Here is a 144,179-nt window from a genome sequence, read left to right as displayed (position 1 = left end):
TTGAACGAACTGGTTTCCAAATTCATCCCCAACCATATGACCAATGGCCTTGTCAAGAAAGGATCCGAAGAATTTTATTCAGCGCCATCATCGTCATCACTAAATGGGACTGCCTGTTACTGCGCAGGCTTCAGCGAGTCCAAGCTTTCCACTCGCTTAAATCGAGAAATAGCTCTCGCAAAGCGCCAGGGCTATATGTCACGCTTATGGATGATAAGAGCAGGTCGGCTCAACATGTAGCACAGTGATGCCCATATAGGTTTTTTTTAGCATGGTAATATGTGTCTCATTCATATGATAAACATCAAAATACAAGTCATGTAAGAACTGACTTGACAAAACTGAAAATATAGTAGAACATCTCTGTGTTTGACACCAACGGCCGTCATCTGCCTCCAGCACCACCACAACAGGGACCGAAGAAAAGATGGGTGGATCACCTCCTCACTGGAGCTTGACACGGCTCCATCGCTGATATGCAGCTTTGCGGACCTCGAAGGTGGCTTACCAAAAATGAGGCCCTTGCCATTGAACGAATCAGACCCAGGCAATATCCCCGACATGCCATCGAACTCTAGATCTGCCATCCCACAACGATTAAGACGCCGAAGAAGGAAACCGCACTCGCCATCCACGAACCACGAACCCAGTAGACGTCTGTCTTCTAGATGTCATTGATCGTTGCAGACCATAATCTACATCCGCTCATGGACAACCTCCCAAGCTCCGTGCCGACACTGGAGCAAACGTCGTCGCAACGGCGGAGCCCGAGGACATGGGTCCACCACGAGGATGCCGCCGCCGCCACGCCATCCTTACTTGAACAGACTGATTTCCAAATCCATCCCCAACCATATGACCAATGGCCTTGTCAAGGAAGGATCCGAAGAATTTTATTCAGAGCAATCATCGTCATCGCTAAATGGGACTACCTGTTACTGCACAGGCTTCAGCGAGAGCAAGCTTTCCACTCGCTTAAAGCAAGAAATAGCTCTCACAAAGCGCCAGGGCTATATGTCACGCTTATGGACGACAAGAGCAGTTCGGCCCACTATGTAGCACAGTGATGCCCGTATAGGTTTTTTTAGCATGGTAATATGTGTCTCATTCATATGATAAAGATCAAAATACAAGTCATGTAAGGACTGACTTGACAAAACTGAAAAGATAGTAGAACATCTCTGAGTTTGACACCAACGGCCGTCATCTGCCTCCAGCACCACCACAACAGCGACCGAAAAAAAGATGGGCGGATCACCTCCTCACCGGAGCTTGACACGGCTCCATCGCTGATATGCAGCTTTGCGGACCTCCAAGGTGGGTCACCAAAAGTGAAGCCCTTGCCGTTGAACGAATCAGACCCAGGCAACATCCCCGACATGCCATCGAACTCCAGATCTGCCACCCCACCACGATTAAGACGCCGAAGAAGGAAACCGCACTTACCATCCACGAACCACGAACCCAGTAGACGTCTGTCTTCTAGATGCCATTGATCGTTGCAGAACATAATCTACATTCGCTCATGGACAACCTCCCAAGCTCCGCGCCGACGCTGGAGCAAACGTCGTCGCAATGGCGGAGCCCGAGGACATGGGTCCACCACGAGGATGCCGCCGCCGCCATGCCATCCTTACTTGAATAGACTGGTTTCCAAATCCATCCCCAACCATATGACAACTAATGGCCTTGTTAAGGAAGCATCCGAAGAATTTTACTCAGCGCCATCATCGCCATCGCCGAAGCAAAGATGATGAACAGTCTAAAAACCTGGATTACGAGGGAATAAAAACGATCCACATGCGTGGATTCGGCAACCCCAATCACCACCGACGACCGAGGTCGCCGGCGGAGGGGAGCCGCCGAAGAACTACGCTGGAAGATTGGACTCTCCTGGCAGCGGTGTCGTGGTTCTAACCCTGACAGTGATGTAGGGGGGTGAGTATGGAGAGGCGAGATCCTAGCTATTGGGAAGTTGTTACACGCGAGGTTTACGAGTTCAGGCCCTTCTCGGAGGAAGTAATAGCCCTACGTCTCGGAGCCCGGAGGCGGTCGACTGGATTATGCGTGTATAGATTACAGGGGTGCGAACCCCTCCTACTGAGGAGGGGGGTGGCTTATATAGAGTTTGCCGGCCCTCTCCTGCCCTCAGTAATGCAGGGTTTAAGGTACATTTAAGATGAGGCGTTACTGGCAACGCCTCTAATAAAGAGCTATAATGACCATGAATACTACTTAACGGCAGACCATTTGCCTACAGAGCGACTGTTGGTCTCCTGACGGTCGAGTGGTAGCTTCTTGGTCGAGTGATAGCTTCTTGGTCGAGTGTCTTGATCCTGTCGAGTGAGACGCCTTCAAGTCGAATGAAATATGGCTTCTCCCAGGGATGTCCTAGGGTAGGACCCCTAGGTCAGGTCCGTGTCCCTACCCTAGGTACATTTCTTCATCATTAGCCCCCGAATGGATCGAGGTTGGAGTGGGGAAAGGGTTGGAGATCTTTCCGACTGGTTCTTCGGGTTACATGAGCGCCTCGTTTCGGGACAATAGTCACGGGTGACGTTGCCAACTTTTTCCAGTCACCTTGATCCATTCCAGGCCCTCCGTCGAGTGAATATCCTTGCTTGCGACATGCCGAGTGTTGGTGCGAGTGGGATGTTCTGTTTTTGGCAAGCGGTTCTGTGGCCCGCGGATCTCACGGGATTTGGATTTTGGGAAGCGCGCGGGACGGGAGCAGCCGCAGTAATCGGAAGTGATAAAGTGGAAACTCCTCGATCCTCGCGTCGCCTTTTTCGCCACGTACCGCGCGCGCGTCCGTTGCGGGATTTGACTGGGCTGCCTGGGCCTACCGGTCAGCCACTCGGGCGCGGCCCCTTATAAGTTGCCGGCTCGGGGTCTCTAAGCCGCGCGCTTCTCCTCTGCTTCCTTCTTCCTTTGTTCCTTCGCCAGTCCTCCTGCGACCCTCTGCCGTACCTCAGCGCCGTGAGCCCGCGCGAGATCTCTCTGGCGACGATGGTGAAGGGCAAGACCACTGCTTTGGAGCGCGCAAAGAAGGCGGCGGCAGCGGGGAAGGGGAAGAAGTCTTCGCGAGGCGGATCTTCTTCCCGGACCACCTTGCCCAAGGGTTGGATTCAGGGCGATTGGAAGCCATCGGTGCTCCGGCAGGAAGACCTCGATGACATGGTCGAGGGAGGAGCCATTCCCCACGAGGCCGCGCGTCTCCCGGGGAGGGAGATCGAGCCGCAACCCCGCGACGGTGAGTGCGTGCTTCTCGCCACCCACATCGACCGAGGGTTTTCTCTGCCTCCCCATCCATTCTTCCGGAGCTTCTTGAATTTTTTCGGAGCGCAGCTCCATCACTTTACCCCCAATTCCATAGTCTATATTGCCGCGTTCATTTCCATGTGCGAGGCCTTCCTGGGTTGCCGTCCGCATTGGGGGCTTTTCAAGCATATCTTTACTTGCCGCTCCCAGTCGGTGAAGAAGGCCAAGTCGAGTGACGAGAAGACGCAAGTCGTCCAGTTGTGCGGGGGTCTGGCGATCCAGACGAGGGGGAAGAGCTGTTTCCCCTCTATCACCTTCCCGGAGTCGGTCCGCGGCTGGCAGTCGACCTGGTTCTACTGCCAGGACCAGGCGACCCCCGGGCAGTCGACCGGTCTTCCTCCTTTTTCACTCGACCGAGCCGAGAAGCCTATCTCTCTGAAGGTCACACCGGAGGAAAGTGCCCAGGTCAAGGTATTGGCGGGTCGAGTGGTTGAACTTGTCCGCGAGGGGGTGACTGGGATGGACCTGTTAGAGGTCTTCCTCCAGAGGCGCATCCAACCGCTCCAGGCGCGAGACCATCCGATGTGGCTGTACTCTGGCCTCGACGACACCACTCGGATCCACCCGGAGGAGGTCACCGAAGAGATGCTAGAGGGGTGGCTGTCAAGCATCACGGGGAATAAAGACAACCCCTGAGGAGCCAGACGGGTGATTCCACTCGACAGCTCATATGAAGTGGATCAGGTATGTCTTTGTGTTGGATATCTTGACCTTCTGTATTAGTTTTCTTTGTGTAAGTCGACTGATTTTCGTCCTGTCTGTTGTCCTCCAGGCTACCACTGAGATGTACTCGACGCCCAACGGAGCGCAAGGGCCGACCGAGGAAGGTGAAGGGAGCGGAGGCGAGAGCGGGGACGACCAGGTCGAGTGGGAGTCCGACGGTGAGGGAGAGGAGGGCGACGACATCTTCTCTAGTGAAGAGGAGGAGGAGGCTGAACCCTCCCGCCCGGAGGGACGGTCCAAGCTCGCCCACGATCCAGCGCAGGAACGTGGCAAGGCGACCGCTCCTGTTGGGCAATCGTCGAAACGCCCTCGGACTTCTTCTCCTCCGCCGACCGGGAAGGCTCCCAAGCACCCTCGAACGGCGCCATCAAAGCCGCCCAAGGCCTTGCCCAAGATGAAGACAGTTGTCCCCACCATTTCGGGGTAACAACAACACTTGTTTTCCTTTGTCGACTGTGGACGGATCCTTGGTCGATTCGCTGGGCCAACTGACTAATTTTTGAGATTTGTAGTGGTGCGACTTCTGAGGTCTCTGCCAGGAACGACGACCAAGAGATGGAGGACGCCGTCACCTCCAACCCTGGTACGATTACTGCCGCCCTGCTCATGAGTCGACTGAAGCGTTGGTCGATTGAATGTTTTCCTTGCAGCTCCTCCTCATGTTATCGACCTCCCGGATGACGATGACGACGCACCACTGAGGGTGAAGAGGAAGAAGAAGGTGTTGGCTGGCAAGACTCCGCAATCCACTCCCGTGCCTGAGGCTGTAGCTCGGGATGATGGCGAACCTACTCGGGATTCCATGACCTTCGTTGTTCCTTTGACGAGTGTGCAGCCTTCAGCGTCGACTGTAGATCCGTCTTCGCTTTTTGCTGCGTACCCCGTCCCTGAGGACCAAGCGACTGCTGCGAAGGAGGCTGTACGCCAGGCTGGAGTCATGATGGAACAGGTAAAAGTGGCTCGGGAGGCTTGCCAGGCGGCTTACGACGCAAGCTCGGCTCTTCAGAGCAATGTCCAGGTCAGTCGACTTCAACACTTGGTCTGTTTTGGTATGTCCTTTGAAGATTCTCTTTCCCGAAGGTCTTTAAGTTTGTACACCCACTGGGTGTGTGTGTGTTTTTTTTTTGACGAGTGGGGGCACGCTAAGTGCACCCACTGGGTGTAGTCCCCGAGACTATGGTCGGCTGCTCGCAGTCGGCTGTAGTCTTTAAATTGAGTCATAGTTGAATCTCTTCGCTCTGTCTGATCGGGCCATGTCGAATGGAACGGTATCCCGTCGACTGCGGGCAGTCGACGGCTTTCTCTCTCTCTCTCTTTTTTTAGCTGCTCGGAAGCAACTTGTCTTTGACTCGACTTCAGGGGTCGGTCGGGTGGCCGTTGACTCGACTTCGGGGGTCGGTCGGGTGGGATAGGAACCGGTGGGGGCACGCTAAGTGCACCCACTGGGTGTAGTCCCCGAGACTATGGTGGACTGCTGGCAGTCGACCGTAGTCTTAGTGTTTATTGCCTTTGTTGCTTTTTCCTTTTTACTGAAATTGTAACTCCTCCTCTCTGGCTTCATAAATCTTGTGACCTTGGAACCCACTTGGCTGACTTGGAGAAGCAGCAAATTCAAATGAAACTTGATCTGGAGCTGGCCAGGACAGAACTGCAGACAGTCAGAGATGGCGCCGCAGGTAAGACGCTTTTGTCAACCGGTTAGTATTTCTTCGCTTTCTCTGACTCAATCATCGTTTTTGCAGAAACACTGAAAGAAGCTCTGGCGAAGAAGGATCAGGACTTGGCTGCTGCCCGCAAGGAGGCTGAAGACAAGACCGCTCTGGCCGCACAGAAGCTATCTTCGGTCGACCACTTAGAACAAGAAAATACCAAGCTCAAGACTGCTCTGAATGAAGCAAACAGGGAGTGTTCACGTTGGAAGAGGGAGAACCTCACTCTGAGCGAGAAGCTGGAAGGCCTTGCTCGCGGGAGAAACAACTTGGAGAGCTACTTGGGGGACCTCGCGAAGAAGTTGTACCTTAAGCTTGAAGGTGCGCATTCAGTTCCGACTGGTTTTTGGGTTGACTCATTCTGTGAAAATTGTCTTATCCTTGAATCTTGTATGTAGAGTTTTGCCAGAATTTTGAAGAGGAGACCAGTCGAGTGGAGCCGAGCTTGGACCCTGTTAACTCTCTTGTGAAGGACGAGGTCGCAATGAACGTGCTCCGTCTGGAGTCTCGTGTTGACGGCGTCGTGGATTACTTGGCTAGACTGAAGGTTGCCATGACGCGGATCGACCCAACGCTTTGGCCAGAATCTACGCTCCAGAATGATCTCGAGTCTCTGATGACTCGACTCAATGGAATCTCTGACCGAGTGCAGGAGTGGAAGAAGTCTTCAGCTCGGTGTGGCGCTGACGTGGCTCTGTCCCTGGTCCGCGTCCACTGTAAGGAGGTGCGGGAGGAGAAGCTGGCCACCATCCAAGTCGCCAACACGAGGAAGCACAGTTTCCAGGACTTCATGGAGACATTCATTGCTGTTGCTACCCGCATCGCGGATGGGATTGACTTGGATGAATTTGTCGCTCCTGCCAGTCCTCCTCCTCCTGAGGAATGAAAAAACTTGCCTCGGGATGCCGAGTGTATTTTGTAATCCATCAAACTCTGCCTTAAATTCGCCTCGGAATGCCGAGTGGAAGTGTAACAGTTTAAACTCTGCCGAGCTGTGGGCTCGAGTACTTTGATCTAAGGTCTCTCGGATCTTTTAGGCTTTATTTGAACTTGATTTGTCGTTGAATCTCTTTGTGGATGACCCGTCGAGTGGGAGGTTTGCTCTCCACTTGGTAGGATTTTTTTAAACTTAGGCGAGTGCTGACCGCAGCTAAGTCTCTTCGTAGGAGAGCTTAGGCGAGTGCTGGACTGCAGCTAAGCCTCCGAGTGGGAGGTTTGCTCTCCACTCGGTAGGATTTTTTAAACTTAGGTGAGTGCTGACCGCAGCTAAGTCTCTGCGTAGGAGAACTTAGGCGAGTGCTGAACTGCAGCTAAGCCCCCGAGTGGGAGGTTTGCTCTCCACTCGGTAGGATTTTTTAAACTTAGGCGAGTGCTGACCGCAGCTAAGTCTCTTCGTAGGAGAGCTTAGGCGAGTGCTGAACTGCAGCTAAGCCCCCGAGTGGGAGGTTTGCTCTCCACTCGGTAGGATTTTTTAAACTTAGGCGAGTGCTGACCGCGGCTAAGTCTCTTCGTAGGAGAGCTTAGGCGAGTGCTGGACTGCAGCTAAGCCCCCGAGTGGGAGGTTTGCTCTCCACTCGGTAGGATTTTTTAAACTTAGGCGAGTGCTGACCACAGCTAAGTCTCTTCGTAGGAGAGCTTAGGCGAGTGCTGGACTGCAGCTAAGCCTCCGAGTGGGAGGTTTGCTCTCCACTCGGTAGGATTTTTTAAACTTAGGCGAGTGCTGACCGCAGCTAAGTCTCTTCGTAGGAGAGCTTAGGCGAGTGCTGGACTGCAGCTAAGCCCCCGAGTGGGAGGTTTGCTCTCCACTCGGTAGGATTTTTTAAACTTAGGCGAAACGGGTTCGCGGCTAAGTCGCCCACTGGGGGTTCTCGTATGTAAACAGAAGTGATAGCAATCATTGGAACACTCTTGACTTTGATAAAAAGGAACTGCGGGAGTTTCTCTTATTACATCTTTATGGGAAGGAACTTAAGTGTAAAAGGGGCGGAGTAGTTCCGCATTCCAAGCTTGCGGCTCGTCGATCTGGCGATCAACATTGTAGAGATGATACGCTCCGTTGTGGAGGACTCTGGTGATGATGAAGGGGCCCTCCCAAGTAGGAGCAAGCTTGTGTGGTTTCTGTTGATCCACTCGGAGGACCAAATCTCCTTCTTGGAAAGCTCGACCCTTCACATGTCGGGCGTGGAATCGACGCAAGTCTTGCTGATAAATGGTCGATCTGATCATGGCCATCTCCCTCTCTTCTTCGAGGAGGTCGACTGCGTCTTGCCGGGCCTGTTCTGCTTCGTCTTCGGTGTAAAGCTCGACTCGGGGCGCGTTGTGAAGAAGATCACTTGGCAGAACCGCTTCGGCTCCATAAACCAGAAAGAATGGAGTTCTTCCAGTCGATCGGTTGGGGGTGGTCCTCAATCCCCATAGGACTGACGGAAGCTCGTCGACCCAAGCACCTGCCGCGTGCTTGAGATCACGCATCAGCCGAGGTTTCAGTCCTTTAAGAATCAGACCATTTGCTCTCTCAGCTTGCCCATTCGACTGAGGATGCGCGACCGACGCATAGTCGACTCGTGTGCCTTGAGCGGCGCAAAAAGCTCTGAACTGGTCCGAATCGAAGTTTGACCCATTGTCGGTGATGATGCTATGAGGGACTCCATATCTGAATGTTAGTCCTTTGACGAAACTGATAGCAGTGCCAGCATCGAGGTTCTTGATAGGCTTGGCTTCGATCCATTTGGTGAACTTGTCGACTGCCACAAGCACATGCGTGAACCCACTCCTGCCCGTTCTCAGTGGACCGACCATGTCCAGTCCCCAGACAGCGAATGGCCAGACGAGAGGAATGGTCTTCAGGGCCGATGCAGGCTTGTGTGACATGTTGGAGTAGAACTGGCATCCTCCGCACTTGTCGACTATCTCTTTTGCCATCTCATTTGCTCTAGGCCAGAAGAATCCCGCTTGGTATGCTTTAGCCACAATGGTCCGAGAGGACGCATGGTGGCCGCAGGTTCCCGAGTGGATATCATCAAGGATTATCCGACCTTCTTCTGGTGTAATGCACTTCTGACCGATTCCAGTCGCGCTTTCTCTATACAACTGCCCCTTTATGACTGTGAAGGCCTTAGATCGGCGGACGATCTGTCGAGCCTCTCCCTCGTCTTCTGGGAGTTCTTTCCTTAGGATATACGCGATGTATGGTATCGTCCAGTCGGGAGTGACGGCCAAGACTTCCATGATCAGGTCGACCACAGCAGGAACTTCGACTTCAGTCGGATCTGTGGCACTTTTCGGTTGTGGGGCTTCTTCTGTGAAAGGATCTTCCTGGACTGATGGCGAGCGGATGTGCTCCAAAAACACATTGCTGGGAATGGCTTCTCGCTTGGAGCCTATCTTTGCTAGGTCATCAGCTGCTTGGTTTTTCAGTCGGGGGATGTGATGAAGCTCTAACCCCTCGAATTTCTTTTCTAGCTTTCTCACTGCATTGCAATAACCAGTCATAGCTGGACTTCTGACGTCCCACTCCTTCATCACCTGATTAACCACCAAATCTGAGTCGCCATAGACCATGAGGCGACGAACGCCGAGTGAAATGGCCATGCGCAACCCATACAAAAGTGCTTCATACTCTGCTTCATTGTTGGAGGAATCGAAGTGAATCTGGAGAACATATCTGAGCTTATCTCCTCGGGGGGAGACTAGAACTACCCCAGCACCAGAACCATTCAGCATCTTAGATCCGTCGAAAAACATGGTCCAATGCTCCGAGTGAACTTGAGTCAGAAGTTGCTGTTCAATCCACTCGGCGATGAAATCTGCGATTGCTTGGGACTTGATAGCCTTCTTTGCTTCAAACTTGATATCTAGGGGAAGGAGTTCAATCGCCCACTTGGCCACTCGACCAGTTGCATCTCTGTTATGCAGAATCTCTGATAGTGGGGCGTCGCTGACGACTGTAATGGAATGGTCAGCGAAGTAGTGTGCAACCTTCTTCGTGGTCATGTAAATCCCATATACAAGCTTCTGATAGTGAGGGTATCTTTGTTTTGAAGGGGTCAAAACTTCAGACAGATAATAGACTAGGCGCTGAACTCTGAAGGTCTTTCCTTCTTCTTCCCGCTCGACCGTGAGTACTGTACTGACAACTTGTCCTGTGGCCGCAATGTACAGCAGCAGAGGCTCTTTGCTGATTGGGGCAGCAAGCACCGGCTGGGTGGAGAGCAGAGCTTTGAGTTCTGCAAATGTTGCGTCAGCTTCTGGAGTCCACTCAAACTTGTCAGACTTCTTCATCAGTCGGTAGAGAGGCAATGCCTTCTCACCGAGACGAGAAATGAATCAACTTAAAGCGGCCAGGCAGCCTGTAAGCTTTTGGACATCGTGCACGCGTACAGGACGCTTCATCCGGAGTATGGTGCCAATCTTCTCAGGATTGGCGTCGATCCCTCGTTCGGAAACGAGAAAACCGAGTAACTTTCCGCCTGGAACTCCAAATGTGCATTTTGATGGATTGAGCTTGATATCATACCTCCTGAGGTTGGCAAAAGTTTCGGCAAGGTCAGCTCGCAGGTCGGAACCTTTCCGTGACTTGACCACAATATCATCCATGTATGCCTCCACATTCCGACTGATTTGAGTGAGTAAACATTTCTGGATCATTCTCATGAACGTGGCTCCGGCGTTCTTGAGGCCGAACGGCATGGTGACATAACAGAAGCATCCGAATGGGGTGATGAAAGCTGTTTTGATTTCGTCGGGTCCATACAGACGGATCTGATGGTACCCGGAATAAGCATCTAGAAAAGACAACCTTTCGCACCCCGCAGTTGAGTCGACTATTTGGTCGATGCGAGGGAGAGGAAAATGATCCTTCGGGCAGGCCCGATTGATATGTTTGAAATCAATGCACATGCGAAGTGACTTGTCCTTCTTAGGGACCATGACGACATTGGCGAGCCACTCGGAGTGGTAAATTTCTCGGATGAACTCTGCTGCTAAGAGCCGAGCCACCTCCTCGCCAATGGCTTGCTTCTTCTGGACGGCGGACCGCCGAAGATGTTCCTTCACAGGCTTGAATTTTGGGTCGACCCGTAGACGGTGCTAAGCCAGCCCCCTGGGAACTCCAGGCATGTCGGAGGGTTTCCATGCGAAGATGTCCCAGTTCTCACGGAGGAGCTGGATGAGCCCTTCCTCCTATTTGGAGTCAAGCGTCGTTGAGATGTGAGTCGGGGCAGCATCGGGGTCGGTCGGGTGAACGTCGATTGTTTTCGTTTCACCGGACGACTGAAAAGCTGATTCTGAAGCAGGCTTCTTGGCATCTCGCTTGGGTCGGCAGTCTTTTGGTACTCTTGCAACTCGACCACTGCCATCTGAGCATCTGCAATCTTTGAGCTCTTCTGAAAGCACTCTTCCGCCTTTTTCCGATTGCCCGTGACAGTGATCACACCTTTGGGGCCAGGCATCTTCAGTTTGAGGTATACGTAACATGGCCGGGCCATGAAGCGTGCGTAAGCTGGCCTGCCCAAAATGGTGTGATAAGCACTTTGGAAGTCCACGACCTCGAATGTCAACTTTTCCTTGCGGTAATTCTTTGAATCACCAAAAACTACATCAAGAGCGATCTGGCCGAGTGATTGGGCTTTCTTCCCCGGAATGACTCCATGGAAACTCATGTTACTGGTGCTGAGTCTGGACATCGGAATGCCCATTCCTTTCAATGTTTCAGCATATAGTATGTTCAGGCCACTGCCTCCATCCATCAGGACTTTAGTCAGTCGAGTGCCTTCAACAATTGGGTCGACCACCAAAGCTTGCCTCCCAGGGGTGGCAATGTGCGTCGGGTGATCAGACTGGTCGAATGTGATGGCAGTCTCGGACCACTTCAGGTAACTGGGTGTTGCCGGGGCAACCATGTTCACCTCTCGGTTAATGACTTTCAGTCGACTTTTGCTTTCGACATCGGCAAAAATCATCAGGGTGGAATTGACTTGGGGGTATCCATCATCACTGTCTTCCTTATCCTCGATTCTGTCCGACTCTTTTTCCTTGTCCTTGGACTGTTTTCCTTGGAACTGCTGGATCAGGAGCCGGCACTGTCGAGTGGTATGCTTTGGGTAAATGAAATTACCCTCTTCATCCTTCTTGGTGTGGATGTGACATGGCAGATCCAAAACATCGTTTCCATCTTGATCCTTGACTTTTTTGGGCTTCCAGGTGCCCTTGGGTTTTCCCTTGAAGTTTCCCTGGGCTACGGCCAGGGCCTCCCCAGGAGCGGCTGGCTCGGCCTTCCGCTTCTGCTTCCGACTGGAATTGCCCCCAGTTTCCTGGGCGACTGATTTCTGCTTGCCACTCCGGAGTCGATCTTCGTCTTCTCCGTTAGCATACTTGGTGGCAATCTCCATCATCCGATTCAGAGACATCTCTCCAGTTCGACCGAACTTCAGATTCAACTCTCTGTATTTAACACCTTCCTTGAAGGCACAAACCGCTTGATGGTCCGGCACGTTCTCAACCGAGTGATGCAGTGTGATCCACCTCTGGATGTATTCCCTCAGAGTTTCATTCGGCTTCTGCATGCAAGACCGCAGCTCGGTTAGGCCTGCAGGTCGCTTGCATGTTCCTTCAAAGGTTGTGACAAACACTCGGGAGAGGTCCTCCCAAGTGTAAATGCTGCTGGGTGCCAACTGATTTAGCCATGCTCTAGCCGAGCCCTCTAACATGAGAGGCAAATGCTTCATGGCCACCTCGTCATTGCCGCCACCAATCTGTACAGCCACTCGGTAATCTTCGAGCCAGGTGTCAGGCTTAGATTCCCCGGTGAACTTGCTGATTCCAGTCGCCAACCTGAAATTGGGAGGTATCACTGCGGCTCTGATGGCTCGACTGAAACACTCTGGCCCTGAAGCACGTACTCTGCCGCTGGCAGGCGCATCTCTGTTGTGGCCTTCTCGATGAGCTCTGTTCCTGTCAACCAAACCTTGAACGAGGATGGATCTCGCATCAAAGCCTGGGTCTCTAGGGTCGACTGGAATCCTCTGTCCAACACTATGAGGGCGTCTGTAATCTTGCCGTCGAGGCGCATACGATCCACTCCTCGGGGGAGGGGTTGGCACTCGACGTCGATCATCGCGGTCGAATCGGTGATCATACTGCTCATTCCTCCTGTACTGATCATGTTGGCCACTACGTCCCTCACGCCTCGGGGGCGATCTCGGGCTGTGAGCTGACTCGACTGTATCTGTTGCGACAGAGCGACCGTGGATCCTATTCCGCGACTGAGAGACAGCGGAATTCTGGTCTCCCGCCGCCCGGAGCAATGCTCTGATCTGTAACAAGCCCCTGCCAGCCTCCGACTGGGAGGGCTGAATCGATTCTGCTATACGGGCCGCGGCGGCCAGATTCTGAACTGGAGTTCGATATACCTGCGTCAGTGGGAAGAGTTGGCGCCGACTAGACTCGGGAGCCCGCTGACGCGCTCGCTCGTCAAGTGCTCGCTGGAGATTCTCCAGTCGAGTGCGCTCGGCCAAGTTGGCCAAACGCGCCTCCTCCAAGGCCCAGGCCTCGGGGGTCTCTCCGACGATAGGAGTGCGGAGCGCGTCCATGTTCCGGCGGCGAGGCTCCTCTCGCTGCAATGACGTGAGAGGTTCGGGGAGATATTCGTCGTGGGGATGCGACGGATCGCCACCACCCGCGCCTCCGTCAGTGCGAGGGAAACCAGGGGGACTGTGTGTCCCATCGACCGCCAGAACCTCAGCCGCTGGATCGCTGCTGTCGCACTCGGATGCGGTCTCCACGGAGCCAGTCGACAGATCGAACAGGCCGTAGAGGGATTCGACGGATTCGATGGCCGCGACTTGCGGGGCTGCCGATTGGCGGGCCACGTCGTGCCTCACCCACCGCTGAAGTCTTGACCGACCGGAGCGCTCGCGCTGGCAGGAGACAGGGCGGGGAGACGATACGGGGGCCGACCCATATTGGGTCGACAGTTGCCGCAGGAGGACGCCGCGAACGCATGCGCGGAAATGCGTCGCACCGCGGGCGGGGAGCGCGTCGATGTCGAGCGGTGCCTCCTGAAGCCAAGCGGAGTCGTCAACGATGAAGGTAAGCGTGCCGAGACGGATCTCGCAGCTCCCCACCAAAACTCCGCAAGAAACCATGATCAAAGGGATCGGAAAAGATCGCAACTTCTCCAACTAAGCGCTAAGATTCTTGCCCCACGGTGGGCGCCAACTGTCGTGGTTCTAACCCTGACAGTGATGTAGGGGGATGAGTATGGAGAGGCGAGATCCTAGCTATTGGGAAGTTGTTACACGCGAGGTTTACGAGTTCAGGCCCTTCTCGGAGGAAGTAATAGCCCTACGTCTCGGAGCCCGGAGGCGGTCGACTGGATTATGCGTGTATAGATTACAGGGGTGCGAACCCCTCCTACTGAGGAGGGGGGTGGCTTATATAGAGTTTGCCGGCCCTCTCCTGCCCTCAGTAATGCAGGGTTTAAGGTACATTTGAGATGAGGCGTTACTGGCAACGCCTCTAATAAAGAGCTATAATGACCATGAATACTACTTAACGGCAGACCGTTTGCCTACAGAGCGACTGTTGGTCTCCTGACGGTCGAGTGGTAGCTTCTTGGTCGAGTGATAGCTTCTTGGTCGAGTGTCTTGATCCTGTCGAGTGAGACGCCTTCAAGTCGAATGAAATATGGCTTCTCCCAGGGATGTCCTAGGGTAGGACCCCTAGGTCAGGTCCGTGTCCCTACCCTAGGTACATGTCTTCATCAAGCGGCTAGGGTTCCAGCCCTCAGGGACGAGAGGAAAACGATTGGTTCATGTGTCCCTATAGGTTTGTTTATAGTTCTTGCTCATAGCGATCGCAGTAGAGTTCGCTCCCTCCATATTTTGCCCTTTTTCGTTTTATTCTTCATTTTCTTTTCTTTATTTGGCTTTTTTTACTAGTTTTATGTTTTTCCATTCTTCTTCTTTTATGCTTTGCTTTCCTTTGTCTCTTTTATGTTGTTCTGTTTTTTTTTCTCTATACTTTGGTTTTCTTTGTTTCTTTCTAGGTTTCTTTGCTTATTTGGTATCTTCATATTTATTTTTATTTACTCTGTCATTTTCCATTGTTTTTTTTCGCAATACATGTATACTTGTTTTCATACATGTACTACATTTCTTGTATATATTTAAATCATTTCCTTATACCCGTCTAATATTTTTTTAAATAGATATCAAACAGGACAAGTTTCGATTTTTTTCTCAATACATGTTGAAACATTTTCGAACGAGAGAAAACATTTTTTGCACTATATAAACATTTTTTTCAAAATGTCACAGACAAACTTGTGAAACTTATGAAGATCTTTTCAAAAGTGACTTAAATTTTGTGAATGTACGAAACATTTTTATTGAATTACAAAGATATATTTCACATTTTTATAAACATTTTTTAAAATGTCACGTACATTTCTTTTGAGATGTGCGACACTTTGTATTTGTCACATTTTTCATATATCTTATTTAAAAAAATTGTACACATGTCAGACATTTTTCGTACATGTATATGATTGACATTTTCTATAACATTTTACATTAAAATTTGTACATTTTCGTATACGGCAGAGACATTTTTTCTATATATGTTAAACACTTTTCAAATGGAAGATTAACATTGTACAATCATATTTTTTGAACAATGCCTCGAACATATTTGTGAAACTTGTGCAGATGTTTTTTAATGTAGGAATCACTTTTTTTCATTATATGAACAATTTTTTTATTATGTATTAACATTTTTTTGTACGCATGATTAACATTTATTATTTTTTTGACATACATTGTGCATTAAAAAACACGCGAAATGCGCGGGTGCACCCGCTAGCTAATGAGTAAATTACATGCTCCATATCTCTTATGACGGTCCGAGTGTCTCTTGAGTATATACCCCGGCGTCGCATCCTGAAGATAGAATTGTCTCATCTTTGCATTGCATCCAAACCATCGCATCATGCATATAGAACTGCAAGAGTGAGGGCTTCAGAGACTTGGAGTGCGTCTGGAGGTGGACTCCCGAAGGAAGCATACCGCGATGTTTCTGTTGCCCCTGAACAAACACACCTTGACCAGCATCTGCTAGCTGGCACTGCCGTAGAAAGGTTATGTAGTACTCCTCTCCGCAGGGAAAATAATAATAAAGTGTTAGGCTTTTGATGAAGGTCTCTGACGCAATAATTTTGAGAACGAGTATCAACAAAAGTAAGGCAAAACATGATATGACAGAATTTCCAAAGACAAACTGAATCAACATATAACAAGCCTCTTTCCTGCATCTGACTGAGCAGCACCTCTCGTAGTCCTGTTATGTGGCTGATGTTAGTCTGAGCAGCACCTCTCGTAGTCCTGTTATGTGGGGAATTCAATATGGAAGGGGCAAGGCAGCAGGGGCAGGTTAGGCTGTCGTTAGGAAAGGGCAGTTTGATGTCCTGAAGGATGCATCTGTTTTGGTAGTCTCCAGATCGGTTAAGGTAGTGTTTGAGTCAGATTCCAATTAGAGTCCAAAGTAGTACTAGTCCGTGTCCTATATAATGGACACACCCGTGTAAGCTTAGGCGAACTCCATCACGCGACCTTATCCTGTCCGCCCCCGTTCGTTTGGGGTAAAAAGGACAAACGAGACGACCCAGCACGCTGGCGCAAACGGACTTTTGTCCGCTTTGCGTCTGCTTTCAACCCATCCCCGGCCCAAGTTTGCGCCGGTTTTGGGATGAAACGCACAGCGCGCGGACAGGCGGGACGCGCGCGCTTGTCCTCCCCTGGCCCGTCTGTCGGTGGGAGAAATCAACCCCCCCCCCCACGCCCATTTGGCGCCATTTCCCGCAAACCCTCCCACGTCCCTCCCGCCGCCCCCTCTCTCCCCCGTCCATGGCCGACACCCTGCCGAGTTCCGGCGGCCTGGCCGTCGACCCGCCCGCAATGGTGAAGAAGAAGGCGCCAAGGAAGCTGCGGTCGGAGTGCACGTCGGAGGAGATCGCCAAGTTGGACGCAGAATCGGCGAAGAGGAGGGAACGGAGAGCGGTCGTCAAGGTCAATGCCGCCGCGACCAAGTTCGCCGCCCAGCGCGATGAGCTGGAGCCCGCGTGGCGCAAGGCCGCAGCCGACGAGAAGGAGGACCTCGTCACCAAAGCGCACGCCATCCTCATGCTTGGCATGGGTCGTCCGACCGGGTTCCCTGCAGCGTCCGTCGGCCCGGCGAGCATAGGCTCGTCGGTCGCCCGGCCTACGCACTGCCAGCCGCCGACCTCGCGCACCGCACCCATGTCGCCCGGCTTTCCTCCGCCAAGGCACGACGGCCAGACCCGTTTCTCGGGGTCGCCGGACGTGGGCTTGTTCGCGCCGTCAACACCGTGCCCGCGGCCGTCATCGACCTCAACGTCACGCCTGGGTCCAGCAGCAGCGGCCGACCGTCCGTCGAGATGCAAAGAAAGCAGGCACGGGCACCGTTCACGGGCACCATGCCGGCCCCCCGCGTCTTGTTTGACGGAATGCCAACCCCAACGCCAACGGTCGACGACCCCTTCTACTGTTGGAAATATGCCCTAGAGGCAATAATAAAATGGTTATTATTATATTTCTTTGTTCATGATAATTGTCTATTGTTCATGCTATAATTGTGTTATCCGGAAATCGTAATACATGTGTGAATACATAGACCACAACACGTCCCTAGTGAGCCTCTAGTTGACTAGCTCGTTGATCAAAAGATAGTCATGGTTTCCTGACTATGGACATTGGATGTCATTGATAACGAGATCACATCATTAGGAGAATGATGTGATGGATAAGACCCAATCCTAAGCATAGCTCAAAGATCGTGTAGTTCGTTTGCTGTAGCTTTTCCGAATGTCAAGTATCATTTCCTTAGACCATGAGATTGTGCAACTCCCGGATACCGTAGGAGTGCCTTGGGTGTGCCAAACGTCACAACGTAACTGGGTGACTATAAAGATACATTACAGGTATCTTCGAAAGTATCTGTTGGGTTGGCACGAATCGAGACTGGGATTTGTCACTCCGTATGATGGAGAGGTATCTCTGGGCCCACTCGGTAATGCATCATCATAATGAGCTCAATGTGACCAAGTGGTTGATCACGGGATCATGCATTACGGCACGAGTAAAGTGACTTGCCGGTAACGAGATTGAACGAGGTATTGGGATACCGACGATCGAGTCTCGGGCAAGTAACGTACCGATTGACAAAGGGAATTGTATACGGATTGATTGAATCCTCGACATCGTAGTTCATCCTATGTGATCATCGTGGAGCATGTGGGAGCCAACATGGGTATCCAGATCCCGCTGTTGGTTATTGACCAGAGAGGCGTCTCGGTCATGTCTGCATGTCTCCCCAACCCGTAGGGTCTACACACATAAGGTTCGGTGACGCTAGGGTTGTAGAGATATTAGTATGCAGTAACCCGAAAGTTCTTCGGAGTCTCGGATGAGATCACGGACGTCACGAGGAGTTCCGGAATGGTCTGGAGGTAAAGATTTATATATAGGAAGTCAAGTTTTGGCCATCGGGAAGGTTTCGGGGGTTACCGGTATTGTATCGGGACCACTGAAAGGGTCCCGGGGGTCCACCGGGTGGGGCCACCTATCCCGGAGGGCCCCATGAGCTGAATTGGGTGGGGAGCCAGCCCCTAGTGGGCTGGTGCGCCCCCCCTTGGGCCTGCCCTGCGCCTAGGGTTGGGAAACCCTAGGGGTGGGGGCGCCCCCCACTTGGCTTGGGGGGGAAGCCACCCTTGGCCGCCGCCCCCTTGGAGATCCATCTCCCTAGGGCCGGCGCCCCCCCCCCCAAGGCCCATGTATAAAGAGGGGGGAGGGAGGGAAGCCGTACCCTTGCCCTTGGCGCCTCCCTCTCCCTCCGTAACACCTCTCCTCCCCGCTTGCGCTTGGCGAAGCCCTGCCGGGACCCTGCTGCATCCACCACCACGCCGTCGTGCTGCAGGATCTTTATCAACCTCTCCTTCCCCCTTGCTGGATCAAGAAAGAGGAGACGTCTTCCTAACTGTACGTGTGTTGAACGCGGAGGTGTCGTCCGTTCGGCACTAGGTCATCGGTGATTTGAATCACGTCGAGTACGACTCCATCAACTCCGTTCTCTTGAACTCTTCCGCACGCGATCTACAAGGGTATGTAGATGCACTCCTCTTTCCCTCGTTGCTAGATGACTCCGTAGATTGATCTTGGTGATGCATAGAAAATTTTAAAATTCTGCTACGTTCCCCAACAGTGGTATCAGAGCTAGGTCTATGCGTAGTTACTATGCACGAGTAGAACACAAAGTAGTTGTGGGCGTCGATATTGTCAATTTGCTTGCCGTTACTAGTCTTATCTTGATTCGGCGGCATCGTGGGATGAAGCGGCCCGGACCGACACGTACGCTTACGTGAGACTGGTTCCACCGACTAACATGCCCTAGTTGCATAAGGTGGCTGGCGGGTGTCTGTCTCTCCCACTTTAGTCGGATCGGATTCGATGAACAGGGTCCTTATGAAGGGTAAATAGAAATTGGCAATTCACGTTGTGGTTTTGGCGTAGGTAAGAAACGTTCTTGCTAGAAACCTATAGCAGCCACGTAAAAACTTGCAACAACAATTAGAGGACGTCTAACTTGTTTTTGCAGCAAGTGTTTTGTGATGTGATATGGCCAAAGGATGTGATGAATGATATATGTGATGTATGAGATGATCATGTTCTTGTAATAGGAATCACGACTTGCATGTCGATGAGTATGACAACCGGCAGGAGCCATAGGAGTTGTCTTTATTTATTTATGACCTGCGTGTCAACATAAACGTCATGTAATTACTTTACTTTATTGCTAAAGCGTTAGCCATAGTAGTAGAAGTAATAGATGACGAGACAACTTCAAGAAGACACGATGATGGAGATCATGGTGTCATGCCGGTGACAACGATGATCATGGAGCCCCGAAGATGGAGATCAAAAGGAGCAAATGATATTGGCCATATCATGTCACTATTTGATTGCATGTGATGCTTATCATGTTTTACATCTTATTTGCTTAGAACGACGGTAGCTTAAATAAGATGATCCCTCGCAATAATTTCAAGAAAGTGTTCCCTGAAGGGGAACGTAGCAGAAATTCAAAATTTTCTACGCATCACCAAGATCAATCTATGGAGTCATCTAGCAACGAGGGAGGAGTGGATCTACATACCCTTGTAGATCGCGCGCGGAAGCGTTCAAGAGAACGGGGTTGATGGAGTCGTACTCGTCGTGATCCAAATCACCGATGATCCTAGCGCCGAACGGACGGCACCTCCGCGTTCAACACACGTACGGAGCAGCGACGTCTCCTCCTTCTTGATCCAGCAAGGGGGAAGGAGAGGTTGATGGAGATCCAGCAGCACGACGGCATGGTGGTGGAAGTAGCGGGATTCCAACAGAGCTTCGCCAAGCACTGCGGGAGGAGGGAGATGTGTCATGGGAGGGAGAGGGAGGCGCCAGGGCTTAGGGTAGATTGCCCTCCCTTCCCTCCACTATATATAGGGCCAAGGGAGAGGGGGGGCGCAGCCTTGGCCCTTCCTCCAAGGAAGGGTGCGGCCAAGGGAGGAGTCCCTCCTCCCCAAGGCACCTCGGAGGTGCCTTCCCCTTTAGGACTCTTCCTTTCCCTCTTCTCTTGGCGCATGGGCTTCTTGGGGCTGGTGCCCTTGGCCCATATAGGCCAAGGCGCACCCCCTACAGCCCATGTGGCCCCCCGGGGCAGGTGGCCCCACCCGGTGGACCCCCGGGACCCTTCCGGTGGTCCCGGTACAATACCGGTGACCCCGAAACTTGTCCCGATGGCCGAAATAGCACTTCCTATATATAATTCTTTACCTCCGGACCATTCCGGAACTCCTCGTGACGTCCGGGATCTCATCCGGGACTCCGAACAACTTTCAGGTTACCGCATACTAATATCTCTATAACCCTAGCGTCACCGAACCTTAAGTGTGTAGACCCTACGGGTTCGGGAGACATGCAGACATGACCGAGATGACTCTCCGGTCAATAACCAACAGCGCGATCTGGATACCCATGTTGGCTCCCACATGTTCCACGATGATCACATCGGATGAACCACGATGTCAAGGACTTGATCAATCCCGTATACAATTCCCTTTGTCTATCGGTACGACACTTGCCCGAGATTCGATCGTCGGTATCCCGATACCTTGTTCAATCTCGTTACCGGCAAGTCTCTTTACTCGTTCCGTAACACGTCATCCCGTGATCAACTCCTTGATCACATTGTGCACATTATGATGATGTCCTACCGAGTGGGCCCAGAGATACCTCTCCGTTTACACGGAGTGACAAATCCCAGTCTCGATTCGTGCCAACCCAACAGACACTTTCGGAGATACCCGTAGTGTACCTTTATAGCCACCCAGTTACGTTGTGACGTTTGGCACACCCAAAGCACTCCTACGGTATCTGGGAGTTGCACAATCTCATGGTCTAAGGAAATGATACTTGACATTAGAAAAGCTTTAGCATACGAACTACATGATCTTGTGCTGGGCTTAGGATTGGGTCTTTATCCATCACATCATTCTCCTAATGATGTGATCCCGTTATCAATGACATCCAATGTCCATGGTCAGGAAACCGTAACCATCTATTGATCAACGAGCTAGTCAACTAGAGGCTTACTAGGGACATGGTGTTGTCTATGTATCCACACATGTATTTGAGTTTCCTATCAATACAATTCTAGCATGGATAATAAACGATTATCATGAACAAGGAAATATAATAATAATCAATTTATTATTGCCTCTAGGGCATATTTCCAACAGTCTCCCACTTGCACAAGAGTCAATAATCCAGTTCACATCGCTATGTGACTAACACTCAAGGTCACATCCCCATGTGACTAACACCCAAAGAGTTTACTAGAGTCAATAATCTAGTTCACATTACCATGTGATTAACACTCGATGAGTTTTGGGTTTGATCATGTTATGCTTGTGAGAGATGTTATAGTCAACGGGTCTGAATCTTTCAGATCCGTATGTACTTCGCAAATTTCTATGTCATCTTGTAGATGCAACTACTACGCTACATTTGGAGCTATTCCAAATAACTGTTCTACTTGGAGCTATTCTAAATTGTTGCTCCATTATACGTATCCGGTATCTCTACTCAGAGCTATCCGGATAGGTGTTAAGCTTGCATCGACGTAACTCTTTACGTCGAACTCTTTTACCACCTCCATAATCGAGAAAAATCCTTAGTCCACTAGTTACTAAGGATAACTTTGACTGCTGTCCTGTGATCCATTCTTGGATCACTCTTGTACCCCTTGACTAACTCATGGCAAGGCACACTTCAGGTGCGGTACACAGCATAGCATACTGTAGAGAGCCTATGATAAAAGCATAGGGGACGACCTTCGTCCTTCCTCTTTCTTCTGCCGTGGTCGAGCTTTAAGTCTTAACTTCATACCTTACAACTCAGGCAAGAACTCCTTCTTTGACTGGTCCATCTTGAACACCTTCAAGATCATGTCAAGGTATGTGCTCATTTGAAAGTACCATTAAGCGTTTTGATCTATCCTTATAGATCTTGATGCTCAATGTTCAAGTAGCTTAATCCAGGCTTTCCATTGAAAAACACTTTCCAAATAACCCTATATGCTTTCCAGAAATTCTACGTCATTTTAGATCCATAATATGTCAACAACATATATTCATCAGAAATTCTATAGTGCTCCCACTCACTTCTTTGGAAATACAAGTTTCTCATAAACTTTGTATAAACCCAAAATCTTTGATCGTAATCAAAGCATACATTCCAACTCCGAGATGCTTACTCCAGTCCCTAGAAGGATTGCTGGAGCTTTGCATACTTATTAGCATCTTTCAGGATTGACAAAACCTTCCGGTTTGTATCACATACAACCTTTCCTCAAAAACGTCGAGGAAACAATGTTTTGACATCCTATCTGCAAGATTTCATAAATAATGCAGTAATCGCTAATATAATTCCAACAGACTCTTAGCATCGCTATGAGTGAGAAAGTCTCATCGTAGTCAACTCCTTGAACTTGTCAGAAAACATTTTAACGACAAGTCGAGCTTTCTTAATGGTGACATTTACCATCATTGTCCGTCTTCCTTTTAAAATCCATCTGCACTCAACAGCCTTACGACCATCGAGTTGTTCTGCCAAAGTCTACACTTTGTTTTCATACATGGATCCTTTCTCGGATTTTATGGCCTCGAGCCATTTATCGGAATACGTGCCCACCATCGCTTCTCCATAGCTCGTAGGTTCATTGTTGTCTAGCAACATGACTTCCAAGATAGGATTACGTACCACTCTGAAGTAGTACGCATCCTTGTCATCCCACGAGGTTTGGTAGTGACTTGATCTGAAGTTTCATGATCACTATCATAAGCTTCCACTTCAATTGGTGTAGGTGCCACAGGAACAACTTCCTGTGCCCTGCCACACACTAGTTGAAGAGACGGTTCAATAACCTCATCAAGTCTCCACCATCCTCCCACTCAATTCTTTCGAGAGAAACTTTTCCTCGAGAAAGGACCCGATTCCAGAAACAATCCCTTATTGCTTTCGGATCTGAGACAGGAGGTATACCCAACTGTTTTGGGTGTCCTATGAAGATGCATTTATCCGCTTTGGGTTCGAGCTTATCAGCCTGAAACTTTTTCACATAAGCGTCGCAGCCCCAAACTTTTAAGAAATGACAGCTTAGGTTTCTCTAAACCATAGTTCATATGGTGTCATCTCATCGGAATTACGTGGTGCCCTATTTAAAGTGAATGTGGTTGTCTTTAATGCTAACCCATAAACTATCGTGGTAATTCGATAAGAGACATCATGGTATGCATCATATCCAATAGGGTGCAGTTATGATGTTCGGACACACCATCACACTATGGTGTTCCAGGCTGTATTAGTTGTGAAACAATTTCCACAATGTCTTAATTCTGTGCCAAACTCGTAATTCAGATATTCATCTCTATGATCATATCATAGATCTTTTATCCTCTTGTCATGACGATCTTTCAACTTCACCCTGAAATTACTTGAACCTTTCAATAATTCAGACTCGTGATTCATCAAGTAAATGTACTCAACATCTACTCAAATCATCTGTGAAGTAAGAACATAACGATATCCACTACATGCCTCAGCACTCATTGGACTGCACAAAATGTACTACTTCCAACAAGTTGCTTTCTAGTTCCATTTTACTGAAAAACGAGGCTTTCAGTCATCTTGCCCATGTGGTATGATTTGCATGTCTCAAGTGATTCAAAATCAAGTGAGTCCAAACGGTCCATTTGCATGGAGTTTCTTCATGCATATACACCAATAGACATGGTTCGCATGCCTCAAACTTTTCAAAAATGAGTGAGTCCAAAGATCCATCAACATGGAGCTTCTTCATGCGTTTTATACCGATATGACTTAAGTGGCAGTGCCACAAGTAGGTGGTACTATCATTACTATCTTTTGGCATGAACATGTGTACCACTACGATCGAGATTCAATAAATCATTCATTTTAGGTGTAAGACCATTGAAGGTATTATTCAAATAAACAGAGTAACCATTATTCTCCTTAAATGAATAATCGTATCACGATAGACATAATCCAATCATGTCTATGCTCAACGCAAACACCAAATAACAATTATTTAGGTTTTAATACCAATCTCGATGGTAGAGGGAGCGTGCGATGCTTGATCATATCAACCTTGGAAACACTTCCAACACATATCGTCAGCTCACCTTTAGCTAGTCTCCGTTTATTCCGTAGCTTTTATTTCGAGTTACTAACACTTAGCAACCGAACCGGTATCTAATACCCTGGTGCTACTAGGAGTACTAGTACACATTAACATAATACATCCAATATACTTCTATCGACCTTGCCAGCCTTCTTATCTACCAAGTATCTAGGGTAATTCTGCTCCAGTGGCTGTTCCCCTTATTACAGAAGCACTTAGTCTCGGGTTTGGGTTCAACCTTGGGTTTCTTCACTAGAGCAGCAGCTGATTTGCCGTTTCATGAAGCATCCCTTTTTGCCCTTGCCCTTCTTGAAACTAGTGGTTTCACCAACCATCAACAATTGATGCTCCTTCTTGATCTCTACTTTTGTGGTGTCAAACATCGCGAATATCTCAAGGATCATCATATATGTCCCTGATATATTATAGTTCATCACGAAGCTCTAGCAGCTTGGTGGTAATGACTTCGGAGAAACATCACTATCTCATCTGGAAGATCAACTCCCACTCGATTCAAATGATTGTTGTACTCAGACAATCTGAGCACAAGCTCAACAATTGAGCTTTTCTCCCTTAGTTTGCGGGCTAAGAAAATCGTCGGAGGTCTTATACCTCTTGACGTGGGCACGAGCCTGAAATCCCAATTTCAGCCCTCGAAACATCTCATATGTTTCGCGACGTTTCAAAACGTCTTCGGTGCCTCAACTCTAAGCCGTTTAACTGAACTATCACGTAGTTATCAAAATGTGTATGTCAGATGTTCGCAACATCCATAGACAACGTTCGAGGTTCAGCACACTGAGCGGTGCATTAAGGACATAAGCCTTCTATGAAGAAATGAGGACAAACCTCAGTTTACGGACCTAGTCCGCATAATTACTACTATCAACTTTCAACTAAATTTTCTCTAGGAACATATCTAAACAGTAGAACTGAAGCGCGAGCTACGACATAATTTGCGAAGACCTTTTGACTATGTTTAGGATAATTAAGTTCATCTTATGAACTCCCACTTAGATAGACATCCCTCTAGTCATCTAAGTGATTACATGATCCGAGTCAACTAGGCCGTGTCCGATCATCACGTGAGACGGACTAGTCAACATCGGTGAACATCTTCATGTTGATCGTATCTTCTATACGACTCATGCTCGACCTTTCGGTCTCTTGTGTTCCGAGGCCATGTCTGTACACATGCTAGGCTCGTCAAGTCAACCTAAGTGTTTTGCGTGTGTAAATCTGTCTTACACCCGTTGTATGTGAACGTTAGAATCTATCACACCCGATCGTCACGTGGTTCTTCGAAACAACGAACTGTCGCAACGGTGCACAGTTAGGGGGAACACCTTCTTGAAATTTTAGTGAGGGATCATCTTATTTACTACCGTCGTTCTAAGCAAATAAGATGCAAAAACATGATAAACATCACATGCAATCAAATAGTGACATGATATGGCCAATATCATATAGCTTCTTTGATCTCCATCTTGGGGCTCCATGATCATCTTGTCACCGGCATGACACCATGATCTCCATCATCATGATCTCCATCATCGTGTCTCCATGAAGTTGTCTCGCCAACTTATTACTTCTACTACTATGGCTACCGGTTAGCAATAAAGTAAAGTAATTACATGGCGTTGTTCAATGACACGCAGGTCATACAATAAATAAAGACAACTCCTATGGCTCCTGCCGGTTGTCATACTCATCGACATGCAAGTCGTGATTCCTATTACAAGAACATGATAAATCTCATACATCACATATATCATTCATCACATCCTTTTGGCCACATCACATCACATAGCATACCCTGCAAAAACAAGTTAGACGTCCTCTAATTGTTGTTTGCATGTTTTACGTGGCTGCTATGGGTTTATAGCAAGAACGTTTCTTACCTACGCAAAACCACAACGTGATATGCCAATTTCTATTTACCCTTCATAAGGACCCTTTTCATCGAATCTGATCCGACTAAAGTGGGAGAGACAGACACCTGCCAGCCACCTTATGCAACTAGTGCATGTCAGTCGGTGGAACCGGTCTCACGTAAGCGTACGTGTAAGGTTGGTCCGGGCCGCTTCATCCCACGATGCCGCCGAATCAAGATAAGACTAGTAACGGCAAGCATATTGAGCAAAATCAACGCCCACAACTACTTTGTGTTCTACTCGTGCATAGAAACTACGCATAGACCTAGCTCTGATACCACTAAAGGGGAACGTAGCAGAAATTCAAAATTTTCTACGCGTCACCAAGATCAATCTATGGAGTCATCTAGCAACGAGGGAGGAGTGGATCTACATACCCTTGTAGATCGCGTGCGGAAGCGTTCAAGAGAACTGGGTTGATGGAGTCGTACTCGTCGTGATCCAAATCACCGATGATCCTAGCGCCGAACGGACGGCACCTCCGCGTTCAACAAACGTACGGAGCAGCGACGTCTCCTCCTTCTTGATCCAGCAAGGGGGAAGGAGAGGTTGATGGAGATCCAGCAGCACGACGGCATGGTGGTGGAAGTAGCGGGATTCCAACAGGGCTTCGCCAAGCACTGCGGAAGGAGGGAGATGTGTCATGGGAGGGAGAGGGAGGCGCCAGGGCTTAGGGTAGATTGCCCTCCCTTCCCTCCACTATATATAGGGCCAAGGGAGAGGGGGGGCGCAGCCTTGGCCCTTCCTCCAAGGAAGGGTGCGGCCAAGGGAGGAGTCCCTCCTCCCCAAGGCACCTCGGAGGTGCCTTCCCCTTTAGGACTCTTCCTTTCCCTCTTCTCTTGGCGCATGGGCTTCTTGGGGCTGGTGCCCTTGGCCCATATAGGCCAAGGCGCACCCCCTACAGCCCATGTGGCCCCCCGGGGCAGGTGGCCCCACCCGGTGGACCCCCGGGACCCTTCCGGTGGTCCCGGTACAATACCGGTGACCCCGAAACTTGTCCCGATGGCCGAAATAGCACTTCCTATATATAATTCTTTACCTCCAGACCATTCCGGAACTCCTCGTGACGTCCGGGATCTCATCCGGGACTCCGAACAACTTTCGGGTTACCGCATACTAATATCTCTATAACCCTAGCGTCACCGAACCTTAAGTGTGTAGACCCTACGGGTTCGGAAGACATGCAGACATGACCGAGATGACTCTCCGGTCAATAACCAACAGCGGGATCTGGATACCCATGTTGGCTCCCACATGTTCCACGATGATCTCATCGGATGAACCACGATGTCAAGGACTTAATCGATCCCGTATGCAATTCCCTTTGTCTATCGGTACGACACTTGCCCGAGATTCGATCGTCGGTATCCCGATACCTTGTTCAATCTCGTTACCGGCAAGTCTCTTTACTCGTTCCGTAACACGTCATCCCGTGATCAACTCCTTGATCACATTGTGCACATTATGATGATGTCCTACCGAGTGGGCCCAGAGATACCTCTCCGTTTACACGGAGTGACAAATCCCAGTCTCGATTCGTGCCAACCCAACAGACACTTTCGGAGATACCCGTAGTGTACCTTTATAGCCACCCAGTTACGTTGTGACGTTTGGCACACCCAAAGCACTCCTACGGTATCTGGGAGTTGCACAATCTCATGGTCTAAGGAAATGATACTTGACATTAGAAAAGCTTTAGCATACGAACTACATGATCTTGTGCTGGGCTTAGGATTGGGTCTTTATCCATCACATCATTCTCCTAATGATGTGATCCCGTTATCAATGACATCCAATGTCCATGGTCAGGAAACCGTAACCATCTATTGATCAACGAGCTAGTCAACTAGAGGCTTACTAGGGACATGGTGTTGTCTATGTATCCACACATGTATTTGAGTTTCCTATCAATACAATTCTTGCATGGATAATAAACGATTATCATGAACAAGGAAATATAATAATAATCAATTTATTATTGCCTCTAGGGCATATTTCCAACAGTCTCCCACTTGCACAAGAGTCAATAATCCAGTTCACATCGCTATGTGACTAACACTCAAGGTCACATCCCCATGTGACTAACACCCAAAGAATTTACTAGAGTCAATAATCTAATTCACATTACCATGTGATTAACACTCGATGAGTTCTGGGTTTGATCATGTTATGCTTGTCAGAGATGTTATAGTCAACGGGTCTGAATCTTTCAGATCCGTATGTACTTCGCAAATTTCTATGTCATCTTGTAGATGCAACTACTACGCTACATTTGGAGCTATTCCAAATAACTGTTCTACTTGGAGCTATTCTAAATTGTTGCTCCATTATACGTATCCGGTATCTCTACTCAGAGCTATCCGGATAGGTGTTAAGCTTGCATCGACGTAACTCTTTACGTCGAACTCTTTTACCACCTCCATAATCGAGAAAATTCCTTAGTCCACTAGTTACTAAGGATAACTTTGACTGCTGTCCTGTGATCCATTCTTGGATCACTCTTGTACCCCTTGACTAACTCATGGCAAGGCACACTTCAGGTGCGGTACACAGCATAGCATACTGTAGAGAGCCTATGATAAAAGCATAGGGGACGACCTTCGTCCTTCCTCTTTCTTCTGCCGTGGTCGAGCTTTAAGTCTTAACTTCATACCTTACAACTCAGGCAAGAACTCCTTCTTTGACTGGTCCATCTTGAACACCTTCAAGATCATGTCAAGGTATGTGCTCATTTGAAAGTACCATTAAGCGTTTTGATCTATCCTTATAGATCTTGATGCTCAATGTTCAAGTAGCTTAATCCAGGCTTTCCATTCAAAAACACTTTCCAAATAACCCTATATGCTTTCCAGAAATTCTACGTCATTTTAGATCCATAATATGTCAACAACATATATTCATCAGAAATTCTATAGTGCTCCCACTCACTTCTTTGGAAATACAAGTTTCTCATAAACTTTGTATAAACCCAAAATCTTTGATCGTAATCAAAGCATACATTCCAACTCCGAGATGCTTACTCCAGTCCCTAGAAGGATTGCTGGAGCTTTGCATACTTATTAGCATCTTTCAGGATTGACAAAACCTTCCGGTTTGTATCACATACAACCTTTCCTCAAAAACGTCGAGGAAACAATGTTTTGACATCCTATCTGCAAGATTTCATAAATAATGCAGTAATCGCTAATATAATTCCAACAGACTCTTAGCATCGCTATGAGTGAGAAAGTCTCATCGTAGTCAACTCCTTGAACTTGTCAGAAAACATTTTAACGACAAGTCGAGCTTTCTTAATGGTGACATTTACCATCATTGTCCGTCTTCCTTTTAAAATCCATCTGCACTCAATAGCCTTACGACCATCGAGTTGTTCTGCCAAAGTCTACACTTTGTTTTCATACATGGATCCTTTCTCGGATTTTATGGCCTCGAGCCATTTATCGGAATCCGTGCCCACCATCGCTTCTCCATAGCTCGTAGGTTCATTGTTGTCTAGCAACATGACTTCCAAGACAGGATTACGTACCACTCTGAAGTAGTACGCATCCTTGTCATCCCACGAGGTTTGATAGTGACTTGATCTGAAGTTTCATGATCACTATCATAAGCTTCCACTTCAATTGGTGTAGGTGCCACAGGAACAACTTCCTGTGCCCTGCCACACACTAGTTGAAGAGACGGTTCAATAACCTCATCAAGTCTCCACCATCCTCCCACTCAATTCTTTCGAGAGAAACTTTTCCTCGAGAAAGGACCCGATTCCAGAAACAATCCCTTATTGCTTTCGGATCTGAGACAGGAGGTATACCCAACTGTTTTGGGTGTCCTATGAAGATGCATTTATCCGCTTTGGGTTCGAGCTTATCAGCCTGAAACTTTTTCACATAAGCGTCGCAGCCCCAAACTTTTAAGAAATGACAGCTTAGGTTTCTCTAAACCATAGTTCATATGGTGTCATCTCATCGGAATTACGTGGTGCCCTATTTAAAGTGAATGTGGTTGTCTTTAATGCTAACCCATAAACTATCGTGGTAATTCGATAAGAGACATCATGGTATGCATCATATCCAATAGGGTGCAGTTATGATGTTCGGACACACCATCACACTATGGTGTTCCAGGCTGTATTAGTTGTGAAACAATTTCCACAATGTCTTAATTCTGTGCCAAACTCGTAATTCAGATATTCATCTCTATGATCATATCATAGATCTTTTATCCTCTTGTCACGACGATCTTTCAACTTCACCCTGAAATTACTTGAACCTTTCAATAATTCAGACTCGTGATTCATCAAGTAAATGTACTCAACATCTACTCAAATCATCTGTGAAGTAAGAACATAACGATATCCACTACATGCCTCAGCACTCATTGGACTGCACAAAATGTACTACTTCCAACAAGTTGCTTTCTAGTTCCATTTTACTGAAAAACGAGGCTTTCAGTCATCTTGCCCATGTGGTATGATTTGCATGTCTCAAGTGATTCAAAATCAAGTGAGTCCAAACGGTCCATTTGCATGGAGTTTCTTCATGCATATACACCAATAGACATGGTTCGCATGCCTCAAACTTTTCAAAAATGAGTGAGTCCAAAGATCCATCAACATGGAGCTTCTTCATGCGTTTTATACCGATATGACTTAAGTGGCAGTGCCACAAGTAGGTGGTACTATCATTACTATCTTTTGGCATGAACATGTGTACCACTACGATCGAGATTCAATAAATCATTCATTTTAGGTGTAAGACCATTGAAGGTATTATTCAAATAAACAGAGTAACCATTATTCTCCTTAAATGAATAATCGTATCACGATAGACATAATCCAATCATGTCTATGCTCAACGCAAACACCAAATAACAATTATTTAGGTTTTAATACCAATCTCGATGGTAGAGGGAGCGTGCGATGCTTGATCATATCAACCTTGGAAACACTTCCAACACATATCGTCAGCTCACCTTTAGCTAGTCTCCGTTTATTCCGTAGCTTTTATTTCGAGTTACTAACACTTAGCAACCGAACCGGTATCTAATACCCTGGTGCTACTAGGAGTACTAGTACACATTAACATAATACATCCAATATACTTCTATCGACCTTGCCAGCCTTCTTATCTACCAAGTATCTAGGGTAATTCTGCTCCAGTGGCTGTTCCCCTTATTACAGAAGCACTTAGTCTCGGGTTTGGGTTCAACCTTGGGTTTCTTCACTAGAGCAGCAGCTGATTTGCCGTTTCATGAAGCATCCCTTTTTGCCCTTGCCCTTCTTGAAACTAGTGGTTTCACCAACCATCAACAATTGATGCTCCTTCTTGATCTCTACTTTTGTGGTGTCAAACATCGCGAATATCTCAAGGATCATCATATATGTCCCTGATATATTATAGTTCATCACGAAGCTCTAGCAGCTTGGTGGTAATGACTTCGGAGAAACATCACTATCTCATCTAGAAGATCAACTCCCACTCGATTCAAATGATTGTTGTACTCAGACAATCTGAGCACAAGCTCAACAATTGAGCTTTTCTCCCTTAGTTTGCAGGCTAAGAAAATCGTCAGAGGTCTTATACCTCTTGACGTGGGCACGAGCCTGAAATCCCAATTTCAGCCCTCGAAACATCTCATATGTTTCGCGACGTTTCAAAACGTCTTCGGTGCCTCAACTCTAAGCCGTTTAACTGAACTATCACGTAGTTATCAAAATGTGTATGTCAGATGTTCGCAACATCCATAGACAACGTTCGAGGTTCAGCACACTGAGCGGTGCATTAAGGACATAAGCCTTCTATGAAGAAATGAGGACAAACCTCAGTTTACGGACCTAGTCCGCATAATTACTACTATCAACTTTCAACTAAATTTTCTCTAGGAACATATCTAAACAGTAGAACTGAAGCGCGAGCTACGACATAATTTGCGAAGACCTTTTGACTATGTTTAGGATAATTAAGTTCATCTTATGAACTCCCACTTAGATAGACATCCCTCTAGTCATCTAAGTGATTACATGATCCGAGTCAACTAGGCCGTGTCCGATCATCACGTGAGACGGACTAGTCAACATCGGTGAACATCTTCATGTTGATCGTATCTTCTATACGACTCATGCTCGACCTTTCGGTCTCTTGTGTTCCGAGGCCATGTCTGTACACATGCTAGGCTCGTCAAGTCAACCTAAGTGTTTTGCGTGTGTAAATCTGTCTTACACCCGTTGTATGTGAACGTTAGAATCTATCACACCCGATCATCACGTGGTTCTTCGAAACAACGAACTGTCGCAACGGTGCACAGTTAGGGGGAACACCTTCTTGAAGTTTTAGTGAGGGATCATCTTATTTACTACCGTCGTTCTAAGCAAATAAGATGCAAAAACATGATAAACATCACATGCAATCAAATAGTGACATGATATGGCCAATATCATATAGCTTCTTTGATCTCCATCTTGGGGCTCCATGATCATCTTGTCACCGGCATGACACCATGATCTCCATCATCATGATCTCCATCATCGTGTCTCCATGAAGTTGTCTCGCCAACTTATTACTTCTACTACTATGGCTACCGGTTAGCAATAAAGTAAAGTAATTACATGGCGTTGTTCAATGACACGCAGGTCATAAATAAATAAAGACAACTCCTATGGCTCCTGCCGGTTGTCATACTCATCGACATGCAAGTCGTGATTCCTATTACAAGAACATGATCAATCTCATACATCACATATATCATTCATCACATCCTTTTGGCCACATCACATCACATAGCATACCCTGCAAAAACAAGTTAGACGTCCTCTAATTGTTGTTTGCATGTTTTACGTGGCTGCTATGGGTTTCTAGCAAGAACGTTTCTTACCTACGCAAAACCACAACGTGATATGCCAATTTCTATTTACCCTTCATAAGGACCCTTTTCATCGAATCTGATCCGACTAAAGTGGGAGAGACAGACACCTGCCAGCCACCTTATGCAACTAGTGCATGTCAGTCGGTGGAACCGGTCTCACGTAAGCGTACGTGTAAGGTTGGTCCGGGCCGCTTCATCCCACGATGCCGCCGAATCAAGATAAGACTAGTAATGGCAGGCATATTGAGCAAAATCAACGCCCACAACTACTTTGTGTTCTACTCGTGCATAGAAACTACGCATAGACCTAGCTCTGATACCACTGAAGGGGAACGTAGCAGAAATTCAAAATTTTCTACGCATCACCAAGATCAATCTATGGAGTCATCTAGCAACGAGGGAGGAGTGGATCTACATACCCTTGTAGATCGCGCGCGGAAGCATTCAAGAGAACAGGGTTGATGGAGTCGTACTCGTCGTGATCCAAATCATCGATGATCCTAGCGCCGAACGGACGGCACCTCCGCGTTCAACACACGTACGGAGCAGCGACGTCTCCTCCTTCTTGATCCAGCAAGGGGGAAGGAGAGGTTGATGGAGATCCAGCAGCACGACGGCGTGGTGGTGGAAGTAGCGGGATTCCAACAGGGCTTCGCCAAGCACTGCGGGAGGAGGGAGATGTGTCATGGGAGGGAGAGGGAGGCGCCAGGGCTTAGGGTAGATTGCCCTCCCTTCCCTCCACTATATATAGGGCCAAGGGAGAGGGGGGGCGCAGCCTTGGCCCTTCCTCCAAGGAAGGGTGCGGCCAAGGGAGGAGTCCCTCCTCCCCAAGGCACCTCGGAGGTGCCTTCCCCTTTAGGACTCTTCCTTTCCCTCTTCTCTTGGCGCATGGGCCTCTTGGGGCTGGTGCCCTTGGCCCATATAGGCCAAGGCGCACCCCCTACAGCCCATGTGGCACCCCGGGGCAGGTGGCCCCACCCGGTGGACCCCCGGGACCCTTCGATGGTCCCGGTACAATACCGATGACCCCGAAACTTGTCCCGATGGCCGAAATAGCACTTCCTATATATAATTCTTTACCTCCGGACCATTCCGGAACTCCTCGTGACGTCCGGGATCTCATCCGGGACTCCGAACAACTTTCGGGTTACTGCATACTAATATCTCTATAACCGTAGCGTCACCGAACCTTAAGTGTGTAGACCCTACGGGTTCGGGAGACATGCAGACATGACCGAGATGACTCTCCGGTCAATAACCAACAGCGGGATCTGGATACCCATGTTGGCTCCCACATGTTCCACGATGATCTCATCGGATGAACCACGATGTCAAGGACTTAATCAATCGCGTATGCAATTCCCTTTGTCTATCGGTACGACACTTGCCCGAGATTCGATCGTCGGTATCCCGATACCTTGTTCAATGTCGTTATCGGCAAGTCTCTCTACTCGTTCCGTAACACATCATCCCGTGATCAACTCCTTGATCACATTGTGCACATTATGATGATGTCCTACCGAGTGGGCCCAGAGATACCTCTCCGTTTACACGGAGTGACAAATCCCAGTCTCGATTCGTGCCAACCCAACAGACACTTTCGGAGATACCCGTAGTGTACCTTTATAGCCACCCAGTTACGTTGTGACGTTTGGCACACCCAAAGCACTCCTACGGTATCCGGGAGTTGCACAATCTCATGGTCTAAGGAAATGATACTTGACATTAGAAAAGCTTGTGCTAGGCTTAGGATTGGGTCTTTTTCCATCACATCATTCTCCTAATGATGTGATCCCGTTATCAATGACATCCAATGTCCATGGTCAGGAAACCGTAACCATCTATTGATCAACGAGCTAGTCAACTAGAGGCTTACTAGGGACATGGTGTTGTCTATGTATCCACACATGTATTTGAGTTTCCTATCAATACAATTCTAGCATGGATAATAAACGATTATCATGAACAAGGAAATATAATAATAATCAATTTATTATTGCCTCTAGGGCATATTTCCAACAACCCTAACTGTGCACCGTTGCGAAGGTTCGTTGTTTCGAAGCACCACGTGATGATCGGGTGTGATAGATTCTAACGTTCGAATACAACGGGTGTAAGCCAGATTTACACACGCAATACACTTAGGTTGACTTGACGAGCCTAGCATGTACATACATGGCCTCGGAACACGGAAGACCGAAAGGTCGAGCATGAGTCGTATAGAAGATACGATCAACATGAAGATGTTCACTAATGTTGTCTAGTCTGTCTCCCGTGATGATCGGACACGGCCTAGTTAACTCGGATCATGTTTCACTTAGATGACTGGAGGGATGTCTATCTGAGTGGGAGTTCATTGAGTAATTTGATTAGATGAACTTAATTATCATGAACTTAGTCTAAAATCTTTACAATATGTCTTGTAGATCAAATGGCCCACGTTGTGCTCAACTTCAACGCGTTCCTAGAGAAAACCAAGCTGAAAGACGATGGCAGCAACTATATGGACTGGGTCCGGAACCTGAGGATCATCCTCATAGCTGCTAAGAAAGATTATGTCCTAGAAGCACCGCTAGGTGACGCACCTGTCCCACAGAACCAAGACGTTATGAACGCTTCGCAATCACGTGCTGATGATTACTCCCTCGTCCAGTGCGGCATGCTTTACAGCTTAGAACCGGGGCTCCAAAAGCGTTTTGAGAGACACGGAGCATATGAGATGTTCGAAGAGCTGAAAATGGTTTTTCAAGCTCATGCCCGGGTCGAGAGATATGAAGTCTCCGACAAGTTCTTCAGCTGTAAGATGGAGGAAAATAGTTCTGTCAGTGAGCACATACTCAGAATGTCTGGGTTGCATAACCGCTTGACTCAGCTGGGAGTTAATCTCCCGGATGACGCGGTCATTGACAGAATCCTTCAGTCGCTTCCACCGAGCTACAAGAGCTTTGTGATGAACTTCAATATGCAAGGGATGGAAAAGACCATTCCTGAGGTGTATTCAATGCTGAAATCAGCAGAGGTGGAAATCAAAAAGGAACATCAAGTGTTGATGGTGAATAAAACCACTAAGTTCAAGAAAGGCAAGGGTAAGAAGAACTTCAAGAAGGACGGCAAGGGAGTTGTCGCGCCCGGTAAGCAAGCTGCTGGGAAGAAGCCAAAGAATGGACCCAAGCCCAAGACTGAGTGTTTTTATTGCAAGGGAAGTGGTCACTGGAAGCGGAACTGCCCCAAATACTTAGCGGACAAGAAGGTCGGCAACACTAAAGGTATATGTGATATACATGTAATTGATGTGTACCTTACCAGTACTCGTAGTAGCTCCTGGATATTTGATACCGGTGCGGTTGCTCACATTTGTAACTCAAAGCAGGAGCTACGGAATAAGCGGAGACTAGCGAAGGACGAGGTGACGATGCGCGTCGGGAATGGTTCCAAGGTCGATGTGATCGCCGTCAGCACGCTGCCTCTACATTTACCTACGGGATTAGTTTTAAACCTCAATAATTGTTATTTAGTGCCAGCTTTGAGCATGAACATTGTATCAGGATCTCGTTTAATTCAAGATGGCTACTCATTTAAATCCGAGAATAATGGTTGTTCTATTTATATGAGAGATATGTTTTATGGTCTCCGATGGTGAATGGTTTATTCTTAATGAATCTCGAGCGTAATGCTACACATATTCATAGTGTGAATACCAAAAGATGTAAGGTTGATAATGATAGTCCCATATACTTGTGGCACTACCGCCTTGGTCACATAGGTGTCAAACGCATGAAGAAGCTCCATGCAGATGGACTTTTGGAGTCTCTTGATTATGAATCATTTGACACGTGTGAACCATGCCTCATGGGTAAAATGACCAAGACTCCGTTCTCAGGAACAATGGAGCGAGCAACCAACTTATTGGAAATCATACATACTGATGTGTGCGGTCCAATGAGTGTTGAGGCTCGCGGTGGCTATCGTTATGTTCTCACCCTCACTGATGACTTAAGTAGATATGGGTATGTCTACTTAATGAAACACAAGTCTGAGACCTTTGAAAAGTTCAAAGAATTTCAGAGTGAGGTTGAGAATCAACGTGACAAGAAAATCAAGTTCTTGCGATCAGATCGTGGGGGAGAATACTTGAGTCACGAATTTGGCACACACTTAAGAAAATGTGAAATAGTTTCACAACTCACGCCGCCTGGCACACCTCAGCGTAATGGTGTGTCCGAACGTCGTAATCGCACTCTATTGGATATGGTGCGATCTATGATATCTCTTACCGATTTACCGCTGTCATTTTGGGGCTATGCTTTAGAGACTGCCGCATTCACTTTAAATAGGGCTCCGTCGAAATCCGTTGAGACGACACCGTATGAATTATGGTTTGGGAAGAAACCTAAGCTGTCGTTTCTAAAAGTTTGGGGATGCGATGCTTATGTCAAGAAACTTCAACCTGAAAAGCTCGAACCCAAGTCGGAAAAATGCGTCTTCATAGGATACCCTAAAGAAACTGTTGGGTATACCTTCTACCTTAGATCCGAAGGCAAGATCTTTGTTGCCAAGAATGAGTCCTTTCTAGAGAAAGAGTTTCTCTCGAAAGAAATAAGTGGGAGGAAAGTAGAACTTGATGAAGTATTATCTCTTGAACCGGTAAGTGGCGCAGCTCAAGAAAATGTTCCTGAGGTGCCTGCACCGACTAGAGAGGAAGTTGATGATGATGATCATGAAACTTCAGATCAAGTTACTACTGAACTTCGTAGGTCCACGAGGACACGTTCCGCACCAGAGTGGTACGGCAACCCTGTCTTGGAAATCATGTTGTTAGACAACGGTGAACCTTCGAACTATGAAGAAGCGATGGCGGGCCCGGATTCCGACAAATGGCTGGAAGCCATGAAATCCGAGATAGGATCCATGTATGAAAATGAAGTGTGGACTTTGACTGACTTGCCCAATGATCAGCGAGCCATAGAAAATAAATGGATCTTTAAGAAGAAGACAGACGCGGATGGTAATGTGACCATCTATAAAACTCGGCTTGTCGCTAAGGGTTATCGACAAGTTCAAGGGGTTGACTACGATGAGACTTTCTCACCCGTAGCGAAGCTGAAGTCCATCCGAATCATGTTAGCAGTTGTCGCATTCTATGATTATGAGATATGGCAAATGGACGTCAAAACGGCATTCCTTAATGGTTTCCTTAACGAAGAATTGTATATGATGCAGCCGGAAGGTTTTGTCGATCCTAAGAATGCTGACAAGGTGTGCAAGCTCCAACGCTCGATTTATGGGCTGGTGCAAGCATCTCGGAGTTGGAACATTCATTTTGATGAGATGATCAAAGCGTTTGGGTTTACGCAGACTTATGGAGAAGCCTGCATTTACAAGAAAGTGAGTGGGAGCTTTGTAGCATTTCTCATATTGTATGTGGATGACATACTATTGATGGGAAATGATATAGAATTCTTGGAAAGCATAAAGGCCTACTTGAACAAGTGTTTTTCAATGAAGGACCTTGGAGAAGCTGCTTATATATTAGGCATCAAGATCTATAGAGATAGATCGAGACGCCTCATTGGTCTTTCACAGAGTATGTACCTTGACAAGATATTGAAGAAGTTCAAAATGGATCAGTCAAAGAAGGGGTTCTTGTCTGTATTGCAAGGTACGAGATTGAGCACGGCTCAATGCCCGACCACGGCAGAAGATAGAGAAAATATGGGTGTCGTCCCCTATGCCTCGACCATAGGGTCTATCATGTATGCTATGATGTGTACCAGACCTGATGTAAACCTTGCCATAAGTTTGGTAGGAAGGTACCAAAGTAATCCCGGCATGGAACATTGGACAGCGGTCAAGAATATCCTGAAGTACCTGAAAAGGACTAAGGACATGTTTCTCGTGTATGGAGGTGACGAAGAGCTCGTCGTAAAGGGTTACGTCGATGCTAGCTTCGACACAGATCTGGATGACTCTAAGTCACAAACCGGATACGTGTATATTTTGAATGGTGGGGCAGTACGCTGGTGCAGTTGCAAGCAAAGCATTGTGGCGGGATCTACATGTGAAGCGGAGTACATGGCAGCCTCGGAGGCAGCACAAGAAGCAGTCTGGGTGAAGGAGTTCGTTACCGACCTAGGAGTCATACCCAATGCGTCGGGCCCGATGACTCTCTTCTGTGACAACACCGGAGCTATTGCCCTTGCCAAGGAGCCCAGGTTTCACAGAAAGACCAGGCATATCAAGCGTCGCTTCAACTCCATTCATGAAAGTGTTCAAAATGGAGACATAGAGATTTGTAAAGTACATACGGACCTGAATGTGGCAGATCCGTTGACTAAACCTCTCCCTAGAGCAAAACATGATCAACACCAGAACTGCATGGGTGTTCGATTCATCACAATGTAACTAGAATATTGACTCTAGTGCAAGTGGGAGACTGTTGGAAATATGCCCTAGAGGCATAAAATGGTTATTATTATATTTCTTTGTTTATGATAATTGTCTATTATTCATGCTATAATTGTGTTATCCGGAAATCGTAATACATGTGTGAATACATAGACCACAACACGTCCCTAGTGAGCCTCTAGTTGACTAGCTCGTTGATCAAAAGATAGTCATGGTTTCCTGACTATGGACATTGGATGTCATTGATAACGGGATCACATCATTAGGAGAATAATGTGATGGACAAGACCCAATCCTAAGCATAGCTCAAAGATCGTGTAGTTCGTTTGCTGTAGCTTTTCCGAATGTCAAGTATCATTTCCTTAGACCATGAGATTGTGCAACTCCCGGATACCGTGGGAGTGCCTTGGGTGTGCCAAACGTCACAACGTAATTGGGTGACTATAAAGGTACATTACAGGTATCTCCGAAAGCATCTATTGGGTTGGCACGAATCGAGACTGGGATTTGTCACTCCGTATGACGGAGAGGTATCTCTGGGCCCACTCGGTAATGCATCATCATAATGAGCTCAATGTGACCAAGTGGTTGATCACGGGATCATGCATTACGGCACGAGTAAAGTGACTTGCCGGTAACGAGATTGAACGAGGTATTGGGATACCGACGATCGAGTCTCGGGAAAGTAACGTACCGATTGACAAAGGGAATTGTATACGGATTGATTGAATCCTCGACATCGTTGTTCATCTGATGAGATCATCGTGGAGCATGTGGGAGCCAACATGGGTATCCAGATCCCGATGTTGGTTATTGACCGGAGAGGCGTCTCGGTCATGTCTGCATGTCTCCTGAACCCGTAGGGTCTACACACTTAAGGTTTGGTGACGCTAGGGTTGTAGAGATATTAGTATGCAGTAACCCAAAAGTTGTTCGGAGTTCCGGATGAGATCACGGACGTCACGAGGAGTTCCGGAATGGTCCGGAGGTAAAGATTTATATATGGGAAGTCAAGTTTTGGCCATCGGGAAGGTTTCAGGGGTTACCGGTATTGTACCGGGACCACCGGAAGGGTCCAGGGGGTCCACCGGGTGGGGCCACCTATCCCGGAGGGCCCCATGGGCTGAATTGGGTGGGGAACCAGCCCCTAGTGGGCTGGTGCGCCCCCCCTTGGGCCTGCCCTGCGCCTAGGGTTGGCAAACCCTAGGGGTGGGGGCGCCCCCCACTTGGCTTGGGGGGGGGAAGCCACCCTTGGCCGCCGCCCCCTTGGAGATCCATCTCCCTAGGGCCGGCACCCCCCCCAAGGCCCCTATATAAAGAGGGGGAGGGAGGGCAGCCGCACCCCTTGCTCTCGGCGCCTCCCTCTCCCTCCATGACACCTCTCCTCCCCGCTTGCGCTTGGCGAAGCCCTGCCGGGATCCTGCTGCATCCACCACCACGCCGTCGTGCTGCTGGATCTTCATCAACCTCTCCTTCCCCCTTGCTGGATCAAGAAAGAGGAGACGTCTTCCTAACCGTACGTGTGTTGAACGCGGAGGTGTCGTCCGTTCGGCACTAGGTCATCGGTGATTTGAATCACGTCGAGTACGACTCCATCAACCCCGTTCTCTTGAACGCTTCCGCACGCGATCTACAAGGGTATGTAGATGCACTCCTCTCTCCCTCGTTGCTAGATGACTCCATAGATTGATCTTGGTGATGTGTAGAAAATTTTAAAATTCTGCTACGTTCCCCAACATCTACAACCAGTACATGGAGGACGTGATCTTCGAGGGTGGGCATGGCCATGCCTACGACCCCGAGGAGACCCAAAGGCAGGATGGCCGTGCCCAGTGCGTGCCCGATGAAGAGGCCGACGACGGTGCTGACTACGGCCATGGTGACTCGTGACATGAAGACGATGACATCTATGTCGAAGGTGATGGTGATGAAGAAGAAGGCGTTGATGTTGATATTAGTGGCGAGCCATTGTTCATCGACGAGCTCACCCAAAGAGCGGAAGCACAAAAGAAGAGGAAGAGCATTCGCACGGGTTCATACACACAAGATGATGACAAGTTGATTTGCCAAGCTTGGATGGAGATTGGCCAAGATCCGAGAACCGGCGCGCAACAAAAGGGCATTGTTTTTTGGACGAGAGTCCACAAAACATTCCATGAAAGGAAGATGTTTGAGCCCTACCAAATTACAAGCAACCGTGGCATCAGCTCGATTCAAAAGAGATGGTTGTTCATCCAACAAGAGTGCAATAAGTATTGCGCCGCATTTGAGAGCGTTGAAGCACGACCCGTGAGTGGTCTCGGCGTTGGGGACATGGTATGCTCTCCTCTTCCTAGTCTTTCCTTGCTACGGCCATGAGACTTCGGCCGTGTATATGTTTGCATGTTCACTTGTTGTTGATCATGTGGTGTAGGCATTTCAATCCTTGGAGGCATTCAAGGCCCGGCACAATGACAAGCCATTCACTCTAACGCATTGTTGGACGATCATCAACAATTGCCCTAAGTTCAAGGACCAATACCGTGAACTACAAAGGATGAGAGGACTGAAGACGGCCAAGTTCACCGGAGGTGGAGATGGCGAGGCGTTGAAGAGGGCGAGTGGTAAGACCAACTCCAAGGTTGATGACATACGTGATGCCTCATCCATGGCATTGCATGACACTTTGCATGGCATGATGTCCAAAAGGATGTGAGGGACGAGAAGAAGCGTCAAAGCAAGGAGGAGCAAATGAAGCAATACGTAGACCTTCAAAGAAAGAAATTTGAGATGTAGGAGGCAGCCAAGAGGAGGAAGATCGACATGGAGAAGGCGGCCCGACAAAGGCAGCTTGACATGGAGGAGGCGGCCCAGCAAAGGCAGCTCGACATCGAGGCCGACAATGTCAAGGCCAAGCAGAGGCAGCTCGACATCGAGGCCACGAATGCCGCCACCAAAGCGAAGGAGGTGGCCCTTGCGATCATGAGCGTGGACTTGTCGAAGATGAGCGACAAGACGAGGGTCTGGTTCGAGGCCAAGCAGAAGGAGATGCTCGATGCCGAAGGCCTGAACTAGGTCTTCCGATCGGCCGTGGCCGTTCTTTTTGGAGGCTGGCATGGGTGCCGCTGCCTACTGGGCCGCTGGCTGTGTGCCGGCGAGAAAACATTCATTTTGATGGCCAGCTGTGTTGCGGGCGTTGGTTGTGTTGCCGGCGAGGACAACTATTCATTTTGGAGGTTGGCTGTGTTGCCGGCCGCTGGCTGATGCCGGCGATGGACGTGTAGGCCGCTGGCTTTGTTGCCCGCATGATGAACCGGGACCGCTGGCCCGAACTAGGGCTTGACATTTGAAACGTTGCTTTTGGTTTTTTAAATAGACACGGACAGGATGGGGCAAATGGATGCGGCCGCGCGCTGGGTGCACGGCCACCGCATCCCAGGACATGCCCGGAGACGACCCGAAATCCCTACCCAAACGGACAGAATTCGGACAAAACGGACGTCCGTTTGAGGTCACCCGATGGAGTTGGCCTCAGAGACAAGCAATATTCAATAAAGTCTAGTTTCGCTATCTCTGTTCTCTATCTCTAATCCCCGCTACCTTTTGCTACTGCGCCGGCGATGGCGCCTCCCCGTTGACAGCTGTCGACCCCCAAGCACCTCCAGGCCACGGAATAGCCCTCAGATCCAGAGGTTGTCCCATTCCAGTTACCTGAGCTTGTGCATGGGATACTTGCAGGCTTCAGCTGTTCAGCGCCCCTGCATTGCCTTGTCCTCGTAAAGCCATTTTAGGATCATGATCAGTCAAGACTCGTGACTCGCAACATGACAGGGCGTCCAAGAAAATGTTTCACAAAAACAGGGGCACGGCATGGCCTGCGGGGAGATAATTGCATCTATAGTCCTCGTAGTCGCTGGCGACGTCTAACTTGATCCTGAAACTTGTGTATTGCTTCAATACGATCCCGGTATATGAAAATACGTGATCAATACGGTCCTTGAGGTTGAAACAACAGTCGCCTATCGCCGGCGAGTTTCGAACCCGCGACAGCCTCCCAAATCTGCGTGCGCAAGCCACCAAAATAAGGGCCCTCTTGTGGTATAATCAGGATGAAAAGTCTTCTATATAAACAGCATTGCACATTCCGCTATATCAGGCCCAGACTTCTTTTTTAAGGACGCGCCTGTTAGCGAATTAAGCTGGCAGTAGTTTTATTTTTTGCGAAAAACCGTAGTAATTCCTACTAATAAAATGAACATGGTTTCGAACCTTAATTTCTTTTCATTCTTGTTTTTTCTGTTTCTTTTTTCTTTTCTTCCTTTTCTGTTTATTTTAATTTGTAAAATAATGTTTAAAGTATTCAACATTTGTTAGCGCTTTCAAAACTAGTTCAGAAATGTTCTGAATTTTATAATTTGTTCAGCAATGCAAAAAAATCTTCCTTTTGAAAAAATATCCAGAATTTAAAATAATGTTAGCATTTTTTATTTTTTTTCTTCAACAATTATTTTTTTTCATGTATTTTTGTTCCTTGAAAATCTCACATACAAGCACATTTATTGATGAAAGATTGCACAGTGATATTGCGCTACTATACATGCATATACATACAATTTTGGAATTTTTCATGCAGTAAACATCCATTTGTTTACTAAAAAATACCATGGGTACCCCCCCCCCCTGCACCCAACACGTACAGAATTTTTGAAAATGCGAATATTTTTCAAATCATGTTTTTACAAATTCGTGAATATTATTTGAATTCACAAACATTTATTGAAATTGCGTACATTGTTTTAGAACTCATCAACTAGTTTTTATGCATAGGCGAATATTTCTTGAAATTTGGGAACAGATTTTGATATTCAAAAACAGTTTTTGTTTGTGATGAACATTTTTTGAATTCATGAATATTTTGTTGAATCAGTGAACATTTTTTAAAAGATTGGTTATTTTACATTCCCATACATTGTAACGAATATTTTTTATAAATTTGTGGACATTGTTTTGTAGACATGAACCTTTATTTTTGAATCGATGAACGTTTAAAAAAACTCATGAACATTTTATAAATTCACGAAACTTTTTAAAAGGCCAGAACATACATATAGTAAAGGGTGCATCTCACCATATACAAAGATCGAGCGCTTGTTCTGGTGGCTTGGTCGCGCAGAATCCCTGGGGTGCGCTTTACTCCTTTTTTCTGCATTTTTTTCGCCCCACTAACATATGGGCCTTATACACACGTCGCCTGAGCTAGCCCGTGTCACCTACGCAAATACGAGATACATATGGAATGTGTACAGCCAGGACTGTTGTTTTAACATTAGGGACCGTATTGACCACGTACTTTCATGTATCAGGATCGTATTGAAACAATACGCAAGTTCCAGGACCAAGTTGAACGTCGCCAACGACTACAAGGACTATAACTGCAATTATCTCGGCCTGCGGGAGCTCCTCTACTCCCGAGGATAATCCTTGGGGCTGCACGCCCGTGCCCCAAACTCAATGTTTTTTTGGCCATGAACCTGCACAACAAGTGCAACCGTGAGATGCTATCTCAGCCTCTGCGCGCACTGGAACCGAGGCAACTGATGATGTTGGACGGGGCTGGGTGCCCACGAGACGTGCCATGGTTGTGGTAGAACTTGGAGCCATGCACTGCACTGATGCGTCAAGCCTTGTGCCGAACAACTAGTGGGCGCGCAGGCGCTCGTGCCAGAGCTCAACATCCAATGTTTGGCGGGCATCAAGTTAATTGCATAAACTTTTGCATATGTCGCTAGGTTTGCAGAAAACTAACAAGTCGGTAATCCGTTGCAAAAATCACCGCGTTTCTGGTAAATTTCTTGCAAAAAGCACTGATCAGATGATTTGGTCCGTTTGATCACTTCCTGACAAATAGGTCCATGTTGTAAGGAGATGATTTGGCAAACAAATTTCATACACACCCCTGAATCTAAAATAGAAAAACAATCGAACCCCCCACCCATCCCTCCCCATCCCCTGGTTCATGACCCATCTCGGCCCATGTCCCCTGCGCTCGTGACCTTCCTCCCGCGCCAGCTCTGGCCATCTCACCAAACTCGATGTCGCCGCCGTATCCCGCCGGATCCAGGTAACCACTGCCCGGATCCACCTTGTAAGGCGTCGTGGTGTGCTACCCCCTTCCCTATGAGCCTACCATCCCTCTTCCACATCCATGGAGAGTCTACATCCCCTCGACCGGCATGGCGGCTCCCTCGCCACACTCTTACAGGTCGCCGGCTCGTCTAGGACGGCAACGCCATCATCGAGCCCCTGTCAAGAGAGCCACGCCCAATCCCTGGTGGTGGTGCACTGCAAGGCGTCCCCAGCTGCGATGAGCTGTTGCCTCGGGCACAACATCGAGCCAGGGAGGAGCGTTGTCGAGCTGCTACTGCTGCTTGCAAAGCGTCGAGGAGCTGCAGGCCCAAGCACTCTCATCGGCACCGCTGCCGTGCGCGGGGGGGGGGGGGGGGGGGGGGGGGGGGGGGGACAGCAGCGCACGTCTCAAGCACGTCGTGGCGGGGATGGGCATTGTGACCGCCGCGTCCACGAACCTGTTTGTTGGCTAGCACGCGTACCGCCGGTGGTACGCTGTCGTCAGTGTTGGGGAGTTGTCCAGAGAGGGGAGGGGGTGATTGTGCTTATGTTTTAGATCTGGGGGTGTATATGTCATTTGTTTGCCAAATCATCTCCTTGCATTCCGGCTACACTTGTCAGAAATTGAACAAATGGGCCAAATAACCTGATCAGTGTTTTTTACAAGAAGTTTACTGAAAACGCGATGATTTTTGAAACAGATAACTGAATTGATGGTTTTCTGCAAACCTAACCGCAAATGTGGTAGTTTTATTCAATTAACTCGCGGGCATCCACTTGTCCACCTTTCCTTTTTTTTAGAGGGCATCCACTTGTCCAGCTGGTTCACAGCAGGCCACCGGAAGCCAGAAACCCAACCTGGACAGCCCGTTCTCAGGCCGGCCGGCTAGATACGAGAAGCCACACAGATGATCAAGCGTCGGACTTATATGTCGCGCTTAAGGGCGACAGTAGCGGGCCGCCCACTATGTAGGTTCGCTTAGTTCCGGACCGTAGCGATCGCAGTAGAGTTTGCTCACTCCAAAATTTCCCCTTTTGCATGTTTTTATTCGTTTTCTTTTGTTTTCTATTCGGCTCTATTTTCACTGGTTTTCTATTTTCTTTTTCGTCTTCTTTTATGCTTTGCTTTTCTTTGTTTTTTATAGTTTTTTAGTTTGCTTTTTCTTCTTTATACTTCTGTTTTGTTTCTTTCTTTCTGGGGTTTCTTCAGTTTTTTGTGTCTTCCATTTTATTTTTGTTTATTTATGTCGTTTTTCATTGATTTTGTTTTTGCAATAATCTATACCATTTTCATGCAGGTACTATATTTTTCGTACTCTCTTCAGTCCATATTACCTGTCTTAGTTTGTCTAGCTACATATGTACCTAAAACTAAAAGATATATCTTTATCTAGACAAATCTAAGAAAATTAATATGGATCAAAGGGAGTATATATTTAAAACATTGGTTTAATGCGTGTCTAACATTTTTAAATACATATTAAACATTTTTTAGAAACATATTTTGAAATTATTTTTTCCAATACACGTTGAAATATTTCGGAATGATAGAAAACCTTTTTTGCACTAGCTAAACATTTTATGAAAATGTCACAAACACATTTGTGAATGTACAATTTTTTATCGAATTACACAAAAAAATTACATTTGTATATTTTTTTTTGAAAGTTGCACCTACATTTCAAATGTAATTTGCGACATTTACATTTTTTATATTTTTATTATATATGATTAACATTTTCCGCATATGTGAGTCATTTTTCATAATATGATTAACATTTTCCATAACTTTTTACATTCACATTTATACATTTTTTGTATATGGAAGAGACATTTTTTCTATATATGTTATAATTTTTCAAATGCAAGTTAACATTGTACAAACTTGTATTTTAGTTTTGTCACGCATACAGTTTAGAATCTTGTGAACATTTTGTGAATTGTAATGTACATTTTTTTAATGTATGGAATCTTTTTTTTTTGAATTACGAGGAGATTTTCGTACAATGTATAAACATTTTTTGTACACTTGATTGACATTTAGTATTTTTTATTCACATCGTAGATTTTTCATATACAGAAAAACATTTTATACACTTTTAACATTTTTCAAATGAAGGATTAAAATTCTATGTAAAGTGTTCAATGTATATATTTAGAATTTTTCAAATAAAAGGAAAATTATAAAAAAGGAAAACAAAGATGTTGACTAAAAGGGAAGAAAACACACACACACACACACACTCACTCTCTCACACACACACACACACAGAGAGAGAGAGAGAGAGAGAGAGAGAGAGAGAGAGAGAGAGACGAAAAAACTAGTTACGTCAGCAGACGCGCCAACCTCTCCCTGCAGGCAAGCCCTAGTAGGACTCGCAGCGAGCGGCACATAGCTGCGCCCATGAACAAGAAAAAACTGAGCGAAACATGCTTATTTATTGCCATGAAATCTGCAGTAAGTTCTCCCAGTAAAATAGCGAAATCCGCAGTGAAAAATCTTCCATCTCTCTAATTTCACTCAGCTAAAAAGCAGTATTATCTTGCGACGACCGATCAAGGCAAGTTGGTCTTAACTATTGTGTCCACAGCTCCTAAGTCTTAACCTGACACAATCAACTGAGACAAGTTGCTCTTAATTATTTGTTTTAAGCCCCTCTCAACTCTTAACCTGACACAATCAACTCAGACAAGTTGCTCTTAATTATTTGCTCTGAAATCTCAAACGTACACACCACCTTAGATATATTTACAGGCTTGCATGCAATTCGTCCCATTCTTCTACTGCATACACTGTTTTTCAAAGACATACGTCAAGTGCCACCTTTTCCATGTTTCTTCATACGTAGATATGATTGTACCACTTTATTTTGTTTCCCACCCCAAAACTAAACTGCTAACCTACACCCATAAGCGACCATTTCAGTTCGGTCGATGCTAAACAGCCTTATTAGGGTTTTACGCTCTCAACTCTATAGGCATGTAAATACTTTAAACCTCTGTACTTCAATGTTTTAATGATACAGAGCTTCATGTGTAGTAGATCTACATTTATCTGAGGGGAGGTGTAATTCCCAGCTTGAATATTGATCATCCTCTGTGTGTTGTACTCCAGAAGGCAAGTGCCATCACAAAGAAGGTCAAGGTCAGCAGGCTGTGACATAGGAATCTCTAATCTCTTATAAACCTTTGAAAGGTACCTATGTACTATGTTTCTGCTGATAATAACATTCTAAGGAGGTGAGGGAGGAAACACTACTCTTCATTTTAATTCTAAAGGGGGTTGTAAAGATCATAATTAATGTGGGGTTTACTACCGTTGTCTACTTCTCTCTGAAAACCGATGAGTTGAGTGCATTATTGTGCTATGTAGTGTGGGTTTTTAAGTCTACTTTGTTGTTTATGAAAATTACTACTCGTATACAAATCGATGTGTTGAGTACATTGTGCAAACAGGTATGTGTTCTTTTATTGTGTTAACTGTGTCATTCCTACTTCATATGTGCAAATGGGTGATGTTTTGATATATACAAATATCAATTGTGTTATTTTGCTGTATGTTGTCTCTTCAACTAAAAACTCAAATTATAATATGGTTAATTTCATATACATATTCCACACGGTTATGTTTTTTTAGAAAAGGAGGATGACCCCCGGCCTCTGCATCTGGGAGATGCATACGGCCACTTTATTAATTATTCTCACAAGACCTTACAAAGTAATACAACAGTAAGACTAAAGCCGCCGTCTAAGCACCTCAATCCAACTGATGAAGGGGCGCAGATAGCCTGGGCCTAATACCAAACAGACATCGCAGCCAAACCTAACATCTAAGACCTGAGAACCCATCCAGGACGCCTGCCGGGCATGGGTCTCACTGGTCCGGCGTGCACTCAGATGCCGCCGCCGCCAACTGCCACCGCTCCATCTTCAGAACTGTACTGATGCATCAACCTTGCTCGGTCTGGCTATCGCCGACGCCACCATGGCGCCAAACGGCACCTCCTCCCTGCGCGTAAACAGCTGAGCACGTCGCAGTCACCACTGATACACCTCAGCGCCATGCTGCCAGGTATCACCAGCCGACACAGGTTGAAGTCCTTGGAAGATCTGTCGTGCGTAGCACCTGCCGACCAGGCATGACAAAGCGTAGCACCTGTCGGTCAGGCATGACTTGACATCACCACTGAAGCTCCGTGCAAGACGAAGCCGCTCCACCTCCTTCCTCTGACATCCAGCGCTGCTCCGCAAACGATGCTCCCAAGAGAAGAAACGACACCGCAGTGCCGCCATCGTCCGATCTGGAACACCAGATCCTAGGGTTTCCCCCGCAGCAGCACGAGTGGGTCGACAATAGTTACACGACGATGCCTTCATCAAGGTAACGGCGAGAACGCCGCCATCGCCCGCCGTCGGCTCGGTTTTCACCGGCAACCATGTCTCCCCTACTCGCAGCCAGTACAAGATGATGGATCTCGAGATCCGATCACCAAGCCTCTGGCCGGCCACCTCGGGATGAAGATGACCACCACGTCCACCAGTGTCACCACGTCGGGCACGCGTCGCCGCCGGCACCCCCATGGTGCCTAGAGGCCGACAAGCCCCGACGAACCCCCTGCCTCGCCAGCCGCCATCGCCCAGACCCCGGCACCACCAGATCCAGATCGGATCGGGGTCCAGGGCCCCAAGCCGCAACCGCCGCGGAGGCAGCACCACGACGGTGCCTAGCCCTCCAGCCCGCCGCCGAGTCATCGCCGGAGCTCCGCTGCACCACGCCGTCGAGCCGCCGCCGGGATACCTCGTGCCGCCGCCAGAGAAGCCACAGCCGCCGCGCGTTGGAGAGGCCTGAAGCCGCAGTTGCACCACCGCCAGGCAGGGGCGCCGCCACCCAGCACGCCCTCCGCCGCGCCGACGTTGCCGCCGATCCGATCCCACCGCCGTGCGACGCCCCTGATGGAGATCCCGATCTAGATCGAAGATGACCTCGACCGAAACCCTGCCACCAGCACCGCCACACCGCGCCACCTCCTCCTAGCCCAGTCGCCGCCGGATCCAGCCATCCCCACCCGGGAGACCAGCCGGACGAGGCGCCCCTTGTCCCCGATCTGACGGCCCGCACCGCTGCCACGAGGACCAGAGGAAGGAGGGAATGCCCCGCCGCCGCCCGCGCCGCGCGGGCTTCGCCCGGCGGGCGCACTCCGGCGGCGGCGAGGGGAAGGCGACGCTGGGGAGGCGACGACAGCGGCGACCGATCGGGATCTCCTGAGGCGCGCGCGCGGGGCGCGCCGCGGGAGCGAGGTCGCAATATATCAAGTTCAGTATATATGAGTTGAGTTAGAAAGATTGTTTTGCCGTGATCCACACGGTTATGTATGAAAGTAGTTTGGGATGCTGGGCAACTATTAAATGGCTACACGCAAACCTTGTGCATAGTACATACAATCATAAGGTATGTGGTGAAGAGAGGCCATTTGGGACTAGACATCCTAATCTCCAATGGTAAATCCTTGGTGTTCTCAAAATTGTAGTTGACTGCTTCTTGGTCATTGTGAAGCCGATCTTAATTTCCCGGCAAAAGACGTCATCCGTAATTATTTCCCTTTTCCACTGCTCGTGACACATTCAAGTCTTTAACCACTCTTCACTTAATTATTTTTGCCAATTGGAGAGCAAAGAAGTTAACAACAATTATCCCATGCCTAACACACCACGACCATTGGAGTACCATTTGTTGTCGACATAATAATATATAAATCAGGTGTGAATAAGTTGGCTGATGTTATAACTGACGAAACATGGATCATGCCATCCTAGCTAACTGCTAACTAATATCAACTGTCAATAAGTTACTGATTTACATATATAATATGCGGCGAGTGGCAAGATACAGTGACATGCCTCGAGTAATATGCTAGCTTACCAAACATGACAAGTGAGCAAACGATATTACTCTATGCAAGCTAGACAGTAGATGTGATCTTCCTTGTATTATTTTGTTGCCAAGTGGGACTACTATTTCTTAATTTATGGAGTAGTTGACTAGTTGAAACAGTAAGACTTTCCAGTACAAGGTACAAGTTTTTGTACCACCCGCGTCTTGTCCTGTGTCAATTTCTGTCATAGAATATCATGCACCATGGGCTACTTTGGTTGGAGACCTGGCTAAAATTTACCTGGCCTGGAGCGTGCCTAAGACTAGCCTGAAGTTTATGTCTGGTTGCTATCCTGGGAATTCAACTAATAGCCTGGCCTGGAGCGTCTTGCATGGCCATTAGCCTGGTTGAATCACCAGGCGCATGTGTTATCCTGGCCCAGGCGTTGGGAATCAGTAGCCTGGGTCGTGCCTGGAAGCTAATCGCACCTTCTCTTGCATGTAGTAGTTGTTTATTGGCTGATAATAGCAAGTCAGGCTGCAAGGACACGTACCAAACAAGTCACATGCAGGCTAGCCTGACCAGGCAATTTCTTTGGAGTTTTCAGGCGCACGCGGGGCTCTAGTTTTACCCTGGCATGGAGCCCAGGCATCCAACCAGACTAGCCCCATATCCTCTGATTTGGTGAAAATATTGGTAAGGGCAGGAGAACCAAAGTTTTCAAACGTACTTTAACAACAAATCTCCATTAAGATACTTTAAGTCATGTGAATAAATTTGTGTCAGGAAATATTGCCACAATCTATGTCTTTTCCTGATTTTTATATAATGGGACTTGCTTCACTTATAGAATATTTACAATACGAAATAGTATAGTGGCAATGGATTTACAAGAATGGGGTTGACTAGCTAGTGGCAAATGCATAAAATTTCCTAAGCCCTGTGTTGGACATATGTCACCATGCAAGTTGTGTATTAGGTGTGTGACGACATGGATGGACATTAATGTTAATCTGATGTGATCATTTGGGGCGAGACAGGGGAATACTATGCCACCGTCGCCTGCTCCACCCCTTGGTGCCCTCCTCTCCGCCGCTGATGCTGGCCTCTCCGCGATGGTGAAGGCCCTCGCATCCGATGGTTGTGTAGGGGTTCTCCATGCACACAGCCTCCATATGCACATCCATGGATGCATCCATGCATCGGCTGCACCCCGAGACGATGGTCAATCCACGCGTAGGCTCCGGCGGCAAGATCGCCGATGACGTCCTCCGCTAGGTGTTCGCGCGCTGGCCGGGCATCCACGAGCGTCGGCGACAGGGTTCTGGGTGCGACGTGCACATGTGCTTGACCCAATCTGGGTTCTCAGCAGGCCTGCTTTAGATCTTGCTGCCTAGGACTGTGCACGGTCCCTGGGTGGCCGCCGTAGAGGATCTGCTAGTGGCCTTTGCGGGCCGATCTCTGGTGTGGGTCAACCTCTCCGCTGGTTTTCGACTGTGGTGTCGAGATGGTGACCTTGCGCGCATGCAGTGGTCAGCCGACGGCGCTCCGGTTCATGACTTCGTGATGGTGATTCCGATTTGATCGGCCAGATGGTGGTAACTGCAAACATACTGCAACGACTTCCTATGGCTCCACGAGATGGTGGTCACTGAAAGGTCTTCAAGATTGTTCATCTCTCCTGATCTAGTGGTTGACTTTGGCGGTGAGGTACAAATTAGGGACGATGACTTGACACAATGGAATGGTTGTGCAGTGGCGGCGGTCGCAGCGCATGTAGCTGTCAGGATCAAGGAAAAGTTGTGGCGACAACACATTAGTGACTTTGATGGTGGTGCTACTCGAGCACCCGATCTTGGTTCCGAGTTGAAAAGCCTAGGTCAGACCTGAGTGGTTATACCTGGCATTGGCGATGTTTCTTATGTCGTTACCTTGTTGAAGGCATTGCTTTGGAGCTTTTTTCTTTGTTTCCTTGCCTATTCATAGCTTTGGTCTTATATGGCTTTGCTTGATGCCATCGAGTTTCTGCATATGTGTGAGTTGGTGTTTGTTGTGTGCATCCTATCTATGCAGAGGCCGGGTGTGTGCTCATTGTGTTATGTATCTTCATGATGCTCCATCTTGATCCAATAAAATCCACCCTGCTTTGTTGAATTTTTTAGATGGAACCAACCAAAAATAGCTTTTATACAGTAGGATAAATTTATGGATTGAATGGTTTTGTCTATGGCTTAGCGTGCAACCACTCGAGTGATGTCTTTCAGAGGGATGATCATTAGTAGGAGAGGTGTCAGCAGCATGAAGTGGGGGCAATGGAAAGAAATGGGTGGTTGACCTCAGCGACAGTTGCCGCCATCATCTTCAAGGGCTTATCAACTTCGCACAGGTAATTAATGTGCTCCTAAAGCCTAGATAAAAGCCCGATTGGGAAATCGAGGACCCACCTTTGCACCAGCGGTATTGGAGGTCACTGTGAGGAATCACCAAAATAGGAGATGAGGCAGTCTAGAGGAACAAAGGGGGTGGGAGGAGTCCGTGGAGAAGAGAAGGGCGGGAGGACTGCACAAGAGCATGCAAAGATGTGGGCCGAAAAAGAAGCCGGAGGGGGTGCACATCACCACAATCATTACAAAGTTTCGTGGTATCAATAGAAAAGCGAAAGGAGCGGCCTACACAACACATTGTACCACACATAAAAAATGCAGGTACCCCCTCCATTGGGATTACAAGGTGAAATGGGTTTTTAAGTCTTTAATTTGACTAACGAAAGCCTTTGAATCTGTCTCGTGGTCCTCTCTATACAAAATCCTTCGCCAAGGTAGCCCTACAAGGGTTCTCACCTAAATATTTGGGTCAAATCAATATTATCCTTTCAACCAAGGAAACTACCATCCTTCTAAATGGAATCCTAGGTAGATGTATCAACTGTAAATCTTCCTTCGCCAAGGTAGCCCTCTCTCACATTTCCTTTTCATCTGCTTCAACAACTCATCTCACACAACTCAGACCTACCACTACTGCAGCACCCTTTGTTCGCCAACCTTCCTCCCTACAATCTACAATATTTCAACAATTATTATAGTTGCTGCTTTCACAACTGCGGCCTCCAAACTAAAGGAAATTCTCAACAACATCGCACTTGCCATGGGCCTCACAACCAATTTATTCAAATCAACCTTTGCTCCCGTTCACATGGACAAAAATCCACAATAGCTATTTCCAGTATCGTAGGTTTCCCTACCGCCTCTTTCTCACAAGTCTATCTTCGGCTACCGCTCTCACCCACACAGCCACCACCAATCACCTTCCTCCCAACTTTTAATGTTCTAAAAAAATCCTCTCGAGTTGCCTGATGACCCACAAGTGTAGGGGATATATCGTAGCCTTTTCGATAAGTAAGAGTGTCGAGCCCAACGAGGAGCAGAAGGAAATGATAAGCGGTTTTCAGCAAAGTATTTTCTGCAAGCATTGAAATTATCGGTAACAGATAGCTTTGTGATAAGATAAATTGTAACGAGCAACAAGTAATGAAAGTAAATAAGATGCAGCAAGATGACCCAATCCTTTTTGGAGCAAAGGACAAGCCTGGACAAATTCTTATATAAAGGAAAGTGCTCCCGAGGACACATGAGAATTATCGTCAAGCTAGTTTTCATCACGCTCATATGATTTGCGTTCGGTACTTTGATAATTTGATATGTGGGTGGACCGTTCCTTGGGTACTGTCCTTCCTTGGACAATCATCCCACTTATGATTAACCCCTATTGCAAGCATCCGCAACTACAACAGAAGTATTAAGGTAAACCTAACCATAGCATGAAACATATGGATCCAAAACAGCCCCTTACGAAGCAACGCATAAACTAGGGTTTAAGCTTCTGTCACTCTAGCAACCCATCATCTACTTATTACTTCCCAATGCCTTCCTCTAGGCCCAAATAATGGTGAAGTGTCATGTAGTCGACATTCCATTACACCACTAGAGGAAAGACAACATACATCTCATCAAAATATCGAACGAATACCAAATTCACATGACTACTTATAGCAAGACTTCTCCCATGTCCTCAGGAACAAACGTAACTACTCACATAGCATATTCAAGTTCATAATCAGAGGGGTATTAATATGCATAATGGATCTGAACATATGATCTTCCACCAAGTAAACCAACTAGCATCAACTACAAGGAGTAATCAACACTACTAGCAACCCACATGTACCAATCTGAGATTTGGATACAAAGATTGGATATAAGAGATGAACAATGGTTTGAGATGAGATGGTGCTGGTGAAGATGTTGATGGAGATTGACCCCCTCTCGATGAGAGGATCGCTGGTGATGACGATGGTGATGATTTCCCCCTCCCGGAGGGAAGTTTCCCCGGCAGAACAGCTCCGCGGGAGCCCTAGATTGGTTCCGCCAAGGTTCTGCCTCGTGACGGTGGAGTTTCGTCCCGTGAGCTTGCTTATGATTTTTTTTCCTCGATGAAAGACTCCATATAGCCAAAGATGGGCATCAGAGGGCCACCAGGGGGTCCACGAGGTAGGGGGCACGCCCAGGGGGGTAGGGCACGCCCCATCCTCGTGGACGGTGGGTGGCCCCCCTCTGGTACTTCTTTCGCCCAATATTTTTTATATATTTTGAAATTAATTCCCATGGAGTTTCAGGACTTTTCGAGATGTGCAGAATAGGTCTATAATATTTGCTTCTTTTCCAGCCCAGAATTCCAGTTGCCGGCATTCCCCCTCTTCATGTAAACCTTGTAAAATAAGAGAGAATAGGCATAAGTATTGTGATATAATGTGTAATAACAGCCCATAATGCAATAAATATCAATATAAAAGCATGATGCAAAATGGACGTATCATTGCCACGCAAAAAATCTCACAAGATGTGACCATTTGATCCTCATAATTGTTGTTCTAGACCCACTCCTAAGTCTAACATTCTTTATGTCTATTCTTCAAATCCCGAAGAGTAATGAAAACTATCAAAACTCTTAGAATATCATATTTATGGATTGCTGAAGACACTTGCTCGGGGGCACAAACTTTGATTGCTTGGAATAATGTATGCAAACCGAAAATTTTGGTGGTTTAGCCATTAAGAACTTGCATATAAAAAATAATTGCTTGCTTATGATATTTGTGGTTAAATCATTAGTACCCTCGCCCACCCGTTGGATGGATTGGTTCAAGCTACAACACCCAATGCATTTGTTGCTATTGCCTCTAATGCTTCCTTCCTTTGCGAAACTATCAACCACCAAATGCTAACTCTTCATATATACAATATCCTTTGCATTTACAAACAATGTCACTTCAATCTACTTTTAGCAGGATGCTTGGCTCTCTGCCATAACCACTTGCAACTGCTTACCCAAGCCTTTACTCTCGTTCTACTCGACATTTTGTCAAGTGGCAAATATCTTGTGTTTTGCTATATATTCTAACCTGGAAAATCGTCTAACCTTTGCTGCCACACAATAATTGGTTTTCATATTGTCCATGTTGTAGGACTCCATGCCTTCGGCTGAACAAGATTTACGCTTCCTAATTGGGGGTACGAGTTTCTCTACAAAGCACGCCTACGTCCTTCTCCTCAGAGAGCCTATGAAGACAAAATTATAGGCATTATCTTGAGAATGATGTTTCCTAACAAGATCAAATTGTTTGTCTGGCTCATGTTTCACAACCGCCTCAATATATGGAGCCAACCTCGCCCACAAGAACAATATCGACAACCAGGAGTAACCATGATGACACCAGGGCGGAAGAGACCTGCCGCCGCTCCGGCTGCTCCGGCGCGTCGTAGTCCTTCTCCTCCGTCACGTAAGCAAGTAAAGAAGACAACCGCTCCGTCTGCTCTGCCGGCGTCTAGCAGTACAGCCAGAGGCGGGAGGACATACAGATTCGGTCCTTCTCTGAAGACTCCAGAGAAGTTACCATACGAGAGGACCCCGGAGGAGAATGCCGAGATCGCGCGAGAAGAAGTGAGGAACTTCTTTGAAGGGGTGAAAGCAAAGAAACATCCACCTCCGGAGGAGAAGGTAGATCCGGTGAAAGCGAAGCGCACTCTGGCTGCCCTGACAAAACCACCCAAGTCTCCGCCGAAAGGAAACTATGAGCGCATTATTGGAAAGGAATTTGTCGAAGCGGAGCGGTCGGGAAGTACTGTCAGTGATCAAAGGCTGAAAGAACGACGAGCTGGGAAACAAATTGCACAGCTCGGCGAACAAGCGAAGCAATCGTGCCCCCCGCTCAAGGTGCCTAGCGACATCGTCGCTAATGATCCGAGGATGGTGCCCGGTTATAGCAATCTTGGAGATTACCTACCCGACGATGTACATTATGATTTCATGGAGGTGCAGATACAAAGATACGAGTACGGGAAGCCTCTCGTCAAAGATGAAAGATCTCTATCAACGATGATGCGAAGATTGCATGATTGGTACTTGAAAATCTGCAGAGACTCTGGGGGGAGGAGTACATTGTATGTGAAAGTTAAAAAGGAGCATGACCTCGTTGGAATTGAACTGTTGCCTGTTCCATTTGAGGAGTTCTTTCAGTTTTTCAATCAATTGGCCCTCGATAAAACAACGGTCACCTGCTACTGTCTGTAAGTAGTACTACTTCTGTCATTAAGTCTCTCTATATAGCTCAGCTCTTTCATTGCATGTATTTATAATCATCCTCACTATATTATGCAGATTGAAGATCGCCGAATTGAAGAAAATACAAGTCGGTGATATTGGGTTCATTAACACGTATCTCATAGATGCAACTCAGGTTAAATTTCATCCCGCAGATACCGAGGCCAACTTGCTTCGATCGTTGGTAATAAATGAAAACAAAGATATAATACTCTTTCCTTACAACTTCAAGTGAGTGTTACTGTCTTGTGCGTATTTGGTTTCCCTTATATATTAGTCAAGGTTATAGTAATGTAATTGATGAGTTATGCATGCGTGTGCAGTTTCCACTATATTCTCCTAGAGATTAAGCTTGAGCAGGGACTAGTAACCGTCTTAGACTCAAGACAAAAAGATCCCCAGGACTATGCGGACATGACTCAAATGCTCAAGAAGTAAGTTAAATCGATCATTATCCACCACATCAGCAACTTTGTTCATTTTCTGATATATCAAGTAATTGTTTTCTTTGTCTGGCAGGGTTTGGAAAAAATTCACCAAAAAAGCTCCGGGACTCCTGAAGAAGTTGCAATTTAGACACCCGAAAGTAAGTACTATAGTAGCATGTTCCACGCATCTCCTATTGATTCAAGCGCTAGTTTCATCAATACCATTTGGCATCTTTCTTATCAGTTTGATTGACCTCTATTTCTTGTAAAGTGGTTGTGGCAGGAACAAGGGAATAATTTCTGTGAATACTACATTTGCGAGTCCATCCGCCACACGACCTGTGAGCGGGGCTACTTTGACGAACAATATGAAGTGCGTAAATAATAACATTCACAATTTTATTTTATTACCATCATTTGTGTTGAGTTTCATTCATTCATATATATATATATATATATATATATATATATATATATGTATGTATGTATGTATGTATGTATGTATGTATTAACCCCCTTCTTTAAATTAGATGTTTCGGAAGCGGGATGAACTCCTAGCACCAGCTCGCATGCGAGCAATTCAAGAGGAATTGGTGGCATTCTTTCTTGACCACGTGATCGCTGAAGACGGAGAATACTATGTGGACCATGAGTCCGTATGTTAGTAGATTATATTTGTAAGAGATAATTATTGTATATATGTAGCCGGTAGTGTCGGATAGATATACGAGAACTTGTTGTTCGACCAATCTCTCGGAGAAGGAGAGGTGGTCGATATCACTTCTCTCTGTATGCATATATGTTCATGATGATCTTCTATTTTCTTCGTTTGCTTACTAGCTAGCTAGCGTGTCTAGTCCTCTCTATACGTATGTATAGTACGTAGCGTCGACCAAGCACGGACATAAGAGAGGACACTTCTCTCTATTAATTATAGCTAGCTTACACAATATATGAAACACCTAAATTAACCCCCCAAAAACCCCAAACCCCCCCCCCCCCCTTTAAAAAAAAATCCCAGTCACAGAAATGCTGACGCGTGGATGCCTATTGGTCCCGATTGGTGCCACCAACCGGGACCAAAGGCCCTCCTGCCTAGGCTCCGCGCACAGGCCACGTGGAGGCCCATCTGTCCCGATTCTGGATTGAACCGGGACTAAAGGGACAGGGTATTAGTACCGACCCTTTAGTCCCAGTTCAGGAACCGGGACAAAAGGCCCTTACGAACCGGGACAACAGGCCCTTTTTCTACTAGTGAGGGAGGATGCTTCTAACATTTTCATCTCATTCCCTGCTCTAACAAAATTTGGCAGCGGCTTGGTATCACCCCCACTAGCCTCTGCATTGACGACATATGGGATGCACCTCCCCCTGCCAGTGTTCCTCAGTCTACTTGACATGTTGTGTTTCTTACCATACTTTGGAAGCTTTGGGATGCACAAAACGCCAAGTTCTTCAGAGCATAAGATATGTACTCATCAGCCTCCATGGTTAAACTTATCTTCACAAACATAGACCGTTGATCACGCATGTTGTTTAAGCAGTGATACAAGGATGCCTTCTTCTCATGGTGGTTATTCCTCTCCCTGTGTGCAAACGTATCTATCTAACTATGTATTGTGATGTATGTGGCCTTGTGCCACCATCTCTCTGAGTAATATATTTTCAGGTGCGGAAATCCCCCCCCCCCCTGGCTGATCGAATTGAAGACATAAAAAGATGTGCAATGTAACCCTAAGAGATGGGGTACAGTGTATCACGACTATTTTGTTTATGGGTGCATTTGAAAGGACGCGGCGTTTTGGTGCCCGGGCTCAGATGAGCCCAAGCATGAACAATAAAACTACAAAAAAATAGAAAACAAATTCAAAAAATGACTTTTTCGTGTGATGCAAGATGCTCAAAGGCGTGATGTTCACGTAAAATTTCATGAAGTTTAGACATTCGACGAGCTCGTGGCAAAAATTCAGGTATGTGATAAAAATTTGAAAAACAACACTATTGATACCCGATTTTGTCTTGTTTGCCGCATGCTCCTATAATGTCCAAACTTCACGAACTTTTGCATGAACATCTTGCTTGGAAAAAAATTCGGATTTCTTGTGTTTGTTTTCTATTTTAAATCATGTTACTATTCACCGGGCTCATCTTGAGCCCGGGCACTGAAGTGGATATTCGCATTTGAAGTATGAGTTTCAGGTAAATTAAGCTGCCAGGATTGTATGCCCTCATTTTGTTATTAGTTTCTCGTGTAATCGTGCATGCCTCATTTTAGATTGCATATCCATGTGTGTAGGTTTCATCAGCATAGACTGCGGGCTAATGGGAGAGGAGAGCTATGTCGACGACGAGACGAACCTGTTATACGTCTCGGACGCCGGCATCACCGACACCGGCACGCCTTACAACATCTCGGCGGAGTACTACCGGCCGTGGCGCTCCAGGAACGTCCGCAGCCTGCGGAGTTTCCCCGATGGTGCGCGCAACTGCTACACGCTACGATCCCTAGTGTCCGGCCTTAAGTACCTCTTCCGCGCCACGTTTCTCTATGGCAACTAGGATGGCCTTAACAAGCCACCAGCGTCGTTCGACCTCTACATCGGCGTCAACTTCTGGACGGTGGTGAACATGTCGTGGTGGGGGTCGGACCAGGATAACAGGGCGGAGGTGGAGGCCATCGTAGTCGTGCCACACGACTTAGTGCAGGTGTGCCTGGTGAACACCGGCGGCGGGACGCCCTTCATCTCTGGGCTGGAGCTGAGGCCGCTGAAGATGTCGCTCTACCCACAGGCAACGGCGGAGCTGGGCCTGTTCTTGCTGGCCAGGACAAACTTTGGCGCGATAAACGAAACAATCATCAGGTTCCCCGATGATCCATACGACCGGATATGGGACACTTGGTCCCGCCCCACAGTCTGGAGGGAGATGTCGACGACCGAGAAGGTGGACGGCTTCGACAACGGCAACTTCGAGGTGCCCATGAAGGTGATGCAGATGGCGATCACGCCGCTGAACGCCTCCGAGAATATCAAGGTTTACTGGCTCGCGGAGCCCCAACCCAATAACCCGTTGCCAGGGTACCTTGGCGTTTTCCACTTTGCCGAGCTGGAGCTCCTTGACGGGAACACCTCGCGCCAATTCCACATCAATCTCAACGACCAGCCCCTCTCGTCCCTGAGGGCCGTGACGCCGGCCTACCACTCCATAACAACCATCTACAATGAATTCACCAACCCACGCGAGAGCCGCTACAACATCTCCATCAAGGCCACAGCCAATTCCACGCTGCCGCCCATCATCAACGCCTACGAGGTGTTCTCCGTCTTCACCACCACCAACGTTGGTACAGAATCTCAGGATGGTAATCAATTTAGTAATTAAGCATATCTTGACATCTAAAAAGTCTTATATTAGTTCAAAGAGGTACGTAGTACCTATCTATCCCAGGATGATAATCCCAGTATCTGTCTATCTTGTACTACTGAAATATTGGGTGCCCTGTAATTTACTATTGCGTGCATGTGTTCAGCATCTGCCGCCATGGCGATCAAGGCCAACTACCAGGTGCGGAAGAACTGGATGGGTGACCCTTGCTTTCCCAAGACTATGATGTGGGACAGGCTGAATTGCAGCTATGCCGCTGCCAAACCTCCAAGGATCACAAGCATGTAAGTACTAGTTCATTTGATCCACACGTAAACACTTATATTTAATAATGAAATATACAATAAGCTTAAAAAATTGCAAGATCAATAATAGTTTATAGTCAATTAAGATAGAGTTACATGTTGGCACAAGGGGCACAGACCCGTGTCGGACGTCGCTCCGGACGAGTAGTTTCCGCCGGTGCACGTACGTACGCAGCAGCCGCTAGCTGTGCTAGCCGGACGTTTGGTTTCGCCGAGAAGACACACACGTACAAAACTCGCTAGCTATCGATCAGCAAGCAGCTGAATCGATTCGTCCGCCGGCCACAACGCACGTACATGTACACGTACGAGTCGCCGGTTTGCTAGCTCGAAACACACGAAGTGACTTGGTGGCTAGGGGCACCTATCGTGCCCGGTAATCTGCTTTATTGATCCGGGTTGAGTTTACAGGGTCTATTACATGTGTGTGTCTATATATATATATATATATATATATATATATAATATATATATATATATATAGTGTTACTATTCATCACCCAGAGTGCAGAATACGTAATTCTTCATCCGAGGTAATCTTACGATCATTTCATAATTAAATTACATTTTGAATTCAAATAGTTACATTCCTATTGATTCACTACGTAAAATTTAACATAAGAAAATAAAAATATAGGTCATAAGACAAGAAAATTTACAGTTTATATGTATTTTAGACTATGCTTTTATGTTTGTAATTTTACATAACATAAAATATTTTTTATGGCGATTATATATTTTCTTACGGTCCCTTTTTGCGTCGGAAATAAAACAAAACTTACGGAACGTAAAATTACGGTGCATTGATGGTAAAATAGAGGGGGTGAAGAATAATTATTCCTCACCCAGGGTGACTGGTAGCGCGATATATATGCAAGATTTCCTCAATACATGATGGTCCTCTGCCGAGCCACACACAAGTAGCTTTACAACGCTATTCTGAGATCTATGAACTTTTGGGGGAATAAACACTCTACCGATCCTAAGGAATTTAACCTCAACTACAAAATGATCATAAAACAATCGGTCTAAACTAGTACCTGAAAAACAAGATAAGGCCGTCGAAGAATCAGACTGAACCATAACTGGATGTTCTGTTTGTTGACGAGCAAGCGACATGCCCATCATCAACGCATGAATCTTTGTCCCAAGTGCCTCCCTGCAGTTAAATAAGTAGTGATACCCTGAGAAATTGACTGAACAACCATGCCGCCGTAAGATCATCCCAACCGCCGCCGTGCCATCCTCCTTCAAAAAAGAACCGTCAACTGATAGTGCCACCGTATTGCATGGAGGTGCAGGCCGTGGTAACACTTGAGGCGTACAAATAGACCTTACCTGTCCCAAGAATCTTCTACTACCATTTTTCCTTTTAACATATCTTCCGTTGAGGACTTTTGAGCAGCAATTATCGATCTCATCTAGCTAACCAGGAAGTCGACCGACACTTGAATCGGAACGCCCTCCTTCCCCTGCGTTATATCCCAGTGGAGCTTCCATATTCGCCATAATAACATGATGATCATACTTCAAACTATCTTTGAACCGCCAGCTAGAAGTAACAGTAGCAAGTCGTTGCCCATATCGATCACCTCCTCCTTGCGCGGAATCGGCCACACAGACCCAATCGTGTCCCACAAGGTGCTTGCATGCATGCATGCAACAAGGGCATGGTGTGCCCTTTCATCTTCCTAGCTGCACACGGGGCATGTCGCTCGTGTGGTAAGGTGCCGGTACTGTTTGTTCAGTCGTCGCCAATGCTCCGGACACTACTTTCCACACAAGTATCTTCATCTTCTGTGGCACTATAGTTTGCCAAATAACCTTCCACAATGGCCGTTCTCCATCCAGCTGCGAGCTAGACGCTCTATCCGCAAACCCGACATTATGTTGTGCTGTTGCCAACCGATAAGCACTCCGGGTGCCAAGCCAAAAAAATCATCCCGGTGACGAGGGGATGTTCTAATCTGAAGAATTTTTATCACATCCATAGGCCAAAAAAAAAACCTCTATCCGTTCATTCATCCAAGCACCATTATCAGCAATAAAATCAGACACACGGTTAAATCTCCAATAAATTTAATTATGTAGATAAAAAACAATATTTGGTCTCTCAGCTACTAGCTGTCACTGTTTACAAAATTAATCTCTCAACTTCAATATCATGCATACTTCTTGGACCCTAAGCTTTTCAAATAGAAAAAATATAATGGGTGCTGGACCAGCGCCGGATGACCCGGTCAAAGCTTATATATGATCAGATACATGGCAGCCTAGTCATTAAATAAAAAATAAAAAAACTTGAGAAACATATTTCTCAGAAAAGGTGATTATATGTTAACATAACAAAAGCAGATTTGTTTCAGCATGATTTAGAAATTAAAGATTTTTTTAAAGGATAAACAGGTATGTGTTTTCTGTTTTCTTAGGATCTCAAAAACTGATAAATAAATTAGTGATGCATTTTTTTGAATTTTCATTATGTTCATAAAAGATATTTGTGAGCTACACAGAATGCCTTATATCGTCATGATACTTATATTGTGTTTGCTACTTTTTTAGAAATTCCAGTTTCACAGTTCCACATTTTAGGCCTCCAAATGTTTTATCTACTTTTTTAAAAGTTTAATCTACACAGTCCAAATGTTTTATTTATCCTATGTTTTGTGATCGGCTGCTTTCCTGTGCAGAACCACCAACGTGTTGTCAGTCTTGCCACTTTAGCTGAGGCTAGAACCAAAATTGCCTAGATTAAACTTTTTAGGCCTCCAGTCCAAGATGTCTGGTTACGAAGTTTAAGGAACAAATCTATAACTGCCAAATGGTTGAGAGACCAAAAGGGTATTTATTTTACTACGGATAGCGGACTGATCCTTGGTATATACATGTCTTTTTTTTTGTAGAAATCTGTCCTCCAGCGGCCTGAATGGTGATATATCGTCTTCTTTTGCAAATCTCAAGGCCCTCCAATACTTGTACTAATTACTAATTCCGAAGTTCCTTATTTATTTGGCTTATATTTTATTATAGGTTTCAGCAACAATAATAACTCTTAAGAAACTAAAGATCATCTTTCCATATCTTGCAGGAATTTGTCAAACAATAACTTGACGGGCGCTATTCCAGATGCCCTTTCACAATTACAATCGTTGACAGATATGTAAGTCCGGCAACAAGTTAGCACTAGCTAGATAATGATATCTTGATCCATATGCAGGCACACTAAATTACAGCTCAGGCACTACACATGACACATACATTATAATTAATAAATTTTTACCCAACTATTTGAGTTATCATATATATATGTAGTGTGATTAATTTGTTTCCTCCAGAGATTTGTCTGGCAACCAGCTCAATGGATCGATTCCCTCTGGACTTCTCAAAAGAATTCAAGATGGCTCCCTGAATCTAAGGTATGCATACATACTTCATAAATTTCGTAAGGCATATTCATTAACTAACTTGATCATTAATTTCTTAGACATGGCAACAATCCAAACCTTTGTATTGGTGACAATTCATGTCAGCTTGCTGCCAAAACGAAGAGCAAACTGGCAATCTACATTATTCTCCCCTTACTTGTCATTCTGGTGATAGTATCTGTGGTCGTCCTAGTTTTTTTCTTTCAAAGACGACGAAAGCAGCAGCAAGGTGAGAGTGGGGCCTTTTCCATCATGATCCATCTAGCGCACAATAATGTCTTGTTGGTACATTAATTCATCAATTGCATGTGTTATACATGAAGGATCAATGAACAATAGGACCATGATAAAGCCACAGAACGAGGAGGAAATGTCAACGAGCCATGGTGGTGCTAGTGATTCGCTGTGGCTAGTCGAGAACCGCCGGTTCACATACAGGGAACTCGAGATGATAACAAATGGCTTCGAGCGGGTGCTTGGCCAAGGAGGGTTTGGCCGCGTCTATGATGGCTTCCTGGAGGACGGTACTCAAGTGGCGGTGAAGTTGTGGTCCCATTCCTCCAAACAAGGTGTCAAGGAGTTCCTCACAGAGGTACATTGGGACCATCCTGTGACAACACATGTCTTCAACTCTCCGCAAAAATTTATGATTCGCATGTGAAAATTTGTTGTGCTTGTGCAGGCTCAAATTCTAACCCGGATTCATCACAAGAATCTTGTGACTATGATTGGTTACTGCAAGGATGGGGAGTATATGGCTCTTGTGTATGAGTACATGTCACAAGGAACCCTGCAAGAGCACATTGCTGGTATGAATACCAATTCCGACTAACAATAAAAAGTAGCTTTTGACTCCCAGGAAAAAATATAGCATATAAAAAAAGAGCTCTTAGATGTTCCCTTTTAACTCATGATATACGAAAGTCATCCTCATCTGAACTATTGTATTTGCAGGAAGCGAGCGAAGTTTACATTGGAGGCAGAGGCTTCGGATTGCACTTGAATCTGCACAAGGTTCATGCTCAAATGCATTCTATTGTTGTTTCTTTCTTTTTACAATAGAAGAGAACACTATTCTAGCCTATGAAATTTTTGGAGGCACTTTTTGTTGTCGGAAACACATCTCTGTTTCCAGAATCTTATGGTTGGCTGGTCTTTTGATGTGTAGGGTTAGAGTATCTACACAAGGGGTGCAACCCGCCTCTTATCCATAGGGATGTCAAGGCCACCAACATCTTATTGAATGCTCGACTAGAGGCCAAGATCGCAGATTTTGGCCTGTCCAAGGCGTTTGATCACCACAATGGAAACTACATTTCAACAAATACAATTGTTGGTACACCCGGATATGTTGATCCAGAATACCAGGCGACGGTGCAACCCACAACCAAGAGCGATGTGTATAGCTTTGGTGTGGTATTGCTAGAGCTGGTCACCGGGAAGCCCGCCATCCTCTCGGAGCCAGAACCCATGAACATTATTCATTGGGTGCGACAGCGGCTAGCGAGAGGCAACATGGAGGGTGTGGTGGACACACGAATGCATGGCGGTTACAATATCAATGCCGTTTGGAAGGTGGCGGAGATCGCACTCAAATGCACCGCACAGGAATCAGCGCAGCGGCCCACCATTGCTGATGTTGTGGTGCAACTACAGGAGTGCTTGGAGCTCGAGGAGGGTCGCACCCATGACTTCAGCACTGGCAGTGGCAACTATGATTGCTCGAGCTGGAATTATAATGCTTATGGCAGTGGGCAATCCACTGATGTGAGCAAGAATGCTGCATTTGGGACGGAATTGAGGATGCCAACAGTGGGCCTCGGTCTAGCTCCTGCTGCACGTTGAAAGACGTCTTCGTCTAAAACCATTTATATGATTGCTACTTTCTTGAATGCCTTGTAAGATTGTTAATCATGTTGTAATTTACTGATTAAAGTAAGTGCAAGTGGATATTTTTCAGATAAGTTGCATGCAATTGTATTTGTTTTTAAAGTAAGGCATCAAAGTCCATGTATTTGTATAACTAGATGATACCCTATGCATTGTTGAGGTAATCTTGTTAAAAATGCATACTTATGTGATACATAAGCCACTAAAACTAATGAAAATACAATGCAACAGTATCCTCGATTTACACTTTAATAACATTAAAAATATATGAAGCATACAAAAAATGATGTATAATGATGAAAAAAATTGATCGCGGTTAAAAGAGTGCCATTTACCCAAAAAAGAGTGACTGGTCAATTGTATAGGTATGCTCTAAGTGTCACAATTCTTAGTGCAAAAAATAAACTAATGCCTTACATGCATGAACTAATGATGAGGCATGACAGTGTTGCATGTATATAGTAATGAAAAATGCAACTTATAACTTTTATGTATGGCTTGCTGATGTGGCATAGCTGCATGGCTAAGAAAAATAGATAGTGGATTGTACCTATTTTGCAATAGAGGAAAAGAGTGTTTTTAATTTCGGTGGTTGGAGGCTTTCTTCCAGCTGTTGGAGGCTTTTTGTTGAAAATAAAGAGTATTTCTATTTCCTTCTGCCAACCACCGGATCAGTGATCGCTACCATCACATCACCTCTTCATGGAAGCAGAGCTCAGTGATGCGTTCTTCAACCTTTATCTCCTCATAAGACGACCCAAAATGAACTGGGTGATTACGCAGCTCTCCAAGTCGCTTGCGGAGCTTCCTTTGTTCGTGCCGCACGGCCCCAAACGATGTTGATCCCCAGGCCATGATTGCACCGGCCGTGGCTCATAGTTTGTTAGTGATCTCCCCTACCATGTCAGCTTTGCCCCTGCGCCAAACTTGCTCAAGCAGCGGTAGAAACTCTTCATGCCTTTCCCACATCATCTCATAACGAACAAAACTAGGATTATTTGATCTCTGGTCCAAAGCTGCTGCTTGGTTTGTCAACAAAGTCGGGCAATGGTCTGACTTGGCCACATGCAAATGATGTAGTGCCGTGAAAGGGAAGAAGTTGGACCAATCGGCTGTAGCCAATGCGCGATCCGACCGAACCCGCCAGTAATGCCCTCCCTTGTATACGCCTCTCAAAGGTCTCCAAGCCTTTGTACCCAATATCACGAAGCACAAAAACATCGACGGCTTTGTGAAACAGAGCGATTTGTGACATATCTCGTAGATTTGGTCCAAATTTCTCTTCTTGACGGAGAACCTCGTTAAAATCTCAAATACAAAGCAAGGGGAGATCACACTCAGCTTTCAAAGCACGCATCATACCCCAAGTTTTACACCACATGCTAGTGTTTGCTTCGCCATACCAGCACGTGAGCTGCCATGGGTCCTTACCTTCCTTTTTCACTTCCATATCACCATGGTATTTGGAGAAGTTTCTAAGCTCAAGACCCATCTCCTTCCAATAAATGCGTAAACCACCACTACGACCTGAGCTTCCAACACCATAAGCACCATCAAAACCCAGAGTTTTTGCCAAACACTCGATGCGAACTTTTGCAGTTTGTCCTCCACCATGCATAAGACTGTCAGTGCACTCTACCGCCCGAAGTCATGCATCATGACCAGTCACAGGGTCGCCCAACCCGCGACAGCTCCAACACAGGATACCCATTTGGTGCGGGGTCCTCCCCTAGGGAGGCTGCTTCTGATGCCATCTTGTCACTAGGTCCTTCTTATTTGCAATGGTACTTGTTGATGCCGCTGTTCTTGGTTTTTTCTTTCCCTCGGAGTCACATACGTAGGTGGATTGGTGGTATTGCTTCACTTGCATTCTCTCCTTTCCCATTAGCCCCATCGCCTGATAGGTCCAGTTTGTTCTTTGCACTGCCAAATAACTTTTCCTTTTCTTCCTCCTCATCACCTTCCTTGGTTGGTTTCATTGGGCTAGCTGCAATATCATTAAGATCCTCATCTTTTCCATCCAAAACAGCCTCCTGCGAGTTGCATTTTCTGGGCATAGTTTTAGCCCCCCCCCCCCCCCTCTTCTCCCGCCTCATTGCTCACGTGTGTCATGCAACAGCGCCTGCCCTCCCAACGCCGATGAGAAAGGCGTCGTGCGTCTTTGAGTGATCAAAAAACCTCTACTCCAGTGCTTATCCTTCTCCCGCGAGAGCCCACTTCAACACTCCTCAAAGTTATGCCCCCATCAAGCCACATACGTCCCAGAAAAGGGGTATCTTCTCATATTTGACAAGTAACATGTGTTTTCCTTCTCCCACCACAGTCAAGGGTGTGAACTGAGTGAGGGCTTTTGCAACTAGTACACGACCACGAACTCGCACATAATTCCCTTCATAATACAAGCGCAAGGGATAATTGTACCTCTCTCACCCTGCCAATCCGGTGAGCCAGTTGATCCACTATTGTTTCATGCTGATATACATCAGGCACTTGTTGTATCTGCGTCCACACATAGATACCGTCAAGAGCTATCTTATCAGGATCAATTTTGCCATCACAATCCTCTAGAATCAGTCCATAGCCCCGGAAGATCCAGGGACCACCCATGAATGACTTTCTTCCAATCGCCCCGACAGAACATCTAAAAAACCAAACAAAGTCTCTCCCGCTTCTTCGAATCTCAAAGTATGGGCCAAACTCAATATGAAATTTCATCTGTTCAAACATCATCGTAGCGGTAAAAAGGACGATTGGCGTGCAGCCTCCCCACCAGCAGCCAACGCTTTTTTGTCTCCATCTTCTCCACATCTGCCGTCCCCAAGACCACATCATCAAGTTCATCATATTGGAGGTCCATGTGCTTCAACAACTAATCAAGATTGTCTTCCGTCCATGGCCCTGCTGCTGATCAGGACTGCATCGCCGCCATCTTGTAGCCACGACATCAAATTCCCGATGAGGAAAACCAGTCATCTCACAGTAAAGATCGCAATCGCCGCCAGAGCACAATAAACCCTAACTAGGAGGGTGCGTTTTTTCATTTTCAGCTATTTTCTATTACTCCCTCAGTAAAAAAATATAAGATCATTTAGATCACTATTTCAGTGACTGAAACGATCTTATGTTTCTTTACGGAGGGAGTATCTGATAAAGGGCAACACTCGCCTTGCAAGAATCTCATGGGCTAAGACCTTCCAGCCTAGTCTATTATCTATTCTCAATAGCACTTAGCCAGTGACAATTCTCGCCAATCCATTATGCGTATACCGTGGTGGTGGTCGAGCGTGTTCACGCACCCCCACCCCAGCCAACCCCGCGCGCACTATTGGGTCGGCCCATACACATAGGTTTTTCTAGTTTTAGCGAGTTTTCAAAAGATTTCGTTGTAGTTTTTTAAACATTTTTTTAAAATGAGACCTCTATCGGTTTTTCATCTTGGAACTTTTTTTTAACTCATGCTTTAAAAAATGTTGAACATTGTTTTTCAAATTCATGAGAATTTTTAAATTTTGTAAAAATATATATTTCCAGAGCAATTTTGAAACATTTGTGCAAAATACTTTCTATTAAATGTACCAGGCCAAATTTTGTCTGGGGAGCCTGGTCACTAATTGGGCCGGCCCAATACATGCAACTATGTAAGCAGTGTGTTGCTTCAGTCGTATCGAGCTATGAGCCGAACTGGAACTCCGAACAATTATCCATTCTCTTTCTGCTCTCACTCAGTGGGGAAAAAAGACGAAATATGCTGACTCGCATGCATTATCTTACAAGCAACTGAGACAACCAAACATACCTCGCAGCCAAATCTAACATCTAAGACCTGAGTTCCCATCCAGGACGCCTGCCGGGTATGGGTCACCCACCCATCCGGCGCACTCCTCAATCAGGACGCCTGCCGGGTATGAGACCGCCACAGCCACCTGCCACCAATTCATCTTCAGAGATGTACTGCTGCATCTACCTTGCCCGGTCTAACTGCCGTCGACGCCATCACGACGCCAGACAACGCCACCATCCTGCGCTCGTCCATCAACACACGCCCAGCAGCGAGCCCCCGCTGCTCCATGCCGCTGAGACCCGCCATTGTCGACGTATCAGATGCAACGCCACTCCTCCTTCGCGAACACCACCTTCTACCACTGGTCCTATCCCCTCCACCTGTAGATCCTCTGCACTCCCAACTGAGCCCCAGTGCCCCTGACGACACCTCCAGGAAGGTCACGACGCAAAAAGCGCCGCTGCCGCCAAATCCGAAAAGGATTGAAGGTTTTCACTCGGCCGGGGATCGGGGTGGGTGGATTGGGCCCTCAGCTGCGCCTTCATGAAGGAAAGCGGCGCCCATGAGCTTCGCCGCCGCCGGGCCGGCTAGACTAGCCAAGGTTTCCCCCGGACCCAAAGTACACCACCAGGGCTCACCACCACCGGAGCATGCAGCCGCAAACCACCAAGACGACGACAGAGGCAGCAGGAGAAAGGGGAACCTCCAGATCTGACGCAATGGAGAACCATGCCATGGCCGGACTCCACCAGCGACCCGCCACCCGCGCGGCCGAGTACGCTGGCCAGGGTCGCCTGCAGACGTCTCCAGCCGCCGGACGCCGCCGCCTCGCCAATAGGGCCGCCGCCCAAGGATCCGTAGGCCACCGACGCGATACTCCAGCCCGCAGGCTGACGAGATCGATCCGGGCGCCGAGATCCCCGCCGCCACCTTCCCTGGCGTCCGCGCGGGCTTTGCCGGCGGCCGTCTCCGGCGGCAGCGAGGGACGGAAGGGGGATGAGGGGAGGTGGGCGGCGATAGATGGGATCGCCCCCGAGTCGCCAGGGGCGACGCGAGGGCCGCGTGAGTTACGCCTTTAGCTGGATGCTTGAGTTATGTGATTATGCAGTAGCTATTTGAACCTTATGATTTCTGATATCCTATATAAGAAGCAGGTTCATGCATGTGTAGGAAGTACCTTTGCTCCATGTAACAAGTTTCCTTTTCTTTGCTGTGCTAGATAATTGATGATCTCTGTCCGTCATAATTGATCATGAAGCAAAAGAACAAGGCAATGCAGGGTTGATGAAACCTACAAGACGTGCTCATGAGATGTTTCTAGCATGTTCTACCTTATCTATTGTGACCAGTTCACCACGTCTCATCACATGTTTCTAGCTGGCTCAAAGTTCTGGAGCAAGTCCCATATCACATGGCGGGCAGGGGGAGTGAGCCCCACAGCGAATCTCTCCAATCTGGATCATAGGATTGCCTGATCCAATGGCATATATGATGCCACGTTTTGTCAATTTCAGACCAATCAATTAGAGCCGTCTGATCGTATTGATCCAAAGGTCAGCATTAATTATTGTTGTGCAATTCTGTAGATCTCAAATTGCAATTCGGGATGTGTCTGAACTTTGGAGTCCTGAGGACCAGCATGCTCACGGGCTCACGGCAGACTATTTCTTCGTGCTCCGGTGACTTGTGGTGGTTCTCTGAACTTTGGGATGTCTTTTAAGAATCAGGGCCATCCATCGGTAGTAGATTGGGCTAGTACAGCCATTTCAGGATCATGATACTGGGGACATGGCGGCAGGAGTGGGCGTCCAAGGAAATGCTTCACAAAAACAGCAGCACGGCATGGCCCTAGCGGAGCTCCCCTAATCCCGTGGATAATCCATCAATCCTTGGCATGAATGTGAACAACAAGTGCAATCGTGAGGTGCCGTCTCAGCCTCTGCGCGCACTGGAACCGGGGCAGCTGATGATGTTGGGCGGGGCTGGGTGCCAACAAGACGTGCCATGGTTGAGGTAGAACTTGGAGCCGTGCCATGCAGTCCTTCACCGACGCGCGCATGCTCGCCTTCGTGGAGCCTGTGTCGAACACCTAGTGGGCGCGCAGGTCTCGCAGGCTTTCGGATGACAAAATGAATGTGGAGCAGGAGCAGGGACTGGTGGGGGGCCTCCGAGACGTGATAGCGCGGCCTCCTCTTCGCAGGCACTGGTGCCAGAGCGCAACATCGAAGGATTTGGCGTGCATTCGCTTGTCCAGCTTTCCTTTTTTTAGAGGGGGTCCAGGGGAGCTCCTATTTGCCACATTCTGCGGCAAAAAGACGCCCCTTCGCACAGGGCGCACAAGACTGAGCTGGCCTGTTGGGGCTGAACAGGTGCTGGCAGTCAGACGGAAAATACGCAAAAAAAATTAACGGCGCACGGGAGATGGGATTCAAACCGTGGATCTCCTGTTAGTGCACTAACCTTGCTAGCCAGTATGGCTACAGAGTTTTGTCGACAAATACATATCCCAACATATAAAGAACTATGACCAGCGGGATAAACTGAATATTACCTAAGAAATTGCAACAAAAACTTCAAATTTTGATCATTCTGTGGAAATTAAGGAATTTTGACAAACGCGGACAATTTTAAAATTTCAAAACATCTTCTGAAACTGCAAAAGAAATTTTAAAATTCTCGAACATTTTTTGAATTGTACAAAAAACTTGAAAAGGGTACATCTTTTCAAATCCGAATAAATTGCTAAAACGGTAATAATTTAAAAAACAAATTGAGAACATTTTTTAAAACACAAATTTTTTAACAAATTCCAGAACATTTTCCTAAAAATATGAGCTTTTTTAAAATTGTTGACAAAAACTCAAAACTGGGACATTTTTAAAATTGCAATCAAAAATTTAAAACAGGAAAAAAATTGAAATCCAGAACAAAATGTTGAAAGTACGTGCAGTTTGAATACCCTGAACAATTTTGAAAATATGAATACTTTTTTTATATATCAAAAAAATGTAAATGTAATAATTTTTCTGAAACTTTGAAAAAAAATCTAAAACATGAACATATTTTGTAAAGACCGAACAATTTTTGAAACTTTGAAAAATTGCGAACAATTTTTAAAATAGGATTTCACGGTATCCGCTGGTCTTCCTCGTTCACAGCGGGCCTCTGGCAGCCAGAAACCCAACCTGGACAACCCGTTCAGCAGCCTGCTTCCCTTAGGCCCGTCAGCTTGACAGTTGGGCCATCAATGACAAAGCCACACATAAACAAGGACGATGATCTTCTCTTCCTCCCGGTAAACACATTTCGACGGCTTAATAGAGCTTTACGAGATTGACTAAAAAAATAAAAAAGACTAAAAAAAATCTCAAAAACAGATCTAAAATAACACTATAAAAATGAAAAAGGCGAAACATGCTTATTCATTGCCATGAAATGCGCAGTGACTTCTCCCATTAAAATGGTTGATTACGGTGACAATTCCTCCATCTCTCTAATTTCACTCAGCTAAACAAATGGTATGGAAGGTGTTAACCACTCTTCGGAGCAGTATTATCTTGCAACAACCGATCGAGACAAGTTGGTCTTAATGAGTTGTGTCCATCCCTCCTAAGTCGTAACCTGACATAATCAACCCAGACAAGTTGTTCCTAATTATTTATGCTAATCCTCTCTTGAGTCATAACCTGACATAATCAACCGCGTCGTGCATGGTTGATCTCGTCTCGCTCTGAAATCTCATATATCACGCCACCTTATAGATATATTAACAGGCTTGCATGCGATTCGTCCATTTTTCTACTGCATACACTGTTTTTCAAAGACATACGTCAAATGCCCCCTTTTCCAGGTTTCTTCGCACGCAGATATGATTGTATCAATTTATTTTGTTTCCCACCCCAAAACTAAACTGCTAACCTACACCCATAAGCAACCACGTCAATTCGGTCGATACTAAATAGCCTCATTAGCGTTTTATGCTCTCGACTCTATAGTCATGTAAATATTTTAAACCTCTGTGCTTCAATGTTTTAATGATATAGAACTTCTCATCTAGTACATCTACATTTATTTGAGGTGAGGTGTAATTTCCCATGAGAATATTCATCATCCCCTGTGTGTTGTTCTCAACAAGGCAACTGCGATTGCAAAGGTCAAGGTGAGCAGGCTGTGACATAGGAATCTCAAATCTCGGCTTAGGTATAAACCTCCGAAAGGTATCTCTATACCGTGTTTCTGCTGATAATAGCATTCTACGAAGGTGATGGAGGAAAGAGTATTCTTCATTTTAATTCTGAAGGAGGTAGTAAATACCATAATTAATGTGGGGTTTACAGCTATTGTCTACTTCCCTTTGACAGTCGACGAGTTGAGTGCATTACTGTGCTATGTAATGTGAGTTTTAAGTCTACTTTGTTGTTTATGAAAATTACTACTCGTATGCCAATTGATGCGTTCAGACGGTTGGGTACATTGTGCCAACATGTATGTGTTTTTTTGTGTTACCTGTTTGATTCCTACCATCGAACTAAAAGCTTAAATAATAGTAATATGGTTGTTTTCGTATACATATTCCACACGGTTATGCATGAAAGTAGTTTGGGATGCAGGTCAACTCTTAAATGGCTACACGCAAACCTTGCGGATAGTACACACAATAAGAAGGGTATGTGGTGAAGGGAATCCATTTGGCACAGGACATCCTAATCTCCAATGGTAGATCCTCGGAGTTCCCAAATCATTTGGTGTGTGTGTGTCTATATATATATATATATATATATATATATATATATATATATATATATATATATATATATATATATATATATATATTTTGGGACAACAGTTTCTGCCTAATGATATTTTCAAGTGCAATGCAGGTCTCTTCAATCATAAAATGAGCATACAGTGCAGTTGACCGGTACTTGGTCATCGTGAAGTCGATCTTAATTTCCTGGCAAAAGATGTCAATCGTAATTATTTCCCTTGTCCATTGCTCATGCCACATTCAACTCTTTAACCACTAAAAAAACTTTGTAACCACTCTTCACTTAATTAATTTGGCCAATTGGAGAGCCCAAAGTTAAGAATAGTAATCACATACCTAATGCACCACGACCATTGGTGTACCATTTGCTGTTGACATAATATATAAATCAGGTGTGTATAAGTTGCCTGATGTTATAAGTGGCGTAACATGGATCATGACATCTTGGCTAACTGCTATTAATATCAACTGAGAATTAGTTACAGATTTACATGTATAACATATGCGAGTCTGAAGCTACAATGACCGGCCTCGAGTAATAAGCATGACAAGTATTACCCTATGCACGCTAGATAGTAGATGTGATCTTCTTTGCGTTATTTTGTTGGCAACTGGGACAACTATGTATTGGTTAATTTATGGAAAATGGTTGGAGTAGTTGACTAGTTGAAACAGGAAGACTTTCTAGTACAAGGACCAGTTTGTGTACCACCCTTTGTCTTGTCCTCTGTTACTTTCTGTCATATAGTATCATGCATCATATCCTATTATTTGGTGAAAATACTGGCAAGGGCAGGAGAACCTAAGTTTCCAAACGTACTTTGCATGCGCAATCAATGCGCCAGTAGAACAATGGCGCCCCGGTGGTGGCTGCTGATTCTCTGCCTCGCCGGCAACGTACTCCATGGCCGCGCACAGCTTGACAGCAGAGGTATCTCTCTCTCTCTGCTGTTATTGGCTTCTCTCTCTTAATCATGCTGCCTCATTTACATTGCATATTCGTTGTGCAGGTTTCATCAACATAGACTGTGGGCTACAGGGAGAGGAGAGCTACGTCGACGACGAGACAAAGCTGGTGTACGTCTCAGACGCTGGGTTCACCAACACCGGCACGCCTTACAACATCTCGGCTGAGAACTACCGGCCATGGCGGTCCAGGAACGTCTGCAGCCTGCGAAGTTTCCCCGATGGCGTGCGCAACTGCTACACGTTAGGGTCCCTGGAGTCGGGCCTCAAGTACCTCTTCCGCGCGACGTTTCTCTATGGCAACTACGACGGCCTTAACAAACGACCAGCGTCGTTCGACCTCTACATCGGCGTCAACTTCTGGACGGCGGTGAACATGTCGTGGTGGGGGTTGGATGAGGACAACAGGGCGACGGTGGAGGCCATCGTAGTCTTGCCACACGACATGGTGCAGGTGTGCCTGGTGAACACAGGCGGCGGGACGCCCTTCATCTCCGGGCTGGAGCTGAGGCCGCTCAAGATGTCGCTCTACCCACAGGCAACGGCGGAGCTGGGGCTGTTCCTGCTGCGCAGGCGAAACTTTGCCGCGATAAACGGAACTATCATCAGGTTCCCCGATGATCCATACGACAGGCTATGGTACCCTAGGTCCGACGCCACGATGTGGGCAGAGACGACGACGACCGAGAGGGTGGACGACGTCGATGGCGACGAGTTCGAGGCGCCCATGGCGGTGCTGCAGACGGCGATCAAGCCGCTGAACACCTCCGGTAGCATCAAGTTCGGCTGGGAGGTGGCGCCCGAGCTCAACAATGTGTCGCCGGGGCCGGGGTACCTCGCCGTCTTGCACTTGGTCGAACTGGAGCTCCTCGGCGGGGATGCCTTGCGCCAGTTCAACATCAGTGTCAACCACGATGAAAGCTGGGTCCCGGGCTACACGCCGCCAGGCTATCTCCGCAGAGCCTATGTCTACAATAAATTCACCAACCCGCGCGACAGCAGCTACATCGTCACCATCAAGGCCACAGCCAATTCCACGCTGCCGCCCATCATCAACGCCTACGAGTTGTTCTCCGTCATCACCACCACCAACATTGGAACAGAATCCCAGGATGGTAATCAATTTAATTAAGCACATATTGACATCTAACTAAGCATATCTTGACATCTATTTATGAGTATGTATGTATATCTATCTATCTATCTGTATACCTTGTGCTACTGAAATGGTTGGTGCGATGTGATTAACTACTGCAAGCATGCGTGTAGCATCCGCCCTCATGGCGATCAAGGCCAAGTACGGGGTGCCCAAGAACTGGATGGGTGACCCATGCTTTCCCAAGACTATGGCATGGGATGGCTTGACATGCGGCTATGCCGCTGCCAACCCTCCAAGGATCACAAGCATGTAAGTTATTTTTACTCCATATATTTTCAAATATTGGAAATCATGTAATGTTACAAATGAGAAATGGGGAAATCAAGATGGCATTCCCTAGTTTGGGGAATTCAAGAAAAGTCAGAAATAAGTTGTAAACAAATAATACACATTTTCTGATTTTTATGAATTTTTTAAAAGTATTCATGGGTTTCCTATCATTGTCTTGTTCATCATAATATGTATATTTTTTTGTAATTTTATTTCGTATTTATATAATTTTAGTTCATCAATTCTCACATTTTTACTAAGTTTTCAACATATACATTTTTTACGTTCACCCTTGAATTGTATGTATTGCATTCACATTTGAAGCTTTCAATTGAAATATGTTTCCCTCTAGTTTTCTCATTATTTTGTGATGGGATGTTTAAGGTCATAACATTTTAGCTGAGATCCTGAGACCAATAACAAAAAATATCTATTTTGAAAAAAATAGGGTCAAAGATGAGTGTGGTCAGAGAGATCAAAAAATTACCTTATGTATACAACCATGGAAAATGAAGCTGATCCTTTTATGTATGTGCTTTTTGTAGAAACATGTCCTCCAGTGGTCTAAATAGTGATATAGCATCATCTTTCGTGCATCTAAAGGCTCTCCAATACTTGTACGTTGAGTTCTGGATTTATTTGGCCTAATCTCGTCTGTACTTCTCAGCAACACAAGCTTCAAGAAATTAAATATATTGTTTCCCTATCTTGCAGGGATTTGTCAAACAATAACTTGACAGGATCAATTCCAGATGCCCTTTCAGAGTTACCATCATTGACAGTCATGTAAGTTGGGCAATAATTAGCCCTAACTAATTAGCAGACATGCTTATTTACACACTCGGACACAATATATGACACATACAAAAATTAACAAGATTAATAGTTCCAACAAGCAGTATATAGAAAAGTCTTGTCAAACTTTGACCGAATTGCTTCAAGTTATTATGTACATATATTGTGTGTCTGATGTGCTTTCCTCTAGAGATTTGTCTGGCAACCAACTCAATGGATCAATTCCCTCTGGACTTCTCAAAAGAATTCAAGATGGCTCCCTGGTTCTAAGGTGTTCATAGTATATACATACTTGATAAATTCCACTAAGCTTCTTTGTTAAAAAAAATTGCATGGACTTCATTAATTAACTTGGTCCTTGATTTATTAGACATGGCAACAATCCAAACCTTTGCACTGACGGCAATTCATGTGAGCTTGCTGCTAAAAGGAAGGGCAAACTGGCCATCTATGTTGCCGTCCCTGTACTTGTCATTGTGGTGATAGTATCACTGGCCCTACTAGTCTTGTTCTTCCTAAGACGACGAAACCAGCAGCAAGGTTAGAGTGAGGCCTTTTCAGCATGATTGAGCCAGCACACAACAATGCCCATATTTGGTCTATTAATTCATCAATTTCCTGTGTATACATGAAGGATCAATGAAAAAAAGGTCGACGGCGGTAAAGCCACAAAACGAAGAGGCGATGCCAACGAGCTATGGCGGCGATGATGATTCTTTGCGAATAGTTGAGAATCGCCGGTTCACTTACAAGGAACTCGAGAGGATAACCAATGGCTTTGACCGGGTGCTTGGCGAAGGAGGGTTCGGCCGTGTCTATGATGGCTTCCTGGAAGATGGTACTCAAGTGGCAGTGAAGTTGCGGTCTCATTCCTCCAATCAAGGCGTCAAGGAGTTCCTCGCAGAGGTGCGATGGACCAGATCCTTTAACAGCATGCGCCGTCAACTACTGGCAGAAATGCGTGATTTTGATGTGAAATTTTGATGTGCTTGTGCAGGCTCAGATTTTAACCCGGATTCATCACAAGAATCTTGTCTCAATGATTGGTTACTGCAAGGATCGGGAGTATATGGCACTTGTGTACGAGTACATGGCACAAGGGACCCTGCGAGAGCACATTGCAGGTATAAATACTAACTACGGCTAACAAAAAGGATTTGGCTTTTAACTCATATAGTGAATGCTCAAGTCGCCCCAGTGGTTCACCTGAGGTACTTTCTATTAATTCGGACAAACACGCTGTTATTGTATTTGTAGCAAGTGGACGCAATGGAGGATGTTTACCGTGGAGGCAGAGACTCAAAAACGCACTTGAATCTGCACAAGGTGCACGCTCAAGCTGCCCTTCAATAGTTATGGCCTACTTTTGTATTCACCAGAGGCACATTATCCCTATTGGGCATGCATTTGACTTACAGGTTGATGTTCTTGCCATGTGTAGGGTTGGAGTATCTGCATACGGGTTGCAACCCGCCTCTCATCCACAGGGATGTCAAGGCCACCAACATTCTGCTGAATGCCAGGCTAGAGGCCAAGATTGCTGATTTTGGCTTGACGAAAGCCTTTGACTACCACAACAACACCCATCTTTTCACGAACACGCTCGCTTTTACCCCAGGATACGTTGATCCGGAGTACCAGGCCACGATGCACCCAACGACCAAGAGCGACGTGTACAGCTTTGGAGTGGTGCTGCTGGAGCTGGTCACCGGGAAACCAGCCATTCTTTCGGACCCAGAGCCCACAAGCATCGTCCAATGGGCAAGGCAGCGGCTGGCGCGCGGCAACATGGAGGGCGTGGTGGACGCGCGAATGCAGGGTGGTTATGATATCAACGGCGTGTGGAAGGTGGCGGAGATTGCACTCAAATGCACCGCACAGGGGTCGGCACAGCGGCCCACCATGGCTGACGTGGTGGCGCAGCTACAGGAGTGTGTGGAGCTCGAGGAGGGCCGCGCTCCTAGCTTCCACACCGGTGGCAGCAGCGGTGACGAGAATTACAATGCTTACGCTAGTGCGCAGTCCACCGATGTGAGCAGTAACACTGCATTCGAAACGGAGCTGAGGATACCAACATTGGCCGCCGATCCAGGCCCGACAGCACGTTGAATACCTCTTTGTATAATTGTTGTTTTCTTTAAGTCTCTGTGAGATTCTTAATCATGTAGTTATTTATTCTCTCCTTGCCAAATTATAGTGGATATGAGATATTTTTCAAACTCTTAACTTTGTAAACTTTGACCAAGTTTACAGGAATATATGGACATATACAACTCGATGGAGAGGAGTGTAGTTTCATCATACCGGCTACCATGAGCAGAACCTGGCATATCAGCTTCAACAGCCATCACCGTCACATCTCACACGATGCAGCTTCCAATGGATCTGAAAAAAAATTGTGCGTTAGAAAGCAAATGAAGCAGACAAAATCACTGGAATAACTTACTGCAGTGCTGCTCCAACTCAGCAACCATAACTTATACTAGTAGAAAAAGAATTATGAGAAAATCGCACAGATTTAACTCCGGGCAAGAACACACTGACTGACTATGCTCTCAACAACAACAAGAAAAAACTAATCACACACAGGAACAATCATAGGATCGACATGTCGCTTGATTTACCATGACACAAATCTGGGATAGAACAGTCATTTATCTAAACAGACACCAGTTGCGGCATAGAGATTGAATACAGACTACCCAACCAAATACATGACCTCGAGGGATAACAGGCATGCATGCATCTATATATAACGAAGGAAACCAGACAAGCGCTAGCAGAATGCTCATAGGTTAAAACTACTGCAGAGAGTAAATTGAGTACCCAACACATGTGTGCAACTCAAAGGAAGCTTTATGGTCTTATGGATCTAGTGTCTAGTCCATCATTAACATGTTAATAACCCTCAGAAGGTCGATGGATCCACCTTTTCAGCTCCAACAATGGTGCATTTCACGAGCTGATTACCGTTCCGCATTCCCTTTTGCGACTTTCCACTTGGGACAGATACTGATGATACATAGCGTCACGCATGGTACTGCCAAATCGTGCTGCATAGTCAACTGAGTAGAGCTCATTTGCTGTGCGATCAAGCGTCTCCTAGCCGTCTTGTTGCAACGTGGCAGCATGAGCCGTACCCGTGTGATCCTGGATCTTAGAGAGGATGATGTACCTGTAATTGCAGCTTCCAAGTCAGAGTAGTAAATACTAAATAAGCACAGAAATGTAAGCCGTTCTGACAGACAGTTGTAAGATAGGACCCTGCAAATGCAAAGTAACCACAGTACAGAAAGATGTTTAAGCAACAAGACCAAATTTCGAGCTTAACTCTTTAAAAAAATGGTATGATACATGCATACAGAATTACATCAGGCTCAAAGGAAGCACAGGACCTTTACATTCTGTCTACGAGGAACAGAGGAAAAGAACACGGTAAAGATTTGAGACCAGATTGCTATCGCTGCTCAATTGGTTGAACGGATCAAGCATGGTTACCTGATTTTCCTATAGGCAGCAACCTTGGACAAAATCCTTATGACCTTCAGAGCTCAATGAAACATAGTCAATGGATTCACCTTTTCAGCCTTAACACCTTTTCATGACAAAACATAGTGCCATCCCAGCTTCACCTTCGACCTGAGCACGTGTGTTCATTTAAAATCAATTTGATGCACAACACCTCTGAATTGGACATAGTCTTGCTCTCTGCATTTCATCAGGTAGACTCCTTCTCTGTGCGGCCAACCATGCCGTTGCCAGCATTCTAGATCTCAAGAGCACAGTCAGTGCCCGCAGGATCCTCGCGGATGCAGTAGTCCAATTTTCAGATAGAAGCCTTGACAATGATGAAGTCCGGCATCTCCAAGTGCCCAAAACTTTACCAATATTTGACGATATCATATATCTGAAGCAGTGAAGCAAAGACACTCAGAATCCTCACAAGGGGCACAAGTTTTCCAGTAACTGAATGTGAATTGTACAATATAGAAAAAGTATCATGCAGTTGCAATTATACTTACCAAGTGGCAAAGAAACGACTAAAATGTATGCAAGCAGCCTCAAAACAGCAAGTGAGAAGTGGAACACAAGCCTTATGGAAGCTTTCATGTTACTAGAAATAGATCTTCTTTCACTAACTGCAGAAACTATAATACTGAGATTGTGATAAGCCTGAGAAACAAAAATATAGGAAATTTCAGATACTACTCACAATAACTAACGGAAAAAAATAGTTATTTCAGCGCATTACGAACTTAACAAAAAGTGACAGAATTTAGGACTGGCTTTCTATTTACCAAACAGAAAATGCATTTGTTGTACAAGCATAAGGACCCATGGCAAGCAACAATCCAAGTTAACTTCTAGGAGTTGAGTTCAGAGATCATGTATCAAACTATTCAACTGTGGCTGCTTCTTCGATAAACTGATACTTCATAGGGAGCAATTTTATGTGTTCTCTATACTTCCCTTTCCCTGAAAAGAGGGAGATCAGCAGCGAAACAGTTTTAGCTTCAAGTGAGTAGCTCTTTGCATCAACTTTCGACATATAATTTCCAGCCTTGACTATCTCTCCTCTTCCCAGTAACCTTCTGATAATATGATTTAACATCCAAGAGTTTGCAGTACAGCCGCTCTTCTCCATTGATAAAAAGAGAGTGTCAGCTTCTTCCACTGAACCTTCTTTTATAAGATTTTTCATCATTATGCTGTAGGTAACAACATTAGCTACCAAGCCATTGGATGGTATTGCAGCAAACAAATCCTTAGCTTCTTGGTTTCGCCGAACCTTGTAGAAGGCATCAACCATGATAGTGACAATTCTAATATTGAATTTCATGTTCATTGCCCTTAATTTCTGGAACAGCATGATTACTTCGCTAGAGCAATTATTTCTGCAAAGTCCAGCAAGAACTATCGAATATGTATCAGTGCACACACTTACTCCAGATTCAACCATCTCATCAAACTTTTCCTTTGCAGCAACAGTTCGTCCAGCCAGAAATAACCCATCCAGTATGACATTATAATTAAAAGTTGTAGGTTTAAGTCCCTTGTGCAGCATCTCTTGGAACAGAATAAGCCCATCATCAATCCTTCTATTTTTGCAATAGCCATTAATAAGTATACCATACGTAATATTACAAGGTTCTAAACCAAATGACACCATATCCTCAAACATTTTTGTTGCATCCTCCATCTTGCAGACTAGGCAGTACCCACCGATCAGTATATTAAACATGAAAACATTAGGCCTCATACCAATGCGCACTATCAAGTCAAGGATATCTCGTGCTTCTATTACCCTTCCTTCTGTGCATAGTTTCTGCATGATTGAACTGAAGAACATAATATCAGGAGGAAGCATACCTTTCTTCATCATTTCAGTAACATATTCCTTTGCTTTCACCAAATCGCCATGTGTACAAAAACCCTGGATTAGGGAACGATAAGCAGATGCTTCCGGTCGTACTCCTGTATCAATCATCTGATTAAACTTTATCACAGCATCATCCAACCTACCCTTTTTGCAAAATGCATGTATTACGGTTGAATATGTGACTGCATCTGGACTCACTCCTTGTTTCTGCATATCTTTAAATATAAGCATAGCCTTATCAAGCTTCCCAGATTTAGCATATGCATAAATCAGTATGTTGAAGATATGACAGTTAGGTAGAATACAGTCTGTTGCCATTGAATTGAAGAGATTGATCATGTCAACCAAGCATCCTTCAGTGGCATACCCATGAAGGAGAATAGCATATGAAATGGTGTCAGGTTTCAGGCCCTTCGTGGCCATTGAATAAAACAATTGTGCAGCTTCTTTGCTATTTCCATTCTTGTAAAGGGAGGTCATCAACAAGTTGTAAGTACACACATCTGGTGTAACACTCCGATTTGTCATTTCCTTGAATAAACTAACCACCTCCTTCCGATGGCCTGAAGAGGAATATCCATGGATGAGGCTATTATATGTCACATTATCAGGTACTATGCCTTATCAACCATCTGGCGAAGGAAATACTCTGCCTTGCCTATTGCTTTGAGCCGCATTCAGATCCAGTGTAACCGACGAGATGCCCTCCAGGGACTTCGGATACTTCAAGCCCAGGACCATGCCGGCGTTGATGAAGATGCGGCGCATAGTTCACAGTATACGTGTGATCTACAAAATTTTAATAGAAAATGTATCCATTTGATAGCTGCACAAAGAAAAAGGCAAAATTATTTGCCATTTTCTCATTTGTACAGCTCATGGTTCAAAAGAGTTTTCCTGAATTTTGTAAATTCATGGTGTATTCTTACACTTCGATGTGAGATTTCCTGCCTGAAGTTTTCGAAATACTCTCAAAATATTACACTAGTATTCTTACACATCGGTGTGACATATACATTTTTCCAAATAAAAGGATGACTTGAGCTTCAGAGCCAAAATAAATCTCTCAAAATATTACCAAATTCTTGTTCATAGAAAAGCATTCATAGACATATAACCAAATGTGCAATGTTTCTTGGGGTTCTTTCCATGTATGTGTCACACCTGTTTGTTCAGAGAAAATATGATTAAGACCCAAGATAAGCCATTTTAGTAGTGTCCAAGACCTTCACAAGCCATTTTCTCAAAGAGCGGTTGTGCTAAATTAGTACTACAAGAATTTGAGGTCCAAAACCTTCACTGCTCAGTGAGTAAATGTAAAATTGTGAGGAAGGAAGAAGATAAAATAAAATGCTGAACTTGACCCTCGTAACAGAAAATAAATTAGGCATCGAATATAATGAAATAACCAGGTTCCGCATTTCTACAACGTACAACTAAAAGAAAAGAAGCACGCCAATTGTTCTATAGTAACAAAATGTACCAAGAAACAGAGGACAAAACCATGGCAAAGCTCACAAAAATCCGACTCTCTCAAAAAAAGGTATGAGATGAATGAACCGATCTGTAATTTTAGGGTACACTATTGTTGGATAAAATGGGTAATAATAATGACACCGTTTTAGGAGTACAACATATCAGTTTATTATTGCCTGCTTTCTGTTCATACTACCAAAGCCAAAAAGAATAGATAATTTATCAGCTCTGTACTGTCCCAAGGAACAGAGAAGTTCCAAATGCATCAGCCATATATCCTTATTATAGTCATACTGCCGTGATATACAGAGTAATGAATAAAAAAGGAACATGCTGACAGTCAATGAAAATTACAGGCAGAATCATATTACCTCTAAACATTGATCTGCGTCAGTTTGTGCAATAAGACAGAGTATCTTTAATTCAACTGCTAAAAACATGCTGAGGCCATCGATATTGTGATTCCCAGCCTTAACACCAGCATGATCTAGTTAAGCAAAATTGCAGGGCTAAACTCAACATGGTGCTGCATCGATCAAAACCAAAGAAAATTGGAGCCCGGCACTAAACTAAACCTGTACACCTCATAATCAATGCCAGCATATACAAAAAGATAACGTACAGGCTGCTACTACAACTGGATCCATATAACTTGTAGGTGGAAAGAAGACCGGAAGCTGCAAAAATAATAACACAAGCAGATATTATTCAGACTTCTGCATGCTCCCTCTTCACAAATCACCCTAACCAGATCAACAAGAGCCATCACAACAGTCAACAAAACACCTCTCTAGTACCATGTTATGATTATCTAACCTCAATCTGGCTTCGATGGCGTAGATCTCAAGTCGGTCAAGCTCCGGTTTCTGCTCAGCTTCTTCAAATTCCTTCTCAGACCAGACACAAGGGTGAGGGGGCACGCATGCACTGACAAGGGGCGCACTGGCAGAGAAATGATCGCATCTTCAGTGGAGCCACATGGAACCGCCACGGGTTGGTTGGCTCGATTCCATGTGAAGCCAAGCCATGGATATTGGCAGGATGGTCGCTCGGCCGCCTGACACTCTACCATAGGTGTTTGGCTAGCAAACTGTACATCTTCACTTTGTTGCTGTTTCTCTGTTTAAGTTTGGATTCAATTTCGTTTCGGTACGCCTAGGTTTGTCTTTTTGTTCGGTGCACGCTTGATTACTCCTTCATCCTGATAGCTACTTCTAACTGAATTTCTTCTTACATATAGAAAATGCATTATTTGTATAAGCAGGACCTATGGCAAGCAACAAACAAAGTTTACCATGTATAAAACTATTCAACTGTGCCTGCTTCTTCACGAAACTGATACTTTGTAGGGAGCAATCTGATGTTTGCTCTATATTTCCCTTTCCCTGAAAATAGAGAGATAAGCAGCGAAACAGTTTTAGCTTCAAGGGAGTAGCTCTTTGCATCAACTTTAGAAATATAATTCCCAGCCTTGACTATCTCTCCTTTTTCCAGTAACCTTCTGATGATAAGATTTAACATAAAAGTGTCAGCAGTACAGACGCTCTTCTCCATTGATAAAAAGAGATTGTCAGCTTCTTCCAGTGACCCTTCTTTTATAAGATTTGTCATCATTATGGTGTAGGTAAAGACATTAGCTACCAAACCATTGGCTGATACTGCAACAAACAAATCCTTAGCTTCCTGGTTTCGCCGAACCCTGTAGAAGGCATCAATCATGATATTGACAATTCTAATATCGAATTTCACATTCATTGTGCTTAATTTCTGAAATAGCGTGATTGCTTCACCGGCACAATTATTTCTACAAAGTCCACCAAGAACTATAGAGTAAGTACCGATGCACACACTTACTCCAGATTCAGCCATCTCATGAAACTTCTCCTTTGCAGCAACAGTCTGTCCAGCCAGAAATAATCCATCCAGTATGACGTTGTAATTAAAAGTTGTAGGTTTAAGTCCCTTGTGCAACATTTCTTTGAACAGAATCAGCCCATCATCAATCCTTCCGTTTTTGCAATAGCCATTAATAAGTATACCATACGTAATATTACAAGGTTCTAAACCATATGACACCATATCATCAAATATTTTTGATGCATCTGCCATCTTGCGGACTAGGCAGTATCCACCGATCAGTATATTAAATTAATATGAAAACATCAGGCCTCATACCAATGCGCACTATCAAGTCAAGGATATCTCGTGCTTCTATTACCCTTCCTTCTGTGCATAGGTTCTGCATGATTGAACTGAAGAACATAATATCAGGAGGAAGCATACCTTTCTTCATCATTTCAGTAACATATTCCGTTGCTTTCACCAAATCGCCATGTGTACAAAAACCCTGGATTAGGGAACGATAAACAGATGCTTCCAGTCGTACTCCTGTATCAATCATCTGATTAAACTTTATCACAGCATCATCCAACCTACCCTTTTTGCAAAATGCATGTATTACGGTTGAATATGTGACTGCATCTGGACTCACTCCTTGTTTCTGCATATCTTTAAATATAAGCATAGCCTTATCAAGCTTCCCATATTTAGCATATGCATTAATCAGTATGTTGAAGATATGATAGTTAGGTAGAATACAGTCTGTAGCCATTGAATTGAAGAGATTGATCATGTCAACCAAGCATCCTTCAGTGGCATACCCATGAAGGAGAATAGCATATGAAATGGTGTTAGGTTTCAGGCCCTTCATGGACATTGAATTAAAAATTTCTGCAGCTTCTTTGCTTCTTCCATTCTTGCAAAGGGAGGCCATGAGCGAGTTGCAAGTAAAAACATCTGGTATGATACCCTTACTTGTCATCTCTTTCAGCACCCTGACCGCCTCCTTTGAATGGCCTGAAGAGGAATATCCATGGATGAGGCTATCAGATGTCACATTGTTAGGTACGACACCACTATCAACCATCTGACCAAGGAAATACTCCGCCTTGTCCATTGCTCTGGCCTTGCACAGTGCATCAATAACCGAGTTATATGTCACCACGTCAGGCGCAACGCCCTGCTGCGCCATTCCATGGAACAGATTGCATGCCTTGCCTACTTGGCCTTCCTTGAAGAAGCCATGGATGACCGTGCTATACGCCACCACGTCAGGGGTGCAGCCCAGCTCAGGCATCCTGTGAAGCAGCACGTCCAGAGCCTCATCTGAGCGCTTTGCGTGGCAGAGTCCCTTGAGGAGGGTGCTGAAAACGACTTGGTCTGCCTCCAGGCCCGTCTTGAGGAGACGGCCGAAGAAGGCGATCGCTAGATCTAGGCGGCGCGCACGGCAGTAGCAGTCCATGAGGACGCCATAGGTGAAGACATTTGGCTGCGCCACCCGTCGTCCGGCGCCTCGGGACAAACGGCCGAAGAGGGCGACGGCCAGGGCAGGGCCATTGCTGAAGAATGCGGACGCGGACGCGCGGGCGAGGGCAGCCAGAAAGTTAGTCAAGGGACGCTCCTGGACAGGATTGCCCTGCCGCAGCAATTCATCAAACAGGTGGTGTGCGTCCTCCGTGGTGAGCGTGCCAGAGCGCGCCCGCTGCGTCGCGGCGACGAAGGCGGCGTGGGGATCCCAGATGCGTGAGGGATGAGAGGTGGAGGAGGAGTGGCGGGCGCCGAGTCGGAGGAGGAGGCGGGGTGGCGACATCGGCGTGGTGGTGGAGAAGCGAGGCATGGCCTTGGTGTGCAGCGTAGGTAGATCCTGAACTGGGAGACGACGGGGCTAGTGCTTTACCAAGTTATCTTATCTAGTAGTACTACTACTATTACTTATTTTTTGCAGGTAAAATTAAATTATGGTCTCATATGGCTATATTCCATATTCATATCACATAATTTATCAGATTATAATTTTATTTAGACCAAGAATATAAATTTAGTTGTAAGCCCTAGAAATATACTAGGAAGCCATAAAATTATAATAGTATTTTTAAGTATTCCCATAGAAAAATATATTTTTAAGCATTTAGTTTTTTTAACATCTTTGTTTTTTTAAAGAGTTAAATGCACTCGAGGTCCTAAAAGTTTCGTCGGGGCGTCACTTTAGTCTTATTTAGTCCAAAATGCACCTTTGGGTACTACTCCCTCCGTCCCATAATATAAGAACGTTGTCCCATAATATAAGAACGTTTTTGACACTAGTGTCAAAAACGTTCTTATATTATGGGACGGAGGGAGTACACTAGTGTCAAAAACGTTCTTATATTATGGGACGGAGGGAGTAATTCTTTAAGCAAGTGGTTTACCCGAGGACCTTTTTCTCACAAGCGCTCATTAACCTGCCTGTGTGGCGCATTGACCCACGCCAAGTCGACAAAGGGGCCGCGTAGGTTGCTCTTTCTTTTTACAGAAAACCCCTTATGAACATTACCTTCTCATTCCCCAGTCCCCGGCTTTATTTCTTCCCCAAATCTGCTCTCTCGTGTGCCCTAAACCTATCCATGGCCGGAACTTCAAGCTCCTCGGCAAGGAAACAACTGAAGATGAGGAGCATGGCAGCATCGTCAGCACCGCCACCGATGCGGCGAAGCAAGCTCCAACTTTGGCGAGTATGTTGCCACTGGTGGTGTGTCCTTTTTGCCGTGTCCGTAGCACCGTTATGCAAATCAAAGTAAATCAAGGACTACAACTATTGATTATGGCAGAGTTATGGCATATTAGAAGAGCTACAGGAGAAGAGCATCAACAAGATTAGGGTTCTCACGGTAACATGGAGGAGGATTGCTCACTGGCCGTCGTAGAAGGGGCATCTTCACGGGCACCCACTCAGATTGCCTCCAGATCACCTCCGGTTGCCTCTGCCACTCGCCTCCAATGTCGCCAAAGTACCGTGAAAGAGGAGAGGGGTGCCACTAAGAGGGGGGTGTCTCTTTGCGAAGCTTCTTGCCTGGCGGTTGGACCCTCTGTCGACGTGGCGTGGGTCAATGCGGCACGTGGGCTGGTCAGCGAGTGGTCGTGGAAAAGGACCTCGGGTGAACCAATTAAGAAAGAATTAGGACCTAAAGGCGCATTTTGGAAGACATAGGACTAAAGTGACACCTCGACGAAACCTTTAGGACCTCCAGTGCATCTAACTCTTTTTGAAACGAGGTAAAAGACTTGCCATTTTCATTGATTAAGAAGAAGAGAGTTGCTCGGTTAATTAAAACACACCCATCGAATAGGGCGCTCCGGCCGACCTGGCACTGACAAGACCACACACATACCGCTGAGGAGAGGACACCGTCGAGGCAGCAAGCAATGTCATCGTCATCGCCTCTCCGCGAGCAGGCAACTCTGGTTTCCTCGCTGACGACCCATCAAGACCTCTCTGAACAAACGACACCCGATGACCTCGATAGCCAAGCCAAACGATCGGCCGCAGGCATCGAGGACCGACAGCTCCGATTTTGTTGATGAGCATCACAGGAGAAAGTTGCAAGCCTCGCACCAAGCTAGTCTAGTGCAACCTGCGGAGAGCACCGTCTGCCGAAACCACCCTCATGGAGTCATCATTGCTGCAAGGGCCCCACCGCATGCAGCTTCAACTTCTCTGTCACAGTGAGAAACAAGCACAGATGCACCCAAAGGGGAATCGAACCGCCGACATCAGAAGGACAAGCCGCGACCCAGCTCTGCACATCACCATCTTCGTCGCCGCACGAGTCGCAACGCCAACCACTCGCATCACCGGTTGAGCACCAGCCAACCATGACACCATGCACTGACCAGCCCAAAGATAGCACGGGAAAGGATAAACCAGCCTTCAAAGCAACGCCCCAAAGGGGGAAAACGTCGTACGAACGACGTCGTTGCCCGACCCAGATGGGGCGAGGCTTTCGCCCGAAGAACCAGATTCGAGATTGTAGTAGGTCGAAGAACTCCACAACAACACCTTCAACAAGGGAAACGACACCCGTAGGCGCCGCCATCACCGGCCGGCCATAGCCGGGCAAGCTTGCGCTTGGAGCAGACTCGACCAACACCCTCACGCAGCCAAAAACAAGCTGGCCCGCACAACCGCTGGCATGCACACCCTTGCGCAACGACCGCGCCATCACCTCCCAGGGCCCACCACAGAGCATGCACACCCGCCTCGCTATTGCAGGCAAGGCCACCAGGATGACCGACCCTGAGCAAGACGAGAGACGAGCTGGATTCGAACGAAGAACCGCTGGATCTAGCGCCCCCTTGCCGCAGCAACTGCAGCAACCACCAAGGGTCGGCTAGAGCAGCCGACCTGCGCGAAGACGAATGACTGAAGGCGGGAAAGGGGGCCGCCACCCGGCCCATACTCGATGAGCAGGGAGCCGCCGGACCGAAGCCCAGGAGCTTGCCGACGACACCACCGCCGCCGCCACCCGCCGGAGACGCAACTTAGGAGAATCTTCGCGCCATAGCCGCCGCGCCGCACTGCAAGGAGGCATGCCTCCCCCGCCATGAGACCCAGACGCTGCAGAGAGGCCCAGCCGGCGCCGTCCACCACCCAGGCTTAGCTCGGCGGCCTCCTCCGGCGACGGCGAGGAGAGGTAGGGAGGCGGAGGGGGTTGGAGGGGGCGCCCGATTTGGATCCGCACGTGTCCTCAAGGAGGCGGCGCGGGGGACCGGGGGGGTCTCTTTTTAGCATTTAGGTAATGAATTTTGTGCCGTGAAACCCTACCCACGTTGTCCCAAACCTAAAGGTTGGAAGTTTACTACTAGTGGTGGCGGAGGTTCTCAATGCCTTCCCGTCTTCAGATGTGCCTAACATGGGTAACAAGCCCAAAATGGTGTTTGTGGTGCGAACCATGTCTTCTGATGTGGTTCGTTTTGCTTCGGGGTCAGATGTTTTTGGGTAATCAACTCATGGATGGAGAGAATGGCATGATGCCACACGGGATGCGTGGAAAATGAACTCGGCATGATGACTTTCTCATGGTAGGATGGTGTCACGTTGATTATCCTGTCACGTCGAAAGCCAAATAGTGTTACGTCAAAATGGGCCGATAAAGATGGTGAATCAAGCCATTGGTGGTGTCAGTCCCGATTGACCATTTGGATTCCGCGATGATGTTTAAGGCATTTTCTCACTACAAAAATTCCCCCATGACCTATCCAGCTAGATCAGACATCATCATCACATCTCGGTATCCTCTTACTTAAGTTTGCTTGGAGCTCCATCTTGGGTTGGTGGTGACCCAAGTATGAAATTTTGTTGTTGGGTATGACACTGGATCTACAAAATTTTCATAGAAAATGCATGCATCTGATAGCTGCACAAATTATTATTTTTTGCAAACATACAGTGATCCATAATACCAGCAAACAGACCCCTAATGTCTGCTATTCTAGATCACGCCATTTTCTTTTCTGTACCGCTCATGGTCCAAACGAGTTTCTTCTGAATTTTGTGAACTTAGTAGATTTCTTCTTACACTTACATGTGACTTTTGCAGGCTTTACAGGTCTTTAGTACCATGTTATGATTAACAACCCATATTATTAACAGGACTCACATATATGCTCCTGCCAAACTTTTAACAGAAGGTTCGAATGGCGAGGTAGTTGTACTAATTGGACCGCTATCAGTTAATATGCAGTGGCATAACTGAATGGGCAGTGCCTTTGAGTTCTTCAAAATTGTTCCAACTTCCTTAGGGAGTTGTATACACGAAGACCAGATTCATAGTCTGTATTATGAATTTAACATTTCTTTTCATTTTTCGAGGAGGTGATTATCAGAACCAAGAGCAAAATAATCCCTACCTTAAATGGTATGTATTCTCGCTTGCCTAAAAGATTAAAACAAGTGACGAAACCTAAATCAAGATGAGCATGTTATAAATGGTCAAACAGGAGCAATTCCTAGCATGTGCCTTTGGATGGTGTTGCAGATGTAGTAGAAGAGGTGGAGCACATGATACCACGGCGCAGAGCTCTGTCATTGACGAGGCAGTTCAGGTTCATGGTGGAGGCACAGGTGTCCATGCCCTGCAGCAAACCGATGCTGTTGGAGAGCGACGAGGCAGTTCAGGTTCATGGTGGAGGCACAGGTGTCCATGCCCTGTGCTACCAGTATATACTACTGAGCTACTACATAACCAGCCCAAAAGAAGCGTCGTGTTTTCAACTTCCTCTGCAAAAAAGAGGATGAAGTCAGATTAGTAAATACGCACAGAAATGTAAGCCGTTCTGACAGACAGTTGTGAGATAGGACCCTGCAAATGCAAAGTAACCACAGTACAGAAAGATGTTTAAGCAACAAGACCAAATCTCCTGGCTTTCAACAGTACAGTACAAATTTTGGAGTGAGACATTTAACACTTGACTCTTTAAAAAATTGTACGAAATCAACATAATGCCAAATGCTGCAGTCCAACATGCATATAGAATTACATCAGGCTCAAAGGAAGCACATGACCTTTACGTTCTGTCTCCGAGGAACAGAGGAAAAGAACGAGGTAAAGCTTTGAGGGCCAGATTGCTACCGCTGCTCAATTGGTTGAACGGATCAAGCATGGTTACCTGATTTCCTATAGGCAGCAGCCTTTGACAAAATCCCAGCTTCACCTTCAACCTGAACACTTGTGTTCATTAAAAAACAATTTGATACACAAAAACTCTGAATTGGACAAGGATAAGGACCCATGGCAAGCAACAATCCAAGTTTAACTTCTAGGAGTTAAGTTCAGAGATCATGTATCAAATTATTCAACTGTGGCTGCTTCTTCGAGAAACTGATACTTCATAGGGAGCAATTTCATGTGTTCTCTATATCTCCCTTTCCCTAAAAAGAGGGAGATCAGCAGCGAAACAGTTTAAGCTTCAAGTGAGTAGCTCTTTGCATCAACTTTCGACATATAATTTCCAGCCTTGACTATCTCTCCTCTTTCCAGTAGCCTTCTGATGATATGATTTAACATACAAGAGTCAGCGGTACAGCCGCTCTTCTCCATTGATAAAAAGAGATCGTCAGCTTCTTCCAGTGACCCTTCTTTTATAAGATTTATCATCATTATGCTGTAGGTAACAACATTAGCTACCAAGCCATTGGCTGGTATTGCGGCAAACAAATCCTTAGCTTCTTGGTTTCGTCGAACCCTGAAGAATGCACCAATCAAGATATTGACAATTGCAATATTGAATTTGACATTCATTGTACTTAATTTCTTGGACAGCGTGATTGCTTCACCGGTGCAATTATTTCTACAAAGTCCACCAAGAACTATCGAATATGTATCAATGCACACACTTACTCCAGATTCAACCATCTCATCAAACTTTTCCTTTGCAGCAACAGTTCGTCCAGCCAGAAATAATCCATCCAGTATGACGTTGTAATTAAAAGTTGTAGGTTTAAGTCCCTTGCGCAACATTTCTTTGAACAGATTCAGCCCGTCATCAATCCTTCCGTTTTTGCAATAGCCATTAATAAGTATACCATACGTACTGTTACAAGGTTCTAAACCATATGACACCATATCATCAAACATTTTTGTTGCATCCTCCATCTTGTGGACTAGGCAGTATCCACCAATCAGTAAATTAAAGATGGGAACATCAGGCCTCATACCTATGTGCACCATCAAGTCGAGGATATCCCGTGCTTCTATTACCCTTCCTTCCGTGCATAGGTTCTTCATTATTGAATGGAAGATCTTAATATCAGGAGGACGCATAGCTTTGTTCCTCATTTCAGTAACCAATTCCTTTGCTTTCACTAAATCCCCATGTGTACAAAAACCCTGGATTAGGGAATGATAAACAATTGCATTCGGTCGTACTCCCATATCAACCATCTGGTTAAATTTGTCCATAGCAATGTCCAAGCTACCCATTTTGCAAAATGCATGTATTACAGTTGAATAGGTGACTACATCTGGACTCACTCCTTGTTCGTGCATTTTTTTGAATATAAGCATGGCCTCACCCATCATGCCAGATTTAGCATATGCATTAATCAGTATATTGAAGATATGACAGTTAGGTAGAATACAGTCTGTTGCCATTGAATTGAAGAGATTAATCATGTCAACCAAGCATCCTTCAGTGGCATACCCATGAAGGAGAATAGCATATGAAACGGTGTCACGTTTCAGGCCCTTCATAGCCATTGAATCAAAAATTTCTGCAGCTTCTTTGCTTTTTCCATTCTTGCAAAGGAAGGCCATGAGTGAGGTGCAGGTAATGACATCTGGTGTAAACCTCCGACTCATCTCTTTGAATACCCTAACCGCCTCCTTCCAATTGCCCAAAGAGGAATATCCATGGATGAGACTATTATATGTCACGTTATCAGGTCGGACACCATCATTTACCATTTGACTAAGGACCGTCTCTGCTTTGTCCATGGCCCTGGCCTTGCACAGCGCATCAATAACCGAGTTATATGTCACCACATTAGGCATAACACCCTTCTGTGCCATTCCATGGAACATATCGCATGCCTTGCCTACTTGGCCTTCCCTAAAGAAGCCATGGATGACGGTGTTATACGCCACCACATCGGGGGTGCAGCCCAGCTCAGGCATCCTGTGAAGAAGCACGTCCAGAGCCTCATCCGCCCGCTTTGTGTGGCAAAGGCCCTTGAGGAGGGTGTTGAAGACGACTTGGCCTGCCTGCAGGCCCGTCCTGAGAAGACGGCCAAAGAAGGCGAGCGCCAGATCTGTGCGGCAAGCGCGGCAGCAGCAGTCCATGAGGACGCCATAGGTGAACACATTTGGCTGCGCCACCCGCCCGGCGCCTCGGGACAAACGGCCGAAGAGGGCGACAGCCAGGGCGGGGCCATCGCTGCAGGATGCAGACGCGGGCGCGCGGGCGAGGGCAGCCAGAAAGTTATTCAAGGGACGCTCCTGGACAGGATTGCCCTGCCGCAGCAATTCGTCGAACAGGTGGTGTGCGTCCTCCGTGGTGAGCCTACCAGAGCGCGCCCGCTCCGTCGCGGCGGCGAAGGCGGCGTGGGGATCCCAGATGCGTGAGGGATGAGAGGTGGAGGAGGAGTGGCGGGCGCAGAGGAGGAGGAGGAGGAGGAGGAGGAGGCGGAGGCGTGGTGGCGACATTGGCGTGCTGGAGGAGAAGCGTCAAGCGAGGCATGGGCTTGGTGTGTACTGAGCAAGACGAGTGGAGTGGGAGACGACGGGGGGCTAGTGCTTTTCCAAGTTGTACAAATGTGCTAGGTCATCCAGGAGAGTAGCATTTTTTACAGGTAAATTTAAATTATGGTCTCATATGGATATATTCATATGACACAATGTGTGAGAATATAACTTTATTTAGACCAAAAATAAAAATTTAGTTGCAAGCCCTACAAATGTACTAGGAAGCCATAAAAAAAGGGCCATTTACATTTGTGCCCCTAACTGGAACCCACTACTCAGATTTGCCCCTAATTTCGAAGCATGTTCAAATTTGCCCCTCCGCCGTTAGTTGCACTTATAAAAATGTCCTTCCATGCCGTTACCGTCCAGTCAAAGGGTTTTGACCGTTTTCTAGGTGTTTGCTGGACATTTTGTCCCTTTCTTCATGTGTCACTTACAAGTGGGACCTACTAAAAAACCTATCTACCTCCTCACTCACTCACATGTGGGCCCACTGAAGAATAAAAGTAAAAAAACCTCTCTGTCACTTACATGTGGACCCCACATGTAAGTGTCTTGTTATCTATACCTAATAATAAAGGACGGAGGCTTTCATAGTTCTCCATACGCCATCCCTTTATATCCATTGATTGTGTGTTAGTCATAAAGATTGATGGCCAAGATTTAAAAATAGATCTTCATAACGGTTCACACCGATTTAGACCAGAAAAGGGACAGACATCCGGGTTTTCCTATTTAGATCGGCTTCAAGATTAAGAGTTTTATGCATAGATATTGAGCAAGGACACTTGCCCTTCATCTTCTTTCCCTATCTTTACCACTGTATATACGTCGTACACTCGGAGTTCCATCTATTTTATCGCTAATAAAAGTCCTGATCCAATACACGATCCACCGTACTTGTCTGTATTGGGCCTTGACCCACACCGCCTCCTCAACATCGCGTCGCTTACCAATTGCAAAATTCCAATACAAGTATAGTCCCACCTCGCTGAGTTCCAGGTAATTTCACCAGTTCATACGTACAATGAGGATTGACGAGGCGAAGCGGCAGAAGTGCTGCTGGACGCGGTGGTGACCAGGGCGCCGGTGGGCCGGAGGAGGATGTACAGGGGAGAGAAGGGGCGCAAGGGAGAGAGAGAGGCCATGGAAGGAAGGGAAGGAAGGGCTGGTCGAGGGGGGGGGGGGTGGCCATGGGCGCCGTTGCCTGAAGGGGCGCAAGGGAGAGAAGAGGAGGCCCGGTCGGTGCGGAAGAAAAGGCTCGCCGAAGGGAGGGACAAAGGATGCGCGAGATCAGGCGAGGAGGGGGTATTTGGCCTGCTTTTTTTTTTGAGGAGTTCTTATTTGGCCTGCTGGGAGGCGGCTGCTGCGTCCACTGAGACTGTGCATTGCCATTTTTCAATAGAGAAAAATAGAGAGAAGAGAAGAAAAATCAAATATTTTCTGTTTGAGCTGATATTTTTTTGCATGTGGCTACTCTGACATATATCACAGCTCCACAACTTGAATTGGAGTAATGGAGAACAGAGCATGGATTTAAAAATATTTAGAAATGGTATTTCAATTGCAAGTATTTTTATGTGTAATTTGCAAATAATGGAGTAGCTTATTTTAGCTCCCAAATAATATTGGGAGGCTATGTTCATAGGTTATAAAAGAGAACCACCATGTGAATTGCATAATGCCTAAGGAAAATTGGTAGTTAATACAACACAAAGTTCAGTTATTTTGTTTGATGTGACTCACTAAATATAGAAATCTGTATGAAATTTAATTCACAATGTAGCTTTATTTAATACATGTGAGCTACATTTAATATTGGCTATGTTTCGACCTTCTCGCAAGAAAAAGTTTTGACCTGAAATTTTTAAAGCATAACTCATGCACATATAATATCCACCGTTAGTGTGCATAACAACCATAAACTCCAAGAAATACTATTATTAATCAATTGGCGGACATAAAGTACAATACAAAAATATAATTTTCTAGATATATAGCACCTAGCAGTTTAAAAGTGTCATTCTGTTGATATATAGAAGCAAAAGCACTATTCCCTCCTTCATTTATGTAACTGTAGGGATGGAATAACAACAGTGATTCATGCGCTTAGGATATCTGGTATTATGATTATATGATACTTTTTCATAGGGACAAAAATCATAATGCTCATTATGACATCTCTATCTATAATAGGATAATATATAAGGCTCCTTTCAACATGCACGCAGTACATAATGCATAGCGACAAAAAGGAGAACACCTCAAAATATGGAATTCAATCTTCATTAATTCTAGTTAAATTACGTGTATAAATTTAGTCTCAAAATAATTATTTAACCAAATTGAAGAAATTTACTTCTCTTTGCCTGGCAAGTTTCTGTTTCAGTAAGGAGAGATAGATTTGTCATGAATGTATTAGTAACCACAGCGTTATAAGATTTGAACTCTATATGAATTAGTTTGCAGAAACACTATAATTAATATGAATGTAGCAGGCATACAAAGCATGGAATCTAAGCACACCCATCCAGTAAACTAAACAATTCAACATAAGCCACATGATCCAAATGTTATTGGCTCGATCTGTACGTTTCACAAATTCCAATTGAAGATTCAATATTTATAGGCAACAAACAAACACACTTATCTTCGATTAGCGCTGCGTCGCTTTATATGGGCCTATGACTTGTATCCCTCGTACATATCTTTTCATTTGTCGCCGCACGACTTTGTCGGATATTCGCCGGACAGTAAAGGCCTCAAACTAAGACTAGACAGATGCCTCCCTTCTACAAAAACATAAATAATATAATATGTAGATACCGTGAGTAAACAATTAAGTATCAGGGTCATGTTGTTCTAGATGCATGCATATAATGAAGGATCAAAGAATTCTTCTCCTTAATCCATATACAGTAAAAGTTATTGTTGGAAATATGAGCAATTTACCAAACGATTTTATTAACAGAAATACTAGATAAAGCATGAGTAATATAATAGAGATAAAACAAGTCATATGTTCTGACAGAGAGAAGGTAAATAGTTTCTGCATATATGAACCGTAGCCTAGCATATCTATAGCAGACAGTAGAACTAGTTGCATATATGAAGTAGAACATATCATGCGTAGGACAAGGACTAGAACAAGGAATTGTGGCAGAACCTTTAACAGGAAAGACAAGAACACGTACGGGACAGCAGCAGCAGACAAGGTTGTCAAAATCGCGGTTCTGAATCGGATCGGAGCTCCAATGGCAGGATCGCAAATCATAGAATCTTCACTATCAGGATCGTAAAAACGTAGATTCTATGAACCAAAATCGTAGAATCAGAGGGGTTAGTTTAGATCGCAAAGTCGTAGAATCGTACAACAGAATCGCGATTCTGACAACCTTGGCAGCAGAAGCGCTGGACTTGGGGTCGGTGTCCTCGCCTGCCATGTCGTCGAGGAGGTCGTGGACGTCGGGGAAGAAGTCGTCGTCGGGGAAGTAGTCGTCGGCGACCGGATCGTCCGTGATGAAGCAGCCAGTAGTCGCGCTGAGCGCTCCCCAAAAACCTTATCACCCTTCTCCCGTACAGGACTCAAAAGGTGCAGTTTCGGAGGCCTACTGTCCCGACCTGCGGTGCACGCTGCAAGCCGGGATGGGGAAGATCGTAGCAGCAGCGCAGTGCTCAGGAACTTTGTGGCAAGAGGAAGAGGATCTTCTGGTGTGTCTCTCTGGAGAGGAGCGACCTCTCTTATATAGGCACAGGAGAAGGACGCGAAGAGGCTGCGGCGGGAGGTGAAGCAACGAAGGGAGACGAAGCGAACAGGCAGCGGCCGAAGAGGCGCGCCGTTCGAATTCAGTGTCCACTACAGAAAAACGTTTCAACTCCCACGTGACCTTTTGTATACCCATCGTGCGTGGCAAAAATTTAGACATCGGCTCGGCTCATTCCCGCAACCCGTGGCGCGTCGTGACGAGGCATGGCGTGGCATGGCATGGCGAGGCGGGCGACGGAGGAGGAGCGCACGTGGATGTCCCTCTTGTTCTCATGCTCATACATGTGGGGAAAGAACCTCCCATATAAAGAGGTCCAACTCCCTCTAAACTAGCAATGTGGGACTAAACTTTTGTTCCACCTCTTGCCTTGCACAAATGGGCTGTGTGGGCCTCTAGGATTTATTAGGAATTTCTGAAACTGCTATTGGGCTAGTCCCAAAATAGACAAAATTCCAGCAATCCCCCACCAGATCCCAGAGGCACACAAAAAATTTGCCTTTGGTTCCAGAACACTGTTTTATATACCGGTACTGCAGTGGAGACTGTTAAGTTGAACTTTCACATAGAACTCTATGCTACACTAGTAAGCAACTTGAACAGTGGACTGGGCCTTGAACTGCAAGTTTTCTGCGAATCTAGCTTCACATAAAGCCTTGACCGATACGTGGCTACCGTGGGTCTTCCCCGCGGGTGGAGCTTATGCGTCATACTCCGTGACCTTTCATGAGTTTACTAGAGAGAACCCTACTCTCATAGATTGCGACGTTTGACAATCAGACTCATATAGGTGTGTTCTTCAAAAGATGTTCTGCAGGATAACATCTCTGCTTAAATAAGCCACTTAGAACACATTAAGATATACATTAACCTGCCATGCAGATAAGGAGAGTATTGCATCTTCATGGAGTGGTATTGTGAATAATAAGGATACTCTCCTCTCAGTTGACCAACAGCTTGTCTTCCACATCTAATTTACGGGATCTCCGATCACAAAGAATAGGTTACCACTGTGAACAACTCATATTGTGGGTCTCATACCCATCTCCCTCGATGCTTTATCTATCACATTACGTGATAGTGTAGGATCGAAAGTATGTCTAGAGGGGGGGTGATTAGACTACTTGACCAAATAAAAACTTAACATTTTCCCAATTTTAGTTCTTGGCAGATTTTAGCTATTCTAGGACGAGTCAAGCAATCATCACACAATTCAAGCAAGCATGCAAAGAGTATATTAGCAGCGGAAAGTAAAGCATGCAACTTGCAAGAATGTAAAGGGAAGGGTTTGGAGAATTCAAACGCAATTGGAGACACGGATGTTTTTCCCGTGGTTCGGATAGGTGGTGATATCCTACATCCACGTTGATGGAGACTTCAACCCACGAAGGGTAACGGTTGCGCGAGTCCACGGAGGGCTCCACCCACGAAGGGTCCACGAAGTAGCAACCTTGTCTAGCCCACCATGGCCATCGCCCACGAAGGACTTGCCTCACTAGCGGTAGATCTTCACGAAGTAGGCGATCTCCTTGCCCTTACAAACTCCTTGGTTCAACTCCACAATCTTGTCGGAGGCTCCCAAGTGACACCTAGCCAATCTAGGAGACACCACTCTCCAAGAAGTAATAAATGGTGTGTTGATGATGAACTCCTTGCTCTTGTGCTTCAAATGATAGTCTCCCAACACTCAACTCTCTCTCATAGGATTTGGATCTGGTGGAAAGAAGATTTGAGTGGAAAGCAACTTGGGAAGGCTAGAGATCAAGATTCATATGATTGGAATGGAATGTCTTGGTCTCAACACATGAGTAGGTGGCTCTCTCTCAGAACATATGAGTTGGAATGGTTGTATGGGTTCTGATGGCTCTCTCTTCAAATGAAGAGGAGGTGGAGGGGTATTTATAGCCTCCACACAAAATCCAACTGTTACACACAATTTGCCAAACTCAGTTGGACCGAATGGTTAAACTCGGTTGGACCGATTCAGCAAACCTAGTGACCGTTAGAGATTTCGGTGGGACTGACATGCAACTCGGTAGGACCGATTTGGTTAGGGTTTTGGGCATAACGTAATCTCGGTGAGACCGATTGCACAAACTCGGTGAGACCGAGTTTGGCAATAAGCTAACCAGAGAGTTGGTCAGGTAAACTCGGTGGGACCGACTCGCTCTTTCGGTGAGACCGAAAAGTTACAAGAAGGAAACATAGAGTTTACATTGCAATCTCGGTGGGACCGATTCGCTCTTTTGGTGAGACCGAAAAGTTACGAAAGGGAAACAGAGAGTTTGCAACCCCATCTCGGTGAGACCGAGATCCTTATCGGTAGGACCGAATTGCTAGGGTTTGGCAGTGGCAAATGACAAGTGAAACTCGGTGGCGCCGGATTGAAAGAATCAGTATGACCGAGTTTGGCTTAGAGTTTAGGTCATTTGTGGCTATGGAAAAGTGGTTGAGGATTTTGGAGCATATCACCAAGCACATAAATCAAGAGGCTCATTAAGCAACACCTCATCCCTCCTTGATAGTATTGGCTTTTCCTAAAGACTCAATGTGATCTTGGATCACTAAAATATAAAATGAAGAGTCTTGAACTTTTGAGCTTGAGCCAATTCTTTGTCCTTAGCATTTTGAGGGTTCCACTTTCACATCCATGCCATGCCAATCATTGAGCTTTCCTGAAATAATCATCTTGGAATAGAATTAGCTCAATGAGCTATATGTTGTTATGAATTACCAAAACCACCTAGGGATAGTTACACTTTCAATCTCCCCCTTTTTGGTAATTGATGACAACATATAGATCAAAGTTTCGACAAATTATAATAATCATGAAGTATATCGTCGCTTTGAGAAGTATGTGACAAGTAAGAGTTCCCCCTAAATTTGTGCATATTTAAAATTTGCTTTGGACTGCAAATGCACAAAGAGTTAGAGTCATGGGTTACTCTTCCATGTCACATACATCTTGATGGAGCGCTTAAAATGATAAGAAAGAAATACATGCACTCATCACCAAGAATAGTGAGTGATCACATAAGATGAATAGGATAATAATATGATAATATTAAGCAAATATTAAGTGTAGCTTATGATCAAACACATGATCATCGATGTCTCACACAGATAAGGGCATAGTATCTCACACACAAGCAAATAAAGTTCGAAAAACCACCAAATAAAACAAGAGAGAATAAAGCAACACTCTCGCTCGAAGCCTATGATCTATACATTTTCTTCCCCTTTGGCAACAAGTTACCAAAAAGTTCCTAGAAAATGCATAGTGCTAAGTCGACACTCAGGCTTGATCTTCAGGTGATGGTGGAGTCCGGAGCACTCCAAGGACGAAGCCTTCGATAGACGTGGTCGGAGTTGAGGCTGAAGTGGATGCTGGAGCTGGTGGAACTGAGGCAGTGGCTGGTGCAGACGTGGTGGCTCTGGTGTCAGCAACTGGCATTGCAGACGACCTCGGACCTCGTGGCACCCTGGCAAAGGCATCAGTCGTAGTCCTGCCTCTCCTCTCATTCATGTCATCCTGGAGTTGCTCCACGGCAGTCTGTATCTCTGTCACCTTGATGTCCATGTCATAGAACCTCTGTTCCATGATCCTCTCTAAGTTTGCCTGGTTCTGAGTTAGGGTGGCTAGTCCTTGCTCAATCCGCAGGGTGGACGCAATCAGGTAACCAAGCTGCTCTTGTTTGGTTTTCAGAAAATATTCAGATGCCTCCTCTTGGGTAGGCATCTTGGCAGCTTTCTCCTTCTTCGCCTTCTCCTTCTTGGCTTGTGCTTGGGTAGATGATGGCTCATTCTCAGTCATAACAACTTGATTATCTTCGAAGTCTGGACGGATGGGCAGGTGTTCCTTATCCAACAAGTATATGCCCGTGCCCATCTTTGAGTTGATGAGCTCCTGAATCTGAGGGGCATATCCACAGCTCCTCTTCTGATCTGCTGCAGTCCTCTTGATTGTTTCCACTATGAGGCTCATGACTTTGAACTTCTGAGGCACATCAAACACATGAAGCAAATTTATTGCATGGCCTCTGATCATCTTGTGATCACCTGACTTGGGCAGTAGGGTGTGCCTTAGTATCCAGTTAATTGTTGGCAGCCCTGACAGAAGATAGTGCACGGACCCAAACTTGAAAGTATCAAGAGCTTCATTGGGAATCTCCTTGTACATGTTGGACATTGAGTTGTGATCCATTTTCTTCTTGGCATAAATGTCCAAGTCATCTGCTTGCTCCTCTGGGGCATTGATCATCTTTGCCCATTCCTCAACAGTTGATTGGTACCTTGTACCTTCAGACATCCATGTGATTCTCTCATCTGGGTAGAAATGTGCTGTGGAGTAGAATTGCATGATTAGCTCCTCGTTCCACTTTGTGAGCTTCTGCCCAACAAAGTCTGCAACTCCACACGCACTAAAGCTGTCATACACTCCAGGATAGTGTTCCTCATTTTCCTTCATGTAGGTCCAGTCGACCCATCTCATGTCACAAACTATTGGCTTCTTGTCAAGCAAAACTGTCTCATAGAAGTTCTGCTGTTCCTTGGTGTGAAATCTGTAATCCACAGCAGTCCTTCTCCTTGAAGCATACGGATCTGCTTCTCTCCACTTCCTCAGCCCTGAGTCTCTCCTGAGCTTCATATCCTCAGCCACAGGATGAGCATCGTTGTGGTCTGGGATCTTGGGCTTGAGTTTTCTGAGAACTTGCTCTTCATCCTCTTCTTCAGCAGCTTCAGGCACTGGGGCCTTGTTCTTTTCAGCAGCAGGTATGCTCCTTGTATTTCTCTTTGTGCTGTCTTGACCTTTGATGCAGCCTTGGGCTTAGATGCAGTAGCCCCTGATTTGATAGCATCACCCATTAGCTTGGGTGCCTTAGGTGCTGGTGCAGCAACCTCTTCTTCCTCTTCCTCTTCCATAATGGAGGCTTTGCCAAGCACTCTAGCCACAGTCTTCTTTACCCTCTCTTTCCTCTTCTTGCCTTCAGCAGCAACTGGCTCTGTGGGTGCAGGCTTCTCAGTTGAAGCTCTAGCCTTTGACATAGGCTGCCTGCCTGCTGGCCTTTTTATCTTCAGCCCTGGCTTTGTGCCCTGTGCTAGCTCAACTCTCTTGGATGTGGCCTCTTCCTCTGCCACATAATCTTCATCTTCAGAATCAGAAGTTCTCTTCTTCCTTTGTCTAGTGGCATCTTTTGGCAGATTGCTTGGGGTACTTCTGCTACCATCATCTGAAGAGCTGGAGGGACTAGTGCCCTCACTCATCACCACTTGCTGTTCTGACACATTCTGGCTATCACTCTGATCTGACATGTTGCAAATCTGACTGCTGACCCTGTGAATAGATTATAGATGAGATAGAGTGGATGAGCATCACAAAATGCAGAGATTTTTGCAAAAGAATAATTCAAAAACTTAGTTTTAGTTTCCCACTGAAAGCATCTCAGATCTACCGATTTCTAAACTCGGTGACACCGAAGAAGTTTTGGCACCAGAACTAGTGAACTCGGTCAGACCGAGTCATAGTTCGGTGGCACCGAGACTGCTAGGGTTTCACAGAGTTCCAAAATCGGTCACACCGATAAGTAATTCTCGGTCAGACCGAGTTTCACTTGTGCAATGGCATAAGCCAAATCGGTGGGACCGAGTTTTTCAACTCGGTGGGTCCGAGATGGTTTTGGCGGAAACCTAACCCTAAAATTTTCGAATTAAACCTAATCTACAAGTTCATTGACTGGATAGGAGTTTATCAAACATGGCAAGAATCATGATGATCACAATGTGCTAGGAATCGGATTGGAGAATAGCACAAAAATCGAGTCCATACCCTAGTTCGGCGGAGACTCGCTACGGCGAACAACGGCGGGGCAGAATTCCCGTTGACGACAACGGAGACCAGCGACTGGAGGCGGCTGGCGGCGAGGAGACGATCCGGAGACCACGAAGGCAGAGCAGGCTATCGCGCGGGCGAAGGGTTTCGGAGGAATTTTCAAATTTTGCCCGTGACTATATATAGCCCGACCCTGTCGGTGTGACCGAGTGGAACAACTCGGTGGCACCGAGATGCAAAACTGTATGCAGTTATTGCAACTCGGTGTGACCGAGTGGTTCAAATCGGTTGCACCGAGATCGAAAACCTAGATCAACTTAATGATCTCGGTAGGACCGAAAGTATGGAATCGGTCAGACCGAGAATCACAAAGAGGTTTTGGAAGTTTAAGTCTATGACGAATCGGGGACTCCGAGCACTCCTCACACAGAGTGGTTCGAATCTGACTTGATCAAATTTTGTGATGCAGCATGAATAGAGTTTGAGACGAGAAAAGCATAGGTAGCTAGAGGAGGTTCTTAGGCATTCTTGTCCATCCACTTGGCAAAAGGAAATAAAGCCAAGCAATCAAAACAACAAGTGGATGTCCTTGAATGAGTAAAATATGCAACCAACATGCTCACACAATAAGATGGCAAATGAAATATGTGGCAAAGCATGCACAACCAATTCTAGCATCTATCAAGCAATTTGCGATGACTAGGTCATCTATATATGAGTATATTGACTTAGGAGTCAAGTGAGAACACTTGATCGTAGGTCATACTCATTGTTTAAGCTCAAGTGGGGTTACCACTTTTACATAAAGCATTGTTGTATTCACATCTTTAGAGTTGCTTTAGCTCAAGTCTTAGAGTAAAGCTCCCCCTAGATGTGATATCCCCCCTAAGAGGGATGAACTAACCTTGGGTTTTGTCGATGATGACTTCATGTAGATGTTGAAGATGTGGATGCTCAATGTTGACGTAGATCACTTGGAGCTATCCATTTGAGTGAATTGCACTTTCAATACCTACATGGGTTAGTCCCACAAGGAACAAACAAGGATATCCATAGACATAGAGTGATGCACACGCAAGATGATGTCCATGAAAACTTTAAGTTACCTTGTCCCTTGTCTTACCAACAAGAGGGTTTGTGACTCCTTGAACTAGTGCATGATGTGGAAGTTGATTGCACTTGTTCTTGCCAAAATTGTAAGAGTGAAATATGTTGGCGGAGTCACCCTCAAGAACTCTCTAGTTCTTCTTCTTTTGGATCCACACCATCTTGATGGGAATCCTTGGAGTTGTAGTCGTACTTGATGAAGTGAAACTTGACGTGGTCTTGGGAATCCACTTGACTAAGGTCTTAGGAGCTTCTTCAAATGCATCAATCTCCTCTTGAAGCTTGTCCTTGCCTTTTTGCTTGTAGTCTTGTGGTTGAAGATCATCTTGGGCTTGTGTCCCCTTGAAAGAAGTATACTTCTCTTGTTGAGGAACAAACTTTGTCTTGGGGTATTGATCTTCTTCCCACTCAACTCCATTGGCATTGAACTTTCGTTCAAAACCAACACCTTGATTCTTCCGGTGCATTCCTTGCTTGCGCACAATTTCCTCGAATTGCTTACTCCCGGCAAGGCTTTTGTATACTCCTTTCTCTATAATTCCCTTCAATAAGCTATTTTTTTGCTCAAGTGTAACTTGGCTAAGAGAATCATTAGTGGAATCAAGAGAACTACTAGAAGCAACAATATTGGATTTAGCAAGATCATTGTTACTACTAGAGGAAGAATCTTTCTTGTTCTTGTTACTAGACTTGACTTGAGGCATGTAAGTGGATAATAGTAAACGCTTGGCAATGTAAGAAGAACTTTTTTTGCGGAGATCATCATTGATCGCTTTTAAGAAGTCATGCTCTTGTTCAAGATTGAGCTTTTCAAAGCGTAATTTCTCATGAGCTCTTAAAAGTTCTCGATGATCTTCGAAGATAGTTTCATGAGCTAACTTAAGAGTGTTTAATTCTTTAGTTAGAGCCTCAATCTTCTCCTTATCATTGTCATTCGTTTTATCTTGATTAGCATGATTGATTGATGTTTCATCATAGTACTCATCACTAGAGTTGTCAACAAGCAAATCATCATCACCTAACAAGTCATCTTCATCACTATTAAAATCAACATACTCGGGGTGTGTTACCTTAGGACCTTTGGCCATGAAGCATCTTCCAATTCCTTCATTTGGTGAGTCAAATATGTCGTAGGAGTTGGTTGACACAAGTGCTAGACCGGCAACACCTTCATCTTGAGTATCTTCGGAGTCGGAGTGATAACTTCTCTCGGAGTGGCTGTCGGAGTCGGAGCCGGATACCCATTCACCAACATGAGCTTGATGTCTTTGTTTTGTGTAGCTCCTTGATGATTTTTATTTCCTTTCCGAATCCTTGCTTCTCCGTGAGTATCTCCGTTCATAGAGATCATCTCTACTCCTTCTCTCTCTTGGTGGTGATTCTTTGTTTCTTCTCTTTGGAGAATCTTCTCTTCTCTTGTAGGGAGCCGTACACTCATTGAAATAGTGTCCGGGTCTTCCACAATTGTAGCAGTTTCGCTCTCGACTAGAAGATCTTTTGTCATTGTAGGACCTTGACTTGAAGCTTCTATCTTTGCTTCTTCTCTTGTAGAACTTGTTGAAGTTCTTCACCATTAAGCTCAATTCTTCATTGAAGTTTTGTTTCTAATTTGATGATGTGGGGACTTCACATGACGCTTTGTAGGCACCACTTGATTTGTTGTGAAGTTCCTCTTTATCCTTGAGTGACATCTCATGAGCAACAATCCTTCCAATTACTTCCGTTGGTTTTAGATCTTTGTAATTGGGCATCATTTGGATCAATGTGCACACGGTATCATATTTCCCATCCAAGGCTCTTAGGATCTTCTTGATGATGAATCTATCGGTCATTTCTTCACTTCCTAAGCCGGCAATCTCATTTGTGATGAGAGCAAGCCTAGAGTACATTTCAGCGACACCTTCACCATCTTTCATCTTGAACTTGTCAAGTTGACTTTGGAGCACATCCAACTTGGATTCCTTGACAGAGTCGGTACCTTCGTGCATATCAATCAAAGTGTCCCAAATTTCCTTTGCATTCTCAAGACGGCTGATTTTGTTGAATTCTTCGGGGCACAATCCGTTGAAGAGAATATCACAAGCTTGAGCATTGTATTGCAACATTTTCAACTCATCTGCGGTAGCTTCACGGTTTGGTTCTCTCCCATCAAAGAAGTCACCTTGCAAACCAACACAAGCAATAGCCCATACGGCGGGGTTATGTCCAAGAATATGCATTTTCATTTTATGCTTCCAACTAGCAAAATTAGTGCCATCAAAGTAAGGACCTCTACGGTGATAGTTTCCCTCGCTAGAAGCCATACTCTCCTAGGTTGTGAAACCAAGGCTATGATCACCAAAAGCTATGGAGATCAAGGCAAATGGAGACCAAAGCTCTGATACCACTTGTAGGATCGAAAGTATGTCTAGAGGGGGGTGATTAGACTACTTGACCAAATAAAAACTTAACCTTTTCCCAATTTTAGTTCTTGGCAGATTTTAGCTATTCTAGGACGAGTCAAGCAATCATCACACAATTCAAGCAAGCATGCAAAGAGTATATTAGCAGCGGAAAGTAAAGCATGCAACTTGCAAGAATGTAAAGGGAAGGGTTTGGAGAATTCAAACGCAATTGGAGACACGGATGTTTTTCCCTTGGTTCGGATAGGTGGTGCTATCCTACATCCACGTTGATGGAGACTTCAACCCACGAAGGGGAACGGTTGCGTGAGTCCACGGAGGGCTCCACCCACGAAGGTTCCATGAAGTAGCAACCTTGTCTATCCCACCATGGCCATCGCCCACGAAGGACTTGCCTCACTAGCGGTAGATCTTCATGAAGTAGGCGATCTCCTTGCCCTTACAAACTCCTTGGTTCAACTCCACAATCTTGTTGGAGGCTCCCAAGTGACACCTAGCCAATCTAGGAGACACCACTCTCCAAGAAGTAATAAATGGTGTGTTGATGATGAACTCCTTGCTCTTGTGCTTCAAATGATAGTCTCCCCAACACTCAACTCTCTCTCATAGGATTTGGATCTGGTGGAAAGAAGATTTGAGTGTAAAGCAACTTGGGAAGGCTAGAGATCAAGATTCATATGATTGGAATGGAATGTCTTGGTCTCAACACATGAGTAGGTGGCTCTCTCTCAGAACATATGAGTTGGAATGGTGTATGGGTTCTGATGGCTCTCTCTTCAAATGAAGAGGAGGTGGAGGGGTATTTATAGCCTCCACACAAAATCCAACCGTTACACACAATTCGCCAAACTCGGTGGGACCGAATGGTTAAACTCGGTCGGACCGATTCAGCAAACCTAGTGACCGTTAGAGATTTCGGTGGGACCGACATGCAACTCGGTAGGACCGATTTGGTTAGGGTTTTGGGCATAACGTAATCTCGGTGAGACCGATTGCACAAACTCGGTGAGACCGAGTTTGGCAATAAGCTAACCAGAGAGTTGGTCAGGTAAACTCGGTGGGACCGACTCGCTCTTTTGGTGAGACCGAAAAGTTACAAGAAGGAAACATAGAGTTTACATTGCAATCTCGGTGGGACCGATTCGCTCTTTCGGTGAGACCAAAAAGTTAAGAAAGGGAAACAGAGAGTTTGCAACCCCATCTCGGTGAGACCGAGATCCTTATCGGTAGGACCAAATTGCTAGGGTTTGGCAGTGGCAAATGACAAGTGAAACTCGGTGGCGCCGGATTGAAAGAATCGGTATGACCGAGTTTGGCTTAGAGTTTAGGTCATTTGTGGCTATGGAAAAGTGGTTGAGGATTTTGGAGCATATCACCAAGCACATAAAGAAAGAGGTTCATTAAGCAACACCTCATCCCTCCTTGATAGTATTGGCTTTTCCTAAAGACTCAATGTGATCTTGGATCACTAAAATATAAAATGAAGAGTCTTGAACTTTTGAGCTTGAGCCAATTCTTTGTCCTTAGCATTTTGAGGGTTCCACTTTCACATCCATGCCATGCCAATCATTGAGCTTTCCTAAAATAATCATCTTGGAATAGCATTAGCTCAATGAGCTATATGTTGTTATGAATTACCAAAACCACCTAGGGATAGTTGCACTTTCAGATAGACCCTTCGTAAAAGGATCTGCCAGATTTTTAGACGTTTGGATATAATCCAATGCAATAACTCTGGAGTTTTTCATTTTTCTGACAGACTTTAACCTTCTCTGAACGTGTCTTGATGACTTCATGTTATCCTTTGAGCTGCTCACTTTCGTGATCACAGTTTGATTGTCGCAGTTCATAAGGATACCCGGTACAGGTTTCTCAACAACCGGTAAGTCATTCAAGAGCCGACGAAGCCAATCTGCTTCGACCGTAGCTGTATCTAGTGCTGTGAGTTCTGCTTCCATTGTTGACCTTGTTAAGATGGTCTGCTTGCAAGACTTCCAAGAAACAGCGCCACCTCCATGAGTGAATACATAACCGCTCGTGGCCTTTATCTCATCAGCATATGAGATCCAGTTTGAGTCACTATACCCTTCAAGCACCTTTGGATGCCCGGTGTAGTGAATTCCATAATTTGCAGTGCCTTTCAAATAACGCAAAACTCTTTCTAGAGCTTTCCAATGCACATCTCCTGGTTTTGAAACAAACCGACTCAGTTTGCTAACAGCAAAAGAGATGTCAGGTCTTGTAGCACTGTCTAAGTACATAAGCGAGCCAATAATCTGAGAATACTTCAATTGGTCTCTAGCAATTCTTCGATTCTTTCGAAGCAACACACTAGCATCATATGGTGTTGGAGAGGGCTTGCAGTCACTATAGCCAAAGCGACTCAAGATCTTTTCCACATAGTGAGATTGAAGCAAAGTAATCCCACCATCATCGTCTCTCAACAACTTGATGTTCAGAATGACATCAGCCACTCCTAAATCCTTCATCTCAAAACAACGAGATAGGAAATCCTTGACCTGCTTAATAACTTTCAGATTTGTTCTGAAAATCAGTATGTCATCGACATACAAGCACATGATAACTTCCTCGCCCCCACCATGGCGATAGTACACACATTTGTCGGCTTCGTTCACAACAAAGCCTGCAGCTGTTAAAGTTCTTTCAAACTTCTCATGCCACTGTTTGGGTGCTTGCTTAAGTCCGTACAAAGACTTCAGTAACTTGCACACTTTCTCTTCCTGACCATCTAGTACAAACCCATCTGGTTGTTCCATATAAATTTCCTCGTCCAACTCTCCATTTAGGAAAGCAGTCTTAACATCCATTTGATGAACGAGAAGACCATGCGAGGCAGCTAGTGAAAGTAGAACTCGAATAGTGGTCAGTCGAGTCACAGGTGAGTAAGTATCAAAGAAGTCTTCACCTTCCTTTTGGGTATAACCCTTAGCCACGAGCCAAGCCTTGTACTTTTCAATAGTACCATCAGGCCTAAGCTTCTTCTTGAATACCCATTTGCATCCTATAGGTTTGCACCCATAAGGATGATCAGTTATCTCCCAAGTTTCATTTGCCAAGATGGAATCCATCTCACTATGAAACGCTTCCTTCCAGTAGTCAGCATCTTCAGATGCATAGGCCTCTGAAATAGAACTGGGAGTGTCATCTATGAGATACACAAGAAAATCATCACCAAAGGACTTTGCAGTCCTATGTCTCTTGCTCCTGGTAGGAACTTCATTGTTCTCCTCCACGGGACTTTCGAAGTGTTCCATCGAAATGGTAGGTTCGGTAATTGTAACTGGTTCCTGATTCGATAAACTAGGCATCTCCTGATTAGATGAGGTAGCCATATTCTTCATGGGAAAGATATCTTCAAAGAAAGTCGCATTATTCGACTCTATGATCGTACCGACATGCATGTCAGGTACCTCAGATTTTACAACCAAGAATCTATAGCCAATGCTATGAAAAGCATATCCCAGGAAAATACAATCCACAGTCTTTGGTCCAAGCTTCCGCTTCTTTGGAATTGGAACATTAACTCTCGCCAAACAACCCCATGTTCGCAGATAAGAGAGTTTTAACCTTTTCTTCTCCCATTCCTCGAATGGAGTTATCTCTTTGTTCTTCGTGGGGACTCGGTTCAGGACATGACATGCTGTCAATATCGCCTCCCCCCACCATGCCTTGGAGAGACCCGATGTGTCTAACATGGCGTTAACCAAATCAGTTAGAGTACGGTTCTTTCTTTCGGCCACCCCATTTGATTGAGGTGAATAGGTAGGCGTCCTCTCATGAATTATACCATGTTTCGCACAAAAAGCATCAAATTCATTGGAAAAATACTCTCCACCACGGTCGGACCTAAGCCTCTTGATTTTTCGATCAAGTTGGTTTTCCACTTCGGCTTTATAGATCTTGAAAAAGTTCAAAGCCTCATCCTTAGATTTCAGAAGATACACACGGCAGTATCTAGTGGAGTCATCAATTAACGTCATGAAATATTTCTTTCCACCTTTTGTCAAAACACCATTCATTTCACATAGATCTGAATGTATGAGCTCTAGTGGTGCAAGATTTCTTATTTCCGCAGTCGTGTGAGACTTATGAGGTTGCTTAGCTTGCACACACACTTGACACTTAGATCCCTTGACGGTGGTGAAACTAGGGATTAAGTTCAACTTCGCTAGTCGCGACATGCAACCAAAGTTAACATGACAGAGACGTGAATGCCACACATCGGATTCACTATTGTTGCAAATATGATTAACAACTTTATTGCAAACGTCTGATAAGGATAAACGAAACAAGCCTCCTGACTCATAGCCTTTACCAACAAAGGTTCCATACTTGGATATTACAAATTTATTCGACTCAAAGACAAGCTTGTAGCCATCTCTACACAGAAGAGATCCGCTAACAAGATTTTTATTGACGGAGGGGACATAATGCACGTTCTTCAGCCGCACGATCTTCCCCGAAGTAAACTTCAGATCGACCGTGCCAACACCACGAACAAAAGCACTTGAACCGTTGCCCATCAGCACGGTTGAAGTCCCTGCGGTCTGATAAGACGAAAACATGGAAATATCACCGCATACATGCACATTAGCACCCGTGTCAATCAACCAGTCAGGAGAATGACATACTGAAAGAATAGTGGGAAATATACCATACCCAGCATCCTTCATGTCAGTGTCTCCAATGACAACATTAGCGGTCTTGCCGCCTTTCCCAGGATTACGCTTGTCATAGCGATTAGGGCAACTAGGAGCCCAATGATCAGGATCCCCACACACATGGCAAGCACCTTTCTTCTTGCCATTCTTCTTCTTGAAGTTCGTGTGTTGCACAGCCTTGTTCTTCCCATCAAACTTTGCTTTACCATCAAACTTGCCCTTGTTCTTGAACTTGTGGGGCTGGAAGTTCTGCTTCTGTACCACATTGGCACTAGATCCTCCCTCAATACCTCGAGCACGTGTGTCCTTTGCTCTCGCCTTTTCTTCCGCATCAAGAGTGCCAATGAGATCCGGGACGGATAACTCCTGCCTCTTATGCTTCAGCAAGGTAGCAAAGTTCCTCCATGAAGGAGGAAGCTTAGTGATGATACCTCCGGCAACAAACTTGTCCGGTAGCATACAACTGAAGTGCTCAAGTTCTCTAGCAAATGACTGTATCTCATGAGCTTGCTCAACCACGGAGCGCTCTTCAGTCATCCTGTAATCATAGAATTGCTCCATGATGTACAGCTCAGTGCCAGCATCTGAGACCCCAAACTTGGCCTCGAGTGCATCCCACATATCTTTTCCATTATCAATTGACGCATAAGCATCAACTATGTTCTCACCAAGAACACTCAAGAGAGCAGCCTTAAACAGAGTATCCATTTTCTGAAAAGCTTTTGCCTGTTGAGCATCAAGCTCTCCTTCAGGTTTGCCGAGAGTGGCGTCATAGCAACTCATGGTTTGAAACCATAAGACTGCTCTCACGCGCCACCTCTTATAGTGGATACCCTCAAACATAGGAGGTCTCATAGAAGCAGCAAAACCACTTGGGGTAAATTGCCTATAATAAGGTTTTTGGATTGTTGGAAATATGAGCAATTTACCAAACGATTTTATTAACAGAAATACTAGATAAAGTATGAGTAATATAATAGAGATAAAACAAGTCATATGTTCTGACAGAGAGAAGGTAAGTAGTTTCTGCATATATGAACCGTAGCCTAGCATATCTATAGCAGACAGTAGAACTAGTTGCATATATGAAGTAGAACATATCATGCGTAGGACAAGGACTAGAACAAGAAACTGCGGCAGAACCTTTAACAGGAAAGACAAGAACACGTACGGGACAGCAGCAGCAGAAGCGCTGGACTTGGGGTCGGTGTCCTCGCCTGCCATGTCGTCGAGGAGGTCGTGGACGTCGGGGAAGAAGTCGTCGTCGGGGAAGTAGTCGTCGGCGACCGGATCGTCCGTGATGAAGCAGCCAGTAGTCGCGCTGAGCGCTCCCCAAAAACCTTATCACCCTTCTCCTGTACAGGACTCAAAAGGTGCGGTTTCGGATGCCTACTGTCCCGACCTGCGGTGCACGCCGCAAGCCGGGATGGGGAAGATCGTAGCAGCAGCGCAGTGCTCAGGAACTTTGTGGCAAGAGGAAGAGGATCTTCTGGTGTGTCTCTCTGGAGAGGAGCGACCTCTCTTATATAGGCACAGGAGAAGGACGCGAAGAGGCTGCGGCGGGAGGTGAAGCAACGAAGGGAGACGAAGCGAACAGGCAGCGGCCGAAGAGGCGCGCCGTTCGAATTCAGTGTCCACTACAGAAAAACGTTTCAAGTCCCACGTGACCTTTTGTATACCCGTCGTGCGTGGCAAAAATTTAGACATCGGCTCGGCTCATTCCCGCAACCCGCGGCGCGTCGTGACGAGGCGGGCGGCAGAGGAGGAGCGCACGTGGATGTCCCTCTTGTTCTCATGCTCATACATGTGGGGAAAGAACCTCCCTTATAAAGAGGTCCAACTCCGTCTAAACTAGCAATATGGGACTAAACTTTTGTTCCACCTCTTTCCTTGGACAAATGGGCTGTGTGGGCCTCTAGGATTTATTAGGAATTTCTGAAACTACTATTGGGCTAGGCCCAAAATAGACAAAATTCCAGCAGTTATCAATGATTTGACTGTAGCAAGGAGTCCATTTTGGAAACAATTTTAGCTGGTTTAATCATCAATTTGTGCCAAGTTTCCACACATAGATAACTAATGTGTATATTCATGCATCAGAAATTCAGAATACATCTCAAATAATAATCCATGTGTGTACTACAAAGGTTTACTTCTCGATATATTCAGATAAACTCAGGAGTTGTAATTATCGATGACAAATATTCACTCAGAAATTAAGGCTGATGTTTGTACTATTCGTTAGGACACATGTTTTCTCACGTACTCAAGTATCTAATCTAGGCTGCAACTGGTGGTACCTTGTTCCATCGTTCATGGCATTCTGCACGTCTTGTTCCAGACTTCCAGCTCTGAAGTTGGAGTTGACGCAATGTATGGAAACAAAAGAATCATCAAAATCAATCAAAGAACCTAGGACTTGATTTCTGCTGTAAACCTTATATGATGAATATGTAGCAGGGGCCCAAACTTACAGCCGTAAGCTTTGTCTTCTTCAAATTGGCAGCAGCCAGTCCTGGGCTCCAGGCCCCCTTTCCTATACATCTTCTCTAGCCCTAGAATCGAAGACACCGCCCGGCCCGTTCGACGATTTCATCTGCAGCCACCAGGAATCCACTGTCTCGGACCAATATATAGGAGAGGCTGATGTTGTTAAAGCGCCATTCTTAAGAATAAGAAATCATATATGCTATCCAGAAAAGGAGACAGAAGGGAAGAGATGCCTACTCGACAATAGGGCTGCTTCAAGTTGCTGCTATGCTTGGCGCTGAGCGAGGTAATCACGCAAGTGCGAGATGCGGGCATACTGGCGTCGCTGTGCCTCAATGGACGATGGCCATCTCAGATTCCACGATGTGGCCGCCACGTCCTGTGAATTATCAACCTGTGAAGCCTGCTGCCTGCAGCCGCCTCGCTCCACTCGGGCTCATTGTCCAACATCACCACAGCTTCGAGACGCTCGCCGCTCACCGTCGTCACGCCCAAGCACGGGCAGTCAATTCTCGTTGTTGGGCCAATCTCCGGCACGCTCATTGTCTGACATCACCACAGCTTCGAGACACTCGCCATTCACCGTCGCCACGCCGACTTACGTTATCAGGCCAATCTCCGGCAGCCCAGGGGATCGATGTGCTGCATTAGATGCTTGCTTGTGTTGAATTTGATATATATAGGTATGTTTCTTGTCTACCATGCACACACATATTTTAGCAAACAAAGCATAATATTGAATTTTTGGCTCTGTTTCTCCAAAAGAAATTATATACTCACAAAAAGGCGCTGAAGCATGTAAGTGTTGATGTGAACGCCGGCGCAGATCAACAGAATTCGGCCGTAGCCATGGCTATTCCTCACAACCTCCCTCGCAGCGAGCTACAGTAGTTTCGGCCGAAGCCACCATTCCAATCTCAGATCTCAATGACACACGCACACCCTAATATATGGGTTATCGTTACATCCCGCTAGCGGGTCCAGTCTGGGCCTGCAAGCCACTGGGGAAGGGCTCGACGACGAGTGGGCCGGGCCTCCGGCCCACGAGCTGAAGTTGTTGTCTCCCACGCATCGTCATGATCATCTTCAGTATCAGTTGCAGAGCTAGGACCGCTGACATTCCCCCCTGCTTGAGAAGCGGCTTGCCCCCAAGCCGGCGCCCGCGGAAACAGCTGTTGGAGGGAGTCCTTGTCCTCCCAGGTAGCCTTGTCCCGAGAACTCCCACTCCATTCCACAAGAACTTGCGCAATGGAGCGCGTTCCACGACGACGCATGCGGTGCTGCAAAATGCGATATGGAACCTGTAGATGAATGTCATCAGAAGGGAGCGAGCTAGATACCTGGTGAGTGGCAGGAACAAATTTATTCAGTTGGGACACATGGAAGACAGGATGTATCTTGCTAGCTTCTGGCATCTGCAATTTGTAAGCAACTTCACCAATTTTGTCCAACACTTCGAATGGCCCAAAGTAACGGAAAGGCAGCTTATGATTGGCGCGATGAGCCACTGTGGCTTGCACATACGGCTGCAACTTGAGGAACACACGATCTCCAACAGAAAAGACGCGTTCAGTTCTCTTCTTATCAGCCTGCATTTTCATCCTTTGCTGGGCACAAAGCAAATGCTGACGGACAGATTGTTGGACCACTGCTCTGGTTTCCAGCCATTGCTGAAGATCAACTGGAGCTACAGTATCTGACGGCGAAATGCCAAAGTAACGAGGGCTGTGACCATAGAGCACTTCAAACGGGGACTTGTTCAGAGCCGAATGCCAATTCGTGTTGTACCAAAATTCACACTGGGCAATCCAACGGGCCCATTTCTTCGGGTGTGCGATGATGAAGCAACGGAGGAAGCATTCCACCTGCTGGTTAACACGCTCCGTTTGACCGTCTGTTTCAGGATGATAAGCTGAGCTCATATTAAGTGTAGCACCAGTTCTTACCAACAACTGCCAGAACTGACTAGTGAAAACCGGGTCTCTGTTTGATACAATCAGTCTGGGCATACTGTGTAGTTCATAGATATTATCTAAGAATAGTTCTGCAATTTTCTGTGCATTGTAAGGATGCTTCACTGGGACAAAATGGCCATACTTCGTGAACTTGTCAATCACTACCATGATGCAGTCAAATTGGTCAGAAGAAGGCAAACCTGAGATGAAATCCATGGTCACAGTATCCCAAGCTCGTGTTGGTACTGGAAGGGGGGAAAGTAAACCTGGATATGCTACTCTTTCTGGTTTAGCCTGCTGACACACTAGACAAGACAGAACATGCTGTTTGACAAAGTTCTTCATTCCCACCCATTTGAACAAGGCATGGATTCTTTTATATGTCACTGGAAATCCTGAATGGCCACCAACAGGGCTGTCATGGAAAGCTTGACATATTTTGGAGTGCAGAGGGGGATTGTTGCCTATCCAAATTGCTCCTTTGTATCTGACGAGCCATTGCACTAGTTGGTAACTGTCCTTGGATGCAGGTTGTACAGCTAACCGTTGTAACAGGTTTTGAGCAACAGGATCTTGTGTATAACTGTTCAGAATTTCTGTTAACCACTCAGGTTGTGCACAAGAAATGGCTAACAGTGGTCGAGGTCGTCGGAGATCGAGGATTTGAGGATTTCATGGATGTGTCTCCCCTCCGCCGAGAGCTTGTCCATGGCCTCTTTCCGACGGCGGATACGCAGGCGGGTAGCGTGCGGATGGCAAGGAATCTCCAGGATCGGAACGGCTTTGATACCAAATGTGAAAGCCGGCGCAGATCAACAGAATTCGGCCGTAGCCATGGCTATTCCTCCCAACCTCCCTCACAGCAAGCTACAGTAGTTTCGGCCGAAGCCACCATTCCAATCCCAGATCTCAATGACACACCCACACCCTAATATATGGGTTACCGTTACATCCCGCTAGCGGGTCCAGTCTGGGCCTGCAAGCCACTGGGGAAGGGCTCGACGACGAGTGGGCCGGGCCTCCGGCCCACGAGCTGAAGTTGTTGTCTCCCGCGCATCGTCATGATCATCTTCAGTATCAGCTGCAGAGCTAGGACCGCTGACAGTTGATCTCCTTTATCACGACAGCGGTCCAATCTCATAGCAAAATTTCTTCTGCGACGATTAATTCATCAAAGAAGATATGGAGGTACATGGCTCCGTTGTTTCATTACCACTTGACATTTCATCATTACTCTTACGCTTCCTACTAGAAGAAAGTGTTCCGTATTGATTTTCAGCATCTGTAAATGGTGAGAAGATAAAAAGTGACAAACTTGTAGTTTTACTCACACCTCGATCACTATCAAAAGATCCTATGTATCACGACAGTTGCTAATGCCAAATGTGGTATTGTCAGTTCAGTTTGGTAAGGAAGCAGTAAAGTTACTAGTTATAATTCAGTTTCATTGAATTTCATATGCTATGGTGATTGGCATGTGTGACACCAAGGCCATCAATCCTGAGGCAAGTCATAGACATCAACAAGTTCTCTGCAACAGGCCGGTGGCAATCAAAGAACCTGCGAATCCACTCGTACCTCTGCTGGCATATGTTTGAGGCGTGGATCGCTCACACGTGGAAGTAGCCAGCAACCCAGCAGGTGGCCATGGCATTTGGAAAGGGTAAGCCATGGGGCGATGACAAACAAACTTGTCCTTGAGGCTCAGGTTCTTCAGATCAATGACAAAGTGAGAATACTTGCTACCCACACAGTGAACAAGAGCTAATTCGGCAACCACCATACGGTCGCTAAATCGCAGGCTGCTCGCCTGTTTGACTTTGCTTCTCCAACTCCCACACATTTCCACTGCCGTTCTTCTTGAGTACCCACACTTAAACCGTGGCTCTGGCCGCTCTGCCAACGATGAACACAAGGCAACAAGCACCGGCCTCGGTTTCTCCTATGGCATATGCTGGCACTGGCCTTAGCGGCTGCGTCGACACGAGTACCAGTGGAACTGGGAGAGGGACCGTGGAGACTGTCATGGTGCTGGTGTCAAGCAAGAGCGAGGATTCTGGTCATAGCTCCAAAATATAAGCCCAGCCGCGGAGGCGTGCATCGTCCGCTGTGTGCCTAGTGTCACATTGATGATGCCATCCACCCACGGTGATGGCGTACAGGAGTGGTACTCTATGGCTCGCATCCTATGGCCGTCTAGCGGCACGGTGACCACGCGGAGCTGCGCCGTCTTCTCCATGGCCGCCGAGCAAACAGAAAAGAGGAGGACCCAACCCCACCCCCCCCCCCTCGGGCGACTCGGGTGGCGCCCCAATCCTAGCCGCCGCCGGGGCCTAAAGCATCTTCGTCCCTTCCTCCTGCCGCTGCCGGAGGACACTGCCGGCCAGCCCCCGGAGGCCGACGGCGGTGGGCGGTGGCGGGGGTCCTTCCTCTTTCCCGCGTCTTAGGGGTGGCGGGGCCCAAACGCGCGTGGAGGTGCGTCCGATCTAGAAGCGGCGGCGATGGCTTCGACGATGGCGGCGGTGGTCGGCCCTGCCTCGGTCCACCTGAGATGTGCCTCGGTGCCTAAGAATAGCTTGAAGAGGGCGACAAACCTGAGATGTGCAGAATCGAACCTTGGGTGAGGTTGTGTAGTTGGATGCCACAGAATTGCAATAACCCCCAGAGGAAGGGATGGATTGGAAATCCCAGGCCCCGTAACAAAAACGGGACGAAGCACACCCTCTCCCCCTTATTGGGGGCGGGGAAATTCTCAGCCATCGCGTCGTTGCCGATTGAATATAGGCCCGCTCGAACGGAGACTAGATCCACGAGAGGGAGATAACCCTGCGTCTGGAGCTTGCTCAGCTGAAGACGAGGTACAAAGCAACTTTGCCAATTCCCTTCTTGAGGGCCATGGGGGCGCGAAGAGGAGCCTGGGGCGCTGGCCATGATGGAAGGCTTGGTCCATGGTTGAGTTTGGTGGTTTCTCTTCTGCGCGAGGCAAGAGGTGGAGCGGCTTCGTCTTGCACGGAGCTTCGGTGAAGATGTCAAGTCATGCATGTTGGGGAACATAACATGCAATTTCAAAAAAATTCCTACGATCACGCAAGATCTATCTAAGAGATGCATAGCAACGACAGGGGGAGAGTGTGTCTATGTACCCTCGTAGACCGAAAGCGGAAACGTTTGTTAACGCGGTTGATGTAGTCGAACTTCTTCTTGTTCAGACCAGTCAAGCACCGAACGTATGGCACCTCCGAGTTCTGCACACGTTCAGCTCAATGACATCCCTCGAACTCTTGATCCAACAGAGGGTCGAGGGAGAGTTTCGTCCGCACGACGGTGTGGTGATGGTAATGGTGATGTGATCCGCGCAGGGCTTCGCCTAAGCACTACGACACTATGACTGGAGTAGTAAACTGTGGAGTGGGGCACCGCACACGGCTAAGAACAATTGATGTGCTATGGGGTGCCCCTGCCCCCGTATATAAAGGAGGGGAGGAGGCCGGCCACCAGGGGACACGCCAAGAGAGGGGAGTCCTACTAGGACTCCTAGTCCTAGTAGGATTCCCCCTTCCCTTTTTCCCGGAGTGGAAAGGGGAAAGGAGAGGAGAGGGAGAAGGAAAGGGGGGCCACGCCCCCTCCCCTCGTCCTATTCGGACTCCCCTTGGGGGGGGCACCCTCTTGTGGGCTGCCCTCTCTCTCCTCTATGGCCCATGTTGGCCCATTACATTCCCGGGGGGTTCCGGTAACCTCCCGGTACTCCGAAAAAAACCCGACAAGCTCTGGAACTATTCCGGTGTCTGAATATCATCGTCCAATATATCAATCTTTACCTCTCGACCATTTTGAGACTCCTTGTCATGTCCGTGATCTCATCCGGGACTCTGAACAATCTTCGGTCACCAAAAACACATAATCATAATATAAATCGTCATCGAACGTTAAGCGTGCGGACCTTACGGGTTCGAGAACTATGTAGACATGACCGAGACACATCTCCGGTCAATAACCAACAACGGAACCTGGATGCTCATATTGTTTCCTACATATTCTACGAAGATCTTTATCGGTCAAACCGTAATGACAACATACGTCATTCCCTTTGTCATCGGTATGTTACTTGCCCGAGATTCGTCGTCGGTATCTTCATACCTAGTTTAATCTCGTTACCGGCAAGTCTCTTTACTCGTTCCGTAATGCGTCATCCCGCAACTAACTCATTAGTCATATTGCTTGCAAGGCTTATCATGATGTGCATTACCGAGAGGGCCCAGAGATACCTCTCCGATACTCGGAGTGACAAATCCTAATCTCGATCTATGCCAACCCAAAAAATACCTTCGGAGACACCTATAGAACATCTTTATAATCACTCAGTTACGTTGTGACGTTTGATAACACACAAGGTGTTCCTCCGATATTCGGGGGTTGCATAATCTTATAGTCAAAGGAATATGTAGAAGTCATGAAGAAAGCAATAGCAATAAAACTTAACGATCATTATGCTAAGCTAACGGATGGGTCTTGTCCATCACATCATTATCCGAATGATTAATAAAGTGGTTGCATGCATCGCCCAGATGCAGACGCTGGGGTCTTCCTCCTTTTCTATTTTTATAAAGTATTCTATTACTGTTACAGGAGGGCTCGTTCCGTGGACGGCGATGGGAGATAGAGTCGCCCCTGCAGAGGAGGAGCCGGTGGGAGATAGAGTCGTAGACGGAGAGGGAGTCGCCCCTGCAGAGGAGGAGCCAACTGTTGCGGCAGTCCCGGAGGCGCCACGCCGGGCTGTGCTCAAGGCGGGTGAGCAAGAAGTCACCCCGCCGCACAAGGACGGCGAGCTCGGGGTCGGAGCTCAAGTTGAGTCGGAGCGGAAGGAGGCCGCGGGGTGGAAGACGGGGAGCTGGCCTCGGTCCAAATTTAATCATCGATATCATACTAGAGTAGTTTAAGAATAGAAGTTCCCAAAAAATACGAAAAACACAAGCATTAAGACTCTTAACTAAATTTTTTAGGGGAACGAAAATTTTGGTTAGTAATAGTATGTTAAGTTCAATATGCATCATAAGCCTACAATATGTATCTATTGAGGTTTTCTGTTTTTATGTCTATGAAATGCTATGATAAAATACTTTACTAAACATCTAAGCATAAAGAAAAGTAGAGGAAGCTTATGAATAAAATGGAAAAGGAATTCAAAATTGCCGATAAATATAAAACTCATAACAAATCTAGCCACGCAAATGCCCGTGCCGCTCTGCTCGTTTGTACATGTCTCGGTGGACAAGGAAGAACCCAACAATTGCACAGGTCAATCTTATCCAGCAAAACAAGGAAGCAAACCAAACAGGCAGCAAGAAAGTTTGATCAGTAGGTGAGCGCGGTGCTGTTGGCACCGAGCAGCAGCTGCTGCGCCTTGAGCTGCCTCCACTCGTCTTGCACGGCGTTGAGCCTGTCGATCTTGTCCTGCAGGCCGTGGATGCAGGCTGCGTGGAAGGTGCATATCTCATGGAAGTTGAACTTCTTCCACGCCTCGCACGCGCTATGGAAGTAGGTGGTGTCCACGAGCTGCACGGTCGCCCCGTGCCTTGCGGCCAGCTCATGCTTCATCTCTCTGAACACCACCTGGTCGTTCTCCCCGGGCCACCGCGTCCTCGCCTCGTACCAGTCCCTGAAGAAGGCCAGGGATGCCGCGGTCGGCCTCGCGTACACGAACCCGCCATTGGCGGCCTTGTCGAGGTCGTACGGGTTGGAGCCGAAATGGTTGTCGCAGCCCAGGGTGATGTCGGCGCCGACCGAGATGCGCAGCAGCGGGTTTCAGAACCACAAGATGTCCAGGTCAGTGAAGAGGAAGGAGTGGCCCAGCGCGAGCACCCGCGCCTGGAACCTGTTGCGCGCCCACATCATGTCCACGTAGTCCTTGTCATAGAACATGAGCTCCGTGCCGTTGGGGGCGGCCCCGTTCGCGCCGGAGAGCAGGTGGCAGAGCGGGTGCATGCGCCGGCACCGCTCGAGCCCCTTGGGGTCGGTGGCCACCACCACCAGGCGCTTGAGTAGGGGCTCTGTCCTCATGCCGGTGCGGAGGCTGTCCAGCAATATGATATTGAAAATTTATTTAAGTCCCATGATGAATATGAGATTGATAATAGTGTTTGCAATATTACTGAAAGTGGGTTTGGAAGAGTATCAACTTTAGATCCCACAAATTTTGAGAATGATCAATCTTATGAAATTTTTGATAAAAGTGGGTCTGGAAAGGTCATGACTTTAGTTAATGTTAGTCCCACTATTTTAAAAGAGTGTCAACTTTGCATGCATGTGGATCATGTTGAAAATATTTTATGTGATAGCTATTTTGTTGAATTTGCTTATGATTCTACATATAATTATTACGAGAGAGGAAACTATGGTGGTAGAAATTTTCATGTTACTAAATTACCTCTCGTTATGTTGAGATTGCTATTATTTCCTTCCGCTTCCTTGCATATACTAGTTTTTGCTTGCTATGATAATTTGTTTGCCTTTAAGATGCCTATGCATAGGAAGTATGTTAGACTTAGATGTGTTTGTCACATGCTTTATGATGCTCCTTTTGTGCTTCAATTCTTGTCTTTTTTGTGAGCATCATTAAAATGACCAATGCCTAGCTATAATGCTTTAAAGAAAAGCGCTTGTTAGGAGATAACCCAATATTTTTCCTTGTTGTTATTCAATAAATAAATTATTTATCCTCTGTTTTGGTTGTGTTTTTTGTGTTTAATTAGTGTTTGTGCCAAGTAGAACCATTGGGAAGACTTGGGGAAAGTCTTGTTGAACATGCTGTAAAAAACAGAAACTTTAGCGCTCACGAGAACTGCTGTCATTTTTATTTGGAAAGTGCTATTTAGTTAATTATTTTTTTGCATATGATTAATAGATAAATTCCTCACGTCCAGCAAATTATTTTAGAATTTTTGGGGTTCCAGAAGTTTGCGTTAGTTACAGATTACTACAGACTGTTCTGTTTTTGACAGATTCTGTTTTTCGTGTGTTGTTTGCTTATTTTAATGAATCTATGGCTAGTAAAATAGTTTATAATCCATAGAGAAGTTGGAATACAATAAGTTTAACACCAATATAAATAAAGAATGAGTTCATTACAGTACCTTGAAGTGGTCTTTTGTTTTCTTTCTCTAACGGAGCTCACGAGATTTCTATTGAGTTTTGTGTTGTGAAGTTTTCAAGTTTTGGGTGAATTCTTTTGATGGATTATGGAACAAGGAGTGGCAAGAGCCTAAGCTTGGGGATGCCCATGGCACCCCCAAGATAATCCAAGGACACCAAAAAGTCAAAGCTTGGGGATGCCCCGGAAGGCATCCCCTCTTTCGTCCACTTCCATCGGTAATTTACTTGAAGCTATATTTTTATTCACCAACATGATATGTGTTTTGCTTGGAGCGTCTTGTATTATTTGTGTCTTTATGTTTTAGTGTGCCACAATCATCCTTGCTGTACACACATTTTGAGAGAGCCATACATGAATTAGAATTTGATAGAATACTCTATGTCCTACACTTATATCTTTTTGAGCTAAGTAGTTTTGCTCTATGTGCTTCACTTATATCTTTTTGAGCTAAGTAGTTCTGCTCTATGTGCTTCACTTATATCTTTTGAGCGTTATAATTTTGTTCTATGTGCTTCACTTAGATCTTTTAGAGCACGGTGATGGATTTGTTTTAAACAAACTATTGATCTCTCATGCTTCACTTAAATTATTTTGAGTCTCTTAATAGCATGGTAATTTGCTTAATAATAACATACTTGATATTCAAGATTTGTGAAACTTTCTTTTGAGTGCATTGAATACTAAGAAAAGATTGAAGCATGATAATTGTTTTGAGATATGGAGGTGATAATATTAGAGTCATGCTAGTTGAGTAGTTGTGAATTTAAAGAATACTTGTGGTAAAGTTTGTGATTCCCGTAGCATGCACGTATGGTGAACCGTTATGTGATGAAGTCAGAGCATAATTTATTTATTGATTGTCTTCCTTATGAGTGGCGCTCGGGGACGAGCGATGGTCTTTTTCTATCAATCTATCCCCCTAGGAGCATGCGCGTAATACTTTGCTTTGATAACTTCTAGATTTTTGCAATAAGTATATGAGTTCTTTATGACTAATGTTAAGTCCATGGATTATACGCACTCTCACCCTTCCACCTTTGCTAGCCTCTCTAATACCGCGCATCTTTCGCCGGTATCATACACCCACCATATACCTTCCTCAAAACAGCCACCATACCTACCTATTATGGCATTTCCATAGCCATTCCGAGATATATTGCCATGCAACTTTCCACCGTTCCGTTTATTATGACACACTCCATCATTGTCATATTGCATATCCCGATACACCGCCGGAGGCATTCATATAGAGTCATATTTTGTTCTAAGTATCGGGTTGTAATTGTTGAGTTGTAAGAAAAATAAAAGTGTGATGATCATCATTTTTAGAGCATTTTCCCAAGTGAGGAAAGAATGATGGAGACTATGATTCCCCCATAAGTTGGGATGAGACTCTGGACGAAAAATAAATAAAAGAGGCCAAAGAAGCCCAAAAAAAGGAGAAAGAAAAAAGGCCATAAAAAAGAGAAAATGCCCAAATAAAAAAATATAAATAAAAAAAAGAGAAGGGACAATGTTACTATCCTTTTACCACACTTGTGCTTCAAAGTAGCACCATGATCTTCATAATAGAGAGTCTCTCGTTATGTCACTTTCATATACTAGTGGGAATCTTTCATTATAGAACTTGGCTTGTATATTCCAATGATGGGCTTCCTCAAATTGCCCTAGGTCTTCATAAGCAAGCAAGTTGGATGCACACCCACTTAGTTTCTTTTTGAGCTTTCATATACTTATAGCTCTAGTGCATCCGTTGCATGGCAATCCCTACTCACTCACATTGATATCTATTGATGGGCATCTCCATAGCCCGTTGATACGCCTAGTTGATGTGAGACTATCTTCTCCTTTTTTCTTCTCCACAACCACCATTCTATTCCACCTATAGTGCTATATCCATGGCTCACGCTCATGTATTGCGTGAAGATTAAAAAAGTTAGAGTATGAAACAATTGCTTGGCTTGTCATCGGGGTTGTGCATGATTTAAATACTTTGTGTGGTGAAGATAGAGCATAGCCAGACTATATGATTTTGTAGGGATAACTTTCTTTGGCCATGTTATTTTGAGAAGACATAATTGCTTTGTTAGTATGCCTGAAGTATTATTATTTTTATGTCAATATAAACTTTTGTCTTGAATCTTTCGAATCTGAATATTCATATCACAATTAAGAAGATTTGCATTCAAATTATGCCAAGTAGCACTCCGCATCAAAAATTCTCTTTTTATCATTTACCTACTCGAGGACGAGCATGAATTAAGCTTGGGGATGCCTGATACGTCTCCAACGTATCTATAATTTTTGATTGCTCCATGCTATATTATCTACTGTTTTGGACTATATTGGGCTTTATTTTCCACTTTTATATTATTTTTGGGATTAACCTATTAACCGGAGGCCCAGCCCAGAATTGCTGTTTTTGCCTATTTCAATATTTCGGAGAAACATAACATCAAACGGAGTCCAAACGGAATAAAACCTTCGGGAACGTGATTTTCTCACCGAACGTGATCCAGGAGACTTGGACCCTACTCCAAGGAGTCAAAGAGGCGGTCACGAGGGTGGGGGGCGCGCCCTGAAGGAAATATGCCCTAGAGGCAATAATAATGTTATTATTTTATTTCCTTATATCATGATAAATGGTTATTATTCATGCTAGAATTGTATTATCCGGAAACATAATACTTGTGTGAATACATAGACAAACCAAACGTCACTAGTATGCCTCTACTTGACTAGCTCGTTAATCGAAGATGGTTATGTTTCCTAACCATAGACATGTGTTGTCATTTGATTAATGGGATCACATCATTAGGAGAATGATGTGATTGACATGACCCATTCCATTAGCTTAGCACCCGATCGTTTAGTATGTTGCTATTGCTTTCTTCATGACTTATACATGTTCCTATGACTATGAGATTATGCAACTCCCGTTTACCGGAGGAACACTTTGTGTGCTACCAAACGTCACAACGTAACTGGGTGATTATAAAGGAGCTCTACAGGTGTCTCCAAAGGTGAATGTTGGGTTGGCGTATTTTGAGATTAGGATTTGTCACTCCGATTGTCGGAGAGGTATCTCTGGGCCCTCTCGGTAATGCACATCACATAAGCCTTGCAAGCATTACAACTAATGAGTTAGTTGCAAGATGATGTATTACGAAACGAGTAAAGAGACTTGCCGGTAACGAGATTGAACTAGGTATTGAGATACCGACGATTGAATCTCGGGCAAGTAACATACCAATGACAAAGGGAACAACGTATGTTGTTATGCGGTCTGACCGATAAAGATCTTCGTAGAATATGTAGGAGCCAATATGAGCCTCTAGGTTCCGCTATTGGTTATTGACCGGAGAAGTGTCTCGGTCATGTCTACATTGTTCTCGAACCCATAGGGTCCGCACGCTTAAGGTTTCGATGACAGTTATATTATGAGTTTATGAGTTTTGATGTACCGAAGTTAGTTCGGAGTCCCGGATGTGATCACGGACATGACGAGGAGTCTCGAAATGGTCGAGACATAAATATTGATATATTGGAAGCCTATATTTGGATATCGGAAGTGTTCCGGGTGAAATCGGGATTTTACCGGAGTACCGGGAGGTTACTGGAACCCCCCGGGAGGTATATGGGCCTTAGTGGGCTTTAGTGGAAGAGAGGAGAGGTGGCCAGGGCCGCCCCTCCCCCCTAGTCCGAATAGGACAAGGAGAGGGGGGCGGCGCCCCCCTTCCTTCTCTCTCTCCTCTTTCCCCCTCCCGAATCCTATTCCAACTAGGAAAGGGGGGAATCCTACTCCCGGTGGGAGTAGGACTCCTCCTGGCGCGCCCTCCTCCTGGCCGGCCGCACCTCCCCTTGCTCCTTTATATACGGGGGCAGGGGGCACCCCTAGACACACAAGTTGATCCACGTGATCATATTCTTAGCCATGTGCGGTGCCCCCTTCCACCATAATCCTCGATAATATTATAGCGGTGCTTAGGCGAAGCCCTGCAACGGTAGTACATCAAGATCGTCACCACGCCGTCGTGCTGACGGAACTCTTCCCCGACACTTTACTGGATCGGAGTGCGGGGATCGTCATCGAGGTGAACGTGTGCTAGAACTCGGAGGTGCCGTAGTTTCGGTGCTTGATCGGTCGGGCCGTGAAGACGTACGACTACATCAACCGCGTTGTGCTAACGCTTCCGCTGTCGGTCTACAAGGGTACGTAGATCACACTCTCCCCTCTCGTTGTTATGCATCACCATGATCTTGCATGTGCATAGGATTTTTTTTGAAATTACTACGTTCCCCAACAGTGGCATCCGAGCCTAGGTTTTATGTGTTGATGTTATATGCACGAGTAGAACACAAGTGAGTTGTGGGCGATATAAGTCATACTGCTTACCAGCATGTCATACTTCGGTTCGGCGGTATTGTTGGATGAAGCGGCCCGGATCGACATTACGTGTACGCTTACGCGAGACCGGTTCTCCCGACGTGCTTTGCACAAAGGTGGCTAGCGGGTGACAGTTTCTCCAACTTTAGTTGAACCGAGTGTGGCTACGCCCGGTCCTTGCGAAGGTTAAAACAGCACCAACTTGACAAACTATCATTGTGGTTTTGATGCGTAGGTAAGATTGATTCTTGCTTAAGCCCGTAGCAGCCACGTAAAACTTGCAACAACAAAGTAGAGGACGTCTAACTTATTTTTGCAGGGCATGTTGTGATGTGATATGGTCAAGACATGATGCTAAATTTTATTGTATGAGATGATCATGTTTTGTAACCAAGTTATCGGCAACTGGCAGGAGCCATATGGTTGTCGCTTTATTGTATACAATGCAATCGCGCTATAATGCTTTACTTTATCACTAAGCGGTAGCGATAGTCGTGGAAGCATAAGATCGGCGAGACGACAACGATGCTATGATGGAGAGCAAGGTGTTGCGCCGGTGACAATGGTGATCACAACGGTGCTTCGAAGATGGAGATCACAAGCACAAGATGATGATGGCCATATCATATCACTTATATTAATTGCATGTGATGTTTATCTTTTATGCATCTTATCTTGCTTTGATTGACGGTAGCATTACAAGATGATCTCTCACTAATTATCAAGAAGTGTTCTCCCTGAGTATGCACCATTGCGAAAGTTCTTCGTGCTGAGACACCACGTGATGATCGGGTGTGATAGGCTCTACGTTCAAATACAACGGGTGCAAAACAGTTGCACACGCAGAATACTCAGGTTATACTTGACGAGCCAAGCATATACAGATATGGCCTCGGAACACGGAGACCAAAAGGTCGAGCATGAATCATATAGTAGATATGATCAACATAGTGATGTTCACCAATGAAACTACTCCATCTCACGTGATGATCGGACATGGTTTAGTTGATTTGGATCATGTAATCACTTAGAGGATTAGAGGGATGTCTATCTAAGTGGGAGTTCTTTAAGTAATATGATTAATTGAACCTAAATTTATCATGAACTTAGTACCTGATAGTATCTTGCTTGTTTATGTTTGATTGTAGATAGATGGCCCGTGCTGTTGTTCCGTTGAATTTTAATGCGTTCCTTGAGAAAGCAAAATGATGGTAGCAATTACACGGACTGGGTCCGTAACTTGAGGATTATCCTCATTGCTGCATAGAAGAATTACGTCCTGGAAGCACCGCTGGGTGCCAGGCCTGCTGCTGGAGCAACACCAGATGTTATGAACGTCTGGCAGAGCAAAGCTGATGACTACTCGATAGTTCAGTGTGCCATGCTTTACGGCTTAGAATCGGGACTTCAACAACGTTTTGAACATCATGGAGCATATGAGATGTTCTAAGAGTTGAAGTTAATATTTCAAGCAAATGCCCGGATTGAGAGATATGAAGTCTCCAATAAGTTCTATAGCTGCAAGATGGAGGAGAACAGTTCTGTCAGTGAGCATATACTCAAAATGTCTGGGTATAATAATCACTTGATTCAATTGGGAGTTAATCTTCCAGATGATTGCGTCATTGACAGAATTCTCCAATCACTGCCACCAAGCTACAAGAGCTTCGTGATGAACTATAATATGCAAGGGATGAATAAGACTATTCCCGAGCTCTTCGCAATGCTGAAAGCTGCGGAGGTAGAAATCAAGAAGGAGCATCAAGTGTTGATGGTCAACAAGACCACTAGTTTCAAGAAAAAGGGCAAAGGGAAGAAGAAGGGGAACTTCAAAAAGAACAGCAAGCAAGTTGCTACTCAAGAGAAGAAAGCCAAACCTGGACCTAAGCCTGAAACTGAGTGCTTCTACTGCAAGCAGACTGGTCACTGGAAGCGGAACTGCCCCAAGTATTTGGCGGATAAGAAGGATGGCAAGGTGAACAAAGGTATATGTGATATACATGTTATTGATGTGTACCTTACTAATGCTCGCAGTAGCACCTGGGTATTTGATACTGGTTCTGTTGCTAATATTTGCAACTCGAAATAGGGACTACGGATTAAGCGAAGATTGGGTAAGGACGAGGTGACGATGCGCGTGGAAAATGGTTCCAAAGTCGATGTGATCGCAGTCGGCACGCTACCTCTACATCTACCTTCGGGATTAGTACTAGACCTAAATAATTGTTATTTGGTGCCAGCGTTAAGCATGAACATTATATCTGGATCTTGTTTGATGCGAGACGGTTATTCATTTAAATCTGAGAATAATGGTTGTTCTATTTACATGAGTAATATCTTTTATGGTCATGCACCCTTAAAGAGTGGTCTATTCTTATTAAATCTCGATAGTAGTGACACACATATTCATAGTGTTGAAGCCAAAAGATGCAGAGTTGATAATGATAGTGCAACTTATTTGTGGCACTGCCGTTTGGGTCATATCGGTATAAAGCGCATGAAGAAACTCCATACTGATGGGTTTTGGAACCACTTGATTATGAATCACTTGATACTTGCGAACCGTGCCTTATGGGTAAGATGACAAAAACACCGTTCTCCGGTACTATGGAGAGAGCAACAGATTTATTGGAAATCATACATACAGATGTATGTGGTCCGATGAATGTTGAGGCTCGTGGTGGATATTGTTATTTTCTCACCTTCACAGATGACTTAAGCAGATATGGGTATATCTACTTAATGAAACATAAGTCTGAAACGTTTGAAAAGTTCAAAGAATTTCAGAGTGAAGTTGAAAATCATCATAACAAGAAAATAAAATTCCTACGATCTGATCGTGGAGGAAAATATTTGAGTTACGAGTTTGGTGCACATTTGAAAAAATGTGGAATAGTTTCGCAACTCACGCCACCCGGAACACCACAGCGTAATGGTGTGTCCGAACGTCGTAATCGTACTTTAGTAGATATGGTGCGATCTATGATGTCTCTTACTGATTTACCGCTATCGTTTTGGGGATATGCTCTAGAGACGGCCGCATTCACGTTAAATAGGGCACCATCAAAATCCGTTGAGACGACGCCTTATGAACTGTGGTTTGGCAAGAAACCAAAGTTGTCGTTTCTGAAAGTTTGGGGCTGCGATGCTTATGTAAAAAAGCTTCAACCTGATAAGCTTGAACCCAAATTGGAGAAATGTGTCTTCATAGGATATCCAAAGGAAACTATTGGATACACCTTCTATCACAGATCCGAAGGCAAGACTTTTGTTGCTAAATTCGGAAACTTTCTGGAGAAGGAGTTTCTCTCGAAAGAATTGAGTGGGCGGAAAGTAGAAATTGACGAGGTAACTGTACCCGCTCCCTTATTGGAAAGTAGTACATCATAGAAACCTGTTTCTGTGACACCTACACCAATTAGTGAGGAAGCTAATGATAATGATCATGAAACTTCAGAACAAGATACTAATGAACCTTGTAGATCAACCAGAGTAAGATCCGCGCCAGAGTGGTACGGTAATCCTGTTCTGGAAGTTATGCTACTAGATCATGATGAACCTACGAACTATGAAGAAGCGATGGTGAGACCAGATTCCGCAAAATGGCTTGAAGCCATGAAATCTGAGATGGGATCCATGTATGAGAACAAAGTATGAACTTTGGTTGACTTGCCCAATGATCGGCAAGCAATTGAGAATAAATGGATCTTCAAGAAGAAGACTGACGCTGACGGTAATATTACTGTCTACAAAGCTCGACTTGTCGCAAAAGGTTTTCGACAAGTTCAAGGGATTGACTACGATGAGACCTTCTCACCCGTAGCGATGCTTAAGTCTGTCCGAATCATGTTAGCAATTGCCGCATTTTATGATTATGAAATTTGGCAAATGGATGTCAAAACTGCATTCCTGAATGGATTTCTGCAAGAAGAGTTGTATATGATGCAGCCAGAAGGTTTTGTCGATCCAAAGGGAGCTAACAAAGTGTGCAAGCTCCAGCGATCCATTTATGGACTGGTGCAAGCCTCTCAGAGTTGGAATAAAATCTTTGATAGTGTGATCAAAGCATTTGGTTTTATACAGACTTTTGGAGAAGGCTGTATTTACAAGAAAGTGAGTGGGAGCTCTGTAGCATTTCTGATATTATATGTAGATGACATATTACTAATCGGAAATGATATAGAATTTCTGGATAGCATAAAAGGATACTTGAATAAAAGTTTTTCAATGAAAGACCTCGGTGAAGCTGCTTACATATTGGGAATTAAGATCTATAGAGATAGATCAAGACGCTTAATTAGACTTTCACAAAGCACATACCTTGACAAAATTTTGAAGAAGTTCAAAATGGATCAAGCAAAGAAAGGATTCTTGCCTGTGTTACAAGGTGTGAAATTGAGTAAGACTCAATCCCCGACCAATGCAGAAGATAGAGAGAAAATGAAAGATGTTCCCTATGATTCAGACATAGGCTCTATCATGTATGCAATGCTGTGTACCAGACCTGATGTGTGTCTTGCTTTAAGTCTAGCAGGGAGGTACCGAAGTAATCCAGGAGTGGATCACTAGACAGCGGTCAAGAACATCCTGAAATACCTGAAAAGGACTAAGGATATGTTTCTCATATATGGAGGTGACAAAGAGCTCATCGTAAATGGTTACGTTGATGCAAGCTTTGACACTGATCCGGACGATTCTAAATCGCAAACCGGATACGTGTTTACATTAAACGGTGGAGCTGTCAGTTGGTGTAGTTCTAAACAAAGCATTGTGGCGGGATCTACATGTGAAGCGGAGTACATAGCTGCTTCGGAAGCAGCAAACGAAGGAGTCTGGATGAAGGAGTTCATATCCGATCTAGGTGTCATACCTAGTGCATCGGGTCCAATGAAAATCTTTTGTGACAATACTGGTGCAATTGCCTTGGCAAAGGAATCCAGATTTCACAAGAGAACCAAGCACATCAAGAGACGCTTCAATTCCATCCGTGATCTAGTCCAGGGGGGAGACATAGAGATTTGCAAGATACATACGGATCTGAATATAGCAGACCCGTTGACTAAGCCTCTTCCACGAGCAAAACATAATCAGCACCAAAGCTCCATGGGTGTTAGAATCATTACTGTGTAATCTAGATTATTGACTCTAGTGCAAGTGGGAGACTGAAGGAAATATGCCCTAGAGGCAATAATAATGTTATTATTTTATTTCCTTATATCATGATAAATGTTTATTATTCATGCTAGAATTGTATTATCCGGAAACATAATACTTGTGTGAATACATAGACAAACCAACCGTCACTAGTATGCCTCTACTTGACTAGCTCGTTAATCAAAGATGGTTATGTTTACTAACCATAGGCATGTGTTGTCATTTGATTAATGGGATCACATCATTAGGAGAATGATGTGATTGACATGACCCATTCCATTAGCTTAGCACCCGATCGTTTAGTATGTTGCTATTGCTTTCTTCATGACTTATACATGTTCCTATGACTATGAGATTATGCAACTCCCGTTTACCGGAGGAACACTTTGTGTGCTACCAAACGTCACAACGTAACTAGGTGATTATAAAGGAGCTCTACAGGTGTCTCCAAAGGTGAATGTTGGGTTGGCGTATTTCGAGATTAGGATTTGTCACTCCGATTGTCGGAGAGGTATCTCTGGGCCCTCTCGGTAATGCACATCACATAAGCCTTGCAAGCATTACAACTAATGAGTTAGTTGCAAGATGATGTATTACGAAACGAGTAAAGAGACTTGCCGGTAACGAGATTGAACTAGGTATTGAGATACCGACGATTGAATCTCGGGCAAGTAACATACCGATGACAAAGGAAACAACGTATGTTGTTATGCGGTCTGACCGATAAAGATTTTCGTAGGTAGGAGCCAATATGAGCATCCAGGTTCCGCTATTGGTTATTGACCGGAGAAGTGTCTCGGTCATGTCTACATTGTTCTCGAACCCGTAGGGTCCGCACGCTTAAGGTTTCGATGACAGTTATATTATGAGTTTTGATGTACCGAAGTTAGTTCGGAGTTCCGGATGTGATCACGGACATGACGAGGAGTCTCGAAATGGTCGAGACATAAAGATTGATATATTGGAAGCCTATATTTGGATATCGGAAGTGTTCCGGGTGAAATCGGGATTTTACCGGAGTACCGGGAGGTTACCGGAACCCCCCGGGAGGTATATGGGCCTTAGTGGGCTTTAGTGGAAGAGAGGAGAGGTGGCCAGGGCTGGGCCGCACGCCCCTCCCCCCTAGTCCGAATAGGACAAGGAGAGGGGGGCGGCGCCCCCCTTCCTTCTCTCTCTCCTCTTTCCCCCTCCCAAATCCTATTCCAACTAGGAAAGGGGGGAATCCTACTCCCGGTGGGAGTAGGACTCCTCCTGGCGTGCCCTCCTCCTGGCCGACCGCACCTCCCCTTGCTCCTTTATATACGGGGGCAGGGGGCACCCCTAGACACACAAGTTGATCCACGTGATCATATTCTTAGCCGTGTGTGGTGCCCCCTTCCACCATAATCCTCGATAATATTATAGCGGTGCTTAGGCGAAGCCCTGCAACGGTAGTACATCAAGATCGTCACCACGTCGTCGTGCTAACGGAACTCTTCCCCGACACTTTGCTGGATCGGAGTCCGGGGATCGTCATCGAGCTGAACATGTGCTAGAACTCGGAGGTGCCGTAGTTTCGGTGCTTGATCGGTCGGGCCGTGAAGACGTACGACTACATCAACCGCGTTGTGCTAACGCTTCCGCTGTCGGTCTACAAGGGTACGTAGATCACACTCTCCCCTCTCGTTGTTATGCATCACCATGATCTTGCGTGTGCGTAGTAATTTTTTTTGAAATTACTACGTTCCCCAACACGCCCACCGCCCTATGGCGCACCCCCTGCCTCATGGGCCCCTCGGTGCTCCACCGACGTACTCCTTCCTCCTATATATACCTACGTACCCCAAACGATCAGAACAGGAGCCAAAAACCTAATTCCACCGCCACAACTTTCTGTATCCATGAGATCCCATCTTGGGGCCTGTTCCGGAGCTCCGCCGGAGAGGGCCGTCATCACGGAGGGCTTCTACATCATCATAGCCCCTCCGATGAAGTGTGAGTAGTTTACCTCAGACCTTCGGGTCCATAGTTAGTAGCTAGATGGCTTCTTCTCTCTTTTTGGATCTCAATAGAAAGTTCTCCCCCTCTCTTGTGGAGATCTATTCGATGTAATCTTCTTTTTGCGGTGTGTTTGCTGAGACTGATGAATTGTGGGTTTATGATCAAGTCTATCTATGGATAATATTTGAATCTTGTTTAAATTCTTTTATATATGATTGGTTATCTTTGCAAGTCTCTTCGAATTATCCGTTTGGTTTGGCCAACTAGATTGGTAGTTCTTGCCATGGGAGAAGTGCTTAGATTTGGGTTCGATCTTGCGGTGTCCTTTCCCAGTGACAGAAGGGGCAGCAAGGCACGTATTGCATTGTTGCCATTGAGGATAACAAGACGGGGTTTATTTCATATTGCATGAATTTATCTCTCTACATCATGTCATCTTGCTTAAAGCGTTACTCTGTTTTTAACTTAATACTCTAGATGCATGCTAGATAGCGTTCGATGAGTGGAGTAATAGTAGTAGATGCAGAATCATTCCGGTCAACTTGTCACGGACGTGATGCCTATATACATGATCATGCCTAGATATTCTCATAACTATGCTCAATTCTGTCAATTGCTCAACAGTAATTTGTTCACCCACCGTAGAATACTTATGCTCTTGAGAGAAGCCACTAGTGAAACCTATGGCCCCCGGGTCTATTCTCATCATATCAATCTCCATCACTTTAATCTTGCTTTGCTTTTTTACTTTGCCTTTTACTTTTCACTTTGCATCTCTATACCAAAAATACCAAAAATATTATATCTATCAGATCTCACTCTCGTAAGTGACCGTGAAGGGATTGACAACCCCTAATCGCGTTGGTTGCGAGTAGCTATCGTTTTGTGCAGGTACGAGGGACTTGAGCGTGGCCTCCTACTGGATTGATGCCTTGGTTCTCAAAAACTGAGGGAAATACTTACGCTACTCTGCTGCATCATCCTTTCCTCTTCGGGGAAATCCAATGCAAGCTCAAGAGGTAGCAGGAGGAAATACAGATACGGTCCACCTCTCAAGCCTCTAGAGAAGTTACCGTACGAGATGACCGTGGAAGAATACAAGAAGATCGTGCAAAAAGAAGTGAAGGACTTCTTTAAAGGGGCGAAAGCAGAGAGACATCCACCTCCGGAGGAGAATGTAGATCCGGTGAAAGCGAAGCGCACTCTGGCTGCCCTGACAAAACCACCAAAGTCTCCGCCGAAAGGCAACTATGAGCGCATTATTGGAAAGACATTTGTCGAAGCGGAGCGGTCGAGAAGTATTGTCAGTGATCAAAGGATAAAAGAACGACGAGCTGGGAAACAAATTACCCAGCTCGGCGAACAAGCGAACAAATCGTACCCCCCGCTCAAGGTGTCTAGCGACATCGTCGCTAATGATCCGAGGATGGTGCCCGGTTATAGGAATCTTGGAGATTACCTGCCCGACGATGTACATTATGATTTCTTGGAGGTAGAGGCGGTACACAGATACGAGTATGGGAAGCCTCTCGTCAATGATGAAAGATCTCTAACAACGATGATGCGAAGATTGCATGATTGGTACATGAAAACCTGCAGAGAGTCTGGGGGGAGTAATACTTTGACGCTGAGAGTTAGAGAGGAGGGACTAGTAACCGTCTTAGACTCGAGACGAAAAGATCCCCAGGAGTATGCAGACATGACTCAAATCCTCGAGAAGTAAGTTAAATCGATCATTATCCACCATATCAGCAACTTTGTTCATTTCCTGATATCAAGTAATTGTTTTCTTTGTCTGGCAGGGTTTGGAGAAAATTCACCAAAAAAGCTCCGGGACTGCCGAAGAAGCTGCAATTTAGATATCCGAAAGTAAGTACTATAGTAGCATGTTCCGCGCGTCTCCTAGTGATTCGAGCGCTAGTTTCATCAATACCATTTGGCATGCTTGCTTATCAGTTTGATTGACCTCTATTTCTTGTAAAGTGGTTCTGGCAGGATCAAGGGAATGATTTCTGTGGATACTATATTTGCGAGTCCATCCTCTACATGACCTGTGAACGGGGGTACTCTGACGAACAATATGAAGTGCGTAAGCAATAATATTCACAATTTTATTTTATTACCGTCATTTGTGTTGAGTTTCATTTATTCATATATATATGTATTGACCACCTTCTTCAAATTAGATCTTTCGGATGCGGGATGAACTCCTACCACCAGATCGTATCCGAGCAATTCAAGAGGAATTGGCGGCATTCTTCCTTGACCACGTGATCGCTGAAGACGGAGAATACTATGTGGATCCTGTGTTCATATATAATTAGGAGATTATATTGTAAGAGATAATTATTGTATATATGTAGCCGGTAGTGTTGGATAGATATACGAGAACTTATTGTTCGACCAATCTCTTGGAGAAGGAGAGGTGGTCGATATCACTTCTCTCTGTATGCATATATGTTCATGACGATCTTCTGTTTCCTTCGTTTGCTTACTAGCTAGCTAGCATGTCTAGTCCTCTCTATATGTATGGATAGTACGTAGCGTCGACCAAGCACGGACATAAGAGAGGACACTTCTCTCTATTAATTAGCTAGCTAACACAATATATGAAACACCTAAATTAACCCTCCAAAACCCCCAACCCCCCCCCTTCAAAAAAAACAAAAACAAAAACCCCAGCCCCTGAAATGCTGACGCGTGGATGCCTATTGGTCCCGATTGGTGCCATCAACCGGGACCAAAGGCCCTCCTGCCTAGGCTCGGCGCACCGGCCACGTGGAGGCCCATCTGTCCCAGTTCTGGACTGAACCGGGACTAAAGGGCTAGGGCATTAGTAACGACCCTTTAGTCCCGGTTCAGAAACCGGGACAAAAGGCCCTTACCAACCGGGACGAATGGGGTTTTTTCTACTAGTGCACCTCTTCTCTTCCAGCTTTCCATCGACCCACTTCAGACAATTTTGGAGAAGGCCACCGAGGAGCACATTCTTAGTCCCATCAGCCACCGATCGGCCTCTGTGAGGATCAGCCTGTACGCAAATGATGCCGCACTCTTGTTAAACCCAAGCAAAACGGAGGTGGCTGCCCTCCAAGAAATTCTGGCTGCTTTTGGCAATGTTTCAGGGCTCTGCACCAACTTCAACAAATCTGCTGCATACCCAATTGCTTGTGAGGAAGAGGTCGTTGAGGAAGTTCTTTCAGATTTTGAGGGGGACATCAGCTCTTTTCCTTGCAAGTACCTCGGGCTCCCACTGAGCCTTAGAAAACCAAGAAGAATTGACTTCCAAATCCTAATTGACAAGATCGCTGCTAAGCTTGCAGGTTGGAAAAGAAAGCTGATGAATAAAATGGGCCGGCTGACACTTATAAACTCGGTGTTAACTTCTATCACAACCTACTACCTGACTATGTTCGCCCCCTCAAAGTGGATCATCAAGAGGATCGACAAGCTAAGAAGGAATTTTCTGTGGAAGGGAGAAGAGGAAGCAAGTGGTGGGCACTGTGCGGTGAACTGGAACCAAGTGTGCTCCCCAAAGAAATTTGGTGGTCTTGGAATTAAAAACCTTGCCCTTTATAGTAGATCTCTCAGATTGAGGTGGGCCTGGTACACATGGAAGTCACCCTCTCGGCCATGGGTTGGAATCCAACTCCCCTGCTCCAAGACTGATTTGCAGCTCTTCAACGCCTCTACAACCATCAGACTTGGTGACGGAAAATGTGCACTGTTCTGGAAAAATGCGTGGTTGAACGGAGCGGCGCCAAAAGACATTGCACCAAACCTTTTCTCTCTGGCCAGACGGAAGAATGACACTGTCAAGAATGCACTACACCAGGGCCGCTGGATGAAGGGCATCGAGAGGCTCTCCACTACTGCTGATTTGCTAAGCTTCATTGACCTATGGCATCAGATCAACCAAATCACTCTCTCTGACCAGCCTGATGAGATTGACTGGAGATGGACTAGCAACAACAACTACACCGCTGCCTCGGCCTACAATGCCCAGTTCACGGGATCCATCATGAAGCCCCAACTTAATGCAATCTGGAAAACAAAGGTGGAGGGGAAAGTTAAATTCTTTGCTTGGCTCCTGGTTCTGAATCGCCTGCCCACGGCTGACAGGCTCCGTGCGAGAGGACGTGATCATAATGACACATGCTCCCTCTGTGACCAAACTATTGAATCGGCATCCCACCTAGTCTGCCATTGCCCCTTCGCCAAGGAAGTTTGGCACAAATTGGCTGTCCTGCAACCTGATGCCCAACTGCCACCCACACAACCTTTCAGATCATCGGCGGCCTGGTGGAAAAGTTTTCTCCATGGCCAGCGAGCACATGCTGCAACTGCGCTCTACTTTGCTTGGAATGTTTGGAATGAGCGAAATCGTAGAATCTTCCAAAACCAGTCGGCTACTGCTGGCATGGTAGCTTGTTTGGTGCATTCGGACCTGGCTTCGTTAGTTCTGGCCTCAGCCAGGCCTGTGTAATTAGCTTTACTAGTAGAGTGCCCATGCGTTGCCACGGGCTTTTGAAATATTTTTGTTGAGTTGTATAAACATAATGACTGTTTAATTTCACATGTAGAGATAAGATAGCATGGGAATGTCGGTGCCTTGTCACGTGCCACGAAAATATTTTGCTGGAATTATGTAAACATAATGCATGTCAAATTTCACATGTAGAAACAAGATAGCACGGGCACAATCGGGTGTTTATCGTAGTCCAATTCACTTGCAATGTAAATTGATAAAAAATGATAAATTAATGATGTATACATATAAAGTGATGATCCAACTAAAATTCTATTATAAATTAATATCTAGTTGTTGCGCTTAAGAAATTTTCACACAATTCTTTTATGGAAAGATATACAGAACGATATGTTCTCGTTGATGGACATATACAGAGGGGTTACAACTTGCATCCCTAGAGCTGGCGACACAATTCTTCTATGGAAAGATATTCCGATCGATGACGAACCCCTTTCCAACAAGCTGCCACACATGTTCTCTTTCACAAGGGAGGAGGATATTTCTATAGTGCAATTCCAAGACAGACCACGGGCTTCTAAAAACTTTTACCTCACTCTATCAATCGAGGCGCTACATGAATTAACATATCTGCAGAATCATATGAATGATCTATACTTGGAACCAATGATGGCTGATGAATGGATTACTTGTTGGGGAGATGTTCAGTTTCGGCCCAAGAAATTCATCAACTTCTTCTTCAGAGAACTGCAGCCACCCGCATACATCACAATGATCTGGAAGACAAAGTGTATCATGAAACTTAAAGTGTTCACCTGGCTGATGTTAATGGACAGAGTCAACATAAGGGACATGCTCCACCGGAGACATTTTGATATTGAAGTCACTCCTGTCTTTTGTGCAACACCCACTGGAAACGAACAAACACCCATTCTTTGAGTGCACCTTCATATTCAATGGGATACCAACTTGGAGCTTCAGGAGATGTTTGATGCAGTGAAGTCTTCATGGCCACACCCATTGTTCAATGCAATCAAAGTCCCGGCCGCCTGGAACATTTGGAAACAAAGGAACAGATGCTACTTTGACAAGATTGATGCATCCCTGTATGATTGAAAAAGAGCACTCAAAGCTGACTTGGAAAATCTCAAATTCAAAGTTAATCCTGAATTGGTCTCCTTTCTTGATAGCTTTATCCCAAACCTATCTCTGTAAATCATAGTTGCTTTCTTTTTATTTGCTTCTTGGCCATGTAATTAACCAGTACTTTATTTTGAGTAATATATAATAGTAGGAGACTCCTG

The 144,179-nt window shown here is 45.8% G+C and overlaps 6 protein-coding genes and 2 pseudogenes across 7 annotated transcripts; 3 read left to right on the top strand and 5 right to left on the bottom strand.

Moving 5' to 3' along the window:
• Nucleotides 1-42,568: 42,568 nt before the first annotated feature.
• LOC147988623 (putative LRR receptor-like serine/threonine-protein kinase At1g51860) lies at nucleotides 42,569-62,210 on the top strand. Its single transcript, XM_087535293.1, has 3 exons — nucleotides 42,569-42,809; nucleotides 61,126-61,277; nucleotides 61,389-62,210. Exons 1-3 carry the CDS (start codon nucleotides 42,569-42,571, stop codon nucleotides 62,208-62,210), a joined length of 1,215 nt encoding a protein of 404 aa, XP_087391419.1.
• Nucleotides 62,211-62,358: 148 nt separating this feature from the next.
• On the top strand, nucleotides 62,359-67,833 carry LOC125532580 (receptor-like protein kinase At3g21340). The gene is made up of 9 exons (XM_087544957.1): nucleotides 62,359-62,497; nucleotides 65,422-65,493; nucleotides 65,607-65,678; nucleotides 65,854-65,934; nucleotides 66,003-66,172; nucleotides 66,267-66,535; nucleotides 66,626-66,752; nucleotides 66,898-66,957; nucleotides 67,112-67,833. Exons 1-9 carry the CDS (start codon nucleotides 62,370-62,372, stop codon nucleotides 67,786-67,788), a joined length of 1,656 nt encoding a protein of 551 aa, XP_087401083.1. The 5' UTR covers nucleotides 62,359-62,369; the 3' UTR covers nucleotides 67,789-67,833.
• A 9,224-nt stretch (nucleotides 67,834-77,057) lies between these two features.
• Nucleotides 77,058-81,791, top strand: LOC125543649 (putative LRR receptor-like serine/threonine-protein kinase At1g51820). Of its 2 annotated transcripts, XM_048707067.2 has the most exons (11): nucleotides 77,111-77,313; nucleotides 77,393-78,463; nucleotides 78,618-78,756; nucleotides 79,323-79,394; nucleotides 79,492-79,563; nucleotides 79,763-79,843; nucleotides 79,943-80,112; nucleotides 80,207-80,478; nucleotides 80,570-80,696; nucleotides 80,830-80,898; nucleotides 81,014-81,791. In XM_048707067.2, exons 1-11 carry the CDS (start codon nucleotides 77,208-77,210, stop codon nucleotides 81,679-81,681), a joined length of 2,847 nt encoding a protein of 948 aa, XP_048563024.2. In that variant the 5' UTR covers nucleotides 77,111-77,207; the 3' UTR covers nucleotides 81,682-81,791. The 2 variants fall into 2 exon arrangements, with proteins under 2 accessions (XP_048563034.2, XP_048563024.2); XM_048707077.2 differs by lacking the exon at nucleotides 79,323-79,394 and having other exon boundaries at nucleotides 77,058-77,313.
• A 32-nt stretch (nucleotides 81,792-81,823) lies between these two features.
• LOC125543663 (uncharacterized) lies at nucleotides 81,824-86,978 on the bottom strand. Its single transcript, XM_048707088.2, has 4 exons — nucleotides 83,595-86,978; nucleotides 83,071-83,479; nucleotides 82,502-82,747; nucleotides 81,824-81,957 (listed from the first exon to the last, which is right to left on the bottom strand). Exon 1 carries the CDS (start codon nucleotides 85,478-85,480, stop codon nucleotides 83,969-83,971), a length of 1,512 nt encoding a protein of 503 aa, XP_048563045.1. The 5' UTR covers nucleotides 85,481-86,978; the 3' UTR covers nucleotides 81,824-81,957; nucleotides 82,502-82,747; nucleotides 83,071-83,479; nucleotides 83,595-83,968.
• A 139-nt stretch (nucleotides 86,979-87,117) lies between these two features.
• On the bottom strand, nucleotides 87,118-90,146 carry LOC125543660 (uncharacterized). Its single transcript, XM_048707087.2, is given in 2 exon segments — nucleotides 87,118-88,579; nucleotides 88,581-90,146. Coding segments are annotated over 2 exon segments (2,370 nt in total). The 5' UTR covers nucleotides 90,105-90,146; the 3' UTR covers nucleotides 87,118-87,733.
• Nucleotides 90,147-94,064: 3,918 nt separating this feature from the next.
• LOC147988622 (uncharacterized) lies at nucleotides 94,065-97,529 on the bottom strand. The gene is made up of 2 exons (XM_087544955.1): nucleotides 94,913-97,529; nucleotides 94,065-94,523 (listed from the first exon to the last, which is right to left on the bottom strand). The coding sequence occupies exon 1, from the start codon at nucleotides 97,444-97,446 to the stop codon at nucleotides 95,206-95,208; it is 2,241 nt and encodes a 746-aa protein (XP_087401081.1). The 5' UTR covers nucleotides 97,447-97,529; the 3' UTR covers nucleotides 94,065-94,523; nucleotides 94,913-95,205.
• A 23,304-nt stretch (nucleotides 97,530-120,833) lies between these two features.
• LOC147988621 (uncharacterized) lies at nucleotides 120,834-124,612 on the bottom strand (annotated as a pseudogene).
• A 455-nt stretch (nucleotides 124,613-125,067) lies between these two features.
• LOC147988620 (uncharacterized protein At4g15970-like) lies at nucleotides 125,068-125,796 on the bottom strand (annotated as a pseudogene).
• Between the last annotated feature and the right edge of the window lie 18,383 nt (nucleotides 125,797-144,179).

The sequence above is a fragment of the Triticum urartu genome, chromosome 1A (genome assembly GCF_056163025.1).
Source record: "Triticum urartu cultivar PI428250 chromosome 1A, HENAU_Tu73, whole genome shotgun sequence".
In the NCBI taxonomy this organism is placed as follows: Eukaryota; Viridiplantae; Streptophyta; class Magnoliopsida; order Poales; family Poaceae; genus Triticum; species Triticum urartu.
This window is presented reverse-complemented; position numbering and strand designations above follow the sequence as displayed.

Bases quoted from the DNA above. Each gene is read 5' to 3' on its own strand.
- LOC147988623 (XM_087535293.1), top strand. From the start codon at position 42,569: ATGGAGAAGGCGGCCCGACAAAGGCAGCTTGACATGGAGGAGGCGGCC. The intron at 42,810-61,125 runs GCCTGAACTAGG...CCATGTGTGTAG, and splicing joins GGAGATGCTCGATGCCGAAG to GTTTCATCAGCATAGACTGC. The intron at 61,278-61,388 runs GTCCGCAGCCTG...TATGGCAACTAG, and splicing joins GGCCGTGGCGCTCCAGGAAC to GATGGCCTTAACAAGCCACC.
- LOC125532580 (XM_087544957.1), top strand. From the start codon at position 62,370: ATGGCGATCAAGGCCAACTACCAGGTGCGGAAGAACTGGATGGGTGAC. The intron at 65,679-65,853 runs GTAAGTCCGGCA...TGTTTCCTCCAG, and splicing joins TTACAATCGTTGACAGATAT to AGATTTGTCTGGCAACCAGC. The intron at 66,958-67,111 runs GTTCATGCTCAA...TTTGATGTGTAG, and splicing joins TGCACTTGAATCTGCACAAG to GGTTAGAGTATCTACACAAG.
- LOC125543649 (XM_048707067.2), top strand. From the start codon at position 77,208: ATGCGCAATCAATGCGCCAGTAGAACAATGGCGCCCCGGTGGTGGCTG. The intron at 79,395-79,491 runs GTACGTTGAGTT...CCTATCTTGCAG, and splicing joins CTAAAGGCTCTCCAATACTT to GGATTTGTCAAACAATAACT. The intron at 80,479-80,569 runs GTGCGATGGACC...GTGCTTGTGCAG, and splicing joins TCAAGGAGTTCCTCGCAGAG to GCTCAGATTTTAACCCGGAT.
- LOC125543663 (XM_048707088.2), bottom strand. From the start codon at position 85,480: ATGACAAATCGGAGTGTTACACCAGATGTGTGTACTTACAACTTGTTG.
- LOC147988622 (XM_087544955.1), bottom strand. From the start codon at position 97,446: ATGTCGCCACCACGCCTCCGCCTCCTCCTCCTCCTCCTCCTCCTCCTC.